This window comes from Podarcis erhardii (genome assembly GCF_964252035.2).
Source record: "Podarcis erhardii genome assembly, chromosome: 13".
Lineage (NCBI taxonomy): Eukaryota > Metazoa > Chordata > Lepidosauria > Squamata > Lacertidae > Podarcis > Podarcis erhardii.
In genome coordinates, this window is record NC_138502.1 from 13,806,066 (window position 1) to 13,933,563 (window position 127,498).

Here is a 127,498-nt window from a genome sequence, read left to right on the forward strand (position 1 = left end):
TGGATATAGAAACAAACTGGCAATGTCAGTCCTGCACCTCAGCCCAGTGTCCAGCAACTGGATGGACAATGAGAAGAAAGCAGACCCTGCAAGTGTCCCTGTTTTCCAGGGACAGCCCTAAATTAACAGAAGCCCATCCCAGTTTCTGATTTGATCTGGGAATGTACCGCTTTTCCTTAAAAGTAAAGGGACCCCTGACCATTAGGTCCAGTCGTGGCCGACTCTGGGGTTGCGGCGCTCATCTCGCTTTATTGGCCGAGGGAGCCGGCATACAGCTTCCAGGTCATGTGGCCAGCATGACTAAGCCGCTTCTGACGAACCAGAGCAGCGCACGGAAACGCTGTTTACCTTCCCACCTATTTATCTACTTGCACTTTGAGGTGCTTTCAAACTGCTAGGTTGGCAGGAGCAGGGACCAATAACGGGAGCTCACCCCGTCATGGGGATTTAAACCAGTGACCTGATCGGCAAGTCCTAGGCTCTGTGGTTTAACCCACAGTGCCACCCGCGTCCTTAGGATGTCTCCATTTCCATCGGAGAAATGTCGGAGGGTATGGGAAAGTACGACAACCCTGCGATGTAGTCCGTGGTTTATACGACGGGGTTAGGCGCTGGGGGCTAAACCTGCTTTGGATTTCCAGGCTGCAACAAGAAGCAAGCCCGTCTCCTTCGACGCCTCGCTGCCCAAATCCCCGTTCCGCTTCCTGCTGCACCGGCTTGCCTGGGGCCCGACTTCTTCCTCGGTTTACACCACTACCACCAGCCCGCTTCACTTTTATCCTTCCGGGACAGAGGGAGGAGGGAACTGAAAGCGAAAGCGGATCCTTGCCTTTAACAGACGGCGCCCCACCCGCCGCCTTTGGCCCACGGCGGGGTTTCAAGCTGCTGCCTTCTCCCCCCGCCCCCCGCAGCCGTCGGGGGGCAAGTTTTGCCGCGGAGTCGGACTTCTCTTTGCTCCCTTTCTCCTCGGGGAAGGAGAGAACGCGATGGCGGAGGAGGAGGACAAGAGGACCGTCCGCGACCGCCTGGCGGACGCCCTGGAGGACTTGAAGGAGTACGATCTGAAGCAGTTCAAGTTCCATCTGAACGCGCTCCCGGCCGAGGAGGGCTATGGTAGCATCCCCAAGGGGCGGCTGCAGAAGGCGGATCGCTTGGACCTGTGCCGCCTGCTGCTCGGCTACTACGCCGAGGATGGCGCTATGGAGGTGACGCTCAAGGTGCTGGGATGCATCAACCGGAGAGACCTGCGGGAGAAGCTCCTGCAAGTCAAAGGCGGTGGTGGTAAGGAGAGGGGCGGGGGTCGCAGAAGCACACTGGGCCGGGGGAGGGGCGTGGGGGGGTCTTAGTGATGGGGGAAATCTGCTCTCGGTGAGTCCAGATCATCTGGGACAGGCTAAAAGCAGGAGAGTTTGGGGATTTTACCTGGCCCAGGTGTATCCCTCTTCCTTGCTGCAGGTGAAGGTGGATAAAAACTCCTAAATCAACAGGCTGGCATAGGACTTAACCTTTCTTTCACTTCACCTACCAGATTAATTCTGTTCTATAATCTCCACATTTTAATTTTTATTAATAATTTTAGTAACAATTTTATTAAATACTTTTAATAATACTTTTATTAATAATTTTATTAAATACTTTTAATAATACTTTTATTCATAATTTTATTAAATACTTTTAATAATACTTTTATTCATAATTTTATTAAATACTTTTAATAATAATTTTATTCATAATTTTATTAAATACTTTTAATAATACTTTTATTATTTATTTTATTTATAAGTTTTTTTTCTTATGGATTATAATCCAGCAGTTCCTACAGGGGGAATTCTGTGCTGCTGTTTGGTTTTTTTAATCGGAGACCCTTTTCGATGTGAACTTTTCTTCTAATGTTCCCAGCCCTCCTCGATGGCTGCTTTGGTCTGAGGCAATGGCAGCGGGAAATCAGAAACATTGGTGGAAGAGTGTTTCCTTCCTTTGAGAGAGATGTTGCTTCACTTCGTTCTTTGAGAGATCCTTCCTTCTCTCTCCGGCTCTTCACTTCATTTGACAGCTGTGGGATGGGAGACTTCAAGTTTGCATCGACCAGAACCAAAACAGTCGGTGGCAAAAGCATTACTAGAAGGAGGATGGTTGAAAATGGACAAGAAAGAGTAGAAGTTGTAGTTGACCCATCAAATACTTTAGCTATAAATGGTAAGAAGTGATTTCTCCTTTTAAATAACTAGTTATTAAATGCAGATGTTTAACATAAATGTTGAATGAAACCAATTTGAGCATTCCATTGGAACCTTCTGGAAAGACTTCAAATGGCAGCTAAGGTAAAGTATTTATAAACAGCTCATTTGCACTAATAATACCAGTTTTCACCTTAATTGCCAGTAGATTAAGTTTTCCACCTGCTGAGATTATCCGTATCTTTTTTTTTTTTACACTTCCTTTTTATATTACATGATTACAGGTGAAAAGCAATGTTGCGTGGGCATTGGGCACTGAATTTTTCTGTGAAAGATTCTTGAGTAAGGCTGATCTTATCTGTCCTCTCTCATTCCCCCCCCCCCCCCTGTCAACAGGATCATCTGCAACCATCGGAGAGACAGAGTCCATTGCCAATTGCAAGAACTTAAAAATCAAGGTTACTGAAGTACTGGGTGGAGAGTTATCTCATTTGGTAGAGGTGAAAGACGATGTGGCAGGAAAGGTTTCGTCAGGAAAAAACACCAGGAGGTAATCTCAGTGCTTAAGCGATGGACGGAACTGTTGCCAAGAACCACACAACTTTATGGCACTCCTTGCTCCATGCCACACTTACACCTCGGCTGCCGCTGCAACACTGTCCCTCTCTGTTGGTGTTTTGTATTAAGTAGAATAAGGTGCAAGCTGAGTGTGCAATGAGAACTGGAGAAGAAATTATAGGAGGTGGGTAAAAATACTTTGAGAGGCACGTGGAGGTGAGGCGGAAAAGAAAATAGAAAAGAAGAGCTTTCTTCACTTAGAACCACTGGCCTATATTCAACAAAGTTCTACTTGGAGTAAACCTATTGTAAGTAACCTAAATTAATTATATCCATTAGTTTCTATGGGCCTGTTTTGACCCATTGAGACTAGTGTTGGCTATAATAACCCTCTGGATCCGCAAATTCTGCCTAAAACGGGGATGCTGTCACAATACAGATACCTGTCTGATGGAAACCGAGCCGCAAGGAAAGTGCAGCAGCAAATAATTTAGTCATTTTCGAAGCTGGAATAGATATAATGCCGGTAATTGCCAGCTAATTACAGTGAATTCTGCCTCAATCTGCCACTATTTAGTTGTTGGCATATCACTGGGGATAGAAAGCTTGAGAAAGTGTAGGTTTCATGCTGACTTCATGCCCTTTACCTCCAGCCAGCATCAACAGAGTTGTTGGTTTTGCAGCAGACTGAGACTGTTCCCCTTCCTGCCTAACTTTGACATTTCTTTTGCTTTGCCATTTTGTTGCAGAAGGAGTACAGTGGCGAAGACCACACACAGCCGTCTTTTGGGCACCCTGGAGAACTTGGCAACATACAATTTGAGGGCATTCAAGTACCGTCTCAACTCGCTCCCAGTCAAGAAGGGCTACAGCAACATCCCCAGAGGGCGCTTGGAGAAGGCAGATCCCATTGACCTGACCCAGCTGCTGCTTGGCTACTACAATGAGCATTATGCTGTGGAGGTGGTCCTCACGGTGCTGAAATCCATCAACCAAAGAGATCTGGAGAGGAATCTTCTCGCTATCACAGAGAATGATGGTAAGGAGAGAGGAGTCCCGGGTGCACACTGAGCTGGGTGTGGGGAGTCTGAGAGGTGAAGGAAAACTATTCTTGGTAGTCCAGAGCATCTCATCTGAAAGAGGATCTTTCAGAGTTTCAGAGAAAGGAGGAGTTTTTGTTTCTTACCTGGTCCAGGTGCATCAGAACTCTGTATTACAATACACCAACAGCCTCTGATTCAGTATTTTTCATATTTGTTTCCCCCTCACCTCCCCCTTGATTTTGTTTCATAGTACCAGTGTAGGGGGAAAAAATCCTAATTTAGGGAAGGATTTAATTTTTTTAGACCCACCTTAATGATGTCTATAGAGAGTGTTTTCATTATAATTTTTGTTGTTCCCCAGGCCACCTCGATGGCTGGTGTGGTCATGGCCAATGGCAGTGTGGAAACAGAAACGGAGATGGAAGTGGATCCTGTAGATTTCCTTCCTTTGGGAGGGATTTTCCTTCGCTTCGCCATTTGAGACAAGGGGGTCTTATTTCATTCTCTCTCACGCTCTCTGCATCGTTTGATGCTCTTGGGGCAGGAGATTTCAAGTGTGTATCCACGTCAATCGAAATGGTTGATGGCAGAAAACGCATCAGAAAGAGAATGATTGAGAACGGACAAGAAAATGAAGAAGTTGAAGACATTGACGAATTAAACCCTTTGGCTATAGCTGGTAAGACACAGTTCTACTTTTAAATAGCCAGTTATTCACTGCATGCCTTTGTCAGAAGTGTTCAGACTTACAATGAGTCCTATTTGGAGCATCTAGTTGGGACGTTTTTGAAAAAATTAAACACTTTCATTATATACAGCTTCCGTCAGCTGTATGGAACAATTGGATAGAAGTGAAATATTTTTGCGCTAGGCCACTGCACTTATAATGTTTCTCATGGTGCATTTGTAGTTTGAACAGCTTAGCAGCACTATTTGTGCATACTTAAAAGGTAAAAGTAAAGGGACCCCTGACCATTAGGTCCAGTCGTGACTGACTCTGGGGTTGCGGCGCTCATCTCGCTTTACTGGCCAAGGGAGCTGGCGTACAGTTCCGAGTCATGTGGTCAGAATGATTAAGCCGCTTCTGGTGAACCAGAGCAGCGAACGGAAATGCCGTTTACCTTCCCGCCAGAGCGGTACCTATTTATCTACTTGCACTTTGACGTGCTTTCGAACTGCTAGGTTGGCAGGAGCAGGGACCGAGCAACAGGAGCTCACCCCGTCGCAGAGATTCGAACCACCGACCTTCTGATCGGCAATTCCTAGGCTCTGTGGCTTAACCCACAGTGTCAGCTGCTTACTTTGAGATAAATCTGCTCAGTTTAATGGGGCCTTGTCTCAAACGACTTTGGATAGGATGAAAGCCTTGCAAAAGTGTTTTTTGGTTTTTTACAGAGATGATTAAGGTCAAGTGTGTTCCTGAGGAAAAACATCATTCGATAAAGTGCTTAGGAAGGGCAATAGTCTTGAATTACAATGCTCTTTCTGGAATACTGTCACTCTTATAGCTCTTCCTGTATCCTTCCTTTCTGTTTGCTGCTTACTGGGCTCTGAGAAGGTTTTGCCTCCTTCCCAGAGGCTAGCAGGCAAGGCAGAAGACTAAAAAAACTCTCTCCACAGTGGGAAAGCCCAGGGGGTGTGCAGGTGGGGGGAAGAATAAATAAATTGAGAGCAGGGAATGGCTGCTTTCCCCCCCCTTCCATTTATTTATTTCCCCCCACCTGCATAAGGTTGAGATCACATAAGTAAAGTGAGCATAAGTTGCAGACCCAATGTGTGAAAATGAGAAGCAAAACTTAAAAAAGAAGAAGTATATTTTGGGGATAGACAGTGGGCAGTGTTCAGTTGTGCTCCTTGTTGTACATATTTTGGGGGCTGTGTAAAGCAATGAAGAGGGGGAACCTCATCAGCTTTACAGCCCTACAGACTCAAGTCCATAAAAGTCCCTATGATCAGCCTCATAGGGAGACTTGAGTGTACTAAGCGTATATCCGAAACATATTAACCAGCTTACTCTAGCGCACACATGAAGTATGGAGAGATAGGCCATCGTTCAAGTAAGGCTGCAATCCTGACTCCTCTAACTTTACAGGGAGGCCCACTGAATCCACTAGGACCTACTTCTGAGCAGACCGGTTAGGATGGCACTGTAAGTCTGGTTTATCTCTGCACTCTCTCAATTTCTCTCAGGAAGGTCACCTGTAATCATGAGATTTCCAGAGGCAGCTGCAAATTTCCAGAATTTAAGAAATGAGTTCTCCCATGTGCTAGCAGGAGATGTACCTGTAATTGAAGAGGAAGATCTGGGGAGAGAAGATTCATCAGGAGGAGCCGCCGAAAGGTGATCTCTGTGCTTAAGCAATGAGTTAAAGAGTTGTCAATCATCACAACTTGTTAAAGACTATGCCTACAACAGAGCTATAGCTCAGACGTCTGCCGTTCTCTCTCCTGGTGCTTTTGCACTGTGGAGAAAGTGGATAGACAAAATGCGGTTCTTAATTTGGGCTTGTATAGCACCCTCAGTACGCATGATAATTTACGGAGGCCAAGAGGGACTTGCAATCTATAATTTAATACATGTGGCATAGCTGGGATGGGAGAGTACGGAATAAGAATTCACATCCATTTCATTTAAACATTCTTAGGGTTATTTACAGCAGGGCATGCCGACTGCCATAATCTTTGTGGGAAAGATGGATTTTTCAGGTGGGATTTGAAGGGGCAACCCAGGGAAATTTGAGTGTTGGTAGAGATGTCAGGAGAGATAAAAGGGCATCTTCAGACAACCGATTTTGTGGAGCTCACTGTCACAGAATGTGGCAAAGGCCATTAGCTTATCTTAACATTAAGATGATGGCCATCCAATGGGATCAGGCTCATTCATTTGCAACAAGCTGCTAGCCAGGATGGGTTAGCTGTGCGGTGACAGCATATCGCCAAATACCAGGGAAGAATGCTGTGAAAGTGCATCATCTGCTAGAGCTTCCTGGTGGCATTTAGGTGGCTACTGGGGGCAACAAGATGGTAGATTTCTTTGGCTTGAGTAGAGTTGCCAAATTGAGGAGGGATTTGAACTCAGGTTTCCCCTGCTCCAACTCACTAGTCTACCCGGCACATCACACACTTGTTTTCATACTATATCTTAACATATGTAAATGGTCTTCTCTCCTCTCCTTCACCCTCCTTAAGCTCTGCTTTGTGCGCAAGTCAGAATGGAGTGACCTCGCTCAGGGCACATGCTCCTTCCAAAAGGACGCCTGGTCTGGAGATGTTCCACGAGAGGATCCCCCAGAACTGCTTGGAGAACTTGCAACACATCGGCAGAGGGGGCTTTGGAACCATCTTCCGAGCTCAGCACAAAGGAAAGGGGATTGTGGCGGTGAAGATTTTCCACCGGTAAAGCTGGTGGTTGGGTGTGTGGTTGAGGGTGGAATTATTATTATTATTATTAGAATTAGAATTTATATACCGCCCTATACCCAGAGGTCTCAGGGTGGTTCACATAAAAGATCACAATATAGAAAGTCAAAGTAAAAACAATAACCCAATAATACCCCGCTCCAAAAAAAGAGCCACATTTTAAAAGGGTACAGGATGTCGATCAGGTCAACCAAAGGGCTGGTTAAAAAGGAACGTTTTTACCTGGTGCCTAAAGGTATATAATGAAGGCACCAGGTGAACTTCCCTAGGGAGAGCATTCCATAGACGGATTGTTACCACCCTCCAGACCTCTCGAGGAGGAGGCACATGATGAAGGGCCTCAGAAGATGGGGTCCGGGTAGGTTCATATGGAAAGAGGCGGGCCTTGAGGTATTGCAGTCCTGAGCTGTTAAAGGTTTTATAGGTCAAAACCAGCACTTTGAATTGGGCCCAGAAACGAATAGGTAGCCAAGTGCAGTCGGACCAGGATTGGTTTAATAAGCTCAAACCATTTTGCTCCGGTGAGCAACCTGGCCTCTGAATTCTGCACTTGCTGAAGTTTCCAAACCGTCTTCAGAGGCAGCCCAACATATACGCATTGCAGTAATCTAACCTTGAATTAGTTATACAGATTTGGTAGAGCCTCTATCTTGCACCCACAAGGTCCCAAATCCCAGACTCTCTGCCTTCAGCAATGTGGCAAATAATTTTAAGGGCTTGGGAATGTATGTTGTGACTTCTTTGGACGGTACCAGGTTGTTTCCTGGATCCTTCAAAAGAAACCCCAAGGGCAGGCCAATTTAGACTGCTGACATCTTGGTTCCATGTTCAGAATTTTGTAGCTAATGCTCCTTATTCATGGAGTTCCTGGAGGAAGAGCTGTCTGTCTAGGTCAGGCTGGGAGAGATCCCTACCTAAGACCTTGGAAGAGCCATTGCTAGTCAGTGTAGACTGGCCTTCACGAAACCTGGTTCCCTCCAGATGTTGGCTGCGGCTGATAAGAGTTATAGTCTGGTGGAAAATGGGTTGGTGAAGGCTGATTTCGGCTGTACTGAGTTAAGTGGACCATTGATTTGACTTGATGTGAGACAGCATTCCATATCTCCTCCCAACCTACTCAGACCAGCTCTTGACAGACTCAGGAGCTCTTGAGACCTTCTGATTAGGCAACCCCATCTTGAGTTCATCATTCAATGAGTCTGTGTCTCAACAGTACTTTGTAACTTTTCCTTTGACTCTCACCATGGACTCTCTTTCACCCTCAAGCACCAATGCACCCAGCGCAAATGTGTCCTGCATCCGACAGGAAGCCCTGACTGAAGCCCGCTTCATGGATGAGGCATCTTTCGCCCCCATCCCTCGTCTTTATGGCCTCTACGAGAAGGGAAATGAAGTGGGCCTAGTGATGGAGTATGTGGAGAACGGCAACTTGTCTGGCTTGCTGTCCAGTGCCTTGCCCTGGCCCCTGCGAATCCGCATCCTCTACCAGGTAGCCCTGGGGATAGACTTCCTGCACTGCCTCCATCCTCCGCGGTTCCACCTGGATCTCAAGCCCAGCAACATCCTGCTGGATGAAGCCCTGAATGTGAAGGTGAGCCATACTCTCTCTCTCTCTCTCTCTCTCTCTCTCTCTCTCTCTCTCTTTTTTTTTTTTTTTTTAATTGGGACCAGTCCAGGTCAGTGCTCCCTTTCTGCTTCCAGGAATGATTTTCTCCATCGGCTGAGTGACTCCAGGCAACCGTGTCATGGAGCGCTTGTAAGTTGCTGAGATTCTGAAATGGGTTCTTGGGTGTAAGCAGGCCTCTCGAGCTTCCTGCTAACTCCTCCTGAAGCAAGTCCACACCAGACCATTTGCTCTTGCAGATTGCATGTTCACGGTGCCGTTGCAAATGAGCGCATCCATCGTACAATGGATCCAAATTTCTTACAGTTGTTGGAAGATTGCAATATTCAGCAAAAAAAAAATGGCAAGATTCTTCAGCATTGTAATGTAGCCTTCATACTTTGGAATAATTAAACACTCATTTGAATGTTTCTGGCATAACAAACACAAGTCCCATTAAAAACTGTGCCACTGCAGGGTCAGTCATAGCATCAGCCAATTCATGTTCCCTCTTCATGGACATTATTTGTGATTTCTCTGAAGCAGACACCAGCAATCTCTACTTTCCACAGTGATGATGTTTCAGCCTCATAATACGCTCAGCTTTTGTTCCTTATGCCACTTGCCTTAAAACAAAGAGAAATATTAGTATTAGAAGTATTAGAAATATTGCATATTATAAGTAAAAAAAAAATGAGGCTGTGGCCTAGCAGAGTCTCATATCATTAAATGAAGGGTTTATGGTCATAATTTGCAGGTGGTGGACTAGATGACTCTTGGGGTCCCTTCCAACTCTACAATTCTATGATATTTGCGGGGGTGTCATACTGATGTATATATTTTGCTCTAGGAAGTTTTGTTTGCTCAGAATCAAGTATACACCTCCAGAGTGAACGCTAAATACAGTGGTATCTCGGCTTAAGAACTTAATTCGTTCTGGAGGTCCGTTCTTAACCTGAAGCACCACTTTAGCTAATGGGGCCTCCTGCTGCCACCGTGCTGCCAGAGCACGATTTCTGTTCTCATCCTGAAGCAAAGTTCTTAACCTGAGGTACTATTTCTGGGTTAGCAGAGTCTGTAACCTGACGCGTCTGTAACCTGAGGTACCACTGTACATTAGTTCTGGTAAATGAGCCACCACAACTGCTAGAGGGCTGTGAAAATTTGTGTCCTGGGCTTTTAGGACTCGTCTACCCATGTACTATCTGAAACCAGAGTGGCACATTGGCTGCCAGATGTAAAAAAATTTCCAGTTCTCCCACCCAACTATTAGTCTTCTGATACTTTTCAATTATGTAATATAAAGTTTCTTTATGAGCATCTTCTGCTTGGAGACCAGAATAGGGCATGTTGCACCCTTCTCCCCCAGTGATGAGAGTCTGCCTGCTGTGCAGAGCAGTGGTGCAAAACCCAGTTGCTTACGGAGCGGCACCGTTGTTAGTAATCCTAAAGAGGACAAAGTGCAGGTAAGTCAGTACCTTGGGAAGGAGCTGTCACTCAGAGGCAGAGCACCTGCAGTTCAGTCACCAGCATCTCTAGGTAGGATTGGGAAAGTCCCCTTTCTGAAGCTCTGGACAGCTCCTGCTGCCAGTCAGCGTGAACATGACTGGGCCAGATGGACCAATAGTCTGACCTGGGAGGAGGCAGCTTCCTATGTTGTCCTAGTTGGGTGTTCTCTTCACTGTTTTGCCTTGTCTCCCCCATTCAGGTGGCCGATTTTGGCTTGTCCAAGTTTGGGACAACTCAGCGCTCCCCTCTCCCCTCTGAAAGCGCAGAAGTATCTGGCGGGACCCTCGAATACATGCCCCCCGAAGCCTTTGCCGAGTCCTACAAGCCAGAGCCAGCCACAGATGTCTACAGGTGGACAGAAGCGTCTGCTGTGGGGCACAAGGGGGTTGGCGCAATTGCATGAGCACTATAGAATTGGGGAAAGGTTAGCATGACAGATGCTCAACTAGATGGGCCATTGGCTCGATCCAGAAAGGCTCTCCTTACGTCCCTGTCTTTGGAGCATATTGTGGGTTGGCTACTCTTGCACAACCTGATGCTGTTGGGACTACAATTCCCATCAGCCCCAGCTGGAGCTTGTAGCATTTGTACTCCAAAACATCTGGAGGGCGCCAGATTGCTAAGGCTGCTTCTTGTGTGAATGAATGAAGGCAGTGAGCCTGACATTGGTTAACCTCTCTCTTGCGGCGTTCCTTCTGCTGACTAACCTATAGTACAGGGTAATGTAGAAGCCCAAGAGATGGAAAATGGCATGGGACCACTGATATTGCTGTCCCACAGGAAGAGGGAAGATCTCAGTTGAAGTTGGGAGGGGCTTTTAATCGACTTGCTTTTTTTCTTTTCAGCTATGGGATCCTCATGTTCTCAGTGCTAACCGGCAAGGAACCGTATCCATGTGAGTTGTGCTCTTTCTGCTTATGGCTTACTTCTGCCTGTCTGAATTACAGAGAATATGTATTCAATGCAGTTGTGCCCTGGGAAGCCAACACAAGAGAAAAATGGGCACCCTTCCAATGGGGCGTCTACACCATCTTGTGGCAGGGAGTCAAGCACATACAGTAGTACCTCGGGTTACATACGCTTCAGGTTACATACGCTTCAGGTTACAGACTCCGCTAACCCAGAAATAGTACCTCGGGTTAAGAACTTTTACTTCAGGATGAGAACAGAAATCATGCTCCGGCTGTGCGGCAGCAGGAGGCCCCATTAGCTAAAGTGGTGCTTCAGGTTAAGAACAGTTTCAGGTTAAGAACAGACCTCCAGAACGAATTAAGTTCTTAACCCGAGATACCACTGTACTGGGAAAATAAGGCTTATGCAATTAAAGTTGCCTTGAGGCCAGGAGAGGGGAACTGGATCTGGCTGGTGTGCCAGATTCTTATCTCTTATCCCCACTCCCATGGCCCAAGTGGAACAAGTGGGTGGGGCTGTGATCAGGTGGCGCATTTTTGTCCATGTGATCAGCTGGTGGTTGGAGCATTCAAAGCACTGTGCATGGCAACCTGCAGGCTCCAGCAATTAGCCAGTTGGTGGTTGCAATCCCCCTTTGCTGCATCACCTATAGGACGGTGGGCCAAATAGCGAGGCCTGATGTGGCAAAGGTTCGCCACCCCTGCTTATGACTGTGTCAAGTGATGTGTCCTGGAAATGTTCTCTTGAATGCCTCGATATCCATCCCTGCTCAGCCAACCCTCAGAGAGACAACTCCATCTTCAGAATGCAAATCCAAGAGAATCAAAGGCCAAACACCCAGGAGCTGGAGGGGAAGATACACGAGGTGGAGAAACTGGAAAATCTGATCAGCCTAATGAAAAGGTGCTGGCAGAAAGAAAAGGCCCAAAGACCATCCTTCCAGGGTAAACGTGACCTCTTCTCACCTCTGCCCCTGACTTTCAGTCCCTATTATTATTTTAAAGGTGCTAGACCTCAAGCCTCTTCAAAAGTTGAGTCTTCTGATTCAGAAGCCCTTCTTTAACCCCAGAACTTGTGAGACAAAAGAAATACACTTCTGGAGGGGAAAGTGTTGTGGCAGATGGCACATTTTCAAAGGTCCTCTTGTTCATTAGATAAACCCAGGCACTGAAAACAGATTTTGGGGCTGAGCCCTGGTAACCCTGACTTAATGTCAGAAGTCAAAGCACGCAAATGTGACTCCATGAGAGAATTTATAAGTGCTTTGGGGCTTTCCGTGTGGATGTGGGACTGACCCTAGTGCCATTTTGAATGCATAGAAAACCCTGTCAGAGCTGTGCGGGAAAAGTGTGTCATTCTTTTGTTTGCTTTTCAATTTTGCTCAGTCTGCAGCCAGGAGATGGAGGAAATCTATTCCTGCTACATGCCGCACATTGAGACTGCTGTTCGTGAAGTTCAGGATAGTTTGGCAAAAGGTAGTAAAACCATGTTACTTATCAGTTTTGTATTCTCAACCATCCACTAGGTAGCAGTAATGTGCTAATAAATTTATCACACCTTTCTGTTCCTCAAAGTGTAGGCCTGAGGTGCCTGGCAAGATTTATTTTTTTTATGGAACAATTTTAAAAAAAAAGATTACTGCAGCAGAAAATAAGGAAACAAAAGCAGCTCAGGATAAATGGGGCCAACAGACCGTTGTGGTATAATAGTTAGAGTGTCGGACGAGGACCTAGCAGACCTGGGTTCAAATCTCTACTCAGCCATGAAGCTCACAGGGTGAGCTTGGGCCAGTCACAGACTGTCAGCCTAACCTACTTCATAGGGTTGTTTTTAGGATAAAATGGGGAGGAGGAGAACCACACCTTGAGCTCCTTGGTGGGATGTAAATACAGTAGTAGTAGTAGTAGTAATAATAATAATAATAATAATAATAATACCAATCTCAGTTCTGTGTACCAAAAGTACATTTGAGCAGGACGATGTTAACTAGATGTCAACAGTGAAGGAGCCGAATGAGTTGAGCTAGGGAGTAATAACCAACATTGTGTGTGTGTGTGTAATGTAATATAATATAATATAATATAATATAATATAATATAATATAATATAATAAATATAATAATATATATTTTTTATTAAATTTTCTGTTTTACAATTTAGAATATTCATTTAAACAACTTTAAAATATCCAAAACTTCCCTTCTTCTCTTTCCATGTTTCATTTTGCATAACATAAATCCCTGCATATTTTATATAAGCCAGACCATTCAGTATTCCATTATTCCATCCATCAAAACTTATTTACACTGTTGAATTTATCTTAATAAACATTTTCCAATCTTCTTTAAATGTATATTCTTCTTGTTCTCTTATTCTATATGTTAGGTCCGTAAGCTGCGCATATTCCATCCGTTTAAGTTGCCATTCTTCTTTAGTTGGGACCTAGGTCCCAACTAATAACCAACATTTTGAATCAATCTCTTAACAACCACCATGGCTTTTGCTGTTGGTTCAGAGGGCAGGGAAGCCACTCTCCTCATAAACAGAGTCCCCACCGGCTGTTGCTGGTGAGCACGTAATTGGTCTGTTTCCCCAGGGCAGATATGCCATTGGGTTGATTAAATAAATCTCTTTCTCTGTGTTTGCTTTCTAGCAAAAGTCCTCCCTTTAAGGGTCGCTCAGGACCAGGCCGGACATCAGAGTGGAATAAAGCGCCCTTGGTCGGAAGTGGACTGTGCCGTGCCCTGTACCATGGAGACAAAAGAGGATTCGGGAAGAGGCGCTTCTTCAAGAACAGCTACCAAAGGGTAATTTCTGTGCTCAAGTGATGAGCTGAGGCATTGCCCAATATTGCCCAGTTTTTGCTGGAGGACCACGCTAGGGGCCATGTTTACACCAGAACTGGACGTCCACCTTCTTCTTCTGTTCTCATTTGCTGTGTCTGTGTCCCAGGAGCAGCCAGTAGTAAGAATGTGGGGAACTGAAATACAGGTCAGTTTCGGGCAAAGACTTGTTTGATTGGGACAGGGCTGTTATCCCCAGCAAGGAAGTGATGTTGAGTTGGATGGTTGAGGCCACATGTGAAATGCAGTGGTGTTGTTATAGTAACTGTGGGGCTACTGGATGGTTTTCAGAAGCTGAGTTAAACATTTGGGATGGGTTGGAATGATGTTGTACGGAGCTGTGTCTGGGGCACACATCTGAAGCGGAGAGGAGAGTATGAGATCATGCCACAGGAAGTGGGCCAGGCCGGGGCAGTGGGAGGAGTTGAAAGGAATATTTAAAGGCAGTTGGGGTGGCCATAGAAACTTGACAGTTGGAAGAGGGTGGAGAGGATTAACCAGACAGAAATGAGGTTTAGGGTGGGGAGGAGGTGAGCTATAGCCATCTCCAAACTAACAGGAATAATCTGGTTACAGATAGGTAGCCGTGTTGGTCTGCCATAGTCAAAACAAAAAATTCCTTCCAGTAGCACCTTAAAGACCAACTAAGTTAGTTCTAGGTATGAGCTTTCGTGTGCATGCACACTTCTTCAGATACACTGAAACAGAAGTCACCAGACCCTTCTATATAGTGAGAAGGTGGGGAGAGTTATTACTCAGAAGGGTGGTGGGACACAGCTATCTGCCAATCACCCATTCCCACCACCCTTCTGAGTAATACGCCTCCCCGCCCTCTCACTATATATAAGGGTCTGGTGACTTCTGTTTCAGTGTATCTGAAGAAGTGTGCATGCACACGAAAGCTCATACCTAGAACTAACTTAGTTGGTCTTTAAGCTGCTACTGGAAGGAATAATCTGGTCTCCCCGCCAGCAGCCTAAGGAGGAAAGAGTGAGAGAGCAAAGGGCTGTGTAGCAGGCTGTGGGAATGTTGTGGATAGTAGGAGAGGATATATTGATTAAATGTTATCCTTCCTTCACTCACGCTAGAGAGTCATGTAGCAGAGCACATTCCCCTCAATACAACAGGAAGCTAGTTTGCAGATTCATTTGAATCTCTTTAGTTAAGCAATCCAGTCTGGCATTCCCAGATTGGATTTCTTCCTGGTAAGACCCCTTTTGATCCCTCTCAAAAGAATAAAGACACAATAGTCTTTCCTTTAAGTAAACTTCTTGTTACTTTTATTCAGTTCACAGTATGATCCTTGAAGGCAGGCTTTAGCTTGTAGTTACAGTTACAGAGAAAGGTGTGGATTCATCCCATATGGGGATTGATCCCGTGTGCTGCTGGCTAAGAGCCAGCAGGGCAGTCCAAACGAATCAAAAGAGAGAAAGATGGCTGCATGACTGGACCTTTTGTGGGGTCTGCAAGGGTCACCCCCACCTACCTGGTGTAACAGGAAGTTATACTGGCTGGAGTGACATCCCCCTGTTTGGGTCCACACTAGGGAAAAATGGAATGTTGTATTTTGACTGCTCCAATGGATTACATCACACACAGGCCTTGTTCCTTGAAGTGTTTAAGAGGGATTGAAGACCTCCCCTTTTAATGGGTGGTTGGAGATTTTGTACTATGGATCCCTGGATTTTATCGCTGTTTAGATTATTGCTAGATTTATGGCAGCAGTTAAGGACCTAATTAGGCTTGGCAGGCCTCTCTATTCGGCCCATAAGGTAATTTTGGCCAAGCCAAACCCATTTGCCCTATGTGCTGTTGCAGGAATTTATGTATAGTGGGGGAGGGGTTGCCCTTCAGCAGATATCATGCACATGCAGCCCACTACCAAAATCAGCACAATCGCTTTTGTTACTTTTGTGATTTGTCCCCACAAAACACTTCATCACAGTTTCTTCCTATCTATTCAAAGGGCCTTTGCTTGTAACAATTCATTGATAAATGTATCTATGTACTGGCTCACTGGGAAAACTTCAGAAATTCATATAGACGTGAGCTCAGCTACTCAGCAGCCCCTCTGCCTGAGTGATAATCCCTGGCATCCTGATACCTGAGTGCCAGACAGGCAGGCATTCCAGAAATAACAAATCCAGATGAAGACAAAAGGGTGTGATTAAATTGGCTGGGAAACAGGGAAATGTAAATATCTCTTTTGTTACACTTGATGGGTGTTTGGTGGAAGGCAAGGGGAACCATGGGGCAGGGTCCAGGATGCTCATATTACTGCCACCAGACCTCCCCTTTCATGATGTAACCGTGATGTATGAGTAATGTAGTTTGGGGGGGTGTAACATGGGGATTAGCAGCTAATAAAAGTTTGGGGGCTCTTTTGTTCTGGGCTTCCATCTTGTTCCACCTTGTGGCAGGTGGGAGTCCTGTTGCGACAGTCTTCAATAAAGACCAAGCCTACTGGCTGCTGTTTTGCTCTGGTATTCCTGGCTGGTGTCCTTTTTTTTGTCCAAGGGAGCCTTCAGATTTCTCCCTTAACAGTGCTCCCCCCTCCCCCGTAACATTGTGCTTGACATCAGGTGTGGGGAAGGCCAAGATGCAGCCACCTGCCGAAAGCAACACCTCTGTGTCTTTGCCTGTGTGGTTTGGATGATACAGGCTGCTGAAAGGGCAGTAAGATAATCTTACTGTGATTTCAGGTGATTGACAGGTGGGAGGCCCTGGAAAACAGATATATTGTGTGTGTGTGTTGTAATGTTGCCTCCCCTTGATTCTCAGCTCCATTTGTTTGGAATCTCTGCCTTCTGCTGAAAAGCCTGCTGATCGTATAAAGAAGTCTAAAGGGAAGTTAACGGAAGATTTTGCTCTTCAAAGAAACCGAGAGGCATTCCTGAATATAGCAGAAGAAAACCGTCTTCTTACGAAGGGCGAGTGTTTATGCCTGAGTCAGATGAATCATGCACAGGAGTTTGTGGAGAGCCTGGTCAACACGGTGCTGGGAAAAAAAGAAATAATGCATAAGTTATTCCTCTACTGTCTGGAAGAGCTAAGGCTATGAGCTTGGAAAGATCTGCCTATTTCTGAATATTTAGAAAACGGTGGCTTATGCACTGATTGCTCTTTTTTAAAGAGCCCATCGAAGTCAGGGAGAAAGACTCCAAAGCACACAATTTTCTGCTGCTATCTTTTTTACTCCGTATGTGGAAAGCTTTCCATTTTTTAAAGAAAACATTACTTCTAAAGTAATGGATGCATAAGAAATGGATACAGTGCCAACCAAACTGAACAATTAGATTGGATAAAATGCCAGTCAAATATAAAATCAAGGTTGGAATGAACCTTTCTCAGGAGACTATTTTATATTTGTTTCTCTGCCGCTTTTCATTCACCTTTTCAGTTTGCGCTTTCCTAGTTTTACCACCCCATCCCCCCTCTCTCCCCTAATGTTATGCTATATACAGCACTAATATCGCACATGGAATGTTACTGATCTACAGAAAAGACTTGACGACCTGAAAAAAGAGACAATGCACGTACTTGTGTAAACTAAAATATATTTAATAAAAAATTATTTTTTAAAGAAAAGTTTGCACTTTCCTGACAGGTGTCTTGAGCAACATCTCTTCTGGGGGACAAAGAGTGTTGGTAAAGTATTTTAGCTTGGGCTAAGTTAATATTGTTATTTGGGAGTGGGGAGTGTTGTATTTTCCCCAAATGTCCCTAAAATCTGTATAGGGAAGTTTTAAATGTTTGATGTCTTACTGTGTTTTAATTTTTTAGAAGCCGCCCAGGGTTCTCCCAGGGTGGCATAATAATAATAATAATAATAATAATAATAATAATAATAATAATAATATCTTAATCTTACACCTTTTACTCCTGCTCAATAACAGGGTTTATGCTATGCTACTATTTTAGTTTTCCTCGACCGTGACCAATAGTATTTGCAATCTGTTGGCAGACCACAATAAGTTAATAAGAAGGTGGACCACGTTTGCAGTAGCAGCTCAAAAAAAAAAAAAAAAAAAGCCATAAATTTCTGAAGACTTTTGTCTCACCAGTTGTCCTAGGGACTCCACTCCGGAATTGTGTAGGATTTACTTCTTAGCCTTTTCTTCTCCTGAAGATGTCCTGCAAGGCAGCGGATATGGATTTTTCCTTGGGGTTTACTCCTGAAGCCTTTCTCAGAAATGAGTATAGCCCCAAGGCAGTGGAGGTTTAGGCCTAGTGACTTCCTTCTCCTATGGTCTACCTTCCCAGGTTGGGCTACAAATTTAATAAATCTTCCACAACCCCTGGTGTGATGTGCTAGCCATGCAGAGAGAAATTAGGAGTGCTTACCAGTTATATTAAAGGAGAGCGTGATCTGTGTGGCATAAGTGGTTGAGATACAGTCTTGCAGTCTATATCTGCATAAACGCTTGGGCATATGTAGAGAGAGACAGCTTGTACCTACCTGTCTTTAGTGTAACATGGGAACAAGCCTATCAAAAAAGAAATGGCAAGTTTACCATGTAATATGTGATCCAGCGATTAGGCTGTATGAACGCTACACACATACAAAACTGTGTGTATTTTGCTTGTTCTCACTTCTCAGAAATCCTGGGAATTTGAATTCTGAGGTGCAAAGAATCCTCTTTCAGAAGTTCCTAGCCTCTCTTCACAAAACAAGAACGCCCAGAGTTTCAGGAAAAGAATTTGACGGTGAATCACTTTGCTGCATGGGCATGACCCTAGTAAGTGAGTTAATTCCCATCTGCTTAATTTTGGTAATGGATCTGTATTCTGTGCATCCTCTCTGGTCTCCTTTAGATTGGTGCTTAATGTGTAAGTTTAGTTCAGTTCAGTTTGATTGAAAAAGCAGGGGCATTTTATCCCAAGAATAATATCGAACAATTCAGTATAGTGCAAACAAAGCATTTAGTACAGTGGTGTCCAAAGGGCCAGAGGGCCAGATTTGATGAAGTGAAAGGCCATAATGGCCGACCAAAGTTGTTAACCTTTTTTTAGGATTGAAGTTGTTGAACTTTTTTTAGGATTTTACCCCAAAGTTGTTGAGCTTCTTTTATAGGATTGAAGATTGAGGTTTGGGGGGCCAGATTAAACCGACTGGCAGACTTCGGGCATGCCTCATTTAGTATGTACAGTGGTACCTCTGGTTATGTACTTAATTCATTCCAGAGGTCCATTCTTAACCTGAAACTGTTCTTAACCTGAAGCACCACTTTAGTTAATGGGGCCTCCTGCTGCTGCTGTGCCACCAGAGCATAATTTCTGTTCTCAGCAAAGTTCTTAACCCGAGGTAATATTTCTGGGTTAGCGGAGTCTGTAACCTGAAGCGTATGTAACCTGAAGCGTATGTAACTCGAGGTACCACTGTATGTACGAAGTGTTCGATGGTAATGAATACTAGATAATTCGGGCCCTAAAAAAAAAGATGGGCTATTCCACAAAGGGTCTAGCTAAACTCTAGAATTCTCTACCGGAAGATGTAGTGGTGTTCACCAACTTGAGTGGGTTTATTAAAACAGTATTTGACAAATTCATGGAGCACAGGGCTATCCATAGCTATGCTGACATTCTACCTCTACTGCCGGAGGCCAGTATGCCTCTGAATACCTGCTGCTGGGGAACACAAATGGGGAAAGCACTGTCAGGCTTGGTTCCTTTTTGTTCCCTTGGTTGGTCACAGTGAGACCAGGATGCTGGAGTAGATGGGCCTTTGTCCTGGTCCAGCAAGGCTTATTTCCATATGAGAGAGTCAGAAATTGAGACTTTGGTGTGAGTTTTTGCAGCAGCAAGATGACTGGTGCCCAGCTTGAGATTCTACCACTTCCCCCACATACAGAACTTTCTCTGCCTTTCTACAGAACTACAACACCCCTCTTTAGATGAAACAAGTGAATGCAGAAAGGCGTCAAAGGTAAATAGATGGCTATAAATCATTGGTGATCTAGGCAGGTTTGCCCAGGAACAAACAAGGGGGTTGGTTCTTGATACAATTCATAACCATATCACTGATCAAACTAAGCAGATGGACTTTGGAACCGGGATTAAGCTCAAACAGGTTGTGGAAAGGGAAGTCTCTTGGATGCTAGCAATGGTGATTGGGTTGGGGTTCTGCTAATCAAATGACCTACAGTATGTTTGAATGTAAAAAGGAAAAGATTAGCCACTGAGGCCACACTTGCCATTTCCAGGAGCCCCAGAGTGCTTGGCTGTTGGACAGATCCATGTAAGTAGCTACGTCTAGGAGACTCTTCACCACTTTCTCCTTTGAAATCTCTGTTAAATGGTGTTGGCAGACTGAACTGAACAAGTCTGATGTTGTAGGAGTATGCACAGCTAAATTCTGGGTGCGATAGGCTGCAAATTAAGAAAAGGGTGCCTTAAGAGGCAAATACCCGTATTTTTTGCTCTATAAGACTCACTTTTTCCCTCCTAAAAAGTAAGGGGGAATGTGTGTGCATCTTATGGAGCGAATGCGGGCTGCGCAGCTATCACAGAAGCCAGAACAGCAAGAGGGATTGCTGCTTTCACTGCGCAGCGATCCCTCTTGCTGTTCTGGCTTCTGAGATTCAGAATATTTTTTTTCTTGTTTTCCTCCTCCAAAAACTAGGTGCGTCTTGTCGTCTGGTGCATCTTATAGAGCAAAAAATACGGTAATTTCACCCAGAGGCAGAGACCTACCATGATGTGAATTTTCTGCTTAAGCTTGGAGAGAAAGGAGGAGAGGGAGAGAGAGAGAGAGAGAAAGAGAGAGAGAGAGAGAGAGAGAGAGAGAGAGCGCAGACCTGTGGACTCAGTGCTCTTCAGGCAAGTTTCACTGGAATTAACAGGAACCGGGCAAATCTGGGTGTGACTGCAGCCCCCAATGAGTTCACCAGGGCTTCTTCTGAAAAACTTCCGAAGCCGTTTTGTGCCTGTAAACGCAGTGTTGCCAGATGCTGGCCTGTCACTTCAGATCACTGAGTCTCTCTAGTCCTCCGTTGTGCATAAGCAAGAGACATGTTTCCCTTCAAGGCGCCAAGTGTGGGATGGATGCTGTCAAGCTGCAGAGGTGGAAACAGTTCATTTTCCAACTTCCACGATAGCTGGGTCTACCTCTGCTGTTGGAGGCAGTAGGCAGGGAATTGCCAAGGATTAAGAGAGCGCTGTTGCGTTCATGTCCTGCATGTCCTCCAGGCACCCAGTTGGCCACTGTGAGAACAAGAGAGCCAGGGTGATATAGCAGCAGAGTGTTGGACCAGGACTGAGGAGACCCGGGTTCAAATTCCTGCTTTCAGCCATGAAGCTCACTGGGTGACCTTGGGCCTAGTTATCTCTCTCAGCCTAACCTACCTCACAGCAGAGGCGCCAGCTCATGAGTGAGATGGGGGGGGGTCCAACGTTACACGCAAATGATGATCCAGTTCAAAAATCATGCAGTCATTGTTTCTGAGCTGGTGGCTGTCAGAAGCGGGTGCCAGGAGCAGGTCAGCAATAAATCACACAGCATCAATGAAATTAACTCTTTGTTCAGTAAAGCACGGTCAGCTCAGGAAGCCAGGCCTAATGAGCACAGCCACTCATCCCAGCAGATATTGCCTCTATGAGGCAGTTGTGAGGACTGCCTTTCTACAGTTGCCTAAATCTCTTCATCCCCCAGGTCCTTCCCAAGCGATCTGAGACTCTGTCACTGTATCTGTCTTTGCTCTTCCCTCTTCATACCATTTCTGGTTCTGGGACACCAGAGGAGAGGGGAGCTGGTCACAGGAGGAGGGGGTGACACCCCAGCTGCTTCAATGGCCTGCCTCATCTCTGTCTTTTGGCCCCCCTCCTCTCCAGCCTCCGCTTCTGCCTCTGATACTGAACTGCTCTCTGCCACAGACTCTTCCTGCTCACTAAGCCCTGTTACCTCTTCAGCTTCCGACACCTCCTCCCACTCTTCTCCCTATCAACTCATTGTTGTCCCACCACCACTCCATGGGCTCTGAGCCTTCTTCCTTTGGGGTTTACCCAGCCGGGGCCTCCCACCAGTCCTCTGCACCCAGCCATCCCACGACAGTGGCCTTCAGCCAGCCCATCCGTATCATCTGACTTTGGTGATGGTTTGGGTTCCTCCAGAATTTCCACACATCTTGAGCCTAATCCAAATGGCTGTCAAATCAAAACTGATGAAGTGTTACAGAGAGAGCTGCCCATTTAATGACCCTCCGTTAGACAGCAATGCCCTAACCACATCACACTTTTGGTCTCAAAGACATGAACTTGTTGGTTAAACCTTGAAGAGCAAAGTGACAGACTCTGCTGGGTAAAGTAGACAGGTTTCCCCATCTTAAGTCCACTGCTATTGAATTGGCGCCAGATCCAGAGCTTCCAAACAAAAACAGCAACAGCAAGCCTTCCAGAGCAGCAAGCAATCGGGGGAAGAATTTTGCATTCCAAAAATTATGTATTGGTTTGAAGAGAAATTTGGGGGCTTCTAATCCCCTGGAGGGGGCGCGGGTGGCGCTGTGGGTTAAAGCCTCAGCGCCTAGGACTTGCCGATCGAAAGGTCGGCGGTTCAAATGCCCGCAGCGGGATGCGCTCCCGTCGCTCGGTCCCAGCGCCTGCCAACCTAGCAGTTCGAAAGCACCCTCGGGTGCAAGTAGATAAATAGGGACCGCTTACTAGCGGGAAGGTAAATGGCGTTCCGTGTGCTGCGCTGGCTCGCCAGATGCAGCTTGTCACGCTGGCCACGTGGCCCGGAAGTGTCTGCAGACAGCCCTGGCTCCCGGCCTCTGGAGTGAGATGAGCACACAACCCTTAAGTCTGTCAAGCCTGGCCCGTACGGGCAGGGGTACCTTTACCTTTACCTTTAATCCCCTGGAGACTGAACTATACAGTATATGGCACTTACTTCCTAGGAGATCTCCTCCCCAAAGACACCCTGTGAAATCCAGCAAAAGACTGGCATGGTGTGGGAAAGACCTTAATCCCTTTCCTCTGAAAATACCTCTCTCCCCATAAAAAAATCCCTTCCCCAAATAGCTCCCCCTCATTCCTCAAGTTTCCTCCGATAACCCCTTGGAGGATGGGAAGCATTTTTTGCTTCTTTATGTAGCTATTCAAACTCCCTCCCTCTAAAGTTTGAAGAGCAAATTTACTGGCAGTGCTCCGCATAAGTCCAGCTCAGTGATCCTTCCCAGTTCCAGAAATGCAAAACTGATGTCACCTGCCGTGCTCCTCTTTAATTTTAAAGGCAGCTGAGGAGCGGAATCTGTTTTGTCAAGGCTGGAGGCAGGCGGCAGCTAACTGCCTGGTTAAATTGTCGAGAAAACAACCCAAAAGTACTTAGGAAGTTTAACTGTGTAGCTTTTACGCTACAAAGCTTTGGAGGGGGAAGCTTTTAATCCACCTCTTCTGGGAGGGACCTTCCAAGCTTTTCAACTAGGAACCAATCAGACCCAGTTTCCTTTCCCGTTGTGGCTGCTGCAGGGAAAGAGCTAACCGGGAAGTCTCTGAAACTCAACATCAACTCGGCAAGGACGAAAGGTACAAAATTGGCAATAAGTTGGTCTTTCAGAGTGGCAGCACCCACACTTTGAAGTGCTCCCTGGTTTCCCTGTACTCTTTTTGGTGCCTGCTGAAAATATTTCTATTTAGGTAAACCTACCCAGATATGTGCTGGCATGTGTTTTGAACTGGCTTTTAGCTTACAGTTTGAATTACAGTAATTGTTGGATGTTTAAAATAGTTGTTTTTAACTGAATTGGGTTTTGGTTTTGGTTTTTACTGATGATTTGATCATCTTATTCTTTTTGCAAACTGCTTTGGGGCTTCATTACAATCAAGCAGTATATAAACCTCATGTAAAGGTAAAGGTAAAGGGACCCCTGACCATTAGGTCCAGTCGTGGCCGATTCTGGGGTTGCGGCACTCATCTCGCTTTATTGGCCGAGGGAGCCAGCGTACAACTTCCGGGTCATGTGGCCAGCATGACTAAGCCACTTCTGGCGAACCAGAGCAGTGCACAGAAATGCCGTTTTCCTTCCCACCGGAGCGGTACCTATTTATCTTCTTGCACTTTGACGTGCTTTCGAACTGCTAGGTTGGCAGGAGCAGGGACCGAGCAACGGGAGCTCACCCTGTTGTGGGGATTTGAACCACCGACCTTCTGATCGGCAAGTCCTAGGCTCTGTGGTTTAGACCACAGTGCCACCCGTGTCCCTTCATAAACCTCATGTAGTACCATCTAAATCTAAGCGTTCTGTCTCAAGAGGTTCCTGCTAAACCCCAAATGGGTGTCCACTCTCTGCTTGAGCAAGGAATTTTAGGGTGTTTCAAACTCACACATGAGCCTTCTTCCCCGCCCATTCAATTTACATTTTTCTGAACCTATAACATTTTAAGTTTACGGGGGGGGGGGGCGGGACGCACAATGTATGATCTGGCCATTTATCCGCTGCAGAGCCTCTGCCTACCTAGATGCAACGGAGAGTGATTCTTCTGTGACACGTTAAATTTTAAAATGCCCCAAGACACAGGCTGCAGACACACTGGGATGTAACATAAGCAGGCAAGTAAAACACTTCCTGTTTGCCATGAGCAGACACAAAGGGGGATGTTACTGCAGCCAGGAGGACTTCCTGTCACACCTGGGCTGGAGCATCATCCCCCTGCATGTGACCAGGTAGATGGGCGTGACCCTGTGAGACCCTGTAAAAGGGTTGCTCACGAAGCCATCTTCCCTTTCTCTCTTTTGCTGCCTTCTTCCAATATTGGTGTATTTAGCTGTCTGCTGGCTCTCAGCCAGCAGGGCATGGGCTTATATCCCTACATGGGACGAACTCACTCTGGTTTCTGTAACTTCAAGCTAAAGCCTGCCTTTAGGGAACCTACTGTGAACAGCATGTAAGTCCAGCTACACCTTTTTGTTTTTGTTTTTCTGTTTTTTTCTTTCTTTAATTCTTGTTAATAAATAGATAATACAACAAAAGATAGTAAAAATATGAATTAGTTTAATTTATGTAAGTAAGCAGAATACTACTTGTATATGGTTTTTGCTTACACAGATTATATATACGGTATGTTTACTCAAGAAGATTTACAATACGTATGTATATGTATATGTTATACGAGATGTGCTATATGAAATATGTCATATGATATAAGAGATTGTTAATAAATCAAATAATTTAAACAAACAAACAAACAAACTTCCTGTTATACTTTTAAAAGAAGACTGTTGTGTCTTTATTCTTTTTAGGAGGGATAAAAGGGGAATTTACCAGGATCAAACCCAATCTGGAGAAGCCAGATTGGAATGCTTAAACGAATCTACCAACTACAGTGGTGCCCCGCAAGACGAATGCCTCGCAAGATGGAAAACCCGCTAGACGAAAGAGTTTTCCGTTTTGGAGGCGCTTTGCAAAACGAATTTCCTATGGGCTTGCTTTGCAAGTCAAAAATGTCTTGCGAGTTCCTGCGGGTTTTTTCCTCCCCCCCCCTTTTCTAAGCCGCTTATCTGCTAAGCCGATAAGCCGCTAAAAGCCGCTAAACCGCTAATAGCGCTAAGCCGATAAGCTGTCAATGGGCTTGCTTCGCAAGACGAAAAAACCCCTAGACGAAGAAACTCGCGGAACGGATTCTTTTTGTCTTGCGAGGCACCACTGCAGCTTCCTGCAATATACTGGGGAATGTACCCTGCCACTGACTCACAAGTGTAAGTGAGGAAGGATAATATTTAATCAATATATCTTCTCCTACTATCCTCGACATTCCCACGCATGCCACAGATTTAAAGCACTTACCCACCCAAAAAAGAAAACTGGGAACTGTAGTTTACCCCTCAAAGAGCTATAATACCCAGCACCCTGGTGGATGGAAAGGTGGGGAAAGGCCAAGGTAGGGAAGAGGTTGTGGAGGGTGCAGGGCTATCTGGGAGAAGCTGTGGGTCCAATGGGGATGCACAGGGACTGTGACTGTATCCTCCTCTCTTCCTGCCTTCCTTTTTCTCTGGCAGGGCTCTTGCGCCTTTTGGCAGGCAGAAATTAATGCGAAGAAGCCCTTCTGAGGAAACCCACCTCCAGCTGTGTTGTGTATGTCTGTTGTTGTTAAAGGCTCAAGAGTCCTGATATATATAACAAAGAGAGAGATGGCAACCGTAACCCAAACGCTTACGGTGGCAACCATGGAAGGTCTCTTCCCTCAAAGACAGAGACGCATAATAATGCAAGGTGCTGTATTTTCCTTGTGTCTTGTTTCCCCAGCAGAGAGCAATGCCTACAGGACAAGGGAAAGAGGCCCAACCAGAGGGGCGCCCTGAGCTGGGCGAAGTGGATGGGATTCCCCTGGCAAAGGCTACTTGTCAGGAATGGAGCCGGATCCAGAGCTTCCAGGCGAAGCCAGACGACCTGCTCATTTGTACATATCCCAAAGCAGGTAATTATCCAGGGACAAAGCTGCACCCAGTCTGAGAGGTGCAGAAGCACAAAACTCAAGATTAGTCCAGCGAGAGTCCTATATTGCCTTCAGAAAGACGATTCTGCTAGGTCAGGCATTGGCAAATTTGGCCCTCCAATCTTTTGGGACTACAATTCCCATCATCCCTGACGACTGGTCCTGTTAGCTAGGGATGATGGGAGCTGTAGTCCCAAAACATCTAGCGGGCCGAGTTTGCCTATGCCTGTGCCAGGTAGATGATTATTACATTCAGCTCTGTGGGTGATGATCATTCCATGCATTAATGTTTGTTCTTTTTATTTTCAGAGCACATACAGGGCTCAGAATCTCTAGGTTCATCTTTCGTGTGTTTATTATTATTTAAAAAACCAAGTTCCTCATCCTAGTGAGTTTGAACGCTGTACTTAAACTCATGTGTGCTGAGAGGGCTTTAAAGGTCTCTATCTCCCTTTCTTACAGCTAGCAGAAGCAGTATAAAGTGTGCAAAGTTGGCACATAGTGGTAAATATGCAAAATCTATTGAGAATAATTAGCTTGCTGTGCTATTGATTACTGTAAACTTTTTGGGCACAGATCCACAACACAACTTTGCACCTGCTAGTTCATAGTGATAGATGGAAAGTAATATGCATTAGTGGCTGGAGTCACATGGGTGCTGAGCTGTATACAGCATGCACAGGAGCCCTGTAAGCCAAAGGGGAAAGGGGATTTAAGTTTAAAATAGCATACGGGGCAAGAGAGCTGAGGTCCTGGGCAAAAGACTGGGCCTGAATATATGAGTGCTGATTTTCCTTCTCTCTCTCTTTGTGCATTATGCCAGGTACCACCTGGATACAAGAGATAGTGGATATGATCCAACAAGAAGGCGACCTGGAGAAATGCCAGCGGGCCCCTGTGCATCATCGCCACCCATTCATTGAGTGGGCACGGCCACCCCAGCCCTCAGGTGACAAATACAGCACCATCCATATTCCTGTGGTGCCCAACCCAATCTCTGGGCGGGGAGAGACTTCTGGGGTGCCTGCTTTTACTCTGTTTCCTTGGAATGAAGGTCACTAGAGACTGTGGCATCTTTAGGATATATGGCTTTACTTGCACAGATGTGCAACCTGAGCATAGGCTCACAGCAGGAACACTCCAACAGATCTTGGCCTCCACTTTAGGTTTCCAGGGAGCCTCTATCCCTGTCTTTCTCAAGCTTCCAGCCCAGACAAAACTCACCCCAGACTAGCTCCCCTGGCCTCCCCCCCCTTTTCCAGGATGAAATGGTATCCAGCCAGGTGAGATGGGGAAAGGACCACTCTTCTCCCCCCCCGCCCCCGAGAAGCATCTCCAGTTGTTTCCATGGCAACACATCTGGTCTTCACCAACTTCTAGGCATGTGCAGAGAGGATGCTTAACAGACTTGGCCAGGGCCCTTATTTTGAAAAAGAGACCATTCTGACCAGTTCAGCAGGTTCCCTCTTGTACAGGCTGCCATATTGAAGATACAAAACCACTGGCTTGATTGGAACCCATAAGGTGTCTTCCAGACCAACCCTTCAAACCTATAACATTATAAAATTGGTTTCTCAGCATAACTACCTTCCCCAGGTCTCCCTGAAAGGCCAATCATGTAACTCGATTTGGATTTGGAAATGGATTCATTTTTCGCTGTGTTTTGCCCTCCGAAATGGGATGGGATGATCTCCCAACCCTGTTCTGCCACTAATGCCTCACTCTTCTTTGAGCAGGGGTTGATCAAGCAAACGCGATGCCTTCTCCACGGACTCTGAAAACCCATCTCCCCGTACAGTTGCTCCCTCGGTCCTTTTGGGAGCAGAACTGCAAGGTAAGGGATGGGAAAGGGGGCCTCACACTTTGGGAAGAGACACCCTTTTGCTTCATTCTGAGAGGTGGATCCTAGGGCTAAACTAGGTGCCACGCTAATTTCGGGAAGGCAATCAGCATGTATGCTTTTAAAAATGTAAAAATTGTTATTCTAAAGCAGCAATGCTGCAGCAAGCAAAGGCTCTAACAGCTCAGACAGCTGCTAGTGGCTGCAAAGCCAGACAGGATGTATGTGACTGTTGCCATGGAAACAAAGGGGCAGTTCATCCTTATTGAGCACAGGATATGAGCTCAGTGTGTGTCATATGACCTGTACAGGATGTACATGGGTGGAGTTTGGAGTTTCTCTCTGTTTGTTGAAGAGAGCAGACATCTTTTACTGTATGACTGCTAAAGACAGGAATAAAAGCATGTAGTTACATTTCTGTCTGTGTCTGATTCCCCTCCCTGGGGATATGCAGGGAGGAGGAGAAGGAGGAGAAGCAGTTGGTGTGTTTTTCTCACAGCCTGAGGAAAATCGCCGGAACGGACCTCGTGTGTTTTTCCTGCCGAGAGTCGCCGGAGGGAGGTCAAAGGAATTCAGCCGGTGCCTGAAGATAGGCACATACCTCTGACCGAGCCTGAATTCCAACAGTGGTAGCAGAGGATGGTTGCTACGATCCATGGACGTCTGCAGAAAGAGTGGCAGAGCTGCTGTTTCCATTGCTCCATGGAGGCCTGAGGTGAGAAAGCTGATTCTCTGCAGCCAGAAGCTGACCAAAGGAAGCTGAAAGCCAAGCTACGGAGCCAGGTATGAGATTTTCGGGCTTAGAAGTGTGAATGCAGATTGATTCATTCTCTGCTTCGAGGGAGCAAGGTTTGGGAAAAACAGCTCCGAGAGAGAAGAGCTCTGCATTCCAAGCATTCCTGTGGTTTTTCCTGTCCAAAGAAAAGAATGCAGTTGCTTAGCAACACAGGCCAGTTTCAAGATAAGGGCTGTACAGTCACACAGTGCCTCGGAGAGGCGAAAACAAGTTTGTTTTGACTTAGGCCCAGAAGGAACTGTTGGAAAGGGACTTTCCAAAGCGGCCAGTGTTATGGCTGCCAGGTGCACAGAGTGTAAACAAGCCAGCTATTGGATTTTAGAGGCTTGTGTTTGAGAGTCAATGCAAGGACTCAAAATGGATGCTAAGAAGGGGGGAGCCCTGCCTTCTCCGCCCCTTTTGACCAGTGACAATTATGCATCTTGGTCTATTAAGATGAAGGCCTTGCTGCAGAATCAGAGACTGTTTGGGGTGATTGAGAACCCCATCCCTGCAGCACCAACACGTGCTTGGGAGTCACAGGATGTGAATGCCAGAACTGCTATAATTCTGTGCGTGTCAGACTCTCAGCTTATTCATATACAGGATTTACAGCACGCGAAAGATGTTTGGGACACGCTGAGAAGGACACATCAGAGAGATGCAGGTTCTTCAGCGTTGCTGTATTTTGAGAAGCTGACCAACCTGAGGCTTGCGCCTGATGGAGATGTTCAAGCGCACCTGACGGAAATGAAATATCTGCGTCAACAGATGGTGGAACGCAATTTCCGTCTGCAGGAGGAAGTGTTTTGCTTCATGGTGATCAACAGCCTGAATCGGACTTACAAAACGGTTGCCAGTCAGCTGGGGTCTCTCCCAGCGCAAGATTTGACTTCGGAGAGAGTCTTTGCCGTGGTTCTTAATGAACATGACAGACTTGCCGCCCTGGAAGTCAAGGACAGGGGGAGACAAGAACGGAGTTCTGACACCCCCACTGCTACAGCTACTGGAGAAAATGCCGTAGCTTTGAACGTTGTCCGATGCTACAATTGTGGAGAGACTGGGCATCTTCAGCGGTACTGTAAGAAGCCACGTCAGAACAAAGGAGCCAAGGGAAGCTCCACGAAGTCTGAGGCGTCAGGCAGAGGTCATGCCAAGTCATAGACGAAGCCTGCAAAGGCTTTGATGTCGAAAGGAACCAAGCCAGAAGTGGAGAACGCTTTTGTCATAGACACTGGGTGTACATTTCACATGACCCATCGTAGGGATTTGTTTTCGTCGTTTAAGAAGCAAAGCTTCGTTGTACAACAAGCCAACGGTCAAGAGCTGGAAGCCACCGGAATTGGGACTGTGTATCTTAAAAGTCAGAACTTGACTATAAACAATGTTTATTTGGTTCCAGAGTTAAAGTACAATCTGCTCAGCGTTTCGCAGATTGCCAAGAAGGGACTAAAACTGTCCTATGATGATCAACACTGCGAGATCTACAAAGATGGAGAGTTGTATCTTTCTGCCAAAGAGAAAGATGGACTGGATTTGTTGACTTTTGATCAAAGTGATTACATGGAATGTAATTCTTGTGATTCTAACATGCTCTCTTTTGCAGGTGTAACCAAGAAGAACGCCAACCAGGTCACCTCGAGGGTCGACAAGGCATTTCAGTGGGTGTATGCTGATGTGATTGGTCCTTTAGCACCGTCTAGAGGCAATGCAAAGTATTACCTAATATGTGTTGATTCTTTCACAGGTTTTGTCTGGATTTATCTTTTGGAAAGACCGAAAGAAGCCTTAGAGAGGTTTAAAGAGTTTTGTGACAAGGTTAAAAATATGCATGATGCTGACATAAATTGTCTTTGCACAGATGAGAAGCCAATTTTTCTTTTACAGGATTTCCAGAGGTTCCTGAAGAAGAAAGGGATAAGACACAAAATTGTAGCTTCCGAAGAAGCTTGGAACAGATGTGTCTGTGTTAGGGTGAACAAAGAATTGCAAAAGGGAATGGAAGCGCAATTGCTTAGTTCACATCTGCCACATGAGTACTGGGCTGAGTCGCTAACGTCGTTTTGTTATACGTGGTTGAGAAAGTTTTCAAAAGAGTTGGGAAGTTCTCCTTTTGAGAAACTGTTCCACAGAAAACCTTCTGTTGCCCATTTCAAGGTTTTTGGGTCTCATGTGAGGACAGAAGCTCCGGGTGGAGTAAAGAATGCCAGAGGCATTTTTGTGGGTTATGAAAAGGGTCTCTACAGAGTAATTTTGTCTGAATCTGGTAAGGTGATTCTCACAAAATTCCTAGAGAGTGCTCCTGAACAGGAGAGAATGATTGTTCACACATTTCCCACAGGTGATGATGATGATTCTGATGATGGTGATGTTGATTTTGTTGAGTTCAGTAGTAATGATGACAGCGATAGCTCAGACAGCTCAGTTGTCACAGTCATTGAGAGGAAATCTCACGTAATGTCTAGACCCTCAGAAGAGGAGGAAGACGAACCACTGTTTACAATTGGTACTGGTTCTCCAAAGACTCCTAAGGTTGAACCAGAAAGCAAAGAAGAGCAGCACTTCTTACGTAGGTCTGAGAGAGCAACGAAGGGTGTACCACCCAAGAGGTATTCAAAGGAGTTTGCTAACCTAGCTGTTGCTATTGTAAACGACCAAGGTCAAATTGAAGCTGTGTCTGAGTCAGAGACAAAGGCACAACAGGGAGTTGTTAACCAAGGTAATGCAGATGCACTCATTCCTTGGAAGACACACAACCAGAGAGGTACATTGGTAAAACCAATGGCGGGTAGTTCCAAGGGTGGAACTGAAACAACAGGGGAGTGTTATACATATAACAACTGTTTGTTTTCTTCTCTGGATGACGCTTTGCTCGCAGCACACATTGATACTTTAGGGGGAGTATGTTATTCTAAAGCAGCAATGCTGCAGCAAGCAAAGGCTCTAACAGCTCAGACAGCTGCTAGTGGCTGCAAAGCCAGGCAGGATGTATGTGACTGTTGCCATGGAAACAAAGGGGCAGTTCATCCTTATTGAGCACAGGATATGAGCTCAGTGTGTGTCATATGACCTGTACAGGATGTACATGGGTGGAGTTTGGAGTTTCTCTCTGTTTGTTGAAGAGAGCAGACATCTTTTACTGTATGACTGCTAAAGACAGGAATAAAAGCATGTAGTTACATTTCTGTCTGTGTCTGATTCCCCTCCCTGGGGATATGCAGGGAGGAGGAGAAGGAGGAGAAGCAGTTGGTGTGTTTTTCTCACAGCCTGAGGAAAATCGCCGGAACGGACCTCATGTGTTTTTCCTGCCGAGAGTCGCCGGAGGGACACTCGATTCTGATCAACGTTCCTGACTCTAACTGGGTGAAGGAATTTGCAGAGGGGAGAGGGGCCTGCAGAAGTTATGGAAGGCAGGATTTGGTGTGCTGATTGGAAGTATTCTACCAAATCTTTGGCAACAAGGATAGGTTTGCAAGACTTTGTGAATGGAGGAGAGCTTCATACCAAGTGGGAAAGGGTGTAGGGGTCCTGCTTAGGTAGGACGCAGACTTACTCCCTTGCCATTCCCTTCCTTTCAGAGCCACGATGGAGTCTCACTTGGATACCCCTTATAACGTGCCAGACATCATCATCACCATTGCCAACAATGACATTGACCTGATCATATGGTATGGTTCGCCAGGGAAACCTCTTTAGTTTCTCCCCTTTCCTAGAGGTTTTAGGCCACCACCCATTTCCGCCATATTGGTGGGAACTTGGCAACAGCAGCCAAATACCAGGGACCCTTGAAAATCTGTGGGGGTCCTCCCATTGAGGCAGACAACTTGAGATGATCTTCCCCTTGATGGGGAGGGATGGGCGTTGACAAGTGAAAGGGACTAAAGCATCTTGAGAACCGTAATGTGTGGCTCCTTAACACCACACTCCTCTTTCTCCCGGCAGGATTTCAGACCGAGGGGCCGGAATTCCTCATGACCACGTTGAGAAGGTGACAGATTACCACTTCACCACAGCAGAAGCGAGCGCCCAGGACCCCCGCATGAACACCCTCTTTGGGAACATGGTGGAAATGGGGAACAGCGCCCAGTCGGGACCCATGCATGGGTGAGAACAAAGGAGGGGGGGAACAGAAGGGGCAAATGGGATTTCCAGCAGCTGCTGCACGAAGGGTGTTTCCTTAGGGGGAAAGAATGATACATATCTAGGAAGAAAACACCAGTCAATCTGCAGACATTATGAGTACTAAAAATAGAAACTGAAGAGGAACCTAAAGCACTTTCTGCTTTGGGTTCCTTTGGGTGGAAGGATGGAACAGAAATGTAGTAAATAGATAAATACTTGTGGCACTAATTGGACCAGGTTTTCTTTCAAACTTCTTTCCACCTTGGGGGCTGGAGAACCTGGGGGCTTCCTAGGTGATACTGGGCTCCAACTCGCATCAGGCATGGTCAAGCATGGCCAATAGAAAAGGATGATGGGATTTGTAGTCTAGGAACATCTGGGAGGCCATGGGTTCCCCATCGTTGACCTAGAAGCTTGCCATTTGAAGGAGGGGGGGAAAAGAGGAACAATAATGAAATTCTCAAAATGCAAAATTTAGTGTTTTTTACACGTAGTGCAGCAGCAGATCACGCAGGGCCCTGGCAAAAAAAGATGTATTATTAAAAACGCAATTGTCACAAGATATTCTGGCCTTTTTGTAGCTTTCCTCAAGCAGCAGCTCTCCCTGAAATGTCTCCCCCTTTCAAAAAATCATGTGGCGGAAGCATTCTGTGGAATGAAAGCTACATAGACGAAGACTTAACTACCATATAAATGTGTTGCAGAGTGTTCCTTCCAGACCCCCCCCCCCAGTCAACTGAAGCTTGCTCTCCCTTCAAAATTGGCTGTGGAACTAAGGACTTCTCTGTCTATCTGTCTGTCTGTCCTGTCTCTCTCTAGGTTTGGATTTGGACTACCGACGTCCCGTGCTTATGCCGAGTATCTGGGTGGCTCCCTGACCCTCCAGTCTATGCAGGGGATTGGCACCGATGTGTACCTGCGCCTCAAGCACATTGATGGCAAAGAGGAGAGCTTCCGCATTTAAAGATCCCCTCTCTCTCGTGTGGGCTGAACCTTCCTTGGCTGCAGAAGGAAGTTTCAGCACATGACACCAGACCTGATTTCCCATGGATCTACTTGTTCTCCTATGGATTCCTACGAATGTGCTATGCTATCCTACTGAAGCTGAGAAAATAGTTGAGGTAGTTTCCTTCTTCCTGTCCAATTGCTGATGGGACGTCATCCACTTACTGCTGGTTATTCCAGTCCTTTGGGGATGGGTGGGTTAACCACAGATCTCTCGAATCCAGATTTACTGGGACAGCCTGTGGACATCGTTCTTCCTCCCCCCTTTGAGAACTTCTAAAGCCGTCATACAACTGTTGTACACAGCCAGCTCATCCAGGCTCTTGTGCGGCCTAATTTTTCTCTGTTTCTTTTCGTGGATACAAAGATTGGGTGAGCCTGAAGCTTTTACTGTCGCATGTACTGATTCTCATTTGGCCCTCTCGGGCCGTTCTCGAACTCACAGGAAAGACTTTCCTTGCAGCGCCTGGCACCAAAAGAAAATCCCCTTCCTTCTGCCGGGGGAGGAGTTTCTATTGCACACTCTTTGGGGGAACCAAAAGCAAGACAGCAGTCTTCCGCCAGGGAAGGATTTCTCTGTTGCACAAGCACCAAAAACACCCCCTTCACCTTGGGAGGAAAAGACTTTCACAACACCAAGTTGGCACCTTTGCCGCAATTCCAGAATGTGCGATTCCAGAATGTTCTTCCCCTTCGCTGCACAATGATGTATTATTTCCGTCCTCCCTCTCTCCACTCGATCTCTCCGTTACCATCAACTTTTTTAAAAAAAAAGAAAAAAAAATCAGGCATCAGGACGAAATGGTTTCCCTCTGCCCTCATCACTGTGTTAGAGGGATTTTTATTTTATTTTTTGCTGTGATACTCCAATAAAAAAGTGCAAATTCCCAAGTCTAGTGAACACTCTGTAATCTCCATGGTCCGGCCTGTTTGCCTTGTTAATAATGTAGGACTGAATATCCATCAAATCTTGTATTTAACAGTGGTGGGAGAAATAACACTGCAGACAGAGGATACGAATAAACATGACCAGGGATAGCCAACTACTTCCAGGACACAGAGAAGCAGAACAATTAGTTTCATAGCTGGAAGAGAGAAAGCTAAATTTCTGTGTATGGGCAAAGGCAGGATTTTTGTTGGGGGGAGGGGAGAACCTCAGTTATTTATGTATTTTTATTGATTTAGGGGGGCAGCTGCTCCCCCTTGGCTATGCCCATGCCTCTCTGTCTTTCTTTCCAGCCCAGTCCAAGCTGAGAGCCTATTCTGCTCCACTAACGGATGACATCCCAGCTGGGGAGGGAGGGGGGCAGGCCTGCTTGCTTAGTTCAACCTTCTGGAAGCATCTTTAGTCAAGCGAAGAGATATTTAACAGACTTGGCTACGGCTATTAACAAGGAGGCTGGTGCGGCCACTTTTAGCAGTCTTTCTCCTATAGAATCCCTTATTGCGGATCTAAAACTTGGAGCTTGGAGGGACACACACACACACACACACCCTTCTATAAGAATACCATTTATTAACCATATCACTGATCAAATTGTTTGAAAATAGACTGTAAGAAATAAGCTGGGGCATCAACCCTGGGAAGAGAAAGTACTGTATGTCATTGCTGGGATATAGTTCAACAGGCAAGTGGTCACAGGTGGATGATTGCAGACTGCCTCCCCATTAATCGATTCTCTGCAAGCACACTTTGGAGATGAGTAAAAATGATGGCTGTCCATGCTGATCCTCCTTTTGCTGCTGCCTAGGAAGGGACGCAGGTGGCGCTGTGGGTTAAACCACAGAGCCTAGGACTTGCCGATCAGAAGGTCGGCAGTTCGAATCCCCGCAACGGGGTGAGCTCCCATCGTTCGGTCCCTGCTCCTGCCAACCTAACAGTTTGAAAGCACGACAAAGTGCAAGTAGATAAATAGGTACCACTCAGGCGGGAAGGTAAAGCGCGTTTCCGTGCACTGCTCTGGTTCACCAGAAGGGGCTTAGTCATGCTGGCCACATGACCCGGAAGCTGTACGCCGGCTCCCTCGGCCAATAAAGCGAGATGAGCGCCGCAACCCCAGAGTCGGCCATGACTGGACCTAATGGTCACGGGTCCCTTTACCTTTAGGAAGAATTAATTCTCTGCTGGCTATATATTGTTACGACTTTTGGGGGGTGGTAGGCTAAATGCCTGCCCCTTCTAATTCCTGGATGCAGCATGGATGCAAAGGCTGGAATAGCCAGTCAGCCTGGCAATGGCCCACAGCAGGAGTCCTTAAGGCAGAGTTTTCCAAACTCTTGTGACATGTTAGTGTGTCATGTGTCCATGTGCTCCTCCCAGGGCTCGAAAGGGGTTAGCTGAACCTCCGGTTTGCTAGTAAAAACTGAATTAGTGGGTCACCAACATGAAACATTTGGAAAGCTCTGCCTGAAGGGAACTTGCCAGCCTCCCTCCCTGGATAGGTGGAAAGACGAAAGGTCAGAGTTGAGTGATGTGAACCAGAAGCTGGAATAAAAAGCTGCAGGCTAGAAAGACAGAGAGAACACCAATACTTTTATTTTTTGTTTGGATCCAAGGCTGCAGCTATGATAGAAACAAGACCTTTTTTGGGTGTTAATGCTGTGAACCCCTCCATCACAGGCTCAGGTTATATATGTGTGCATAAAGAAACCATATATCCTAAAGACAGCACAGTGTCATCTGTGCCTCATCCCCAAAACATGAACCCTGGCCCACAACCCCTGGAATCTTGCACCGCTCGGAGACTGAGGCAGCATGCAACAATATCTTCTTCCCGCTGCTGCTTGCTCAACCTGGGAGGTGAGCTCTTGATCGCCATGCTGACTCCAATGTTACTGCTGCTGATATCTGTGTGGAGATGGCCTCAGGAAACTGGGCTTGCAAGTCCCATCCATGCAGCGGTAGCTATGTCCAAACTAAACATTTGCAGGTCCTCAAATTTGGGAGAAGGGTTGGCTCCTCCAATTTTAAAGGTGTGACTTGTATTCGGGCCAATATGGTACATTCACAGAGAAACATTAGCTTCCTCTATCCCTACTCAGTCCCTGCTCCTGCCAACCTAGCAGTTTGAAAGTACGTCAAAGTGCAAGTAGATAAATAGGTACCGCTCCAGCGGGAAGGTAAACGGTGTTTCTGTACGCTGCTCTGGTTCAGCAGAAGCGGCTTAGTCATGCTGACCACATGACCTGGAAGCTGTACGCCGGCTCCCTCAGCCAATAAAGCGAGATGAGCACCGCAACCCCAGAGTCGGTCACGACTGGACCTAATGGTCAGGGGTCCCTTTACCTTTATTGCTTTTAGAGAGGTCTTCAACCCAGTCTCTCTGCATCATGGAGATGCAGCCATTGCAGTCACACACTAAACAAAATGGAGAGTGTAGTAAGATGTGATAATAACTATGTGACCAAAGTTGACTAATCATTACACATGCTCAAGCTATGTTTTGTCATCTGCATACTATCCCCTGCTTTTTCCTGTAGGACTAATTGCAGTTGTTAACAGTCATCAGCAGGTTTACCATACCCATTGAGTCAATCACCCATCACCTACTAGCCTTCGAGAAATACCCCACCCCACCCTCCCACTGAAGGGTCTGAAGCAGAAGGGTCTGGTGACTTGTGCTTCAGTGTATCTGAAGAAGTGTGCATGCACACCAAAGCTTATACCCAGAACAAACTTAGTTGGTCTCTAGGGACGTGGGTGGTGCTGTGGATTAAACCACAGAGCCTAGGGCTTGCCAATCAGAAGGTCGGCGGTTCGAATCCCCGCAACAGGGTGAGCTCCGGTTGTTCGGTCCCAGCTCCTGCCAACCTAGCAGTTCGAAAGCACGCAATGCAAGTACATATGTACCGCTCCAGCGGGAAGGTAAATGGCGTTTCCGTGCGCTGCTCTGGTTCGCCAGAAGCAGCTTAGTTATGCTGGCCACATGACCTGGAAGCTGTACGCCAGCTCCCAAGGCCAGGTAAAGCAAGATGAGCACCGCAACCCCAGAGTCGTCCACGACTGGACCTAATGGTCAGGGGTCCCTTTACCTTTAACTGGACTTTTTAATTTTTTTATTTATTTTAATCACGTGAGAGTTACTGGGGAGCATTCTAGAATTAAACACACACGGTAAAGCATTTAGGCATTCGCAATTTTTGTAAATTAAATCATTAAATGGGTTTCCTCTGGAGCAGGGAAGCATCCAGATGAATCCCAAATCTCCTGCTTGCCTACTTCAATCTACCCACCCACTCGCTATCCCAAGCACTGAGCGATGGAGATGGGGGAGAAAACACCCCTTGAGTGCGTCCAGAGTTCGGCACAGCTCAAAAATCCAATTAAGCAGCTTATCCCAAATGATAATTTAATATGCAGAGCATAATGGAAATAAAACCCTGTACCAGAACATTGGTCTAATTGTCCATGCACAAGTTAACACAGCAAAAAGCAGTTGTGGCCTCTGGTGCTGTTGATTTCGGGCAGCAGTTGTAGTCTGAGGGGGGTCAAGAGAGACAAAGAAGGCTGGAAATGGTGGCATTTTAAGCACCGGTGATCCAAGTGGATTTGATTGACAGGTGGCCATTGTTTATTTGGCGATCCAATGAAGGTCGGTGCATATCGTGCCAAATCCTGGCCAATGCATTAACCTTCATTCAAGGTTCTAATTTGCTCAGAAGGAAGCAAGTGGAACCAGTAAGACCACAGAAATGGATTTTGACTGAAACAAATCACTCAGTTTATTGGGCTACAAGTTCATTGGTATTATGAAAGATTGTGGAATTTGTAGATAGAAAATAAAACAAGATATAGCAACTTACAGAAGATGAAATTTAAAGCAACTTAAAACAATTGGATATAATGTGTATAAACAACGGTATGAACTAATAAGTAACAATGACAAAGCAATCAGTCAGAGGCAATAGCACAATCTCCTCCCAGCTCCTCCCAGCCTATCTAGTCATAGAAACAGTTAAATGTGTTTCTTTTTTTTCTACCTTCAGTTTCGTTTCTTCTGTTCTCTAGAGGTGGGGTCGTTTACAGGAGAAGCGAAAGCGCAAAGCATACAGTAGAAACTTAACTCTCAGGGAACGCACGTAGGCTCTGCGCTTTACATCTCACGTAAGTATATGCATTTAATTTTGATGATTTAGGTTGTCAGCTATAATTTTTACTGACCATATTCCTTAACCTCTGCTTGCAATAAACAGAAAAACATAGGTGGATTTTGTGTATGCTTGTGTGAAAGCAGAATAACTAATGGAGTCTTTCACGGCTATTAATTCAGAGGTACAAAGTCAGCTCTCAGATAAAAGCCAATTCGAAAGCTAAAACAAGTAGCAATTGCAAAAATACAAGTTACCGGTAGCATTAAATACTCTGATAAACGAGAAGCCTTGCTCCTCGAGATGCAAGAAAATCAATGAAATTTTGGAGGAAAGAAGGGGGTGTAAATTTAACAAACATATATCAGTGCGATCCTAAATTAGCACAACAAACTTGAGAACACGAATAGTTAATGTTCATCAGAGCGTTGTGTTTTGGTGCTCCCAAGTTTTTGTACAACAGTTATGTGTAAATAATAATAATATAATTTATTATTTCTACCCCGCCCATCTGGCTGGGTTTTCCCAGTCACTCTGGGCAGCTTTCAACAGAATATTAAAATACAATAGTCTATTAAATATTAAAAGCTTCCCTAAACATATACATTTTCAGTAGGTTTTTATTGTCAACCCCCCTTGCCAAATTACGGTTGGATTCATTTTTGCACTGTAGTAGGGCTTCCTTTGAAGTTTGAACATTTTTATGGAAAACTTTAGATTTTCTGCTCCTTTAAAAGCAATCTTAAAGCTGTAGATAAGCTTTATATTTGGAATTGTTTTTAAAATAAATTATTATATTTCAGGATTGGCATAATATTTTAAATATATTATAAATATTGGCGATTGCCCCCCCCCCCAAAGCTTGCATACAATCTCTAAGCCTTGAATAACTGCCTAACAGGCAGATACCAACACATGCAGCTTCTCAATGCTGTGCTGAAAGAGCAGAACCTGTTGAATTTCTACCCATGATTTAGCTTCTAAAGGCACAGAACCCCCATCAGAAAGGAAGGTGGTAATTTTAACCTAATTGCGCTATTTGTAGCCTTTGTTGCAGCTAATCTATACTGCTAGACAGTAACAACAGGGTAGGCAAACCACTCATTTGTGAGGATATCCACTTAATCTATTGAAAGTGAATGCTCATTCAGTCAGATTTCTTATATCCTGCTAGTGGCAGGCCCCATCTTGAATAAATAAATGCTCAGGATGGGAAAATAGTTCAATTAGCATTTGCTGGATCAGAAGAAGAAGAAAAGTCTTTATTTGCCTCAGCCACTAGCCATAGCAATGAAATAAAATGTACTGAAGATACAGGTTTAGAGTTAACTATAGAAAATACATTTTGGAGGTTTACATCAGTAATCTAATAATAGATCTTATTCTAATTGCCCCCGCTAAAAACCTTGCAGTTTTCGCTGTCACCTGATCATCTTGATCTGCTCAAGGAAGGACACAGTAGCAATGGTTGAGCAGCCCAGCACAGACAATAACAGAGGGGTAATAATAAACTCAAATCTTTATAAAGAGGGCAAGCCAGAAGCACATGAGCCACTGACTCAATACTGCCATCTCCCCAGGCACATAACCATTTTCCCAGTGGAATTGTTTGAAATCGACCCTCTGGTACAGCCAAAGGCAGCGTATTCAGTCTTGCGAAAGTGAAAGCACGTCTGTATTTTGGAACTGTTACATTTTGCAAATAGGGTGTCAAAATGACTAGGTGGAAAATAATCATATCATGGACAAAAATTGTGGCCAGATGATTCTGTCGCTCGATATCATACAGGTGCTTTCTCTGTTGAATTACAGATTTGCTGTTGGACATTTGCTGGATCAATTACTCCAAATCCTTCGAGAGCAATGCTGTTTCTACAAAGACAGTGTGTGTTCATTCTTCAACAATTTTAGGGCTACCTGTCTGGAAGCCATGGCATTTTCTGGGAAAAACCCATCCGAAATTATATGGAGGGCTAGAAGGAAATTAGCAGAAGATCTTCTTCTAATCGACTCAGAGCTGATCTTGGATATAGCAGATTCCCACCTGCTCCTCACACAGGGGGAGTTCTTCTCCCTGAGTGAAATAAAGGATCCACAAGCATTTGTGGAATGCCTGATCGAGTTAGTGCTGGGGAAAAAAGAATCAACTCAGGAACTATTCTTGGACTGCCTGGAAAACCTGAGGCAAGCCTTCCCAAGCCTTCAGCCCATTTCTGAATATGTAGAAGATGGTGAGTAACACTTTTTAAAACCTGGAGGTGCTTTCTGTTTTTCCTAAGGGTTAACTTCTCACCTGCAGCAGCACCAAATTCTCTCTCTATGTCTTGAAGTCCTCTTGCGCCTTGAATTTCATCCAAAGCTGTTCGTGCTGCTTTTGTGAACTTTCGTTTACATGATTATAAGTTTGGGGGACCTCGCCCACACCCTAGAAATTAATATATGGTAGGATTTTGATTATTTGGGAAGGGAGAAATACAAGTTGCAGAGGAATTCCTGAACTAATTTATGCAAAACGACCTGGCCAAGCTAGGGCCATTAAGAAACAATACAGGGGGATTGAGAGCCTTTGGCAATGCAAGAAAACTGTCCTTCCTCTCACCCCAGGTCAGGGATTTGGAAGGTTGCCAGGATAACTCTGTGTGGTTTGGCTTGGTTTTCAAGCTCAGTTATGGCAATGAGTTTCTCTGCTGGCTGACCTGTGCTGGGAAAAAGGTAAGGGGAGGGCAAGCCTGATAGTTCTCTAGGACCTCTCAGATGCTTTTGATTTTGCTTCAACACAGGGAGGATTTGATTTAAATCAAATCGATTTAAATCACTAGTCAGTAAGACTTGATTTAAATCTTTTTTCTTTTTTTACAGAAAGACTCATTCTTCTTAGTTTAATCTTAATGTTTACAACCAGATGAAGGTTTCATTTTTGGAATAATAAATTTTCAGAGTAGTTTTTACAGTTATATCAAAAATAACTTATTTGGTTATACTATTAGAAATACATGGACAGACAATTACAAAATTATTTTGAGGTTTAATAAGTTAACTGTTTATGTTTGGACAACTTTTCTGCTGTACGTTATTGAAAAGAGAAAAATAATCATTTCCTTAGTAACAATTTTTAAAAATTTATTTAACTAAAACAATAACATTATATCATATGTATCCGTTAACTGATGTGGTTAAACAACTTTTTAAAAAACAACTTAGACTGAGTCTTAAAAGGTAAAGGTAAAGGTACCCCTGCCCGTATGGGCCAGTCTTGACAGACTCTGGGGTTGTGCGCCCATCTCACTCAAGAGGCCAGGGGCCAGCGCTGTCCGGAGACACTTCCGGGTCACGTGGCCAGCGTGACATCGCTGCTCTGGCGAGCCAGAGCCGCACACGGAAACGCCGTTTACCTTCCCGCTGGTAAGCGGTCCCTATTTATCTACTTGCCCCCGGAGGTGCTTTCGAACTGCTAGGTTGGCAGGCGCTGGGACCGAGCAGCGGGAGCGCACCCCGCCGCAGGGATTCGAACCACCGACCTTTCGATCGGCAAGTCCTAGGCGCTGAGGCTTTAACCCACAGCGCCACCTGCGTCCAGACTGAGTCTTAGCACACATGAAAAACTTAAAATAAATCTTTATTTCCTGATGAATAGCCTTTGGACTATAATGCAACTTAAACAGGAAACTATCTTTAGAAAGATTTTTCCTCCAAAAGCATTTTATTTTAAAAATCAAATTTAAATTTTAAAAATCTGATTATTATTTTTTTAAAAAAATATTTTTTAAAAAAATCATTGGTTTTTATCCACCCTTCTTCAACAGGAGTCATTGGGCATCACTCTCAGTTAATTGGAAAAGGAAGGAAATTGAATTTGTAATGACAAAGTATTGAGCCCCCCCCCCCCATTTGACCTTTTCGTTTACTTATTTGTTTGTTTTTTAAATCTGATGCTTTCAGATCACTTGAATCTCAGGAATGACCTTCAGGTCCCAGACTCTGTTGAATTTTCAGGGGAAAGAAGTGGATCCAAGAGCATGGATCTGGCCAGATCTGGAAACCAGGATGCTCCCCAGTCCCGAGAGGGCATAGGAGAGGTTGAGACTATACGTTTTCCTGTATCCTCAGAGGCAGGAAGTGGATCTCAGAGCCCAGATGATGCTGTTATGCTTCCAGGGAATGCAGGCTGCACTGAGGACCCAGATGCCAGTCTCCTGCTCTCCAGCAAAGAAAGAGAAGTCAAGACTCCAGATGCCCCAGATGTAGCTGAGAACCCCACTGCTGCTGCCATGTCCACAGAGAACAGAGATAGAGATGAGGATCTAGAGAGCTCTGCATCTCCGCGGGTAGGAAGTGGGGCTGAGAGCCCAAGTGCCCCTCCGTCTTCCAGCAAAGGAAGTGGAACCAGCGATGGGAACTGTGGCAAATCCGAAGGAACAGGAAGTGGGGTGGAAATTCCTGGCATCTCTGCATCAAAAGGAGAAGAAGAGGGAGCCCAACAAGTGGATTGCTCCAAGAGAAAAAGGACAAGCGGGTCTCCCATGAGAAGGGAGAGATCTGAGAACTCAAAAGGAGGTTTGTATCCACAATAAAGGAAACTCTGGATGGGATGAGTTGTTGCTCAGTAGGCCAAAGCCCCAGTTGTAATAAATCAAAGACTTCCCATAGCAAAAGTGAATTTTTAAGAAAGTCACTTAAAACAACTGGATATCTAAATCTGACTCCAGTGTAGCATATATTTTGTGTGCAGCTTTCGTTTCCTTGCTGTAAACCACTTTAGTAGTGGTGTTTTGGGCACAGAAATCTGGGGAGTAACAATCATACAGCCAAATATATACTTCTTAAAGGTAAAAGGACCCCTGACCATTAGGTCCAGTCGTGGCCAACTCTGGGGTTGCGGCACTCATCTCGCTTTATTGGCCAAGGGAGCCGGCGTACAGCTTCTGGGTCATGGGGCCAGCATGACTAAACCACTTCTGGCAAACCAGAGCAGCGCACGGAAACGCCGTTTACCTTCCCGCTGGAGCAGTACCTATTTATCTACTTGCACTTTGAGGTGCTTTCGAACTGCTAGGTTGGCAGGAGCAGGGACCAAGTAACGGGAGCTCACCCCATTGTGGGGATTTGAACCACCGACCTTCTGATCGGCAAGTCCTAGGCTCTGTGGTTTAACCCACAGCGCCACCCGCGTCCCTATATACTTCTTAGAAGCAAAATAATTATATACACATGGATGTTTAATCTGCAGCACATCTACTGGCTGCAGAATCTTGGCTCTTGATGCAAAAACTTGGTATTAATTTTATTTTTTCCTTGACATTACTCAGGTATAGATAAACCACATTTTGGCTCATAAGCCTTGTGCAGATGACCGTGAAGACCTTGATTTCTGTGCGTTCATTTTTTAAAAAAGAAAATATGTATGCATAGTGCCAATTCTCATTTTCTAGTTTTTATCTAGGCACTTAACAGCTTGTAAGTGCATGAATATAAGGTTGCGGCCAGGGTCCGTGGGCCTGATCCTGACTCCCTCTACACATTCATCTTAGGCAGATATCTATTTATACAGGGTTACTGAAGATGTTTATTGGTGTTTTCTTGATTTCTTGGCACAGCCTTCTTCCAAACCTCAGAGGATCTAGCCAGGATGCAGCTCATGAAATCAACACCTGAATTAACCCCAGTTGAAAAGAAATCCTATTCCCAGAAGACAAAAGGGAGTCTGATGGAGAATGTTCCTAATGAAACAACCATCAAAGGGTAACGTCTATACTTAAATTATCATCAAGATTTTGATTTGTAAAAACAACATTATTGGGTGATTTATGGGTCCTCTAGAGAACTGCTGTTATCTTCCCTCTTTTTTTGGTTCTGTCTCCATTAAGGTTGTCAATTTATTAGAAAAAATAATAATCGCAAGGGCATTAAACAGCCACTTGATCTGCAGAAACGGGCACCGTCAAACCTTTCTGGCATTGAGGGCAAGCTGGACCACTGGCTTGGTTTGTTTGTTTCTTTGGGTTTTTTTTTTGCAAATTAGTCTGCTAATAAAGGGCTAGGAACAGGGCTGATTAAAAAGTTGGCACTTTATTTTAGAATTCTGTTCTCTAGGGCTGAATTATTCAATCACTTCAGTGTTGCTCTTGAAAGATCTCTTACTCCTACATATGAGTACCTGAACTTTCCTTTTTGGAGGCTCTGATGTGTGTGTCACCTGTACGTCAGCATCCTCTCCCAATTGGGGTGATGACTTTGCCTGTCTCTCCTTCTTTTCTGTTATTTTTCTGGTCTGAAAAGATTCAGGATCCTCTTAAGGTGGCTCTTGGTTAAGGGGAAGTGACTAAGCAGAGACTTGGTGTAGGATCCACTTTGAAATCAGTCTCAAGAGTAATCAAGAGTCTCTTGTTTTCTCCCCTTGAGGCTGAGTGTGTAGTGAACTTCTCTTACTTGCTTAGAAGGTGCAGATAAAATAGGAGGCTAGCAAAATCCAAGAATGTCTTCCTTAATGTATCGGGGAGGGAGACAGAAGGAAGCAACTCATTCCAAAGTGAATTTAGGATGGGGGGGGGGGGCTAGGCTCACAACCACCCTGTAAAGTAGGTTAGGCTGATGGGTTCATAGTTCAGTGGATCTTTAACCTCAGGTAGTCATTCTTCCCCTAATGAAGTTAACTGTAGCTGTGTACATGGCAGCAAACATTCTCGATATATGACTAGATTTGGACCAGAGATCTTAGGATTGCTCCTATATCAGGGGTTCCCAAACTCTGGTCTGTGGATCGATCAGCAGTGGTTCACAACCTTCATTTAGGTGGTCCATGGCATGTCCACAGGAAATATTCATATTGATTTATAATAATGTTTAATTTATGTTTCTTATGTTTTTTTGTAAACTGTTGTGATATTGTTGGCATTCATCTGTCTCAAAAGACAATGGAGTGCACCTCTGGGGGTGAAGCCCAACTGTGTGTTAGCAGCACCAAAGTGACCTCCCCAGGGAATTACATTACAGCAATATATAAATATATTTATTTTTTATTGGATTTATATACCACCCTTCATTATAACATCCCAGGGCGGTTCGCAGAATAAAATACAGGATAAAAACAAGTAAAACAAAACAGCAAAACAATAACACTCCCCTTCCCACAGACACATTTAAAAGGCTGTAGAATATTAATCAGCCAAAGGCCTGATTAATATAAATATTTTTATAAATAAGAGACAGTGTGGCATACAGGTCAGAGTCATAAATAAAATAAATAAAGGAAATAAAAGAAACAATAAAATTTTATTTTCAATTTATTTTCACTGGGGAAGAGGGTGGGGAGTTAAAAAACATTTTGACTCCTGCTAAGGTTGGGAGAAAATGGCTGCCCACTGCAGTGAGGTAAGCCGGGACCCAAGGCAGAAAGGAACGCCTTAGACCCTCCTTTACTGCCATTTTCCGCTGTGTCAGTCTTCATTTCTTAGTACAGAAAGTATTGACCTGATGTGTAGAGATCTTTCCTATTCTGATTAGTTCAGGAGTGTTCTAGAAGGTTTATTTCTATGTGAGAAAAACAGGAAGGTTTCTGATGTTTTGGTTATTTCTGCTGGGAAGCTGTAGACAGCTGGTTTAAACCCATTCTGTTATGTTTCTGTCAAGGTTGAGCTGACTATAATAGTAAGGCCAGGAGGAGCCTGGCTCTCACTCTTATTTTCTCTTTCTTTGTTCTCATATTCTGTTCAGTATGCTTAGTGTTAAGGTTAAGTCTTATTATAAGTTTCTAAGTTTTATATCAAGTGTGTCGCCACTTTTCCCCCTCATGCCACTGGGTCCACTCTCATTCAGATGAATTGCCCCCACCTCACTGAAAAACCCTTTACCCAAAGGTTTTTTCCCCCCCTCCCTCATAAAATTCTAGCCCAGAGTATCCTGTGGAGGATCTTTGTGAAGGGGTAACTAGTAACTTGGAGTCTCAGACAGATTTTCTTTAAATAAACAATAAAAGATTTATTTAAGGCAAGATAGTATATAACACAAATGGATTAAACTTAGGTTACTTCAAGAATACAGTGCGATTTCACTTTAATTCATCCTCGGTTGTTTTTGCGTTATAGGTTTGGTTCCTTTATACGGTGATACTTTCTTTCAGTTATCCACCCCCTTTAACACTCCTGCTCCTGAGGTACTTTAAGTACAGTAGTACCTCAGGTTAAGTACTTACCATATTTTTGGCCCTATAAGACTCACTTTTTCCCTCCTAAAAAGTAAAGGGAAATGTGTGTGCATCTTATGGAGCGAATGCAGGCTGCGCGGCTATCCCAGAAGCCAGAACAGCAAGAGGGATTGCTGCTTTCACTTTCTTGCTGTTCTGGCTTCTGAGATTCAGAATATTTTTTTTCTTGTTTTCCTCCTCCAAAAACTAGGTGCGTCTTGTGGTCTGGTGCGTCTTATAGAGCGGAAAATACGGTAATTCGTTCCATAGGTCCATACTTAACCTGAAACTGTTCTTAACCTGAAGCACCACTTTAGCTAATGGGGCCTCTTGCTGCCGCCAGAGCACGATTTCTGTTCTCATCCTGAAGCAAAGTTCTTAACCTGAAGCACTATTTCTGGGTTAGTGGACTCTGTAACCTGAAGCGTATGTAACCTGAAGCGTATGTAACCTGGGGTACCACTGTAATAGACCAAAGGGCTCTCCGCACCCCCTCCCTTCATTGGGTTTGGGAGTTTCTTCTTTTCCTAAGAAGAATTTCTCCCCTCCAGGCTAGATTTGAGTCCCAAGTAGGCTGTTTCTTTCCAGCTCCTACTTCTCCTGACCCAACCTCTACCTCCCAGTAAAATTCTGGTCTGTCCCTCCTATAGGACACCACACTCTGTCCTTCACAATCCACTCAGAGTGGAAGTTGATTTTCCAGAACCAACGCTTTCTCCTATTCACTCTTTATACCTCAACCGGTCTCCTAGCCTGTCTCCCTCAATTCCAACCCTCTTACTCCCTTAACTCTGTAATAAACGACAATCTGCCCTTATTCCCTTATGGGGGATACAAGAGCCCTTTTAGAGTCCTTTGCAGGTTCTCCATCGGTTGGAGAAAGTAACAGAGGCCAACCAGAGAATATTGAGAAGCAAAGCAGCTAGGAAGCCTGATCTTTATTGACCTGTTGCAACAGGGTGCTCCCCTCACCCACAGGAAAGGAGGAGGAACCCAGAATAATGGTGCACAAGGCCTTATAAAGACTTTTGAAATTGCCACCCTGTAGATCAAGACCACCCCCAGAAACATCACACATACATACATCACAGAAGGGGTGTAGCTTAAAATCACCCCCCAGACACATCATACCTACATCACAGAAAGGGCAGGCTACAGCATAAATCTGAGTGGACTGTTTACCTCATAATCCGAGTGGGTTGTTTACCTCCTGTCTGGCAAGTTACCTGTTAATGCTTACTTGATTGGATATCCTGGGGAGCCTGGCTAGTCTTTTGTAATGATAAATACTTAGTTCCTGAGCCAAGTCACAGGCTCACCTATTCATACACAGATATACCCCTTAAGACAGGATTTGTGAAGGAAAAGACAATGGGGAGGCTTTTCCATTTGACTTTGCAGAGAAAACACCTGGGAATCAAAATGGCTTCATGGCTGTTCTCCTGTGCTGCTTCAGACATGTGGTTTATATATTGATGTACAGGTTTGCTTGGTACATTTATGAACCTTTATTATATACATAATATCTTAATTTTTTATTTCAACTCCTAACACCTTGACCAACTCTCTCCTCAAATCAAAATTTTAAACTCTCCCTCCTGGAACCACAGTCAATCACAGGCTGCCATTCGTTAACCATTTGCTGGCAGGGAAAGAAAAGAAAAGAAACACTTGTTGATGCATCCTGTCCATCAAAACCAACTTTTCCATCACAGCTGCAACTGGATTTTTATGGACTGTGCCAATCCTGAATGTATTGGATTTGTGACCATTATGCTCATTTGCCTTCAGTAGCAGTAAAGCTCTGCTGGATGAAGTACAATTGCCTCTGGTCTATTTTTTGGGAACTCTGCTGTACATGTTTAGGTTTCTTCCTGCTCCCCCTTCCATGAGCGACAGTCAGTACCCAACCCAACATTCTTAAGAACATAGACTATTAACCTAAAAATGGATTAGATGAAATAAAAAAATTCCTTCCAGTAGCACCTTAAAGACCAACTGAGTTAGTTCTAGGTATGAGCTTTCGTGTGCATGCACACTTCTTCAGATACTTCTTCAGATACTTCTTCAGATTGGTATCTGAAGAAGTGTGCATGCACACGAAAGCTCATACCTAGAACTAACTCAGTTGGTCTTTAAGGTGCTACTGGAAGGAATTTTTTTATTTTGTTTTGACCATGGCAGACCAACACGGCTACCTATCTGTAAATGGATTAGATGGTTTAGTATGGAGTAGATACCCATGATTATAGCGTCATTCCTAACCTTGAGCGTAGATTCACTAGCAGCTAGGCAGACAGTATGCCAGATCAGGCTGCTGTCTTCCCTGCCCCACTTGCCTATGAGGAAGAGCCATTGAATGCAACAAGATTTCATTCTATGCAGAGACGGTGAGCATTGGATTGTTCCTTAATCAGCATGCATGAGTGAAAAGAGTTCCTTACTAGTTCTAATGTTTGTTTTCCTTTTTCCATTAATCAATAAAATACATTTATTCTACCACAGATCAATGGATTCAGTGATGGTCTCTGGTGGTGAGATAATCCGCAAGGCGAGAAAACAATTAATTGAAATCCTCCAGAAGGACCTAGAACTTGTTCTAGACGAGTTATTCTCCCAGTCCCTTATCACAGAGGAAGAATATGAGGCCTTAGACAAAACTGAGGAGGATTCCAAGAAGAAAATTCGGAAACTACTGATAATGGTACAGAAAATGGGAGAAATAGCCTGTGGCAAATTCCTGGAATGTTTAGAAATTGCACGTCCAGGTTCAAATCAGGTTCTACAAAATTCAATACATGGTGAGTCTGAATAAAACTTTTTTAAAAAAATGTTTGATTACATTTATTATATAAATATTACGTACATGCCAAACAAAGAATAGTTACACAAATGCTGCAAGTTCCTGAATGCCAAAATGCTACTAATAATAAGAAGAAAAATACAAAATTAAGAAAATGATGCATATTGAAAAGAAAAAAAGAGAATTATTTTTTTTAAGTCAAAAGGAAAATAGAAAAGGTTTACTTCCTTTGACCACTATACAGTTTATATGATCTCATATCTTTAGTTGTCTGTAATCATTTTGCATTAATGGAGATACTGTTTATTTACCTGTGGAATTTTTAGTCTAGACTAAGCCAATTATAATTTTGAGAACTGATTTTCTTCATATAATTTGGAAAATACATCCCATTCTCTCCTGATTTTATCACTTGGTTGGTTTCCTACCATTTCTGTTAATTTCGCCAGTTCGAGGTATCCGCTTAATTTTAATAACCATTCTTCTTTTTGAACAAAATATTTTTCATCAGTTTCCTTTTCTGAGATCCTTAGGGAAGAGAGATGACTTGCTGTGTGTTTTCTCAAATATGATCTATGAGATTGTGGAATAGCACCTCTTAAGTACCGTATATACAGTGGTGCCCCGCAAGACGAATGCCTCGCAAGACGGAAAACCCGCTAGACGAAAGGGTTTTCCATTTTGGAGGCGCTTCGCAAAACGAATTTCCTATGGGCTTGCTTTGCAAGACGAAAATGTCTTGCGAGTTCCTGCGGGGTTTTTTTCCTCCCCCCCCCCTTTTGTAAGCCGCTTATCTGCTTATTCGCTAAGCCGATAAGCTGCTAAAAGCCGCTAATTGCGCTAATCCGCTAATCCGTCAATGGGCTTACTTCGCAAGACGAAAAAACCGCTAGACGAAGAGACTCGCGGAACGGATTAATTTTGTCTTGCGAGGCACCACTGTACTCGAGTATAAGCCGACCCGCATATAAGCCAAGGTACCTAATTTTAGCACAAAAAACTGGGGAAATGTATTGACTCGAGTATAAGCCAGTTCACCACACCACAAACCTGGTGTGGTGGCAGCGGTGGAGGAATAACAAGCAGCCCAACAGGGCTGCTTTCGGGCTGCTCGTTCCTCTGCCACCACCAGTGGCAAAGGCAGAGAAGGAAGAAGGAGCAGTCCAAAAGGACCCCACTCAAGTATAAGCCGAGGGGGGCTTTTTCAGCATAAAAAATGTGCTGAAAAAATCTGCTTATACTCGAGTATATACGGTAATTCCTTTCCCCAATTCTTCAGTGGTTCAGTGAGCAAAGCACAAAGTATTCTCTCAACTTACTGGTAACTGTTACGTTCTGTAGTCAGTGCTCATTGGTCTGTGTTTTGTTTTGGAGCAGGGTAACCCCTTTAGTTCTTAAAAAAACTACTTTGTTTCTCCCCAGGCAGAATAATTTCTCTGTCTTGTAACCCTGTTTGGGCTACCTAGCCTTTGCATTCACTAGTTGAGTTTGCTATTAGACAAGAGAGATCATTTGGCAAGTGGAATCCCATGGATATTAGTAATCAGTAATGTCTTCATTTTACATTTTTGTTTTAACCACATGTCCCAAAGGCAGATGAACTGGCGGGGGGTGGGGGTGGACTTTCTCACCACCCCAGCTGCAACAGGGAAATTGGGAAACAGCAGTGGTTAGTGTATTCTTTAAAATAGATGCTAAGAGGAGACTTGGACTTTCTGTTTTACCTTATCAGGTCTCATATTGTCACGGACAGCTTATGCATTCAGACGGCCATTGCAGTTCTACATCCACATCCCCAGTTAATGGCATACCAACAAGTGGCTTGCTGTGGTTTGCTTTAGAATATTTGTCAGCATGGCTTTTTGGACCAGGAATCATAGAACTGTGCTGTTGGAAGGGAACTAATGTAGTTTATATTTTTATCCCTAGAGCGTTTGCCTCCTGCGGAGAAGAGCCCAAGAGTATTGGGAGAGACAGAAGAAGCAGTTCCCAAAGGTATCTCCTTTCGTGATTGGGGGTGGTGGAAACATTTGGTTGTTACTGGTTTCTTCAAAATAGGTCCTGCTGACCCCCTGGTCTAATTCTCCTTTCCTGCTTAGCCTTTCCATGAGCAAGCCAGGCAGGATGGGGCAGACTGGGTTTTGCTGAAGGGAGGAAAATTCCTCCTACCTCTGATGAATTTTGGATAACTGTCTCCAGACCATTCATTTAAAGTGTATGGCTCCCCCCAAAGTATCTTGGGAACTATAGTTTATTAAGGGTGATAGGAGGGGGTAAAATACAAATCCCAGGGTTCTCTGGGGGAAGCCATGGCTGCTAAAGCAGTATAGATAGGCTTTAAATGTATGCTATGGGTATGACTTTCAAATCTCCTTTCCCATCCAAACTTGCAGCAGAGTAGGAAGCTAGTTGACTGGATTAATGAGAAGCACTTTAGTTAAGCAATCCAGCCTGGCTTGTCCAGATTGGATTTCTTCCTGGTAAATCCCTTTTTGTTCCCTCTTAAAAACAACAATGACACAACAGTCTTCTTTGAAAATACAGTGGACGCTTGGGTTGTGAACGTGATCCATGCGGGATGCACATTCGCAACCCGCAGCGGCGCGTCTACGCACGCATGGGTCGCGATTCGGCGCTTCTGCGCATGCGCAACCACCAAAACCCAGAAGTAACCCATTCCGGTACTTCCAAGTTTTGGTGGGTCCATAAGCGCGCAACCTTGAAGCGTCTGTAACCCAAGGTATGACACTAATGATAAGGCTTACTCATTGTACAATAGCAAATGTTCAGAATGTTTACCCGATTTTGCTATTTCAACTTGTTTGTTTCTAGGTTGCTCAGTCGGTGAAGAGGAAGGTGAAATTCAGAAACACCCAGAAGAAGAGAAGATGGATCTTGGAATAGGTAATCCCACCTAATCAATGGTGTAATGAAAGTGAGGGGTTGCAGTTCAGGGATATTTTTTTCCAGAGCAGGAGCACTGATATGATCTGCTGGAGAAGTACATGGGTAGCTGAGGAGCTCCTGAAGTACAGAATTTACTAGTGTACCTTTCCTCCTCCTCGCTGCTGCTGTGTGGTCTCAGGTGCTGTTATGAATATTGGTCAAGCCTGCAGCAAGGTCTATCCTATTGTTGGTCCCTTAATAGGAACATGACTTTTAAGTGGTGATTTTTATCCCAGAATGTAGCTTTTGTTGTTAAACCACTTTGAGATGTTTCACAGGAAATATATAAATAGGTTGCCACATTGGGGAAGGCAGGTTTAGATAGTTGTCCTAATGTGAACTTCTGTCTCTAGGTTGTCGAAGTCAAGAGAAAGAAGATGATGTTCAGGAAGAATCAGAGGAAGAGAATCAACACCCCACCATAGGTAATCCCTCCTAATCGTCATCACAGTGGAAAGGGAATGCAGAGTATGTTGGAGAGTGAGTTTTGGAAGAGAGATCTTATGCTTTCGTAGCAGAATTAAGTAGAATGGTGATTGCTCCAACCACATTAAAACTTCATTATATTTACTTCTACCCTCAGCCACTTTTAAACAAACATTCTCCCGCAAAAAATAGGGTAAAATAAATCACATACATTTAGCCATCCAGCGGGTGCCCAGGCAGGCAGGGGCGCCGCTGACTATGCACTGCCAGCCTCGTGGGCGGGGAGGCGGGCGGTTAGAGGCCCGGGTTGCCCAGGTGGCATGCTCGCAGGTGGGCGAGGAGGTCGCGAGGGGGACCTTAGTTTGGCGATGCCTGTCCTGTATGATGACCTCTCAGGAGAGAGAGAGGGAAAATGTGTTCTTGTAAATTCTTCTCAATCTTTCAATACCATCTACCATAGTATCTTTCCGGAGTGGCTGTCCAAGCTAGGAGTGGGTGGCACTGCTTTGCGGTGATGATAGGGGTTGCTCTTCAGCTCCATGGAACCATCAATGTGGAGTTCCTCAGGGTTCAATTTTATCTCCTTTGCTGTTTAACATCTACATGAAACCACCAAGTAGGACCATCCTGGAACCACAATACCTCTCCCCATACAAAGCGACCAAGATCCTGCAATCATCCTCTTGTGCCTCCTCCATGAGAGATCTGGAGGGAGGCAACACGAGAACGGGCCTTTTCTGCTATGGCTCCCCCCTTGTGGAATTCTCTTCCTAGGGAGGCTTGCCTGGTGACTTTGTTACATATCTTTAGGCTCCGGGCAAAAACATTTTTTTTCCTTCTCAGGCCTTTCACTGATTAAACAATCCATGGCCTTTTAAATGGGGGTGAGAGGGCAACTTTTTGTTTGTTATTATGGTATGTTGTTATAAATTTTAATATATTACTAAATACATTTCTCATTTTCTACAGAGAGAAGAAAAGCAGTTATGGATATTCTGTGCAAATTAAAGCTAGAAAAGCATAAAAGCAAGGCGCTCTCCCTCCAAAAAGTCCTGAAAATCAGATCGGGGAGCTTGAAGGAATTCACACCTCAAACCTGGGAAGATTTGCCTTGGCATTTTCTGAGGAAGATATTGGCTCTGAATGTGACAGCTAGGAGCACCAGCTTCGAAGAAGTTGTTTCTGATGATCAAGTGTCAGGGAACTGCCATCGGAGAGACAGGTGGTGGACAGGCTACAGGAGAATAGGAGAGAATCTGCAGTAGAAGAGGGAACCAGCAGGGGGAGTGCAGGAGTCACAGCGGAGGGGAGGCTCTGGGATGCTTCCAGTGAGAGTAGTGGAGAGGTAACGGGACCCCCGTTGGGAACGCCCACCCTTCGCCGGAAACTGTCACGCAGAGAGTCTCGAAAGCGCATGTCTGTCAAAGAGCTTTTATGTTGGCGTAAATTCCGTAGACGCCCACTGTCAGATTCTACCAGCGACTGACGGAGTCATGCTTTGGGGGCTCCGTTAGTGCATCGGTTTGGATGACCAGCCAAACCCCAGAGGGATCAAGCTTTTACGCACAAGCAGCTCACTATCCCATCACAGCAATCTGACAGTCTTTGAAAGCAGCTTGTGCAAGCAGAAGGCATCATGAGCGAACCATCCGGAACCGGAGGAGCAGGAGCGGGAGCTGGCGCAGATCCAAGCCTGGAACAAAGGTACAGGGCGTTGGAGGTCCAGCTGGCACTGCAAACGGCGAGGCTCGAGGAGAGGAGGGCTCAAGATGCAGATAAGGGGAAGACCACCCCACTTGCCAGACGGGTGCCTGGACTGGTGCAGAAATTTGGGGGGGATCCCCGGAACTATCAAGCCTTTAGGACAGAGATGCAATATGCTCTCAATCTACTGTTTGATGACTTCCCCGACGAGAACTCTAGAGTGGCGTACGTGATTGGCCATCTAGAGGGAGGGGCGAGGGACTGGGTTCGGCCCCTGATGGCAGCCAATAATGAAATCTTAAAGGACACAATGAAGTTTTTCCGCGCCATGGACTTGATGTTTTCCAGCGAGATCGAGCAGGGAGTGGTGCGCAGGCAGTTAATGGCGTGTAAACAGGGGAGCCGATCTGTACGTGAGTACTGGACTGAGTTCACCATGCTGATTCATAGACTTGGGTGGGACCTTGCTAGTGAACCTATTCAAATGCTGTTTGAAGAAGGTCTCTCTCCGGCAGTGAAAGATGAACTTTCCCGGGCGCCTAGGGCGGAGTCTATGGATCAGCTGACTAAATCAGCGCTGTCCATTGGGGCACGCCAGGAAGCTAGAGCTATGGAAAAGCGGGAAGGAAAGGGGGAACGTTGGAAGGACTTCCGCATTCCAGAGATTCCGGAGCAGCCTTTCCCGCCAGCAGAGCCGATGGAACTTGGAACAGCGCGCGCGCGCGCAGTTTCAAACACCAGTGAAGGGCGGAAGAAGGAGGGAAAGAGCGGCAAGAGATGCTATCTCTGCCAACAGCCGGGTCACTTTGCCAGAGTCTGTCCGCAAAGGAAGGAATGGCAAGGGATGGCGGGAACTGTTGGGGGGAAGGAGGAAGAAGAAATCACGGAGCCAGTAAAAGCCAACGCCTGGTTGCCAACATCAGGGCACAGCAGCCAGGCCAGGGAGTAATGAATGTGCCCATGCCAGAACCTCCAAGACCAGCGCTTGTGATAGAGGTGTTGCTGGAACTGGCAAACGGACACCCACTGAAGATAAAGGCGCTATTGGATTCAGGTAGCTCATGTAATTTCATGAGCAAAGAGTTTGCAGCTGCACACCAAATACAGACTATCCCATTGAGTAAGCCTTTGCAGGTTACCACGATTGATGGGAGGGAGCTGTTGGGAGGAGAAGTGAGCCAACAGACTGTACCAATGATAATGAGGGTGGCACGACACACCGAACTGATAGCGTTTAACGTAGCCACCTTGGGAGGAGCTCCTATTATCTTGGGTATGAGCTGGCTGGCGCTACACGATCCGCTAGTAGGCTGGCATCAGAGAGTGGTTTCCTTTGGATCAGCACATTGCCTAGAACACTGCAAGGAGGGAGAGGCTCAGGCAGGCGCCAGGGGCACTCTAGCAGGGATGGAAGTGATGGACAAAGGGAGGGTGCCACCACAATACGCTGACTTGCTTGACGTATTCAGCGAAAAAGAAGCAGATAAACTGCCCCCGCACAGACCCTTTGATTGTCAAATTACCTTACTCCCAGGAGCACAATTGCCAGTGGGCAAGCTGTATGCAATGTCAGACAGTGAGATGCAGGAGTTAAGGGAGTTCATTGACAAGAATCTCAAGCGAGGTTTCATCAGAGAGTCACGAGCGGTGGGGGGCAGCCCAGTGTTCTTTGTGGACAAAAAAAACACTGGCAAGCCCAGGCTTGTATGTGATTTCAGGGCCCTAAATGCAGTGTCAGAACCAGTGACTTTCCCTATGCCCAGAATTGATGACATTCTAACACGGGTGAGAAAAGGGAAAATTTTTACCAAGCTGGACCTTAGGGGGGCATATAACTTGATACGTGTGAGAAAGGGGGATGAGTGGAAGACCACTATGTTCACCCCCTTGGGGGCCTTTGAGTACACCGTTATGCCTTTCGGATTACAAGGGGGCTCCGCCTGTTTTCAATCATTCATGAATCACGTCCTGGGGCCACTGCTCTACAAGAACTGCGTAGCGTTCTTAGATGACGTTCTGGTGTACTCAGACAATGAGGAGCAGCATGTGCGAGATGTAAGAGAGGTACTGAGCAAGCTGCGAGAAAACCGGCTGTGGGTGAAACTGGAGAAGTGTCAGTTTCATACCAAGGAGGTGGAATTCCTGGGGTACCGGTTGTCTGACAAGGGATTGGCCATGGATCCCAGCAAGGTTCAAGCGGTACTGGAATGGAAAACACCAAAGACCAAGAAGGACGTGCAAAGGTTCCTGGGCTTCGGAAACTTCTATAGGAAGTTCATCAAAAACTTTGCCCATTTAACAGCGCCCATCACGGATTGTCTTAGTAGCAAAAAGAAATTTGTTTGGACGGGAGAAGCGCAACAAGCGTTCGAACGCTTAAAGCAGGCGTTTGCGTCGGAAGAGCAACTCTTGCACGTGGATCTACAACAACCAATGAGAGTGGAGACTGATGCGTCAGACCGAGCGGTGGGGGCCATTCTTCTCCAGCCGGGAAAAGATACGTCTGAATGGAGACCGTGTGCATTCTTCTCGCGGAAGTTGAACAAATCAGAGAGGAACTACACAGTGTACGACCGAGAACTGCTCGCCATTCATGAAGCATTCCGGAAATGGCGGCACTTGCTGATTGGGGCGCAGCACAAGGTTCAAGTCCGAACTGACCACAAAAATCTGGAATACTGGAGAACAGCCCGAGTGCTGAACCAGAGACAAGTGAGATGGGCCCAGGAGTTCTCCAAATTCCACTTTGAGATTCGTTACGTGCCCGGCTCCGAGAACGTGAGGGCGGACGCTCTTTCCAGGAAACCTGAGTACTTAGAGGGGGAGGGAGCGCCTGAGGCAAGGCATGTAATCCCTGAAGACCGCTGGGTGTGTGGGGCGGCATTGGTGGGGCAGAGGGAACTGATAGAGGGTACGGAGAACGATGAATACGCCCAAGAGAAACTCAGAGAGCTCCGGAGGACAGAGGAGAACACAGGGGGGTTCGAAGAAAAGAACGGGGCGTTGTATTACAAAGGGGCACTGTACATACCCGACGGGGAACTGAGGGGCAGAGTACTCAAGCAGTTGCATGACAGCCCCACAGCGGGACATTTTGGACAGCACAAAACCATGTGGTTGGTTACCAGGGAGTTTTGGTGGCCCAAGGTGAGGGAGGACGTACGGGAATATGTCAGGGGTTGCGACAGGTGCCAGCGAGCGAAAGGAGAGAGGGTGGCGCCAGCGGGGCTATTACAACCCTTACCCACGCCCGAAAGGCCATGGGAGGCAGTATCCATAGATTTTATGACGGACCTGCCAAAATCCAAAGGCAAAACAGCTGTCATGGTGGTGGTAGATCAATTAACCAAGATGTGTCATTTTATAGCTTGTTCACATGCAGTCACAGCGGAGGAAACCGCCAAGTTGTTTGTAGAACATATTTTCAAGTTGCATGGCGCCCCCTTGAGGGTGGTCAGCGACAGAGGGAAACAATTTACTTCCAGGTTCTGGAGGAAACTTATGAGCTTACTGCACGTAGAACTCAATTTCTCAACTGCCCGGCACCCAGAAACCAATGGGCAAGCGGAAAGGGCAAATGGGGTTTTACAACAATACCTGAGGTGTTATGTAAAAGACAGAGAAAATGATTGGGTGGATAAGTTACCTCTAGCAGAATTTGCCTACAACAACGCGGAGAACGTGTCCACAGGGATGAGTCCCTTCCTGGCAAATTATGGGTGTCACCCCCGGGCATTCCCAGGAGAGGGAGGGGAGAGGTGGAGCGTGCCGGCGGCGGAATATTTTTTTGAAGAGATGGAGGCGATCCACCGTCAGCTTCAACTTAACTTAGAGAAAGCCAAGGAAGAATATAAGAAGCAAGCAGACAGAAATAGGAGGGAAGGTGAAACTATAAGGGTGGGGGACCGGGTGTGGTTGTCCACCCAAGGGCTACCGTTCAAGGGCGGGAGTAAGAAATTGAGGCCCAAAAGATTGGGACCCTTTGAGGTCATACAGCAGGTCAACCCAGTGGCATTCAAACTCAGGCTGCCCAGTCACATGAAATTACACCCAGTATTTCACAGGTCATTACTGTCGCCGTACCGAGAGGGACGCGAGTGGGGGGAGCGTGAGAGAGAGGCCACCCAAACGCCCGTGATAGAAGAGAGAGAGCGCGACATGAACGTGGCAGGAATCATTGATTCCAGGTGGAAGGGGAATCAGGTGGAATATCTGGTAGAATGGGAGGGGGAAGCAGAGTCGGAAAACACTTGGGTACCAGCAGAGGTAGTCAATGACGAGGTTTTAATAGAAACATTTCATCAGCGTTTCCCAAGAAAACCGCAACCCGTGGCTCGATTTAGAAGGGAACACTTTGGGACCACCGATGAGGAAGGAGAGTTTGAAGGGTTCCCAGAGTCAGGGGTGGGTGAAGAAGCCGACTCCGACGAAGAAGAGGAAGACGGGGAGAGAGACGGTACGCCGTGGCTGGAAGTGTTAGAATCCTCGGACGACGAGGAGAGTTCCTTCAGGGGCTTTCCGCCCTCACCGCCAGTGGGAGAGGAGGCGGGAGGGGGTGAAGGGGGCCCTGGGGGGGAGGTGGATGTCAGGGAACTGCCATCGGAGAGACAGGTGGTGGACAGGCTACAGGAGAATAGGAGAGAATCTGCAGTAGAAGAGGGAACCAGCAGGGGGAGTGCAGGAGTCACAGCGGAGGGGAGGCTCTGGGATGCTTCCAGTGAGAGTAGTGGAGAGGTAACGGGACCCCCGTTGGGAACGCCCACCCTTCGCCGGAAACTGTCACGCAGAGAGTCTCGAAAGCGCATGTCTGTCAAAGAGCTTTTATGTTGGCGTAAATTCCGTAGACGCCCACTGTCAGATTCTACCAGCGACTGACGGAGTCATGCTTTGGGGGCTCCGTTAGTGCATCGGTTTGGATGACCAGCCAAACCCCAGAGGGATCAAGCTTTTACGCACAAGCAGCTCACTATCCCATCACATCAAGTATTTAGAAGAAATGAGGGGAATGAGAGGATTGATAAGGACATTTTCTTTACTCTTGAAATGGGTGAGAGTCATTCTGTCAACCCCCTTGATGTCCTTTGTGCTGTTCTGCTTTGCTCTGACAGTTTCCTCCAACAGGAGATCTTCTGCAAAATGTCCATGTGTCAGTTTGCTCTGCCTTTGCTCCTCCCTCCCTTGGAGACTCCCAAATGCACCCTGATGCTCTGGGCCATGAGGGACATCGTGAAAATATGGAGGCCCCATTCCTTGGCTGAAAGTAGAGGCTTCAGGGAGGAGAGCCTGGTGTTGACATCCATGCCGACCATTTCCTTTGTGAGGATGGGAAGCTTGAGCTTCTCCAAGTCCAAACTGCTCAGTGAGTTCCTCAGCCCTGCCCAACAGCACCATGATTTCTTCTTCCACCGAGATATGGAGTGCGGAGACATCCCACGAGAAATTGCTGGTGGGCTTGTGGAGATTGCCTGGTATTTCCCAGGCGGGCAGAAAAGCTCAGATCTCTTTCCAGAGCCAATTGCAGTTGCAAATCTTCGTGGAGACATTGAATCACACTGGGTGCAGTTTAGCTTTTTAACGCAGGTCTCCTCTGCTGTGTTCATATTTGCTGAAGCCATTGATGAAAGACAACATGACCTCTTGTCCTCGCTGAAGGGAACATCAACTCAGTTCTATTTCATCCTGGAACGTGACAGCAACAAATGCCACGAAGCTTTGGGTGTTTTAGATAAATTGGCTCCAATACTTAACCTCTGTAATTCAAACATACTAGTGCAATCTGCAAAGAGAAACAAGGCAGAGTTTGTGAGAAAGTTACGGTCAACTGTGAGAGGAATACTTAATTCTGATCCAACATGTATGAGTGTACAAGGGATGTGTGCTGTGACATGTGAACTTTCGATTCAGGCAGACGTGGATGGCCAAGAATGTCAGAATGCCCTCCAATGTGCTGAAGGAATCACCGCAGACATAAAAGATGTAGTAAGGTACAAGCAAGAAATGCTGAGACTCCAGGGCGATCTCTGGAAAAACCTGGCCAAAGTGGAGAAAGAACTGTGCAGAATGAAAAGACAGGGGGACAAACCTTCAGAAAAATACAGGTCTGAACTGAAGGGCAAATGGCTGGAACTGCGTAAACAGCAGAGTCAATGTGAACTCACCACTGGCTTGATGAAATTTGTTGATGCCATCAGTCATTTGAAGTCTGCAGAGAAGCACTACTTCTTAAAATGGATGAAGTTCAACCTGGATCATATTGCTAGAGAGAACCTTTCCAAGTTAAGGGCTGAGTACAAAGAGAAATACAAAATTTCAGGAGATGATGTCCAGCAGACTGCAGAAATTGACCGACAGATATCTTCCTCTTCCTTGGGAGTTGAGCACTTCATGCGTGAGCTGGGGCAGTTTTATGAGGCAGAATACTCCATGGTTATTGAGGGCAAAATAGCAAAACACAGAAGGCAGTTTGTTCATTTCCCAAGCATTGCAGCTGACCTAATGCTAGAAGGGTTTCCTCTTGAACTGATGGATGGAGATGCATCCAACATCCCCCTGCAGTGGATAAGTGATGTTCTTACCGAGCTTCATAAGAAACTAAGAGGACAATCCAAAATTAAGGTGATAACCGTTCTGGGGGTGCAGAGCACTGGGAAATCGACCCTTCTGAACACCATGTTTGGCCTGCAGTTTGCTGTCAGCAGTGGGAGGTGCACACGAGGTGCCTTCATGACGCTTCTTAACGTCTCAGAGAATTTGGCTCAGGATCTTGGCTGTGACTTCATCCTAGTGATAGACACAGAGGGCTTGAAAGCCCCTGAACTGGCCAAACTGGAAGACAGCTATCAGCATGACAACGAGTTGGCCACTCTAGTCATTGGGCTGAGCGACATCACCATCGTAAACATGGCCATGGAAAATGCCACCGAAATGAAGGACATCCTGCAAATTGTGACCCATGCCTTCCTCAGAATGGAAGAGATTGGGCAAAGCCCCAGCTGCCAGTTTGTTCATCAAAACGTCAATGATGTTTCTGCACATGACCAAAACATGAGGGACAGGAAGCACCTTTTGGAACAGCTGAATGAAATGACCCAGGCTGCAGCAAAAATGGAAAATATTGGGAGGGATATCAAGTTCTCAGACATCATGGAGTATAACCCAGAAACGAATAATTGGTACATCCCTGGTCTTTGGCATGGAGTCCCACCAATGGCCCCAGTCAACAGGGGGTATAGCGAAAAGGTCTTTGATTTAAAGAAGTGCCTTTTCAAATTCATAAGAGACCATGCATGTGACAGGCCTTCCAAGAATATTCTTGACTTCATTGAATGGGTGAAGAGCCTGTGGAATGCTGTAAAACATGAGAACTTCATCTTTAGCTTCCAAAATAGTCTCATAGCTGAAGCATACAACAACCTCTCCATTAAATATTCTGAATGGGACAGGGATTTCCGCAGAGAGATGCACCTCTGGGTATCTGAGCAGGAAACTCTGATTCAGAATGTGTCACCTGATAAAATTGCTTTCAGTCATTTGAAATGTGAACTTCAAAAGAAACTATCATGTGGAGAAGAGCAGATTTTGGAGAGTTTGAATAAATACTTCGGGAGCGAAGCAGCAAATCTGCATCTGGTAGAAAAGTACAAGGAAGATTTTGTCAGGAGTGCCAACAGCCTCAAGCGTGAACTTGAAAATTATTCTTCTAACAAACTGCGAGATGCCATTCAGATTAGAAAAGGTCTACACAAAATTGATGCTCTTCAAGCAGAATACAAGAAAACAATTGAAGGAAAGGTTGACAGGCTGCTTGAAAAATGCAGAGGCAAAAAGCAGAAATTAAAAGAAAAAGAATTAGAAAGAGAGTTTAAAAAAATGTGGAGAGAAACACTGTTGGAAATACCACCCATTTCCTTAGAGAAACGTGACATATATGCAGAAGTTGAGTCATATCTGAGAAAAAATTCATACTCTCATTTGAAACTATACACACAAAAATTAACAGGAAAAAGAGGATTGTTAAATTGCAGAATAGACACTTTTGAAATTAAAAATGACCATGTACAATCACCACTTTGGAAACGTATATTTCTTTCTAATTCTCAAATAGAGTATATGCATGTAATAAAAGATTTTGCTAACTCTTTGTTGTGCAAATGCACTTCATATATTGATGAAAAGCTCAATTCTAAAGGAGATTATGATGAAACCTACTGCATTGACCTTTTGTGTATGATCAATGAGACACTTCAACAACCTGATGTTCAAAATCTTCATACAACCCCTGGCTTTGAAGTGGACCTTAAGCTCCACATCCTGGGAGAAGCAGCTCATGCATTTCAAAGGAGACACAAAGAATTTGTTAAGGAAAATGATCCTCACATGCGCCTGGAAAAACTGAAACCCCACTATTTTGCAATTTTCAGAGAGCTTTATCAGGAAAAAGATGCCCATCACATCCAAGCTAAAGATTTCTGTGAAATGTGTCTCCATCCTGCTATAGTGAATTATGTCAACAATAGACTTGGGGTGGAAATAGTGGACAACTTTCACAACAGTGAGCAGTCTATTGACTTTGGCTCTCGGAGTTTTTTCCAGTTTTCTATCCTGAAGGATCTGTTAAATGAATGGGATTTTGACCAATATGTTGAATACATCACAACCTATGAAAAGTTTGTCAAGAGTTGGATACTGAAAAAAATGGTGGATTACTATACAGAAAATGAGGATCTGAAGAATCTGGAGGAAAACATTTTCTCTGCAATACTAGACAGAATTGGAAAAACATTGAACAAGCTGAGGCATCAAGGTGCTGAGACAATCTCAGAATTTGTGGAGGATTTTTCCCAAGAAATGCAGAAGGAGTTAGTCATTCCTAAGGATAGTTTAGTGGGGACACACATGAAACAGGCATTTGATCCTGGCCACTTTTTTGCTTTTGTTGAAAGCTTCCTTCCTAATTTGCAAGAACAAATATTAAGTAGATTTAGAGACTTGGATATCAAATCCAAACTCTCCAAACTGCCTGTGAAGCCCCAAGACGAAATCTTCAAGCAAATGTTTGGCTGTGGGAAGCAGTGTCCCTTCTGCTATACCCCCTGTGAAGCTGGAGGGAGCGCTCATCAGGAGCATTTTGCAACAATCCATCGACCTCAAGGATTTGGAAGATTCAGATATACAGATTCAGAAAAGCTGGTATGTTCTCTGTGCTCCACCAATGTGTCCACCAATCAAGTGTTCCGAAATCAGGACACAAATTATGAATGGCATCCATACAAAGAGTACCGTACGTATTATCCAGACTGGCGTATCCAACCTGATCCCAGTATCAAAGCTTCTGATTACTGGAAGTACATTTTCAAAATGTTCAATGATGACTTTGCCAGACAGTACAATGCTAAACCAGCTGATCTGCCAGAGGACTGGGGAAATATAACCAAAGAACAAGCACTGAAGGCCTTAGAAGATAGATACAAATTGTAACCAACACCACTATCAGAATGCTTGCCTTAAAGACCTGGAAACAAAAGTGGTTTCAAACAAGTTTTTGCATTCACAGATTGCATCTAATTTTATTAAATGTATGCCATTTTTGTATTAAAATCTCAGACGTTATGTACAGCCACCAAACATAATGTGACTCTGTGCATAATATGACAAGGTTGCATGTTGAAATTAGCAAAACAATGATGTCTTTTCATTTTTCAGATTATGGTAAAAGTGTAAACGCCTTGCGCTAAAGTAGTCCTAGTCAGTAGCCATACACATTCCTAGTTGTCTATAACCGTTTAATTATATATCTTTTGGGGCAGTGAGAGACTTTTTTACTCTATAGCATTCAGGTATGTGATTGTACCCATGATTATTTGCTGCCCCCATATTTTGTAATTCACAGCCTAAAGCAGCACATATATTCTTTGTCTTTCTTTTCCAAGTGTAATAAACCAATCTTTCACTCTTTCCTGGTGTGACAAATTCTTTATTGGGTATAAGGGTTGAAGGTATTAATGCATTTTAATGAGGGAACACCCTGACTCTGTGCCAAAAGTTACATTCCTATTTTAGGTTCATGCTGGACAAACATGTGGGTTCAGACATGCACATTGTAACACACATGTGTGGGCAACTTTTAGGGCAACCTTTTTGTTTAGACCTGGGGTTTGTAAACTGTGGCTGGTTAGCTTCATCCTGGAAGACCACTCGCAATCTGAATTCTATGGAATTCAAATGGGTAATACAATAAAGTACAATATAATAAAAGAAGCTATAAAACTAAAATATTAGCTATCTCATCACAGATAGCTAATATCTCATCACAGATTGGCAGATAGCTCATCACAGCTATCTGCCAATCACCCATTCCCACCACCCTTCTGAGTAATACCCCTCCCCACCTTCTCACTATATAGAAGGGTCTGGTGACTTCTGTTTCAGTGTATCTGAAGAAGTGTGCATGCACACGAAAGCTCATACCTAGAACTAACTTAGTTGGTCTTTAAGGTGCTACTGGAAGGAATTTTTTTTTTCCCCCCGACTATGGCAGACCAACACAGCTACCTATCTGTAACATTAGCTATTTATTTACTGATGTTTCCTCCGAGAAGTTCAAGGTGACATACATGGGTGTACCCCTTCCCATTTTATCCTCACAACAACCCTGTGAGGTAGGTTAGGCGGAGGGACAGTGAGTGGCCCAGGGGCACCCAGTGAACCTCGTGACTAAGTAGGGAGTAGAGTCCTGGTCTCCTATGCGCCATTCCAATGCTCTAACCTTTACACCACAATGGTTCTCGGCACATACAGCATCTAGGGAAAAGGTAAAGGACCCCTGGACGGTTAAGTCCAGTCAAAGGCAACCATGAGGTGTGGTGCTCATCTTGCTTTCAGGCTGAGGGAACTGATGTTTGTCCGCAAACAGCTTCCCGGGTCATGTGTCCAGCATGACGAAACCACTTCTGGCACAACGGGACACCATGACAGAAACCAGAGCGCACAGAAACGGCGTATACAGCATCTAGCACATCACAACTGCTGCAACAGGCATCAATTGATTCACCACGAACATCAGAAATTGTTAAATGGTCTGTGATGGGGGGAAGTTTGAGAACCAGGGATTTAAAGCATACAATTTCTGACCTGCTCTCAGGAACAGGTGATATCCCCACACAGTTCTGAGCACTGCTACACCCTCAAATCAGCTGGAGAACATGATTTTGCACAACGTGCAAACTTCTCAATCTGCAGAGAACTGATAAATTTGCAAAAGATCACAAAGGGTTTGTCTCAAGCTCTTGACCCATCTAGTTCTCTGACTTACGAAGCAAAGCAGCGCACGGAAACGCCATTTACCTTCCCACCTGAGCGGTACCTATTTATCTAGTTGCACTTTGACGTGCTTTCGAACTGCTAGGTTGGCAGGAGCAGGGACCGAGCAACGGGAGCTCACCCCGTCGAGGGGATTTGAACCGCCGACCTGGCTGGCAAGTCCTGGGCTCTGGTTTAACCCACAGTGCCACCCGCGTCCTTAGGATGTCTCCATTTCCACTGGAGAAATGTCGGAGGGTATGGGAAAGTACGACAACCCTGCGATGTAGTCCGTGGTTTATACGACGGGGTTAGGCGCTGGGGGCTAAACCTGCTTTGGATTTCCAGGCTGCAACAAGAAGAAAGCTCGTCTCCTTCGACGCCTCGCTGCCCAAATCCCCGTTCCGCTTCCTGCTGCACCGGCTTGCCTGGGGCCCGATTTCTTCCTCGGTTTACACACCACTGCCAGCCCGCTTCACTTTTATCCTTCCGGGACAGAGGGAGGGGAGAGGAGGGAACTGAAAGCGAAAGCGGATCCTTGCCTTTAACAGACGGCGCCCCACCCGCCGCCTTTGGCCCACGGCGGGGTTTCAAGCTGCTGCCTTCTCCCCCCGCCCCCCGCAGCCGTCGGGGGGCAAGTTTTGCCGCGGGGTCGGACTTCTCTTTGCTCCCTTTCCCCTTGGGGAAGGAGAGAACGCGATGGCGGAGGAGGAGGACAAGAGGACCGTCCGCGACCGCCTGGCGGACGCCCTGGAGGACTTGAAGGAGTACGATCTGAAGCAGTTCAAGTTCCATCTGAACGCGCTCCCGGCCGAGGAGGGCTATGGTAGCATCCCCAAGGGGCGGCTGCAGAAGGCGGATCGCTTGGACCTGTGCCGCCTGCTGCTCGGCTACTACGCCGAGGAGGGCGCTGTGGAGGTGACGCTCAAGGTGCTGGGATGCATCAACCGGAGAGACCTGCGGGAGAAGCTCCTGCAAGTCAAAGGCGGTGGTGGTAAGGAGAGGGGCGGGGGTCGCAGAAGCACACTGGGCCGGGGGAGGGTCGTGGGGGGGGGGTCTTAGTGATGGGGCAAATCTGCTCTCGGTGAGTCCAGATCATCTGGGACAGGCTAAAAGCAGGAGAGTTTGGGGATTTTACCTGGCCCAGGTGTATCCCTCTTCCTTGCTGCAGGTGAAGGTGGATAAAAACTCCTAAATCAACAGGCTGGCATAGGACTTAACCTTTCTTTCACTTCACCTACCAGATTAATTCTGTTCTATAATCTCCACATTTTAATTTTTATTAATAATTTTAGTAACAATTTTATTAAATACTTTTAATAATACTTTTATTAGTAATTTTATTAAATACTTTTAATAATACTTTTATTCATAATTTTATTAAATACTTTTAATAATAATTTTATTAATAATTTTATTAAATACTTTTAATAATACTTTTATTCATAATTTTATTAAATACTTTTAATAATACTTTTATTATTTATTTTATTTATAAGTTTTTTTTCTTATGGATTATAATCCAGCAGTTCCTACAGGGGGAATTCTGTGCTGCTGTTTGGTTTTTTTAATCGGAGACCCTTTTCGATGTGAACTTTTCTTCTAATGTTCCCAGCCCTCCTCGATGGCTGCTTTGGTCTGAGGCAATGGCAGCGGGAAATCAGAAACATTGGTGGAAGAGTGTTTCCTTCCTTTGAGAGAGATGTTGCTTCACTTCGTTCTTTGAGAGATCCTTCCTTCTCTCTCCGGCTCTTCACTTCATTTGACAGCTGTGGGATGGGAGACTTCAAGTTTGCATCGACCAGAACCAGAACAGTCGGTGGCAAAAGCATTACTAGAAGGAGGATGGTTGAAAATGGACAAGAAAGAGTAGAAGTTGTAGTTGACCAATCAAATACTTTAGCTATAAATGGTAAGAAGTGGTTTCTCCTTTTAAATAACTAGTTATTAAATGCAGATGTTTAACATAAATGTTGAATGAAACCAATTTGAGCATTCCATTGGAACCTTCTGGAAAGACTTCAAATGGCAGCTAAGGTAAAGTATTTATAAACAGCTCATTTGCACTAATAATACCACTTTTCACCTTAATTGCCAGTAGATTTAGTTTTCCACCTGCTGAGTTTATCCGTATCTTTTTTTTTATACTTCCTTTTTATATTACATGATTACAGGTGAAAAGCAATGTTGCGTGGGCATTGGGCACTGAATTTTTCTGTGAAAGATTCTTGAGTAAGGCTGATCTTATCTGTCCTCTCTCATTCCCCCACCCCCCTGTCAACAGGATCATCTGCAACCATCGGAGAGACAGAGTCCATTGCCAATTGCAAGAACTTAAAAATCAAGGTTACTGAAGTACTGGGTGGAGAGTTATCTCATTTGGTAGAGGCGAAAGACGATGTGGCAGGAAAGGTTTCGTCAGGAAAAAACACCAGGAGGTAATCTCAGTGCTTAAGCGATGGACGGAACTGTTGCCAAGAACCACACAACTTTATGGCACTCCTTGCTCCATGCCACACTTACACCTCGGCTACCACTGCAACACTGTCCCTCTCTGTTGGTGTTTTGTATTAAGTAGAATAAGGTGCAAGCTGAGTGTGCAATGAGAACTGGAGAAGAAATTATAGGAGGTGGGTAAAAATACTTTGAGAGGCACGTGGAGGTGAGGCAGAAAAGAAAATAGAAAAGAAGAGCTTTCTTCACTTAGAACCACTGGCCTATATTCAACAAAGTTCTACTTGGAGTAAACCTATTGTAAGTAACCTAAATTAATTATATCCATTAGTTTCTATGGGCCTGTTTTGACCCATTGAGACTAATGTTGGCTATAATAACCCTCTGGATCCGCAAATTCTGCCTAAAACGGGGATGCTGTCACAATACAGAGTAGATACCTGTCTGATGGAAACCGAGCCGCAAGGAAAATGCAGCAGCAAATAATTTAGTCATTTTCAAAGCTGGAATAGATATAATGCCAGTAATTGCCAGCTAATTACAGTGAATTCTGCCTCAATCTGCCACTATTTAGTTGTTGGCATATCACTGGGGATAGAAAGCTTGAGAAAGTGTAGGTTTCATGCTGACATCATGCCCTTTACCTCCAGCCAGCATCACACAGAGTTGTTGGTTTTGCAGCAGACTGAGACTGTTCCCCTTCCTGCCTAACTTTGACATTTCTTTTGCTTTGCCATTTTGTTGCAGAAGGAGTACAGTGGCGAAGACCACACACAGCCGTCTTTTGGGCACCCTGGAGAACTTGGCAACATACAATTTGAGGGCATTCAAGTACCGTCTCAACTCGCTCCCAGTCAAGGAGGGCTACAGCAACATCCCCAGAGGGCGCTTGGAGAAGGCAGATCCCATTGACCTGACCCAGCTGCTGCTTGGCTACTACAATGAGCATTATGCTGTGGAGGTGGTCCTCACGGTGCTGAAATCCATCAACCAAAGAGATCTGGAGAGGAATCTTCTCGCTATCACAGAGAATGATGGTAAGGAGAGAGGAGTCCCAGGTGCACACTGAGCTGGGTGTGGGGAGTCTGAGAGGTGAAGGAAAACTATTCTTGGTAGTCCAGAGCATCTCATCTGAAAGAGGATCTTTCAGAGTTTCGGAGAAAGGAGGAGTTTTTGTTTCTTACCTGGTCCAGGTGCATCAGAACTCTGTATTACAATACACCAACAGCCTCTGATTCAGTATTTTTCATATTTGTTTTCCCCTCACCTCCCCCTTGATTTTGTTTCATAGTGCCAGTGTAGGGGAAAAAATCCTAATTTAGGGAAGGATTTAATTTTTTTAGACCCACCTTAATGATGTCTATAGAGAGCGTTTTCATTATGATTTTTGTTGTTCCCCAGGCCTGTTCGATGGCTGGTGTGGTCATGGCCAATGGCAGTGTGGAAACAGAAACGGAGATGGAAGTGGATCCTGTAGATTTCCTTCCTTTGGGAGGGATTTTCCTTCGCTTCGCCATTTGAGACAAGGGGGTCTTATTTCATTCTCTCTCACGCTCTCTGCATCGTTTGATGCTCTTGGGGCAGGAGATTTCAAGTGTGTATCCACGTCAATCGAAATGGTTGATGGCAGAAAACGCATCAGAAAGAGAATGATTGAGAACGGACAAGAAAATGAAGAAGTTGAAGACATTGACGAATTAAACCCTTTGGCTATAACTGGTAAGACACAGTTCTACTTTTAAATAGCCAGTTATTCAGCGCATGCCTTTGTCAGAAGTGTTCAGACTTACAATGAGTCCTATTTGGAGCGTCTAGTTGGGACGTTTTTGAAAAAATTAAACACTTTCATTATATACGGCTTCCGTCAGCTGTATGGAACAATTGGATAGAAGTGAAATATTTTTGCGCTAGGCCACTGCACTTATAATGTTTCTCATGGTGCATTTGTAGTTTGAACAGCTTAGCAGCACTATTTGTGCATACTTAAAAGGTAAAAGTAAAGGGACCCCTGACCATTAGGTCCAGTCGTGACTGACTCTGGGGTTGCGGCGCTCATCTTGCTTTACTGGCCAAGGGAGCTGGCGTACAGTTCCGAGTCATGTGGTCAGAATGACTAAGCCGCTTCTGGTGAACCAGAGCAGCGAACGGAAATGCCTTTTACCTTCCCGCCAGAGCGGTACCTATTTATCTACTTGCACTTTGACGTGCTTTCGAACTGCTAGGTTGGCAGGAGCAGGGACCGAGCAACAGGAGCTCACCCCGTCGCAGAGATTCGAACCACCAACCTTCTGATCGGCAATTCCTAGGCTCTGTGGCTTAACCCACAGTGTCAGCTGCTTACTTTGAGATAAATCTGCTCAGTTTAATGGGGCCTTCTCTCAAACGACTTTGGATAGGATGAAAGCCTTGCAAAAGTGTTTTTTGGTTTTTTACAGAGATGTTTAAGGTCAAGTGTGTTCCTGAGGAAAAACATCATTCGATAAAGTGCTTAGGAAGGGCAATAGTCTTGAATTACAATGCTCTTTCTGGAATACTGTCACTCTTATAGCTCTTCCTGTATCCTTCCTTTCTGTTTGCTGCTTACTGGGCTCTGAGAAGGTTTTGCCTCCTTCCCAGAGGCTAGCAGGCAAGGCAGAAGACTAAAAAAACTCTCTCCACAGTGGGAAAGCCCAGGGGGTGTGCAGGTGGGGGAAGAATAAATAAATTGAGAGCAGGGAATGGCTGCTTTCCCCCCCTTCCATTTATTTATTTCCCCCCACCTGCATAAGGTTGAGATCACATAAGTAAAGTGAGCATAAGTTGCAGACCCAATGTGTGAAAATGAAAAGAAAAACTTAAAAAAGAAGAAGTATATTTTGGGGATAGACAGTGGGCAGTGTTCAGTTGTGCTCCTTGTTGTACATATTTTGGGGGCTGTGTAAAGCAATGAAGAGGGGGAACCTCATCAGCTTTACAGCCCTACAGACTCAAGTCCATAAAAGTCTACACTATAGCATAAAAGTTTACAACATGTGCTTAGTCAAAAGCAGGGTGATCAGCCTCATAGGGAGACTTGAGTGTACTAAGCGTATATCCGAAACATATTAACCAGCTTACTCTAGCGCACACATGAAGTATGGAGAGATAGGCCATCGTTCAAGTAAGGCTGCAATCCTGACTCCTCTAACTTTAGAGGGAGGCCCACTGAATTCAGTAGGATCTACTTCTGAACAGACCGGTTAGGATGGCACTGTAAGTCTGGTTTATCTCTGCACTCTCTCAATTTCTCTCAGGAGGGTCACCTGCAATCATGAGATTTCCAGAGGCAGCTGCAAATTTCCAGAATTTAAGAAATGAGTTCTCCCATGTGCTAGCAGGAGATGTACCTGTAATTGAAGAGGAAGATCTGGGGAGAGAAGATTCATCAGGAGGAGCCGCTGAAAGGTGATCTCTGTGCTTAAGCAATGAGTTAAAGAGTTGTCAATCATCACAACTTGTTAAAGACTATGCCTACAACAGAGCTATAGCTCAGACGTCTGCCGTTCTCTCTCCTGGTGCTTTTGCACTGTGGAGAAAGTGGATAGACAAAATGCGGTTCTTAATTTGGGCTGGTATAGCACCCTCAGTACGCATGATAATTTACGGAGGCCAAGAGGGACTTACAATCTATAATTTAATACATGTGGCATAGCTGGGATGGGAGAGTACAGAATAAGAATGCACATCCATTTCATTTAAACATTCTTAGGGTTATTTACAGCAGGGCAGGCTGACTGCCATAATCTTTGTGGGAAAGATGGATTTTTCAGGTGGGATTTGAAGGGGCAACCCAGGGAAATTTGAGTGTTGGTAGAGATGTCAGGAGAGATAAAAGGGCATCTTCAGACAACCGATTTTGTGGAGCTCACTGTCACAGAATGTGGCAAAGGCCGTTAGCTTATCTTAACATTAAGATGATGGCCATCCAATGGGATCAGGCTCATTCATTTGCAACAAGTTGCTAGCCATGATGGGTTAGCTGTGCGGTGACAGCATATTGCCATATACCAGGGAAGAATGCTGTGAAAGTGCATCATCTGCTAGAGCTTCCTGCTGGCATTTAGGTGGCTACTGGGGGCAACAAGATGGTAGACCTCTTTGGCTTGAGTTGAGTTACCAAATTGAGGAGGGATTTGAACTCAGGTTTCCCCTGCTCCAACTCACTAGTCTACCCGGCACATCACACACTTGTTTTCATACTATATCTTAACATATGTAAATGGTCTTCTCTCCTCTCCTTCACCCTCCTTAAGCTCTGCTTTGTGCGCAAGTCAGAATGGAGTGACCTCGCTCGGGGCACATGCTCCTTCCAAAAGGACGCCTGGTCTGGAGATGTTCCACGAGAGGATCCCCCAGAACTGCTTGGAGAACTTGCAACACATCGGCAGAGGGGGCTTTGGAACCGTCTTCCGAGCTCAGCACAAAGAAAAGGGGATTGTGGCGGTGAAGATTTTCCACCGGTAAAGCTGGTGGTTGGGTGTGTGGTTGAGGGTGGAATTATTATTATTATTATTATTATTATTAGAATTTATATACCGCCCTATACCCAGAGGTCTCAGGGTGGTTCACATAAAAGATCACAATATAGAAAGTCAAAGTAAAAACAATAACCCAATAATACCCCGCTCCAAAAAAAGAGCCACATTTTAAAAGGGTACAGGATGTCGATCAGGTCAACCAAAGGGCTGGTTAAAAAGGAACGTTTTTACCTGGTGCCTAAAGGTATATAATGAAGGCACCAGGTGAACTTCCCTAGGGAGAGCATTCCATAGACGGATTGTTACCACCCTCCAGACCTCTCGAGGAGGAGGCACATGATGAAGGGCCTCAGAAGATGGGGTCCGGGTAGGTTCATATGGAAAGAGGCGGGCCTTGAGGTATTGCAGTCCTGAGCTGTTAAAGGTTTTATAGGTCAAAACCAGCACTTTGAATTGGGCCCAGAAACGAATAGGTAGCCAAGTGCAGTCGGACCAGGATTGGTTTAATAAGCTCAAACCATTTTGCTCCGGTGAGCAACCTGGCCTCTGAATTCTGCACTTGCTGAAGCTTCCAAACCGTCTTCAGAGGCAGCCCAACATATACGCATTGCAGTAATCTAACCTTGAATTAGTTATACAGATTTGGTAGAGCCTCTATCTTGCACCCACAAGGTCCCAAATCCCAGACTCTCTGCCTTCAGCAATGTGGCAAATAATTTTAAGGGCTTGGGAATGTATGTTGTGACTTCTTTGGACGGTACCAGGTTGTTTCCTGGATCCTTCAAAAGAAACCCCAAGGGCAGGCCAATTTAGACTGCTGACATCTTGGTTCCATGTTCAGAATTTTGTAGCTAATGCTCCTTATTCATGGAGTTCCTGGGGGAAGAGCTGTCTGTCTAGGTCAGGCTGGGAGAGATCCCTACCTAAGACCTTGGAAGAGCCATTGCTAGTCAGTGTAGACTGGCCTTCACGAAACCTGGTTCCCTCCAGATGTTGGCTGCGGCTGATAAGAGTTATAGTCTGGTGGAAAATGGGTTGGTGAAGGCTGATTTCGGCTGTACTGAGTTAAGTGGACCATTGATTTGACTTGATGTGAGACAGCATTCCATATCTCCTCCCAACCTACTCAGACCAGCTCTTGACAGACTCAGGAGCTCTTGAGACCTTCTGATTAGGCAACCCCATCTTGAGTTCATCATTCAATGAGTCTGTGTCTCAACAGTACTTTGTAACTTTTCCTTTGACTCTCACCATGGACTCTCTTTCACCCTCAAGCACCAATGCACCCAGCGCAAATGTGTCCTGCATCCGACAGCAAGCCCTGACTGAAGCCCGCTTCATGGATGAGGCATCTTTCGCCCCCATCCCTCGTCTTTATGGCCTCTACGAGAAGGGAAATGAAGTGGGCCTAGTGATGGAGTATGTGGAGAACGGCAACTTGTCTGGCTTGCTGTCCAGTGCCTTGCCCTGGCCCCTGCGAATCCGCATCCTCTACCAGGTAGCCCTGGGGATAGACTTCCTGCACTGCCTCCATCCTCCGCGGTTCCACCTGGATCTCAAGCCCAGCAACATCCTGCTGGATGAAGCCCTGAATGTGAAGGTGAGCCATACTCTCTCTCTCTCTCTCTCTCTCTCTCTCTCTCTCTCTCTCTCTCTCTTTTTTTAATTGGGACCAGTCCAGGTCAGTGCTCCCTTTCTGCTTCCAGGAATGATTTTCTCCATCGGCTGAGTGACTCCAGGCAACCGTGTCATGGAGCGCTTGTAAGTTGCTGAGATTCTGAAATGGGTTCTTGGGTGTAAGCAGGCCTCTCGAGCTTCCTGCTAACTCCTCCTGAAGCAAGTCCACACCAGACCATTTGCTCTTGCAGATTGCATGTTCACGGTGCCGTTGCAAATGAGCGCATCCATCGTACAATGGATCCAAATTCCTTACAGTTGTTGGAAGATTGCAATATTCAGCAAAAAAAAAATGGCAAGATTCTTCAGCATTGTAATGTAGCCTTCATACTTTGGAATAATTAAACACTCATTTGAATGTTTCTGGCATAACAAACACAAGTCCCATTAAAAACTGTGCCACTGCAGGGTCAGTCATAGCATCAGCCAATTCATGTTCCCTCTTCATGGACATTATTTGTGATTTCTCTGAAGCAGACACCAGCAATCTCTACTTTCCACAGTGATGATGTTTCAGCCTCATAATACGCTCAGCTTTTGTTCCTTATGCCACTTGCCTTAAAACAAAGAGAAATATTAGTATTAGAAGTATTAGAAATATTGCATATTATAAGTAAAAAAAAAATGAGGCTGTGGCCTAGCAGAGTCTCATATCATTAAATGAAGGGTTTATGGTCATAATTTGCAGGTGGTGGACTAGATGACTCTTGGGGTCCCTTCCAACTCTACAATTCTATGATATTTGCGGGGGTGTCATACTGATGTATATATTTTGCTCTAGGAAGTTTTGTTTGCTCAGAATCAAGTATACACCTCCAGAGTGAACGCTAAATACAGTGGTATCTCGGCTTAAGAACTTAATTCGTTCTGGAGGTCCGTTCTTAACCTGAAGCACCACTTTAGCTAATGGGGCCTCCTGCTGCCACCGTGCTGCCAGAGCACGATTTCTGTTCTCATCCTGAAGCAAAGTTCTTAACCTGAGGTACTATTTCTGGGTTAGCAGAGTCTGTAACCTGACGCGTCTGTAACCTGAGGTACCACTGTACATTAGTTCTGGTAAATGAGCCACCACAACTGCTAGAGGGCTGTGAAAATTTGTGTCCTGGGCTTTTAGGACTCGTCTACCCATGTACTATCTGAAACCAGAGTGGCACATTGGCTGCCAGATGTAAAAAAATTTCCAGTTCTCCCACCCAACTATTAGTCTTCTGATACTTTTCAATTATGTAATATAAAGTTTCTTTATGAGCGTCTCCTGCTTGGAGACCAGAAGAGGGGATGCTGCAGTCCAAGGAAACTGCCTTCTCCCCCAGTGATGAGAGTCTGCCTGCTGTGCAGAGCAGTGGTGCAAAACCCAGTTGCTTACGGAGCGGCACCGTGGTTAGTAATCCTAAAGAGGACAAAGTGCAGGTAAGTCAATACCTTGGGAAGGAGCTGTCGCTCAGAGGCAGAGCACCTGCAGTTCAGTTGCCAGCATCTCCAGGTAGGATTGGCAATGTCCCCGTTCTGAAGCTCTGGACAGCTCCTGCTGCCAGTCAGCGTGAACATGACTGGGCCAGATGGACCAATAGTCTGACCTGGGAGGAGGCAGCTTCCTATGTTGTCCCAGTTGGGAGTTCTCTTCACTGTTTTCCCTTGTCTCCCCCATTCAGGTGGCCGATTTTGGCTTGTCCAAGTTTGGGACAACTCAGCGCTCCCCTCTCCCCTCTGAAAGCGCAGAAGTATCTGGCGGGACCCTCGAATACATGCCCCCCGAAGCCTTTGCCGAGTCCTACAAGCCAGAGCCAGCCACAGATGTCTACAGGTGGACAGAAGCGTCTGCTGTGGGGCACAAGGGGGTTGGCGCAATTGCATGAGCACTATAGAATTGGGGAAAGGTTAGCATGACAGATGCTCAACTAGATGGGCCATTGGCTCGATCCAGAAAGGCTCTCCTTACGTCCCTGTCTTTGGAGCATATTGTGGGTTGGATACTCTTGCACAACCTGATGCTGTTGGGACTACAATTCCCATCAGCCCCAGCTGGAGCTTGTAGCATTTGTACTCCAAAACATCTGGAGGGCGCCAGATTGCTAAGGCTGCTTCTTGTGTGAATGAATGAAGGCAGTGAGCCTGACATTGGTTAACCTCTCTCTTGCGGCGTTCCTTCTGCTGACTAACCTATAGTACAGGGTAATGTAGAAGCCCAAGAGATGGAAAATGGCATGGGACCACTGATATTGCTGTCCCACAGGAAGAGGGAAGATCTCAGTTGAAGTTGGGAGGGGCTTTTAATCGACTTGCTTTTTTTCTTTTCAGCTATGGGATCCTCATGTTCTCAGTGCTAACCGGCAAGGAACCATATCCATGTGAGTTGTGCTCTTTCTGCTTATGGCTTACTTCTGCCTGTCTGAATTACAGAGAATATGTATTCAATGCAGTTGTGCCCTGGGAAGCCAACACAAGAGAAAAATGGGCACCCTTCCAATGGGGCGTCTACACCATCTTGTGGCAGGGAGTCAAGCACATACAGTAGTACCTCGGGTTACATACGCTTCAGGTTACATACGCTTCAGGTTACAGACTCCGCTAACCCAGAAATAGTACCTCGGGTTAAGAACTTTTACTTCAGGATGAGAACAGAAATCATGCTCCGGCTGTGCGGCAGCAGGAGGCCCCATTAGCTAAAGTGGTGCTTCAGGTTAAGAACAGTTTCAGGTTAAGAACAGACCTCCAGAACGAATTAAGTTCTTAACCCGAGATACCACTGTACTGGGAAAATAAGGCTTATGCAATTAAAGTTGCCTTGAGGCCAGGAGAGGGGAACTGGATCTGGCTGGTGTGCCAGATTCTTATCTCTTATCTCCACTCCCATGGCCCAAGTGGAACAAGTGGGTGGGGCTGTGATCAGGTGGCGCATTTTTGTCCATGTGATCAGCTGGTGGTTGGAGCATTCAAAGCACTGTGCATGGCAACCTGCAGGCTCCAGCAATTAGCCAGTTGGTGGTTGCAATCCCCCTTTGCTGCATCACCTATAGGACGGTGGGCCAAATAGCGAGGCCTGATGTGGCAAAGGTTCACCACCCCTGCTTATGACTGTGTCAAGTGATGTGTCCTGGAAATGTTCTCTTGAATGCCTCGATATCCATCCCTGCTCAGCCAACCCTCAGAGAGACAACTCCATCTTCAGAATGCAAATCCAAGAGAATCAAAGGCCAAACACCCAGGAGCTGGAGGGGAAGATACACGAGGTGGAGAAACTGGAAAATCTGATCAGCCTAATGAAAAGGTGCTGGCAGAAAGAAAAGGCCCAAAGACCATCCTTCCAGGGTAAACGTGACCTCTTCTCACCTCTGCCCCTGACTTTCAGTCCTTATTATTTTAAAGGTGCTAGACCTCAAGCCTCTTCAAAAGTTGAGTCTTCTGATTCAGAAGCCCTTCTTTAACCCCAGAACTTGTGAGACAAAAGAAATACACTTCTGGAGGGGAAAGTGTTGTGGCAGATGGCACATTTTCAAAGGTCCTCTTGTTCATTAGATAAACCCAGGCACTGAAAACAGATTTTGGGGCTGAGCCCTGGTAACCCTGACTTAATGTCAGAAGTCAAAGCACGCAAATGTGACTCCATGAGAGAATTTATAAGTGCTTTGGGGCTTTCCGTGTGGATGTGGGACTGACCCTAGTGCCATTTTGAATGCATAGAAAACCCTGTCAGAGCTGTGCGGGAAAAGTGTGTCATTCTTTTGTTTGCTTTTCAATTTTGCTCAGTCTGCAGCCAGGAGATGGAGGAAATCTATTCCTGCTACATGCCGCACATTGAGACTGCTGTTCGTGAAGTTCAGGATAGTTTGGCAAAAGGTAGTAAAACCATGTTACTTATCAGTTTTGTATTCTCAACCATCCACTAGGTAGCAGTAATGTGCTAATAAATTTATCACACCTTTCTGTTCCTCAAAGTGTAGGCCTGAGGTGCCTGGCAAGATTTATTTTTTTTATGGAACAATTTAAAAAAAAAAGATTACTGCAGCAGAAAATAAGGAAACAAAAGCAGCTCAGGATAAATGGGGCCAACAGACCGTTGTGGTATAATAGTTAGAGTGTCGGACGAGGACCTAGCAGACCTGGGTTCAAATCTCTACTCAGCCATGAAGCTCACAGGGTGAGCTTGGGCCAGTCACAGACTGTCAGCCTAACCTACTTCATAGGGTTGTTTTTAGGATAAAATGGGGAGGAGGAGAACCACACCTTGAGCTCCTTGGTGGGATGTAAATACAGTAGTAGTAGTAGTAGTAATAATAATAATAATAATAATAATAATACCAATCTCAGTTCTGTGTACCAAAAGTACATTTGAGCAGGACGATGTTAACTAGATGTCAACAGTGAAGGAGCCGAATGAGTTGAGCTAGGGAGTAATAACCAACATTGTGTGTGTGTGTGTAATATAATATAATATAATATAATATAATATAATATAATATATATTTTTTATTAAATTTTCTGTTTTACAATTTAGAATATTCATTTAAACAACTTTAAAATATCCAAAACTTCCCTTCTTCTCTTTCCATGTTTCATTTTGCATAACATAAATCCCTGCATATTTTATATAAGCCAGACCATTCAGTATTCCATTATTCCATCCATCAAAACTTATTTACACTGTTGAATTTATCTTAATAAACATTTTCCAATCTTCTTTAAATGTATATTCTTCTTGTTCTCTTATTCTATATGTCAGGTCCGCAAGCTGCGCATATTCCATCCGTTTAAGTTGCCATTCTTCTTTAGTTGGGACCTAGGTCCCAACTAATAACCAACATTTTGAATCAATCTCTTAACAACCACCATGGCTTTTGCTGTTGGTTCAGAGGGCAGGGAAGCCACTCTCCTCATAAACAGAGTCCCCACCGGCTGTTGCTGGTGAGCACGTAATTGGTCTGTTTCCCCAGGGCAGATATGCCATTGGGTTGATTAAATAAATCTCTTTCTCTGTGTTTGCTTTTTAGCAAAAGTCCTCCCTTTAAGGGTCGCTCAGGACCAGGCCGGACATCAGAGTGGAATAAAGCGCCCTTGGTCGGAAGTGGACTGTGCCGTGCCCTGTACCATGGAGACAAAAGAGGATTCGGGAAGAGGCGCTTCTTCAAGAACAGCTACCAAAGGGTAATTTCTGTGCTCAAGTGATGAGCTGAGGCATTGCCCAATATTGCCCAGTTTTTGCTGGAGGACCACGCTAGGGGCCATGTTTACACCAGAACTGGACGTCCACCTTCTTCTTCTGTTCTCATTTGCTGTGTCTGTGTCCCAGGAGCAGCCAGTAGTAAGAATGTGGGGAACTGAAATACAGGTCAGTTTCGGGCAAAGACTTGTTTGATTGGGACAGGGCTGTTATCCCCAGCAAGGAAGTGATGTTGAGTTGGATGGTTGAGGCCACATGTGAAATGCAGTGGTGTTGTTATAGTAACTGTGGGGCTACTGGATGGTTTTCAGAAGCTGAGTTAAACATTTGGGATGGGTTGGAATGATGTTGTATGGAGCTGTGTCTGGGGCACACATCTGAAGCGGAGAGGAGAGTATGAGATCATGCCACAGGAAGTGGGCCAGGCCGGGGCAGTGGGAGGAGTTGAAAGGAATATTTAAAGGCAGTTGGGGTGGCCATAGAAACTTGACAGTTGGAAGAGGGTGGAGAGGATTAACCAGACAGAAATGAGGTTTAGGGTGGGGAGGAGGTGAGCTATAGCCATCTCCAAACTAACAGGAATAATCTGGTTACAGATAGGTAGCCGTGTTGGTCTGCCATAGTCAAAACAAAAAATTCCTTCCAGTAGCACCTTAAAGACCAACTAAGTTAGTTCTAGGTATGAGCTTTCGTGTGCATGCACACTTCTTCAGATACACTGAAACAGAAGTCACCAGACCCTTCTATATAGTGAGAAGGTGGGGAGGGGTATTACTCAGAAGGGTGGTGGGACACAGCTATCTGCCAATCACCCATTCCCACCACCCTTCTGAGTAATACGCCTCCCCGCCCTCTCACTATATATAAGGGTCTGGTGACTTCTGTTTCAGTGTATCTGAAGAAGTGTGCATGCACACGAAAGCTCATACCTAGAACTAACTTAGTTGGTCTTTAAGGTGCTACTGGAAGGAATAATCTGGTCTCCCCGCCAGCAGCCTAAGGAGGAAAGAGTGAGAGAGCAAAGGGCTGTGTAGCAGGCTGTGGGAATGTTGTGGATAGTAGGAGAGGATATATTGATTAAATGTTATCCTTCCTTCACTCACGCTAGAGAGTCATGTAGCAGAGCACATTCCCCTCAATACAACAGGAAGCTAGTTTGCAGATTCATTTGAATCTCTTTAGTTAAGCAATCCAGTCTGGCATTCCCAGATTGGATTTCTTCCTGGTAAGACCCCTTTTGATCCCTCTCAAAAGAATAAAGACACAATAGTCTTTCCTTTAAGTAAACTTCTTGTTACTTTTATTCAGTTCACAGTATGATCCTTGAAGGCAGGCTTTAGCTTGTAGTTACAGTTACAGAGAAAGGTGTGGATTCATCCCATATGGGGATTGATCCCGTGTGCTGCTGGCTAAGAGCCAGCAGGGCAGTCCAAACGAATCAAAAGAGAGAAAGATGGCTGCATGACTGGACCTTTTGTGGGGTCTGCAAGGGTCACCCCCACCTACCTGGTGTAACAGGAAGTTATACTGGCTGGAGTGACATCCCCCTGTTTGGGTCCACACTAGGGAAAAATGGAATGTTGTATTTTGACTGCTCCAATGGATTACATCACACACAGGCCTTGTTCCTTGAAGTGTTTAAGAGGGATTGAAGACCTCCCCTTTTAATGGGTGGTTGGAGATTTTGTACTATGGATCCCTGGATTTTATCGCTGTTTAGATTATTGCTAGATTTATGGCAGCAGTTAAGGACCTAATTAGGCTTGGCAGGCCTCTCTATTCGGCCCATAAGGTAATTTTGGCCAAGCCAAACCCATTTGCCCTATGTGCTGTTGCAGGAATTTATGTATAGTGGGGGAGGGGTTGCCCTTCAGCAGATATCATGCACATGCAGCCCACTACCAAAATCAGCACAATCGCTTTTGTTACTTTTGTGATTTGTCCCCACAAAACACTTCATCACAGTTTCTTCCTATCTATTCAAAGGGCCTTTGCTGCGCGATACCAAATGTAACAATTCATTGATAAATGTATCTATGTACTGGCTCACTGGGAAAACTTCAGAAATTCATATAGACGTGAGCTCAGCTACTCAGCAGCCCCTCTGCCTGAGTGATAATCCCTGGCATCCTGATACCTGAGTGCCAGACAGGCAGGCATTCCAGAAATAACAAATCCAGATGAAGACAAAAGGGTGTGATTAAATTGGCTGGGAAACAGGGAAATGTAAATATCTCTTTTGTTACACTTGATGGGTGTTTGGTGGAAGGCAAGGGGAACCATGGGGCAGGGTCCAGGATGCTCATATTACTGCCACCAGACCTCCCCTTTCATGATGTAACCGTGATGTATGAGTAATGTAGTTTGGGGGGGTGTAACATGGGGATTAGCAGCTAATAAAAGTTTGGGGGCTCTTTTGTTCTGGGCTTCCATCTTGTTCCACCTTGTGGCAGGTGGGAGTCCTGTTGCGACAGTCTTCAATAAAGACCAAGCCTACTGGCTGCTGTTTTGCTCTGGTATTCCTGGCTGGTGTCCTTTTTTTTGTCCAAGGGAGCCTTCAGATTTCTCCCTTAACAGTGCTCCCCCCTCCCCCGTAACATTGTGCTTGACATCAGGTGTGGGGAAGGCCAAGATGCAGCCACCTGCCGAAAGCAACACCTCTGTGTCTTTGCCTGTGTGGTTTGGATGATACAGGCTGCTGAAAGGGCAGTAAGATAATCTTACTGTGATTTCAGGTGATTGACAGGTGGGAGGCCCTGGAAAACAGATATATTGTGTGTGTGTGTTGTAATGTTGCCTCCCCTTGATTCTCAGCTCCATTTGTTTGGAATCTCTGCCTTCTGCTGAAAAGCCTGCTGATCGTATAAAGAAGTCTAAAGGGAAGTTAACGGAAGATTTTGCTCTTCAAAGAAACCGAGAGGCATTCCTGAATATAGCAGAAGAAAACCGTCTTCTTACGAAGGGCGAGTGTTTATGCCTGAGTCAGATGAATCATGCACAGGAGTTTGTGGAGAGCCTGGTCAACACGGTGCTGGGAAAAAAAGAAATAATGCATAAGTTATTCCTCTACTGTCTGGAAGAGCTAAGGCTATGAGCTTGGAAAGATCTGCCTATTTCTGAATATTTAGAAAACGGTGGCTTATGCACTGATTGCTCTTTTTTAAAGAGCCCATCGAAGTCAGGGAGAAAGACTCCAAAGCACACAATTTTCTGCTGCTATCTTTTTTTACTCCGTATGTGGAAAGCTTTCCATTTTTTAAAGAAAACATTACTTCTAAAGTAATGGATGCATAAGAAATGGATACAGTGCCAACCAAACTGAACAATTAGATTGGATAAAATGCCAGTCAAATATAAAATCAAGGTTGGAATGAACCTTTCTCAGGAGACTATTTTATATTTGTTTCTCTGCCGCTTTTCATTCACCTTTTCAGTTTGCGCTTTCCTAGTTTTACCACCCCGTCCCCTAATGTTATGCTATATACAGCACTAATATTGCACATGGAATGTTACTGATCTACAGAAAAGACTTGATGACCTGAAAAAAGAGACAATGCACGTACTTGTGTAAACTAAAATATATTTAATAAAAAAATATTTTTTAAAGAAAAGTTTGCACTTTCCTGACAGGTGTCTTGAGCAACATCTCTTCTGGGGGACAAAGAGTGTTGGTAAAGTATTTTAGCTTGGGCTAAGTTAATATTGTTATTTGGGAGTGGGGAGTGTTGTATTTTCCCCAAATGTCCCTAAAATCTGTATAGGGAAGTTTTAAATGTTTGATGTCTTACTGTGTTTTAATTTTTTAGAAGCCGCCCAGGGTTCTCCCAGGGTGGCATAATAATAATAATAATAATAATAATAATAATAATAATAATAATAATATCTTAATCTTACACCTTTTACTCCTGCTCAATAACAGGGTTTATGCTATGCTACTATTTTAGTTTTCCTCGACCGTGACCAATAGTATTTGCAATCTGTTGGCAGACCACAATAAGTTAATAAGAAGGTGGACCACGTTTGCAGTAGCAGCTCAAAAAAAAAAAAAAGCCATAAATTTCTGAAGACTTTTGTCTCACCAGTTGTCCTAGGGACTCCACTCCGGAATTGTGTAGGATTTACTTCTTAGCCTTTTCTTCTCCTGAAGATGTCCTGCAAGGCAGCGGATATGGATTTTTCCTTGGGGTTTACTCCTGAAGCCTTTCTCAGAAATGAGTATAGCCCCAAGGCAGCGGAGGTTTAGGCCTAGTGACTTCCTTCTCCTATGGTCTACCTTCCCAGGTTGGGCTACAAATTTAATAAATCTTCCACAACCCCTGGTGCGATGTGCTAGCCATGCAGAGAGAAATTAGGAGTGCCTACCAGTTATATTGAAGGAGAGCGTGATCTGTGTGGCATAAGTGGTTGAGATACAGTCTTGCAGTCTATATCTGCATAAACGCTTTGGCATATGTAGAGAGAGACAGCTTGTACCTACCTGTCTTTAGTGTAACATGGGAACAAGCCTATCAAAAAAGAAATGGCAAGTTTACCATGTAATATGTGATCCAGCGATTAGGCTGTATGAACGCTACACACATACAAAACTGTGTGTATTTTGCCTGTTCTCACTTCTCAGAAATCCTGGGAATTTGAATTCTGAGGTGCAAAGAATCCTCTTTCAGAAGTTCCTAGCCTCTCTTCACAAAACAAGAACGCCCAGAGTTTCAGGAAGAGAATTTGACGGTGAATCACTTTGCTGCATGGCCATGACCCTAGTAAGTGAGTCAATTCCCATCTGCTTAATTTTGGTAATGGATCTGTACTCTGTGCATCCTCTCTGGTCTCCTTTAGATTGGTGCTTAATGTGTAAGTTTAGTTCAGTTCAGTTTGATTGAAAAAGCAGGGGCATTTTATCCCAAGAATAATATCGAACAATTCAGTATAGTGCAAACAAAGCATTTAGTACAGTGGTGTCCAAAGGGCCAGAGGGCCAAATTTGATGAAGTGAAAGGCCATAATGGCTGACCAAAGTTGTTAACCTTTTTTTAGGATTGAAGTTGTTGAACTTTTTTTAGGATTTTACCCCAAAGTTGTTGAGCTTCTTTTATAGGATTGAAGATGGAGGTTTGGGGGGCCAGATTAAACCGACTGGCAGACTTCGGGCATGCCTCATTTAGTATGTACAGTGGTACCTCTGGTTATGTACTTAATTCATTCCAGAGGTCCATTCTTAACCTGAAACTGTTCTTAACCTGAAGCACCACTTTAGTTAATGGGGCCTCCTGCTGCTGCTGCGCCACCAGAGCATAATTTCTGTTCTCAGCAAAGTTCTTAACCCGAGGTAATATTTCTGGGTTAGCGGAGTCTGTAACCTGAAGCGTATGTAACCTGAAGCGTAACTCGAGGTACCACTGTATGTACGAAGTGTTCGATGGTAATGAATACTAGATAATTCGGGCCCTAAAAAAAAGATGGGCTATTCCACAAAGGGTCTAGCTAAACTCTAGAATTCTCTACCGGAAGATGTAGTGGTGTTCACCAACTTGAGTGGGTTTATTAAAACAGTATTTGACAAATTCATGGAGCACAGGGCTATCCATAGGTATGCTGACATTCTACCTCTACTGCCGGAGGCCAGTATGCCTCTGAATACCTGCTGCTGGGGAACACAAATGGGGAAAGCACTGTCAGGCTTGGTTCCTTTTTGTTCCCTTGGTTGGTCACAGTGAGACCAGGATGCTGGAGTAGATGGGCCTTTGTCCTGGTCCAGCAAGGCTTATTTCCATATGAGAGAGTCAGAAATTGAGACTGTGGTCTGTGTTTTTGCAGCAGCAAGATGACTGGTGCCCAGCTTGAGATTCTACCACTTCCCCCACATACAGAACTTTCTCTGCCTTTCTACAGAACTACAACACCCCTCTTTAGATGAAACAAGTGAATGCAGAAAGGCGTCAAAAGTAAATAGATGGCTATAAATCATTGGTGATCTAGGCAGGTTTGCCCAGGAACAAACAAGGGGGTTGGTTCTTGATACAATTCATAACCATATCACTGATCAAACTAAGCAGATGGACTTTGGAACCGGGATTAAGCTCAAACAGGTTGTGGAAAGGGAAGTCTCTTGGATGCTAGCAATGGTGATTGGGTTGGGGTTCTGCTAATCAAATGACCTACAGTATGTTTGAATGTAAAAAGGAAAAGATTAGCCACTGAGGCCACACTTGCCATTTCCAGGAGCCCCAGAGTGCTTGGCTGTTGGACAGATCCATGTAAGTAGCTACGTCTAGGACAGTGTTTCCCAACCTTTGGTCTCCAGCTGTTTTTGGACTACAATTCCCATCATCCCTGACCACTGGTCTTGCTAGCTAGGGATGATGGGAGTTGTAGTCCAAAAACAGCTGGAGACCAAAGGTTGGGAAACACTGGTCTAGGAGACTCTTCACCACTTTCTCCTTTGAAATCTCTGTTAAATGGTGTTGGCAGACTGAACTGAACAAGTCTGATGTTGTAGGAGTATGCACAGCTAAATTCTGGGTGCGATAGGCTGCAAATTAAGAAAAGGGTGCCTTAAGAGGCAAATACCTATATTTCTGGCTCTATAAGACTCACTTTTTCCCTCCTAAAAAGTAAGGGGGAATGTGTGTGTGTCTTATGGAGCGAATGCAGGCTGCGCAGCTATCACAGAAGCCAGAACAGCAAGAGGGATTGCTGCTTTCACTGCGCAGCGATCCCTCTTGCTGTTCTGGCTTCTGAGATTCAGAATATTTTTTTTCTTGTTTTCCTCCTCCAAAAACTAGGTGCGTCTTGTCGTCTGGTGCGTCTTATAGAGCAAAAAATACGGTAATTTCACCCAGAGGCAGAGACCTACCATGATGTGAATTTTCTGCTTAAGCTTGGAGAGAAAGGAGGAGAGGGAGAGAGAGAAAGAGAGAAAGAGAGAGAGAGAGAAAGCGCAGACCTGTGGACTCAGTGCTCTTCAGGCAAGTTTCACTGGAATTAACAGGAACCGGGCAAATCTGGGTGTGACTGCAGCCCCCAATGAGTTCACCAGGGCTTCTTCTGAAAAACTTCCGAAGCCGTTTTGTGCCTGTAAACGCAGTGTTGCCAGATGCTGGCCTGTCACTTCAGATCACTGAGTCTCTCTAGTCCTCCGTTGTGCATAAGCAAGAGACATGTTTCCCTTCAAGGCGCCAAGTGTGGGATGGATGCTGTCAAGCTGCAGAGGTGGAAACAGTTCATTTTCCAACTTCCACGATAGCTGGGTCTACCTCTGCTGTTGGAGGCAGTAGGCAGGGAATTGCCAAGGATTAAGAGAGCGCTGTTGCGTTCATGTCCTGCATGTCCTCCAGGCACCCAGTTGGCCACTGTGAGAACAAGAGAGCCAGGGTGATATAGCAGCAGAGTGTTGGACCAGGACTGAGGAGACCCGGGTTCAAATTCCTGCTTTCAGCCATGAAGCTCACTGGGTGACCTTGGGCCTAGTTATCTCTCTCAGCCTAACCTACCTCACAGCAGAGGCGCCAGCTCATGAGTGAGATGGGGGGGGGGGGTCCAACGTTACGCGCAAATGATGATCCAGTTCAAAAATCATGCAGTAATTGTTTCTGAGCTGGTGGCTGTCAGAAGCGGGTGCCAGGAGCAGGTCAGCAATAAATCACACAGCATCAATGAAATTAACTCTTTGTTCAGTAAAGCACGGTCAGCTCAGGAAGCCAGGCCTAATGAGCACAGCCACTCATCCCAGCAGATATTGCCTCTATGAGGCAGTTGTGAGGACTGCCTTTCTACAGTTGCCTAAATCTCTTCATCCCCCAGGTCCTTCCCAAGCGATCTGAGACTCTGTCACTGTATCTGTCTTTGCTCTTCCCTCTTCATACCATTTCTGGTTCTGGGACACCAGAGGAGAGGGGAGCTGGTCACAGGAGGAGGGGGTGACACCCCAGCTGCTTCAATGGCCTGCCTCATCTCTGTCTTTTGGCCCCCCTCCTCTCCAGCCTCCGCTTCTGCCTCTGATACTGAACTGCTCTCTGCCACAGACTCTTCCTGCTCACTAAGCCCTGTTACCTGTTCAGCTTCCGACACCTCCTCCCACTCTTCTCCCTATCAACTCATTGTTGTCCCACCACCACTCCCTGGGCTCTGAGCCTTCTTCATTTGGGGTTTACCCAGCCGGGGCCTCCCACCAGTCCTCTGCACCCAGCCATCCCATGACAGTGGCCTTCAGCCAGCCCATCCGTATCATCTGACTTTGGTGATGGTTTGGGTTCCTCCAGAATTTCCACACATCTTGAGCCTAATCCAAATGGCTGTCAAATCAAAACTGATGAAGTGTTACAGAGAGAGCTGCCCATTTAATGACCCTCCGTTAGACAGCAATGCCCTAACCACATCACACTTTTGGTCTCAAAGACATGAACTTGTTGGTTAAACCTTGAAGAGCAAAGTGACAGACTCTGCTGGGTAAAGTAGACAGGTTTCCCCATCTTAAGTCCACTGCTATTGAATTGGCGCCAGATCCAGAGCTTCCAAACAAAAACAGCAACAGCAAGCCTTCCAGAGCAGCAGGCAATCTGGGGAAGAATTTTGCATTCCAAAAATTATGTATTGGTTTGAAGAGAAATTTGGGGGCTTCTAATCCCCTGGAGGGGGCGCGGGTGGCGCTGTGGGTTAAAGCCTCAGCGCCTAGGACTTGCCGATCGAAAGGTCGGCGGTTCGAATCCCCGCAGCGGGATGCGCTCCCGTCGCTCGGTCCCAGCGCCTGCCAACCTAGCAGTTCGAAAGCACCCTCGGGTGCAAGTAGATAAATAGGGACCGCTTACTAGCGGGAAGGTAAATGGCGTTCCGTGTGCTGCGCTGGCTCGCCAGATGCAGCTTGTCACGCTGGCCACGTGACCTGGAAGTGTCTGTGGACAGCCCTGGCTCCCGGCCTCTAGAGTGAGATGAGCGCACAACCCTAAAGTCTGTCAAGACTGGCCCGTACGGGCAGGGGTACCTTTACCTTTACCTTTAATCCCCTGGAGACTGAACTATACAGTACAGTGGTGCCTCGCAAGACGAAATTAATTCGTTCCGCAAGGCTCTTCGTCTTGCGAGTTTTTCGTCTTGCGATGCACGGTTTTCCATAGGAATGCATTGAAAATCAATTAATGCGTTCCTATGGAAACCGCCTTCCCCCGACCTCTTCTGGCGGGCGGCATTTTAAAATCGCCCGGGACAGCGGAGGACTTCTCCGCTGTCCGGGCGATTTAAAAGCCCCTGGGAAGGCAAGCAGGGGGGACACGCCTGCCTTCAGAAGAGGTCCAGGACAGGCTTCGCAGACCTCTCCGCAAGCAGCGGGAGCGCTCCTTGCGGAGAGTTGCCAGCGCGCCCAGGCTTCGCGGCCCCGCCGCCCGGCTTCGGGACATCGTTCCGATGCCAGGCGGCGGGGGGAGGCTTTCTTGCCCCGCCGCCCGGCATCGGGACGATGCCCCGAAGCCGGGCGGCGGGGGGAGGCGTTCCTGCCCCGAAGCCCGGCATCGGGACGATGCCCCGAAGCCGGGCGGCGGGGGGAGGCTTTCCCGCCCCGAAGCCGGGCGGTGGGGGGAGGCGTTCCCGCCCCGCCGCTCGGCTTCAGGACATCGTTCCGATGCTGGGCGGCGGGGGGAGACTTTCCCGCCCCGCCGCTCGGCTTCGGGACATCGTTCCGATGCCGGGCGGCGGGGGGAGGCGTTCCCGCCTCGCCGCCCGGCATCGGGGCATCCTTCCGAAGCCCGGCGGCGGGAGGAGGTGTCCCCGCTCCGCCGCCAGGCTTCGGAGGAGGTCCGAGGACAGCGGGGAAGACGAGCTGCGCTTCCCCACTGTCCCGGAGATTTCCCTATGGGCTGTTGTCTTGCGAAGCAAGCCCATAGGGAAATTCGTCTTGCGAAGCGCCTCCAAAACGGAAAACCCTTTCGTCTAGCGGGTTTTCCGTCTTGCGAGGCGTTCGTCTTGCGGGGCACCACTGTATATGGCACTTACTTCCTAGGAGATCTCCTCCCCAAAGACACCCTGTGAAATCCAGCAAAAGACTGGCATGGTGTGGGAAAGACCTTAATCCCTTTCCTCTGAAAATACCTCTCTCCCCATAAAAAAATCCCTTCCGCAAATGGCTCCCCCTCATTCCTCAAGTTTCCTCCGATAACCCCTTGGAGGATGGGAAGCATTTTTTGCTTCTTTATGTAGCTATTCAAACTCCCTCCCTCTAAGGTTTGAAGAGCAAACTTACTGGCAGTGCTCCGCATAAGTCCAGCTCAGTGATCCTTCACAGTTCCAGGAATGCAAAACTGATGTCACCTGCCGTGCTCCTATTTAATTTTAAAGGCAGCTGAGGAGCGGAATCTGTTTTGTCAAGGCTGGAGGCAGGCGGCAGCTAACTGCCTGGTTAAATTGTCGAGAAAACAACCCAAAAGTACTTAGGAAGTTTAACTGTGTAGCTTTTACGCTACAAAGCTTTGGAGGGGGAAGCTTTTAATCCACCTCTTCTGGGAGGGACCTTCCAAGCTTTTCAACTAGGAACCAATCAGACCCAGTTTCCTTTCCCGTTGTGGCTGCTGCAGGGAAAGAGCTAACCGGGAAGTCTCTGAAACTCAACATCAACTCGGCAAGGACGAAAGGTACAAAATTGGCAATAAGTTGGTCTTTCAGAATGGCAGCACCCACACTTTGAAGTGCTCCCTGGTTTCCCTGTACTCTTTTTGGTGCCTGCTGAAAATATTTCTATTTAGGTAAACCTACCCAGATATGTGCTGGCATGTGTTTTGAACTGGCTTTTAGCTTACAGTTTGAATTACAGTAATTGTTGGATGTTTAAAATAGTTGTTTTTAACTGAATTGGGTTTTGGTTTTTACTGATGATTTGATCATCTTATTCTTTTTGCAAACTGCTTTGGGGCTTCATTACAATCAAACAGTATATAAACCTCATGTAAAGGTAAAGGTAAAGGTAAAGGGACCCCTGACCATTAGGTCCAGTTGTGGCCGATTCTGGGGTTGCGGCACTCATCTCGCTTTATTGGCCGAGGGAGCCAGCGTACAACTTCCGGGTCATGTGGCCAGCATGACTAAGCCACTTCTGGCGAACCAGAGCAGTGCACAGAAATGCCGTTTTCCTTCCCACCGGAGCGGTACCTATTTATCTTCTTGCACTTTGACGTGCTTTCGAACTGCTAGGTTGGCAGGAGCAGGGACCGAGCAACGGGAGCTCACCCTGTTGTGGGGATTTGAACCACCGACCTTCTGATCGGCAAGTCCTAGGCTCTGTGGTTTAGACCACAGTGCCACCCGTGTCCCTTCATAAACCTCATGTAGTACCATCTAAATCTAAGCGTTCTGTCTCAAGAGGTTCCTGCTAAACCCCAAATGGGTGTCCACTCTCTGTTTGGGCAAGGAATTTTAGGGTGTTTCAAACTCACACATGAGCCTTCTTCCCCACCCATTCAATTTACATTTTTCTGAACCTATAACATTTTAAGTTTACGGGGGGGGGGGGGGCGGGACGCACAATGTATGATCTAGCCATTTATCCGCTGCAGAGCCTCTGCCTACCTAGATGCAACGGAGAGTGATTCTTCTGTGACACGTTAAATTTTAAAATGCCCCAAGACACAGGCTGCAGACACACTGGGATGTAACATAAGCAGGCAAGTAAAACACTTCCTGTTTGCCATGAGCAGACACAGAGGGGGATGTTACTGCAGCCAGGAGGACTTCCTGTCACACCTGGGCTGGAGCATCATCCCCCTGCGTGTGACCAGGTAGATGGGTGTGACCCTGTGAGACCCTGTAAAAGGGTTGCTCACGAAGCCATCTTCCCTTTCTCTCTTTTGCTGCCTTCTTCCAATATTGGTGTATTTAGCTGTCTGCTGGCTCTCAGCCAGCAGGGCATGGGCTTATATCCCTACATGGGACGAACTCACTCTGGTTTCTGTAACTTCAAGCTAAAGCCTGCCTTTAGGGAACCTACTGTGAACAGCATGTAAGTCCAACTACACCTTTTTGTTTTTGTTTTTCTGTTTTTTTCTTTCTTTAATTCTTGTTAATAAATAGATAATACAACAAAAGATAGTAAAAATATGAATTAGTTTAATTTATGTAAGTAAGCAGAATACTACTTGTATATGGTTTTTGCTTACACGGATTATATATACGGTATGTTTACTCAAGAAGATTTACAATACGTATGTATATGTATATGTTATACGAGATGTGCTATATGAAATATGTCATATGATATAAGAGATTGTTAATAAATCAAATAATTTAAACAAACAAACAAACTTCCTGTTATACTTTTAAAAGAAGACTGTTGTGTCTTTATTCTTTTTAGGAGGGATAAAAGGGGAATTTACCAGGATCAAACCCAATCTGGAGAAGCCAGATTGGAATGCTTAAACGAATCTACCAACTACAGTGGTGCCCCGCAAGACGAATGCCTCGCAAGATGGAAAACCCGCTAGACGAAAGAGTTTTCCGTTTTGGAGGCGCTTTGCAAAACGAATTTCCTATGGGCTTGCTTTGCAAGTCAAAAATGTATTGCGAGTTCCTGCGGGTTTTTTCCTCCCCCCCCCTTTTTCTAAGCCACTTATCTGCTAAGCCGATAAGCCGCTAAAAGCCGCTAAACCGCTAATAGCGCTAAGCCGATAAGCTGTCAATGGGCTTGCTTCGCAAGACGAAAAAACCCCTAGACGAAGAGACTCGCGGAACGGATTCTTTTTGTCTTGCGAGGCACCACTGCAGCTTCCTGCAATATACTGGGGAATGTACCCTGCCACTGACTCACAAGTGTAAGTGAGGAAGGATAATATTTAATCAATATATCTTCTCCTCGACATTTAATCAATATACTATCCTCGACATTCCCACGCATGCCACAGATTTAAAGCACTTACCCACCCAAAAAAGAAAACTGGGAACTGTAGTTTACCCCTCAAAGAGCTATAATACCCAGCACCCTGGTGGATGGAAAGGTGGGGAAAGGCCAAGGTAGGGAAGAGGTTGTGGAGGGTGCAGGGCTATCTGGGAGAAGCTGTGGGTCCAATGGGGATGCACAGGGACTGTGACTGTATCCTCCTCTCTTCCTGCCTTCCTTTTTCTCTGGCAGGGCTCTTGCGCCTTTTGGCAGGCAGAAATTAAGGCGAAGAAGCCCTTCTGAGGAAACCCACCTCCAGCTGTGTTGTGTATGTCTGTTGTTGTTAAAGGCTCAAGAGTCCTGATATATATAACAAAGAGAGAGATGGCAACCGTAACCCAAACGCTTACGGTGGCAACCATGGAAGGTCTCTTCCCTCAAAGACAGAGACACATAATAATGCAAGGTGCTGTATTTTCCTTGTGTCTTGTTTCCCCAGCAGAGAGCAATGCCTACAGGACAAGGGAAAGAGGCCCAACCAGAGGGGCGCCCTGAGCTGGGCGAAGTGGATGGGATTCCCCTGGCAAAGGCTACTTGTCAGGAATGGAGCCGGATCCAGAGCTTCCAGGCGAAGCCAGACGACCTGCTCATTTGTACATATCCCAAAGCAGGTAATTATCCAGGGACAAAGCTGCACCCAGTCTGAGAGGTGCAGAAGCACAAAACTCAAGATTAGTCCAGCGAGAGTCCTATATTGCCTTCAGAAAGACGATTCTGCTAGGTCAGGCATAGGCAAATTTGGCCCTCCAATCTTTTGGGACTACAATTCCCATCATCCCTGACCACTGGTCCTGTTAGCTAGGGATGATGGGAGCTGTAGTCCCAAAACATCTAGCGGGCCGAGTTTGCCTATGCCTGTGCCAGGTAGATGATTATTACATTCAGCTCTGTGGGTGATGATCATTCCATGCATTAATGTTTGTTCTTTTTATTTTCAGAGCACATACAGGGCTCAGAATCTCTAGGTTCATCTTTCGTGTGTTTATTATTATTTAAAAAACCAAGTTCCTCATCCTAGTGAGTTTGAACGCTGTACTTAAACTCATGTGTGCTGAGAGGGCTTTAAAGGTCTCTATCTCCCTTTCTTACAGCTAGCAGAAGCAGTATAAAGTGTGCAAAGTTGGCACATAGTGGTAAATATGCAAAATCTATTGAGAATAATTAGCTTGCTGTGCTATTGATTACTGTAAACTTTTTGGGCACAGATCCACAACACAACTTTGCACCTGCTAGTTCATAGTGATAGATGGAAAGTAATATGCATTAGTGGCTGGAGTCACATGGGTGCTGAGCTGTATACAGCATGCACAGGAGCCCTGTAAGCCAAAGGGGAAAGGGGATTTAAGTTTAAAATAGCATACGGGGCAAGAGAGCTGAGGACCTGGGCAAAAGACTGGGCCTGAATATATGAGTGCTGATTTTCCTTCTCTCTCTCTTTGTGCATTATGCCAGGTACCACCTGGATACAAGAGATAGTGGATATGATCCAACAAGAAGGCGACCTGGAGAAATGCCAGCGGGCCCCTGTGCATCATCGCCACCCATTCATTGAGTGGGCACGGCCACCCCAGCCCTCAGGTGACAAATACAGCACCATCCATATTCCTGTGGTGCCCAACCCAATCTCTGGGCGGGGAGAGACTTCTGGGGTGCCTGCTTTTACTCTGTTTCCTTGGAATGAAGGTCACTAGAGACTGTGGCATCTTTAGGATATATGGCTTTACTTGCACAGATGTGCAACCTGAGCATAGGCTCACAGCAGGAACACTCCAACAGATCTTGGCCTCCACTTTAGGTTTCCAGGGAGCCTCTATCCCTGTCTTTCTCAAGCTTCCAGCCCAGACAAAACTCACCCCAGACTAGCTCCCCTGGCCTCCCCCCCCCCCTTTTCCAGGATGAAATGGTATCCAGCCAGGTGAGATGGGGAAAGGACCACTCTTCTTCCCCCCCCCCCGCCCCCGAGAAGCATCTCCAGTTGTTTCCATGGCAACACATCTGGTCTTCACCAACTTCTAGGCATGTGCAGAGAGGATGCTTAACAGACTTGGCCAGGGCCCTTATTTTGAAAAAGAGACCATTCTGACCAGTTCAGCAGGTTCCCTCTTGTACAGGCTGCCATATTGAAGATACAAAACCACTGGCTTGATTGGAACCCATAAGGTGTCTTCCAGACCAACCCTTCAAACCTATAACATTATAAAATTGGTTTCTCAGCATAACTACCTTCCCCAGGTCTCCCTGAAAGGCCAATCATGTAACTCGATTTGGATTTGGAAATGGATTCATTTTTCGCTGTGTTTTGCCCTCCGAAATGGGATGGGATGATCTCCCAACCCTGTTCTGCCACTAATGCCTCACTCTTCTTTGAGCAGGGGTTGATCAAGCAAACGCGATGCCTTCTCCACGGACTCTGAAAACCCATCTCCCCGTACAGTTGCTCCCTCGGTCCTTTTGGGAGCAGAACTGCAAGGTAAGGGATGGGAAAGGGGGCCTCACACTTTGGGAAGAGACACCCTTTTGCTTCATTCTGAGAGGTGGATCCTAGGGCTAAACTAGGTGCCACGCTAATTTCGGGAAGGCAATCAGCATGTATGCTTTTAAAAATGTAAAAATATCAATAACAGCTGTGAGATACCCTAAGCAGGACTCCTTCTTCCCCCCTCCATTGCAAAGTTGCAACAAAAATGTCTTTCTGATGCAAATAGCTTTGCAGAGGCAATGTTCATTGGGATTCAGACTGTGGTGGAGAGCTAATCTCTCCCTTTCCCCTCCTGTGGTTCCAGTACCCTCAGCACCTGCTATTAGATTTTTTTATAATGTGCATAGTAATTGCATTCGCATAATTAATTTCAACATCTGTGGCCCTCCAGATGTTGTTGAACTACAACTCCCATTTACAGATAGGTAGCCGTGTTGGTCTGCCATGGTCAAAACAAAATAAAAAAATTCCTTCCAGTAGCACCTTAAAGACCAACTGAGTTAGTTCTAGGTATGAGCTTTCGTGTGCATGCACACTTCTTCAGATACACTGAAACAGAAGTCCGGTGCAAAGGTCACAAGAGGTCCGGTGACTTCTGTTTCAGTGTATCTGAAGAAGTGTGCATGCACATGAAAGCTCATACCTAGAACTAACTCAGTTGGTCTTTAAGGTGCTACTGGAAGGAATTTTTTTATTTTGTTACAACTCCCATTATCCCTGATGGTTGGCTACATTGGCTGGGGCTGATAGGAGTTGGAATCTAACAACATTTTGGAGGGGCACAGGTTTCCCATTCCCGAATTTGGACCTTAGGCAGCTCTCTACCGCTTGGCTTGTAAACCAGATTCAACCCAACTGCCAGAGCAGCTACTTCCCATTTCCAGATGTTTGTCTGGATGCGATGAAAGTATTTTTGTTGTGGGACAGTTGCACATGTCCTATGTGGTTCAGGTATCTGGACTCCATGGGGTGCATCTCAGCCTCTTGTGACCTTTGCAAGAGAATGGTCCAAGGATATATGATGCTGTTGCATTGCTAGGCTGGGTCAGCTCCAGACTGTCTGTATTCTGCACGAGGGATTCAGGCACACACCAGAACATTAGATCTCTGCAGTTGTCAGGGTGCTGTCAGCGGATCCTGGCTGGTTGCCCAGGAAAGTATAAATACAAGGAAGAGTTTCTTACTGCCCTTTTTCATTTCAGTCTTTACAGAGAGAGGCTATAGAACCCAGCCTCTTGGATAATGGCATTGTCCCAAGTGAATCTCCACCCCGCCCACCCCTGTCTCTCCCACTTCCTCATTTGTCATTATTATCGTCTCCTCTATGGGTGCTACTATGTGTCCTCTGTCTTCAAACTCTTTGCTCTCCTACTTTTAAGGCTCGCCGGGTTCTGGGAGATGGAGGGTCTGGAATGCTTTCTAATGACTACATGTCAGCCAGGTGTTGCTCTGGCTCTCCCGTGATTTCCCAGCTTTCCCCCTCATCTGCCTTTGAGCTGTGACCTCCCTCAACCCCCTGTTGTAAATCTATACTCTCTTCCTCCTCCCTGGAAGGTTCAGGATGGGGAGGTGGTCTCCACCATTCCTCTCTGCCCAGTCCCTGACAGCAGTTAAAATAGATTGAAGTGCTTTTTTGCAGTTTGGAAAGTGATGGGGATATACACTGCAAAGTTTGGGGTGAATGAATGATCAGCAGTGGGGAAATGTATAACCACCATGCAAATGAAACAGGATGGATGCCATTGTTGTATAACCTCCCTGCAAACAAATCAGAACAAATGCTCTGGGAAGACCGTAATGTGGGTGCTTCCAGATGACCTGTTAATATATTGGCCATTCATCCTGATTAGTTTTGCGGGGAGCTTAGCAGACATAGATTTAGTGAGCATTCATCCTGACTTGTTGTGGGGAGGTTAGATGACGTTGCATCAAAGCAAGAGCTAGTCCACACTTTCCAGTACATTTCCCCTTCACTTTCCTTATTGCAAAAAATCCAATAGTTATGGGGATGCAGGTTTGTGATGCAAGACTGATTGTGGCTGCAGCAGCCCATAGCATTTTGAGGACTTTTACTTGCTGCTGTGTCCAGTTGAGAAGTTTGGGGTTGTGTTTAGGAAAGGTTACAACACTTCCCTGAGTTGTTGGGCGAGTTGTAGGGAGCTGGTTTAAGTCTATGGAAAGTGTGTTGCTTCCAAGACAACTATAATCATGCAGCCTGAATATTTCTTTACACGACTGTCATTATTTTTGGCTGGCATTCAGTTTGGAAGCACCCCTTGTCTAATGTCTGTATAAACTTTGTGCAAGCAAAAGGAAGGAGTGAAAGATGCTGAAAAGAGGATACTTGGGTGAGCTAGAGAAGTCCTACGTCTGTCATCTTGGAGCTTCCTGGAGCAAAAGCTTGTTAATGACTGAATCTCCTAGTTAAATGCATTCATGTCTCCCATTTGTCTTCCCCATTCAGTTCCTTTACGTGGCAAGGAACGCCAAGGACTGCATGGTGTCCTATTTCCATTTCCAAAGGATGAGCAAGGTGGTACCTGCCCCTGGAACATGGCAGGAATATTTTGAGACTTTCATGGCAGGCAAAGGTGAGTTAAAAGCAATGCACCCTTCCCTCCTAATCTTTTTGATTCTAGCAATAATGACAACACTTTCCGCATGTGAGAAAGTTACAATAAGGAAAAGGTCAGATGCAGTTGGTGACAGTGTTTATAAATTGCATTTGATGGTGATGTTAGCAGCAATAGCATTGTGGTTTTTTGCTCCTGCTGGGGGATTTGTCACTGTGCTCCTCATCACCCCACTCTGTGTCTTCCAGTGGGCTGGGGCCCGTGGTACGATCATGTGAAAGGCTGGTGGAAGGCAAAAGACACACACCGTGTGCTCTACCTCTTCTATGAAGACATAAAAAAGGTGAGCAGATCGGGAAGGTGGTGGGCCCTTCTGGACAGCATCCCTTGCGGAGTTCAGACTCTGGCAATAGTGCAGGGATTATGTGGAGTGAATCTGCATAGAGGAGAAAGTGTCAAAAAGCCTGTCTCATCTGCCACACCCAGAATGAATTGCTGGTGAGAATCAGATGGCGGCTCTGTCATCGCCTCTCCCTCATCTCTTGCCAAAAGGAAGCAGGAAGAGGCTGCTAGTAAGCTGGGGGTGGGACAGCTCCACAAACATATTTGCCTGCCCATCCTTGGTCCTCTTTCTCCACCTTCATCTGCCATTTCATAAGCTTTCAGCAGATCCTGTGTTGTGCCTCCAACCCTGGTTTCCAATCTTGCCTACTTGCCTCCTCCTCCCTTGTTCTATGTTATCGATACCAGGCCTGATCCTGCAGACACTGCTCACATGTCCCAGGTACCCTTTGACACTACAGCAGCCTTCACCATGGCCTGTAACCAGGGGGGACGGGAGGACTCAAGGTTGAGGGGGACTGTATTTGAGGGAGGACAAGAATACAGTGACCACAGCAATAAGCCCTGCGAACAAGGAATAAAACCTGTTAACATGGTTTCCTTCTGGCTTTTGCACTATTATGAGGGAGGTCTCCATGTTGGCCAGTTTGAAAAAATGGGCAGATTGTGGAAGATTTACAAGCAGATCTGTCTGCTTGGGACACCAAAGCACTTCTCCTAAACGTTCCTGTTCTCAGCGCCACGCTGCCCCTTCCCGGCGTCCTTTTTCTCAGGCCAAACCCTGCCGCACTTTCTCCATCTCCACACAGGACCCAAAGCGTGAGATCCAGAAGGTGATGCAATTCATAGGGAAGCAACTGGATGAGGCGACCGTGGACAAGATTGTCCGCCACACTTCCTTCGAAGTCATGAAAGACAACCCCATGGCCAACCGGGCTGGCGTGCCCATCTGGGTCATGGACCTGTCCATTTCCCCATTCATGAGGAAAGGTATGGCTTCTCCCTCAACATCTTTATTTTGGACGGTGCCAACTAAGCTCAACAGGCAGAATGCTGAAATCCCACAAGTCAAACCACCTGAAGGAAACGGGCCTTGTCTTAGAGGGCCCTCGAGACTGGTGTTTTAATGTTCATTGGCGGTGGGTTTATTCATTGTTCTGCGATGCTACCCCATGTTTGCTGTCTGGAAGGGTATAGTGAGGCAAAACTGGAACAAAAATGAACCAGAACTTTTGTGGTATAAAAAGTTGCAGGATTTCAGTTGTGGAAAATGAAGCAGTATGACCACTCCAAAATGTTTGTGGGCGCACACAGCATTGGAAGTGGTATCTCATGTGACCACAAATCATCATGAAAATACAGTGGTATCTCGGTTAAGTACTTAATTCATTCCAGAGGTCCATTCTTAACCTGAAACTGTTCTTAACCTGAAGCACCACTTTAGCTAATGGGGCCTCCTGCTGCCGCCGCGCCGCCAGAGCACAATTTCTGTTTTCATCCTGAAGCAAAGTTCTTAACGTGGAGGACTATTTCTGGGTTAGCGGAGTCTGTAACCTGAAGCGTATGTAACCTGAAGCGTATGTAACCCGAAGTATCACTGTACAAGAAGGATATCTAAGTCTCCAACATATATAGACTTTTTCTTCGAACATCCCCCCCACGCCCTTGCAAAATCTCTCATTGAGGGATTACTGCTACATCCTAACGACATTGAGCGCTGTGAATATACCCACCCTGGTAGTTTATGGGGCATAATAGCAGACAGTGCCGTTGAAAACTTCTTCCCATTACGCTGAGTGGATTGTGTGTGTTTCTTTTATAGGGACAGTTGGGGACTGGAAGAATCACTTCACGGTGGCTCAGAATGAGCGGTTCAATGAAGACTACCAAAGAAAGATGGCTGATACTACCCTGACATTCACCATGGAGCTCTGAGAGCCAAAAGTCCAATGTCAGAATCCCTTAAGAGGATTCCCTGAAAAGTGAAGGCTCACCTCAGCCAACGTCCTCAGGGGGTTTGCCTTTTCCAGCAGCACTAATAAAGAAAAAGTGTTTTATAATTTCATAGGCTGTATGTTTGGATGCTTGATTGCCTGTGGGTAGGACACTGCTTTCTGCTTGGTGGCATTTCCTGATGCACACTGTGGCATTTGCTTTCTGGTGCAGAACTTGGTGCATCTGTGAGGCCCCTAAAAACTCCAGCTTTCACTGAGAGACGTGGGAGAAGTCTAGGGCACTTCTAGCCTGTGACTATTTTCAGGTGAGATTCAGCTTTAATTGCACAGCCTGAATTTGCTGGCATGTGGCTGAATCTTACCTGAAAATTGGATCACTTGATATGGAATGACCCCTCTTGTAAAACAAACCCAGTTCCTCAAAAGATCCAATTTCTTGCAGTGATGGGGAAATGCCCCAGAAAGTGAGAGATAAACACTTGCTAGCCTCACAATCCATCTAACCTCCTTACAAACAAATATGGGTGAGAGCTCATTCAATACCTAGTGTCTGCAAACAACCAGGATGAATGGCCTGGCCGATTAGCTTAGCTTCAATATCTGCTTGTCTCTTCACAACTGAGGAGACAAGTTATTATGAATGTGAGCACAACATTTCTGATTGTCCTGTTGCTATTTTGGTGGATTCCGTCGGTAAAGCTGTGCAATTAAAGTTGCTTTGCAACTCTTGCACAACAAATGCACTCTCCCCACCAAAAATCTCAGACTTTTTCTGATAAGTAAAGCAAAATGTTTGTTATCAAGAGAGGGAAATGCAATGGAAAGAGTGAGACAGCATTTGCTTGATGCAACGTCCTGTAACTGCCCCACAGTCAAGTCAGAGTTGTTAGAAGAATTCTAATGTCCTAAATATAAAATAAACGTTCATAAATGTACAAGGCAAACGCATACTTAAGTATATAAACCATGTGTCTGAAATAGTACAGGAGAGCAATCCTGAAGCTATTTTGACTCTCCCAAATTGACCTTAATTATTTCTATGCAAGGAGGAAGGAAATGGGGAAAGGCTTTCCAATTGTCTTTTGCTTACCTGTCTTAAGGGCATATTTGTGCAGGAATAGGGTGAGCCTGTGACCTGGTTTCAGGAAAGTATTTACCATCACAAAAGAATGGCCAGGCTGCCCAGGTAAAGCAATCAGTGACCACTAACAGATATCCTGGCAAACAGGATTTCTGCTGTAGACCACCGCCTTCTGTGATGTATGTATGATGTTTTGGGGGGGGGGGTGGTCTTGAGCTACAGGGTGGGCAATTTTAAAAGTCTACTGTATTTTTCGCTCTATAAGATGTACCAGACCACAAGACGCACTTAGTTTTTGGAGGAGGAAAACAAGAAAAAAAATATTCTGAATCTCAGAAGCCAGAACAGCAAGAGGGATCGCTACTCAGTGAAAGCAGGAATCCCTCTTGCTGTTCTGGCTTCTGGGATAGCCGCGCAGCCTGCATTCGCTCCATAAGACGCACACACATTTCCCCTTACTTTTCAGGAGGGAAAAAGTGAGTCTTATAGAGCAAAAAATATGGTATATAAGGGCTTGCGCACCATTGTTTGGGGTTCCTCTTGCATGTGGTGAGTGAGGACCCTGTTGCAACAATCTAATAAAGATCAGGCTTACTAGCTGCTTTGCTTCTCAATATTATCTGGTTGGCCTCTTGTTATTTTCTCCTACCAATAGGGAACCCACTTAAGGTCTCTATATTGGCTCTTGGATGCCCCATAAGAGAAAAAGAGCAGGTTTTTTCTATAACAGAGTGAATGCTCAATAAAAAGCCGAGATCCTCTAACCTCCCCACACATTTTGTGCAAACAAAACGCTCAATCAACAGGATATCTGAAAATGGCCTGGCTTAAGAGTGTGAATGCGGCTTCAGATGGCAGGAGTGTTTTGGCAGATCTTGATTCCACCCAGTTACCTGCTGCATCTCCTGCCCACCAACAACTCCCGAGACCTTCCCTGCTGTTTTATGATTATACAAAGGGATGAGGCAGGGGCCACGCAGAGCCCTGAGGCCTAACACTGGCGCCAAATCCTGCTCAGCCTCTTCTGGATTCTGAGATGTCACCAGGCCTGCTTTCAAGCCAATTTTGTGCAGTGTAAACATGTTTAGAGCAAAGGAACCCAATCAAACTTGAGATTAGCCTGGTATGCCCAGTATCTGGTTGCGCACCACTCTGTTGGGACCCCACTATACACAATCACTTTCACAGGTCTACCCAAATCCCGGAAAACTAAACTAGAACAAGCCAATACAGAAACCAGAAAATTCTTTACTATGCACTTGCCACACCAGGCAATATTATCACGATAGTTTCTTGTCCAAGCACCTGCGTCGGGGTTTCATTCCAGTGCTAGGTACTTCAGGAGTCGCTTTCCTCAGCCTCCAACTCCCCATACCCCGACGGATGTTCCTCAGGGGCTTCGTCCAATATGTTGCTTCTCCTGACGGCTGCGTCTTGGCAGTCATCCAGGCAAAGATTTCTCTCCCTGTCCTCCTTCTCCTTTGCCCACCTCTGTAGCACTCCTTGTGGCCAGTTGAGTTGAGTATAGTACGTTTCGACTGGGGGGGCAGAAGACCTCAGACACTGACAGTGGACATCTGCTCTTAACTCGGCCAGTGCTCTCAGGGGATGGCGGAGCCTCATCAGGCCCTGTGGTTCTTGGCTACTTTTGTCTGGCTCCTTCCCAAGTCTCCTGGCTGCGTCTTTTGGGTGGACCTGAGACAGATCCCTGGGATCTGCGCCTCTGGATGGGAGCTGATCAGAACGTAATGATTGTTCAGACCGGAAAGAGGCAGAATCCATGATGCAACAGGAGAGGAGGCAGCCTTGGTTATCAAGGTGTGGAATTGTTTACCGGCTATTCTTTTGTACAAGGATTGCGCCCACCACAGCGGCTGAGGGCAACCTCCACACCTTGGCACTGGCTCACACAGCTGGTGGAAAGTTTCTGGGGGGGAAATTAGGAAAATTAGAACCAGGTTACCTAAATGATCGCCTTCTACTATATCAGGGATGGGGAACCTCAAGCCCTCCTGCCCCCAGGCTGCACTCCCTCCTGGACCCCTCACTGACCCTCCACCACCCCTCCCTTAGTGACTTTTGCCAGGCTGGAATTGTATCCTTCAACTGCAATGATCTTTCTTGCTTGCATGAATGAAGGGCTGTGCTTGTGTATGGACCACTGGTTTTCATGTTGCTGGAATGCAGCTTACAGTCAGTGCCGGATTTACATATAAGCTAAACAAGCTATAGCTTAGGGCCCCACTCTCTTGGGGGGGCCCAAAAAATTTAAAGGGAAAAAAACTGGATGCACATTTCCAAAATAGAAGGTGAACAACAAATAAAATAAAAACTACATACAGCAAATGGCTTTAGATACCTATTAGGTCCATAAATTACCATATAGTACGTTTCTGAGCACAATTCAAAGTGTTGCTGCTGACCTTCAAAGCCCTAAACGGCCTCAGCCCAGTATACCTGAAGGAGCATCTCCACCCCCACCGTTCTGCCTGGACACTGACGTCCAGTCCTGAGGGCCTTCTGCTGGTTCCCTCCCTGCGAGAAGCCAAGTTACAGGGAACCAGGGAATGAATTTTTGTAAGCTATTTTTGCAAAAAAAAATAGTATTTTTCTGTGTATAAGTTGCCCCCATATATAAGACGCCCCCTATTTTTAGGCACTCTAATTTAAGAAAATGGGGAGGAGATTGCCCCGTGTATAAGATGACCCATAGTTTTTTGCATAATTTTAAAGTAAAAAAACCTAGTCTTATACACGGAAAAGTATGGCATATTTGTCAAAACTACATACAAAAATTGTGTTTATTAAAGTAAATTCACACTAAAATATGAGGTGTTTTTTTCTTTCAACACACAAATTTCAGCAGAAATGTGGAAAACTGAATTTCTGGTTATAAAATTGAGAAAAGGAGAGAACCGCAACTGACATGGCTCACCTACCCCTGTGAGGGGTTAAGGAAAAGGGATAGTCTGCCAATTCTTGCATAACAGGCTGGGAACACAGAGGGTGTTGGTGCGGAGTGTTTTTGTAAAAGGTTAACATAATAAATAAAAAATGCAATAAATAAATATTACACTGTGAGTAATTACAAAAGGGAAATAAATTACCACAGGAGTTGGATCAGAGGCATTTACTATTTTACCGGGAGTAACTGTTTCTTGGTGAGGAGTTAGTATAACCTAAGTTGAAGTAATGATATTTTCCTTCCTTCCCACAACATAAGTTCAAAATGGATCAAATTCAATTTATTATTTATACCCTGCCCATCTGGCTGGGTTTCCCCAGCCACTCTGGGCAGCTTCCAACAAAGATTAAAAATACATTAAAACATCAGTCATTAAAAACTTCCCCAAAGAGGGCTGCCTTCAGATGTTTCCTAAATGTCAGATACTTGTTTATTTCCTTGACATCTGTTTGGAGGGCATTCCACAGGGCGGGTGCCACTACCGAGAAGGCCCTCGGCTTGGTTCCCTGTAACTTCGCTTCTCGCAGTCAGGGAACTGCCAGAAGGCCATTGGCGCTGGACCTCAGTGTCCGGGCAGAACGATGGGGGTGGAGATGCTCGTTCAGGTATACTGGACCAAGGCTGTTTAGGGCTTTAAAGGTCAACACCAGCACTTAAAGAGATGCCATGGCTGAAAGGAGGTTGTGAGTGTAAGAGAGATGGGAAGCAAATGTAACCAGGGGGGCCTAATTCATGCCTTATCAGGAAACAGGACAGACAAAACAATGGTTTTACGCATTCACTGTTTTCTGCCTTCCTGAACTGGGAACAAATCACCATAATTGTACATCAGTCTTGCTTCCTTCGGCACACTGGTCCTAAACGAAACTGGTTCCTACGTGAACATACATACCTATGTTAAATGATTTGCAAGATCAAGATCCCTAGCATCCCAGATTGCCTTCGCATCCAGTTTCCTCCACACCCAGGAAACACCTGTGGTGGTTTTGAAAGCTTTTATTACCAGACTGAAGGGTGGGGACAGCTGCTAGGACTTGGTGCTCCTTTGTTGCCATGACAACTGAAAGTCCCTTTGCTGGTTGCCAAGACAATGGAGTTCCCATGGGGATGAAGGTTCCTTCCCTCAAGCCAAACCAGATCTAATCACCAGAAGGTTGGAAGCCCCTGGAAATATTGCAGGTAACTTTTGCCTGATGGCTAAGAATTTTCTAGTCACAATAGCATTTTCACATTTTGCTCTGTTCCTAACTCCTTTTTAAGCTAATTCACCTTTCTGTGTCGCTCTCTTGGCTGTTTGAAAGACGCTTTCCAAAAAAATGCTCTTGGTGTTCCTTAATCTTTTCAGATTCTTACTTTAAATTCTCACTTTTTTTTAATACTTGATATTTTAATGTTACTGTGAGGCAAATTTGGTAATGAATGCTAAATGAATTACCCTGCCTGGCAAACCTTGGCTGCTGTGAAGTTCTTCTCCTTTGCACAGGTCCATCAATCTCATTAAGTTAAAACCTTGCTCAGTATCTAGATCTACCATTAAATCAACCTGCACAAATGATACGCCTTTCAATATTTTCAGGTTAAGCATTATGTTGAGGGAGTAATTGCAACAAAATCAACATCCCTTTTATAACAAATCTTACTGGAACCTGCTTTAAGAAGAACTCTCTCAAGAACGTGTTATTACTAACTTTAAATGAGGAAAAAGAACATACAAATGTGGTGTGTTGGAAGAGACAGGGAAATTGAAATACAGTGGAATCTTGGTTTACTACTACTACTACTAATAATAGTTTATACCCCGCCCGTCTGGCTGGGTTTCCCCAGCCACTCTGAGCAGCTTCCAACAAAATATTAAAATACAAAGAACAGCTTAGTTTATGAACAACTTAGAATAAGAACGCTGAAAAACGGAAGTAGGTGCTTTGGTTTGTGAAATTTGCCTTGGAAGCTGAACATGTTCCACTTCCTGTTGAGTGTGTTCCTTTTGTAAATTGAGCCCCCCACTGCTAATCAGAGGCTTCCTGTTGAGTTTGCCGGCTGTTGAGTCTCAAGCACTCACACAACACAGTGGTGATATTGTGAGCTTTCATTTTTGCTAATTTTTTGCGTTTTTGTTTGTGTGGCTTTTTCATTTTTTTGACTGTGACTTGTTATTCCTGAACTGGAATGGGACTGACTTGTGACTGTGGCTTGTGACTTCATTTTTGAGACTTGTTTTTGTAACTGTTAGGAACCCAGTTCAGCTACTGGTTGCTTGTATGACTGCAGAAATGGATGAAAGCCCCCCATCCAAACAATGACTGTCATCAGTGCACATAAGAAAAAAAAAAAAAAAAATTATCAGCTGCAATACTGTTTTATTTATTTTATAGTACAATACATTGATTATTGCCTTCATTTTGTGGATCAATGACCTCGTTAGATAGTAAAATCCATGTTAAATTGCTGTTTTAGGGGTTGTTTTTCATTGCTTGGAAAGGATTAATCCATTTCCCATTACTTTCTATGGGAAAACACACCTTGGTTTAAGAACGCTTTGGTTTAAGAACAGACTTCCGGAACAGATTAAGTTCATAAACTGAGGTACCACTGTATGCTGCGTCTCTTCTACCTAATATCAAAAGAAGATCAGCATAAAGCATTATCAAGGTGGCATTTTTTTTTCTTTTTAGTTTTTTATTTATTCTTAACAAATTTCTACGTTTCATTAGTTTTACAATCCATTTAACATTTCAAAATTTGGCTTCCTTCTCCCTCTTTCTGTGGTTCCTTACATTTATTTTCCCCTATCTTCTGCATATCCAAATTCATTTAATTTACTCATTTAATTATCTACTGTAAATACATATACTCTTTTAAAACTGCAGGTTATTACAATAATCCTGCTAATGTTTTAATCTGTTTACAATTTATTTGTAAATATTCAATAAACCATTTCCATTCTTTTATAAAGAGTTTGTTATCTTAATTTCTTCTGTTAAGTTTCACCATTTCTGCATATTCCACAAGTTTTGTATCCATTTTATCAAGGTGGCATTTCAACACCACGAATCATTTAAAGAGATGGTGGTTACAGGTCCCTGAAGGAAGGGTTAAAGAAATAATGGAACTTATTAACAGATGTGATGAGGTTGATGCCTCTGGTATCGGGTATCTATCTGTTGTAAGGGCTGTAACAGAATACTCACTACAACAGGGGTGATCGCTGAGGTTAATAGGCACTGGAATATATCAATCTGGAGGGCACCAAGATATCTACCCCTGCCTCCAAATCCCTGAATGATATATTTCTTGCTGTGTCAGGAAGATTTTGGGCATCACATGCTCTCCCAAACCCACATTCCCAGCATGTTTGCACTCCTGTCTCAGCGATGTCTATATTAGTTTGGTCATGTCCAGTGCTTTTTTTTTATCGGGGTAGGCAGGGGTACGCATACCCCTAAACATTTTGTGAATCTAACAGGAGAAGAAACGAAAAAATAATAATAATTGTCAGTTCCGTTGCTACCTCCGAAGTCAGCCTCGTTTCCTGTCAGTGTTTCCTGAGTCTCAGATGGAAGCGAGTGTTTAATGTTGGATAAAGGGGAGGATGGTTAGTTAAGATATTTAAAGACAATATGAATTTAAGACATGCAGAAGTGATAAGAATGGTGGATCATCAGAAGTGCTGATGGAAGTCCGAAAATAGATTGTATAAGATGTGAAGTTTTGTGGAATGTATTATAATTTTTATGTTAAAATTAATTTAAAAATATTCAAAAAAAAAAAAAAGGGGGGGAGCGAGTGTTTAATGTGTGAAGTAGAAGTTGGAATCTAGCATGGTAATTGGTCAGTTTTATTGTTACCACCTCTGATGGACACCAACAGCATGCAAAAGAATCGGGAAAATGTTAGTGCACACAACCTCACGTGGAAGTTATTGGGAGCTGTCAGCTGTGTTATATGAGATAATGCATGTTCTTTGCACTTTTGTCCATTTACTGTATTTATTTTCCCCGATTTGAACTATAAAATGGTTATTTTCTTGCATCAAAATGAGAGCACCCCTAAACATTTTTTTATAGTAAAAAAAGCACTGGTCATGTCCAGAGAATATGATTTGGGAGAGTCAAAATAGCTTCAGGATTGCTCTCCTGTACTTTTTCTGACATGTAGTTTATATACTTATGTATGTGTTTGCCTTGCACAAATAAACCACAAAAAACTGTAACATCGGTGTATTTTATTTCCACTTTTGAAATGCCTGTTAAGAGGTGAAACCAAATTTCAAAGGTGGTTTGCCACCTTCAGGAACAGAAACCCAGTGCCTGGAATAGAAGCATAATTGGCAAATAAATCTCCTAACACTGCGTTTCCTCGCTGGGAAGAAGCTTTCTGTTCATTTTTGCCTGACCAGGTCGTTAATTTCTTATTAATTACTGCACAATACGTGGGGCGGGGCTGGGGGAGAGAACAAGATCCTGCGTTTGGGGCAGATTCATTTCGTCTGACTCATGCCATCGCCATGCAAGGCGAAGAAGCCATGTTCTCTATCTGAGCCACTGACCTAATTTCCACGGTTACCATGGCAACGCCCGAAGGCCATTCAAAAGCCGACAGGCCGGGCCTCTAAACTAGATCGAACCGGTTTCAAGGACACAGACAGAGAGAAAGCGGCAGTTCAGCGGAAGGAACCATTTCGCAGCAGTAGAAGGGGGGGGGGTGAGGCGGAAAGGAAGCCGACTTCAGATCTGAATCCTTTGCGAGTATTATACTCTACAAGTTTTCTAATGTCAAAAGGGAGCGAAGAGAGATGACAGATTTTGCAACAGAGAAATCAGATTTTTGATGAGTAAAACTGCTGATGATAATAAAAAATTAAAAATGATAATATTTAGGGGAAAATTGCAATAGCATAAATGTCACTTGTAATAATTTTTTTTAATCATAGAATTGTAGAGTTGGAAGGATCTAGTCCAAGCCCCTGTAATGCAGGAATCTCAACTAAAGCATCCGTGGCAGATATAGCTAACCCAACTCATAAACAGGTGTTTAGGAGGTCCAACAGCTTGGTAGATTTATGCGACCATACCCTAGTAAGATCATACAAGAAATTCATGGCGCATGAGGATATCTGAGGATTCTAGCCAGAATTTCTGCATTCTCTGTACCGTTCCCATGAGGCGGACTGAGACAGCTGCCTTGGGTGGCAAATTCCAAGGGGTAGTGTCATGGACGAGAAGTGAGGAGAAGCAGTTATGGCAGACCCTCCAAGTGTTCCTATTTTCCAGGGACATCCCTGATTTAGAGAAGCCATCCTGACTTCTGATTAGATCCCGGAATGTCCTGCTTTTCCTTGTTGTTGTTTAGTCATTTAGTCGTGTCCAACTCTTCATGACTCCCTGGACCAGAGAACGCCAGGCACTTCTGTCTTCCATTGCCTCCCACAGTTTGGTCAAACTCATGCTGGTAGCTTTGAGAACACTATCCAACCATCTCGTCCTCTGTCGTCCCCTTCTCCTTGTGCCCTCCATCTTTCCCAACATCAGGGTCTTTTCCAGGGAGTCCTCTCTTCTCATGAGGTGGCCAAAGTATTGGAACCTCAGCTTCACGATCTGTCCTTCCAGTGAGCACTCAGGGCTGATTTCCTTAAGAATTTTCCTTAGGATGTCCCTATTTTCATTGGAGAAATGTTGGAGGGCATGGAGTTGTCCAAGCCCTGAGCTATCTGAAGGCAATCCTGTATGGGGAAGGTTTTTAAAAAATGTTTAATGTTTTATTATATATGTTGGAAGCTGCCCAGTGTCGCTGGGGCAACCCAGTAAGATGCGTGGGATAAAATAATCATTATGTAAAATAATCATTATGGAATGAGTAAATGAGTAAAATAATCATTATGGAATGAGACATTCCAATTTTCATCGGAGAAATGTCAGAGGATTTGGTATGGTGGCAAGATCTCACAAGAGCCCGCAAAATCATGTGTGATCTCAGCTAGCAAGGCTTCTGCGGGGACAGCAAATGGTGAGGGGTGTAGATGCTGGGAAGCACTTTCCTGTTTCACCTCAGGCAGCAAAACGGGATAGGCCACGCTTGGTCTCTGAATACCAGTTGCTATTGCGCCCAGGTCCTGCTTGTGGACTTTGCATGGGCATCTGGTTAGCCACTGCAAGACCAGTGAGACCAGACAGGCCTTTTCCCTGATATAACAGGCTCTTCTTTTGCCAAAGACCAGCTGCCATAGCAGCAGTGGCCTCCAGCAAACAGAGACTGGATGTACCAAACTCAGCGGGGACTCCCAGCAGGGAGGGACCTACACTGGTTGCTTGACCCGGGTAAACCTGAAATATACTCGGAGTCGAGAGTGGATTTAATGCTCTTTATTCAGCTCATAGTAGTGAGGAGGAATGGAAGTTCCCCTACAAAATCTGCTTTATATACATTATTTACACAATGGGCTGCACGTGATTGGCTAATTCCAGGATTCTCCTGTAGGCCAATCAGGTTGTGGATTCACTTCCACCTGGAGCTGGATTGGGTGGCTCCTGCGGACCAATCATACTGCTGCATTGTTCTAGGACCAATCAGACTGCTGGATTTTGGATCCTATTGTTCTAGGACCAGACTGCTGGATTTTGGATCCTATTCAACTCAGTACATAACAGAGCCCATCATCCAAGGACTTGGGTGAGTGCAGGGAGGGGGCTGTGATGCTTCATGCAGTGCAACTCACAGTCACAGAAGGCAGGAATGGCCAACAACTTGGTGGATTTAAAAGAGGACTGGACAAATTTATGGAGGAGACAGCTATTGATGTCTGCTAGCTATGATGGCTCTGCTCTGCCTCGGTCAGAGGCAGAGATGCTTCTGAATAATACCAGTTGCTGAAAATCGCAGGAGGGGAGTTGCTCTTGTGCTCTAATCCTGCTTGTCAGTTTCCCAAAAGAAGCATCTGGCTGCCCACAGTGCAAACAGGATGCTGGTCTTGATGGGCCTGATCCTGAAAGCTCTTCTTATGTTGTTAGGTTATTATGGGAGAGAATGGTGGCCTCACACCAGGGTCTGGTGGTGGCAGGGAGCCATTGCATAATTTGTTCTCAAATCCATTTGAAATCTCTGGACTGAGCCCTTCAGCATATGATGTGATAAGAAAGACGGTGGTGCCTCCGTGCATGTGCAGAATGTCTCTCCCACCCCCTCCAAGTGACCACAATGACATATCTGAGATCTGGAGGAAAGGCTTTTGGGTCCATCTCAGCTGTGATTCCTGCATTGCAGGCAGTTGGACTCGAAGACCTTTGGGATCCTTCAAATTCTGTGATTTTTGTGAGAGAGAACCAAGTGAGGGATCCCACCAGCTACTTGCTTTGGCTTGACAGTCTCTTTGTGTCTTGAAAGTCTGAAGTCATGAGTGGTTCCGTCACATTTTACGAATTTCATTTGCTTTGATCAGTTGTGCAAAACTTACTTGGCAAGCCAAACTTTCTCAGATCCCCACCTGTGAAATATGAAGAGTAGCAATCACACTGTAAAAAAGTTGTAAAATAGCAATAGTGGTATTTTATTGTGATAAAATAGACTGCAAAGCCTTGCCCGTTGGAAGTACTGCATGTCTGTTGTAAAGACCCATTAACTCCATAAAAGTAATCCTGATTGGCAAACGTGTTGGTCTGTTACAGCAAAACAAAGGAGAGTCCTATGGCAGAAACTAACAGAATTATAGTGAGGTAGGTAGCCCCTTTTTAAATTTAGTTGGTCTCTAAGGTGCTACTGGACAATTTTTTAATTTTAGAATTATACTCAGTGACACAACCCTTTGTGGAATAGAGTCCTCATCACCAGATCTAAGTGGGATCTAGTTTATGAAAGGATTATGGTTATAGTAAATCTCTAAGGCATTAGGATGCCACAATACTCTTCCCCCACTTTTTTTTTTTTTTAAGCTGGACGGCTCAATAAAATGCATTTATTCTTTCATGAACCCACCCCTCTTCTCCCCCCTCGCCTGTTAATTTGGTCGCTTCCAGGCTCGCTCTGTAATCTCACGCCCACTCTGCAGTCTGGACTGTACCATTCTCGGGCAGCAGGGGAGGCTAGTGGCACACATAAGCAGGGACCCCAACGACATTCCTTTGGCGGTCCGTTTCGTTGCAACCGCCGTCCCTTAATTCCTAAACAAACGGGCTCACACATATCCTAAATGTAAAAGAGACGCCTCGGTAGTCGAAGGCATGGTTACGAAGAGAAGCGTAGGAGTCCTGCTTTTTATTGATATCTATACAAAAGAAACGCCTGTTCTCCTTTCTCTCTCCCCCCCCTCTTGCGATGTGACATGGTGCAGCCCAGAGGAAACGGGAGGGGGAGGGTATATTTGGGGCAACGTGGGGGGGCGGGAAAGAGAGACGAGGCGGGCGGAGAGGTTGGTGCTACGTAGCCCTTCTGAGGAGTGAAGCTTAGGGGGCTGCAGCCATGGCATCCAACGGTGAGAAGAAGGGAGTTGGCGGCGGAGGGCGTTGGGCGCGTTTCAACCGGGGTCACAACGGGGGAGAATGGGAAACACCCCGCAGCCTTTGCTTGCTTTCCTCCAGGGGAGCTAAGTTTCTGGTCCTCGTGGCTGTGCAGACGATGGGGAACGGGAGGTCGATTGATGTTAAAAAGGGTTTATTTAACCTGAGGGTTAACAAGGGAAGGGGAAAGTGAGGGGGGAGCAGGCTTAATGGTTGGTTCTGTCCAGTTAATTCCGAAAAACAGCGGTTTTGTCTTGGGTTATTTTCTCCTCCTGACGAGACTCGGGAGCTTCCTTCCTAGGGGCTTGGGGGGGTTCCAGGCTAAATCGTCGGTAGGAAAATCACTGCACTCGGCAGGTGAAGGGGAAGGAGGCTTTTGCGTGGGTTTTTTTATTCCTGCAGTTCCAGGGTAGGAGGCGAAAGCTGCCTGCCTTCCCTCTCCCGTCAGTGGGGCAGGAATGGTGGGCGGAGGAGGGTTCTCCGGCCTTCCCCGTCTGCTTTAGACAAATGTTCTAGAAGACCCTTTTTAAATGGAGGCTTCGGGGTTTTCGTTCCAAAAATAACGGGGTGGTGATAAGGTCGAGGGCAAAAGGTGGACGTTATTGTAGAAGTAGCGCCGGATGAAAAACGGCTCCGCCTTCTAGAGAGCAGGAAGGGCCTTTTTTTCTTTCCTCTGCTCCGCGCCGCAGTCTCTAAACTGCGCAGTCTGCCGCCATTTTGTGATAGCGTGAGAACTAGGAAGCCGGGGAAGAGACGGACGGGGTTTCCTAGTCAGACTCCAGGGGCACGGAGAGGTTAGGCCGTTATGTAGCTGCGCATGCGCGCGGTCGCCCCCTGAGCTACGAGCGGGACGAGGGGGGGCCGTATGGGCAGTGGAAAAATCCAGCCTGACGTGATGGTCGGCGTAGCAAGGTTTATTGGAGGTGGGGGCGGTACAAATTGCGACCACGCATGCGCTTTTCTGCCTAGACGAGAAACGCGTACGCTGTTGCGCGTGCGTGTGAGGCTTGTCTTTGTCGCAGTGTTACATCCGGGTGCTTCCCCAACCGCCTGCACCTATCATTCGTTAATGCAAACGTCAGTCGCCCGCGTACTCCGCTCGTCAAGCGAGCGCCCTCCTCCCCTTAAAATCTCGGGTTTAGGTCCTATAAGGACAAGGCTGCTCTGTTTGTAACAACCCGGCGCCATAGCAAACTTCGTGTGAGTTTAATTAAAGGCTGTTCCTCTTACGTCTTAGTTCCCTGGGTGGGTAACTATCCTCTCTTGCACCCCTTGAAAACGCAGATTTTTTCCCCCTTTCCCTCCATACTGACGATGGAATTACATCGGTTCTGAGGTTTTTTGGATGGGGGGAAATTATTGCTTGGAAAACCCTGGGGGAAGGGGAATATATAAATACACATTTTTTTTCTGATGACACCACAACTTCCTCCTACCCACATGGTTGGGTTCTGTTTATTAATTTTTGGATTTTTCTTCACTGCTGCTTTTGATTATTGTGAACAGTCCTGAAAATAAGGCAACAGTGGCATAAATGTAACTAAGTAGTAAGTGCTTCATATGAGAAGTGTCAACGTTCAGAGTTGCTGTTCATTCCTAATCTCTTCCCTCAAACTTCATGCCTCACAGCCTTGCTTTTTAAAATAGTTTCTCTTACCCACAATGAAGCTAGCAAGAGCGTTCTATATGTACATATATTTTGTGCAGTACCCATTGGATAGGTGAATGTGTGTTACGATGAGAATCTGAACCCTTTCCTTAGTATTTGCCTGAATTCTTGAAAGTTAAAAGTGTAGAGAGGCAGGGGTGCACTTGCCCCCCACACCTTGACTTTCAATTTGAATGGGGCTTCTGTTCATACACATAGTGCGTAGATGCCTGAAGCAAGCATCCATGTATGTCAATTTTGACAAATGTGCCTATATGAATCATTTCTACTCTCTGTAGCAGTTAGTTAACTTGTGTGGAATCCTGCTCTTAAAATAGCTCAAACATTTTTATTTTGTCCCCTTACAGATTATAGCCAGTCAGCGACACAAAGGTAAATAAACCCTTGTACAATTCATCCTCCATGTATTGCATGTTTACAGGCTTTTAGATTGTGATACTCTTCTCACATAACTACAGTGTTAGCCATATGCGAGTAGTGCTTTTCTTGTCTCTGTAATCTTGAAGTAGGTCATGCTAGTCACCTGTAAAAACATAAAGGATGCTAGGGTGCCGTGAGCTGTTCCCAGAGGAATAGATAGACAAGATCCGACCTGTGGTTTGTTTAATCTTAATTTGCCAATACCAGAAAATCCTAATTTTCAAGTAGTGGTAGTACGTACTGGAAAAAAAATTAGGGGGAAAATTATATCTTATGAAGAAGCTGATAAAACTTGTGATTCCAAATTTAGAAAAATGGTTAAAATTTGCTGTAGTGTATACAGACTTGAAATGGATTACTTTTATCCATCCCCAGAGAAGCTGTAATAACATTTTAAAAAGGTTTTGTCTTATTCAGTGTGTATATACATTATAAAACTCAGTTTTAGCTGTGTTAGAGCATACATTATTAGTTTCCCCAATTCAAGCTATAGTAGTGCCCATACAAAGATAGCATACTGAAAATCAAAGATTCCCTTCAAAAGCATAACTCATTCCAAGAGTTGTGGGGATTTAAGACTATTGTAAGAACATAGGAAGAGTGTTGAATCGGGCCAATAGCCCATCTAGCCCGGCATCCTGTTTTGACAGTGACTAACCAGATGTTGGTGGGAAACCATCAAGCGGGGCCTGACTGCAAAAGCACTCTCCCCTCCTATGGTTTCCAGCAACTGGTATTCAAAAGCATTGCTGCCTTCTGATTGTGGAGGTAGAGCATTGCCATCATGGCTAGTAGCCGTTGATAGCCTTCTCCAGGAGTTTGTCCAATCCCCTTTTAAAGACATCCAAATTTGTGGTCATTGCTGCCTCTTGTGGAAGAGAAGAAGTGCTTTCATTTATCTGTCCTGAATCTTTCAACATACAGCTTCCTTGGCTGTCCACAAGTTCTGGTGTCAAGAGGAGAAATTTCTCTCTCTCCACTCTCTTCATGTCATAGATAACTTTATAAATTTCAATCACATACCTTTTACTTGCCTTTTGTCAAAACTAAAAAAGTAGGCCAGTTTTAAAAACTTGTGGTTTATAGTCACCAAATCCTATACTAGACCCACTGAAATTCATGAACCTGTTAGTCATGTTCAGTGGGTCTACTCTGAATAGAATCAGCATTGGAATTTATTTCTGGCCATTAGTCTTTTGAACAAAGTGAATTGTTGGTGTGTGTATCTTCATGCCACAATGAACCAATTAATTAGTCTTAACATTCCTTGTAATTTTCCTTACCCATTTGTGGTTGTTCAGACTTAATTGAAACACTCTCAGAAGTAGGAGTTCAGTCAGATGCCTGCAATGACATAGCACACTGGATTTGAAAAGACAGGCGACAATGGTAGTGACAAGCTTGATTCTGGTTGGGAGTGCAAGATTGTGAATTTAGTTTACAGTTTAGTTATATGTTCCTTTGCTGAATATTTTTCTCTTGCTTTTCTTTAGTTATGGGGCCTACCCAACTCCACCCACACAAGGTTATTCTCAGCAAACCAGCCAGCCCTACGGGCAGCAGAGCTATGGTGGTTACGGACAATCGGCAGATACTTCTGGATATGGCCAAAGTAGTTACAGTTCCTCCTATGGCCAGACTCAAAGCTGTGAGTATTGTAGCTTATCTTGTTTTTTGTTCTCATGACTGTATAGGAAAATATGAGAGGAAATTGGCTAAGCTGTGAAGCACACGTCTTTCTGGAGCTAGGAGACTGGAAGGAAAACACAGTACTTAAAGTGTCCTTTCCGGATGCTGTAATGTGCAGCCTTTTCATTTTGCAATCCTGTGAAGCACTTAAAAGTAGCAAAAAGGTGACACAAGCACAAGCAGGGCTTCGAATCTAACATGCTCTCATCTCAGCACTGCTTAATTTGTTGTTCTATGGTCACATCTCGGGATGCATCAGTGCGGTTACATATTATTATTGAAGAACTGATTAGTTATTGCTACACAAATTGCATGCCATTTGAGATTAACAAGAGTGAATTGTTTTTCTGAACAGCTGGCTATGGCACCCAGTCAACACCACAGGCCTACGGCTCATCAACAGGATATGGCAGCAGTCAGACTTCTCAGACGTCTTATGGACAGCAGTCATCCTATCCCAGCTACTCTCAACAGCCAGCCAGTTCCACCACTGGAAGGTAACAGTTGAGAAATCCCAAACAACAAGAACTCACAGCAGGGATAGTGGTGTAAATCTTCATATGCTTTAGGCTTTACTTTTTTTACATTAAATCTGCTGAAATTTGCCTGATCAAACCCCAGATGTACTCTGCTCTTTAGTCATACAATCATCCTGAATTCTTAAGCCGTATTCCAAATGGAATCCTGGAGCTTAAAGCCTCAGCCTTTGTATAAAGCCAGAACAGTATTGTAGGATGGTCTGTGTATTGAACTCTTTGTCCTTGGTTTGTGTCTCCTTGAAATCAGCAGTTACGGTACCAGCTCTCAGACCTCTACCTACGGACAACCCCAGAGTGGAGGCTATGGTCAGCAGTCCAGCTATGGCAGCCAACAGCAGAGCAGCTATGGGCAGCAGCCTTCTTACAACCCACCCCAAAGCTACGGCCAGCAGAGTCAGTATGGCAGTGGCAGTAGCAGTGGAGGAGGTGGCGGTGGTAGTGGATGTGAGTACCTTTTCCTTTCCTTTCACTTCCAAAAGCCAAACATGAGTACTATGAGCCAAATTTCATGCAGTGCAGTGTAGAAGCCAACGGCTGCCCCCCAGTGAGAAGCAAGGGGACCTGGAGAATCTTCATTCTTTTCCCCCACTCAAAAAATTCCAGGTCTCTTTGCTAGCAGAAACTATTGCTAACCCCCCCCCTTTTTTTTTTAACTTTCTCCAGCTGGTGGCTATGGACAGGATCAGTCTTCCATGAGTGGAGGTGGTAGTGGAGGAGGCTACGGCAGCCAGGATCAAGGAGGATATGGCGGCCAGCAAGACCGCAACCGTGGAAGAGGCAGTGGAGGAGGTGGCAGTGGCGGATACGGTAGAGGTGGCTTTGATCGGAGTGGTGGAAGAGGTGGCAACAGAGGTGGTCGTGGAGGCATGGGGTAGGTGTCCAGTCCATAGTTGTGGGAGAGGGAGTGGGTTTCTTTAATTGGCATCTCTCCTAGTACTTGCCATAAAAGCTAACCTCTTCTGGGAGGGTGCAGTGTGTGAACGGCTGAAATATATAGAATTGTTGGTAATCGAGGGTGGGCTACCACCATGTATGCTGCTAGGGGTCAGTGTGTTTTTCTCTATGGGGTGAAACTAAATGGATGTCAAAATGGTTTTTGTTCCTTGTCTGCATGTGAAGGAGTTAAAAACTCTTACTTTATGAAAATCAACCATTGCAGTAACAAGTCTGTGCATGGGGCAAAACAATCGTATTTTCATCTTGGATCTGTTGACAACCTCAAAAGGCGCACTTGATATGAACATAATTACTGTTCCTCAAAGGTGAATTACGGTCCTCTTTGAGCAATGTTGCCGTTCCATACAAATATATACAAGAACTTTAGTACTTCTTATGGGGGAAAATCGGTACCTAGACACTAGGGTTATCCTTCAACCCCCCAGTGTTAACCTGATGAGGTGCACTGAAGGGGCCTGGTTTGTATATGCTGATAAATCGAAGGTTATATGAATCTCTTCAGTAAGAGATTTTGCAAGACAAAGCTTCTATGCAGGTTGTAAGCCAGCTTTCATTGGGCTCATAATGCTCATAATGCTGTGGTCTAGCCGTGTAAGCCAATGTAGGCTAAAAGGATGTGTTTTGGTTTTCCCACATAGCGGCTGGACTTTCTGTACTTGTGGTTTATGTGTTGCAAAGCAGTATCCTTAATGCTGTTGGGTGTGCGTTAAGCCTCGGTGAAGGGGTGGTTAAAATTGGTATTTGACGAGGCAATGGTTGCTATGCAACATTGGCTCTGGGCTCCTGTTGACTGGGAGAGATGAAATAGTAGAGAGGTGAGTATAGGTGGGGGCAGCTGAAGTGTTGTTTGCTTATGAAAAGTTGTTGATCTGTTAACAATACCTGCTCTGTTAACAAATTCTGCATTTTGTGTGCCACAGGTGTGAAAGTCAATGAACTTTAATCAAATCTCCACCTTCCACATGTTAGTTAAGGGTCTGAGGAAGGGAGAGAGATCTTATGGCAGGCAGATAATGCAGTCTTTAGAGCTGAAATAACGTACTATTACGAATATGCTATGATGAGGGAATGGGTTTTTACGTGCTTTCAAAGCAGTTATCTGCATTTAGGGTTGTAAACAACAAAAGCTTTGCAAAAATACAAGGCACAAACTTGAGAAGGGTGAACTGGAATTAACAGCGTGCACGGTATACAATATTTTAAAAACGAGCTTGGTTCACCAATCATGCCAAGAATAGGACGGCAACAAGGAAACCAGCATTGTCTCGAAAGCTGCATCACGACGCCTCGTGTAACGTTTCAAGATCGGAAGCAAGAATGACAAAACACTAGAGCTGTTTCATTTGCAAACCTTCTCAAGGGTGTATTGATCCATTTTTTAAAAAAACAAATGCTAAGGGCAAAGAAAAGGTGGAGCAGGTTGTCTTTAGATCTTCAGGAAGAACCAAACAAAAGTGTTGGCCAGCATCTTAATGGATCTGGTGTAGTTTCTAGCAACAAAACTTTTTAGTCGTGGAAAAAAAAGCATCATTATCTTCTAACTTATCTCCTCAGCGGTGGTGAGCGAGGTGGTGGCTTCAATAAATTTGGTGGTAAGTCCAAAGAGTTCAAAAACTTGAACCGCAAAAGTGTATTTCTATATATTATTTTTCGGAGAGACTGATGTTTGTATGCCAAAGGGTTTGAAAAGCCACCGTTTATCAGATAAAAACCTATGGGAGCACCCCCTGTTGTGGCACATATGCCAAAATGGTTGGTTGTATCTGTGGTGTTGACTTCCACATTATGGGGCTTTCTACTCAGCCAAGTTCTTGGTGCCAATACAGTACATTTTGGTTGTATGTTTTGCAACAAGATGGGAGAAAATCAATAATCCAAAGACGTGTTTTGCGGGAGAATGTGAGAGAGAAAATCACTTTGTAAGTGTTGGTGTTGTTTGTTGTCTCTCCTTTAAAAAACACATGAGAACATTGGGTTAAAGCGTGTTAATGGAAGTGCATGCAGTCCTGAGGAAACATGGTAAAACAAAGGTTTATGGTACCTTGCTTAAAAAGTTACTGGTACAGGAATCAAGGGAGGGACCGCTCCTTTCAAACTTGGAAGTGTAACTTTGTTTGTATGAAACTCTTAAGAGCTCTTTCACAAATAAGTGGTTTCATGGGCTTCTATTTTAAGAGAGTTTGGTTTTAACATTACGAAGTTTCACAAATGGTCGTTTTGAACATGATTGTACCAAATCAAAAGAATTGTTTTTTAAGGAACGTTCCCATAGGGTTTGCTGAAAAAGGCTTGGCATGAACAGTAAAACACACTTATATAGGATTGTTAATGCATTTGAGACCAGTGTTGGGCATATGCTTTCAAAAATTTAAGATTGGGTGCAATAAAAGGTGTTGAAATGGTAAAAAAATATATATATACACATACGTGTAGAATATGTTAATAGTAGAGTGGTGATGCAAGTAAATAACCAGATGGTTTCTAAGAACATAAAGCTCTCATTTCTAAAGGGCTTATTCAAAATGTGTACTATGGTGTAAGATGGTTTGTTCTCTGTGCATAAGTTAAAGTGTCTCGTCTCATGAACCAAATCCAGAATAGATTGCAAAGGTGCTGGAGACTTAAAAGACTGAACAAGGGTCAGTAGAAGACTCTGGGTAGCAGTGGCTAATGTATGCTATAAAAGATGTCAAAATAGTGGTTCTCCAATGGTGTTCTGGGTGTGTGTCTGGAGGCCATGCTCCTCCCTGCAGAGCTGCAAAAAAATAGGTCTAGTATGACCTGGAGGAAAGAGTTGTAACTGGTTTTGCAGTAAGCAGTCTTGTAATTAAGACGTGGACCACTTCTGACTGAATGGGAGTGTTTGTTTTGCACTAAAACTCACCTTGGAACAGCACATGTTCCAACACTGGCCTGTTTCTGATGTGGTCGTGATGGTGGTGCTGATGTGAGAAAACAGTTTGGAAGTTCTCACTCGCTAACTGAATCTCTCCTTCCTTATTTTCATGTGCAAAAGGACCACGGGATCAAGGATCACGCCACGATTCTGGTAAGTGGCTGCAAACCTGAATGTGAGGCCAGCGGAAAAGTATTTCCAGGCTTCCACTTTGAAGAGAGGGGTAAAAATGTCAAAGGAAAACCAGAGAAGCCTATGGTGTCCTTAGACTGCTTTTCTACACTTAAAACCTTTTCTTTTCCCCCCTTTTTTTGTATTACTGTGAACAGCAGAGTTTCAAGTAATCAAGTTGCCTTTTAAAAACCCACAAACTTTGTAAACTGCAAAATAGATGAATTGTGCAGATTTGAGTTCTGTTCAACTGAGGTCTTCGGACAGTAACCAAAATTTTGTCTCAATTTGGAAAACTGCTTCATGTGGTTCAGTATTCATTGGAGTACAAGTTTGGAACTTTCATTTAGAGGCTGTAGGAAGAACTTATTGGGAAGCAGAAATTATGATGGAAGATAGAGCTAATTCTCATTCCTTGCAGCTGGCGAGCAGGATAACTCAGACAACAACACCATCTTTGTTCAGGGACTTGGTGAAAATGTAACCATTGAGTCGGTAGCAGATTACTTCAAGCAGATTGGCATCATTAAGGTAAATTGTGCTATTTATGCGTGTGAGATGATCCCATTACCAATAAGGCTGCATTTTTTTGGTTGCACTATACTCTTTGGTTGTAAAGTGTGCAGTGTAGAAGTGGGTAATCAGAGCTTGAAGGGCTGGTTGAGAGACTGAGCTGGCTAAAAAAAAGCAGCTACTAGTGGAGTTGCTGTTGGCAAGTAGAATCACAAAACACTGAATGGTCAGAGCAGTGCAAAAAGCCTGCGCTAGGTAGGGTGCATCAATTGGATATTTTTTATTTAAATCAGATTTTTTAAAATTTAAATTGGATTTTTAAAATAAAATGCTTTTGGAGGAAAAATCTTTCTAAAGGTAGTTTTCTGTTTAAGTTACATTATAGTCCAAACGCTATTCATCAGGAAATAAGGATTTGTTTTTTCACATGGGCTAAAGCTCAGTCTCAGATGGATACATATGCTACAATGTTTTAGTTAATTGTTATTCAGGAAATGATTATTTTTCTCCTTCCAATAAAGTACAGCAGAAAAGTTGTCCAAATATAAACAGTAAACTTATTAAACCTCACAATAATGTCATAATTATCTGTCTATGTATTTCTAATAGTATTACCAAATCAGTAATTTTTGATATAACTAAAAACTACTATGAAAATTTATTACTCCAAAAACGAAACCTTCATCTGGTTGTAAATATTAAGATTATACCAGCAAGAATGAGTTTTTCTTTAAAAAAAATAAAAGATTTAAATCAAGTCTTACTGACTAGTGATTTAAATCGATTTGATTTAAATCAAATCTACCCTGCTTTAGCCCTACCTACTTTCAGAGACTAATTGGTAGACAAACCTTTTGTTGGATATCTTTACACTCCAAGGGAGAATTCATGATGTCAGCAGTAATCTGCCCAGAACCTCATGAGCACATTCATTAACCTTCAGGGCTGTATAGGCAAGTTACCTTTCACATTTAAAGGTAATTTCCATGCAGTAGTATGGCACATCAATTGCAGCTCCCTAAACAGTTGTAGTCGGCACCTGTCATGTATTGAAAATTGGATGCAAGAACATTGAATTAGATCTTTCCAGTAGATTGATCTTGTGCTTTTTTTTGTAAACAGACAAACAAGAAAACAGGACAGCCTATGATCAACCTGTACACCGATCGCGAGACAGGAAAACTGAAAGGAGAGGCCACAGTTTCCTTTGACGATCCCCCATCTGCAAAGGCTGCCATTGACTGGTTTGATGGTATGGTGCTGACTTTGAATTACTTTTTTTGACTTTTGAAAGGGTTCCTATGCTTGTACTTTGAAGGCTTCTTTCTGCCTCCACTACTAGGCTTCTGGGGCGTGGGGAAATGATGAGATATAAATTGATGAATAAATATTGAAAGAGAAATAGATGTGCAGTAGAGGAGAGGTGCCAGTAGTGAAATAATTGCCTTCTATCTTTATATCTGGGGAAATAAAATCCTTTCCCCTGATCTTCTCTTAACCAGGAAAAGAATTCTCAGGCAACCCTATCAAAGTATCATTTGCTACCCGGAGGGCAGACTTCAACAGAGGCGGTGGTGGTGGCAATGGCCGTGGAGGAAGAGGCCGTGGCGGTAGAGGAGGTATATTCCACGTCATTGCTGTGGTTGATAAGTAGAGAAGTGTGTTGCTTGTAGCAGTATTGGCTCTTGTTATACCTGTATTGAGTTTCAGCAAGGGAGGGGGAAGAGGACCAACTTGTGTTGTGCAGCCATTCTGAAATAAGGGAGTTGAGGTATGAGTACTGCAGTCCTTCTAGGGAGGAAAGGTAACCTAATATAAGGTGTATATCAGCAAGGAAACATTCTGCAAAAAATCCTTTTTCACTTGGCTGCTGCCACTGATTTTTACATGCCTCTTTCCTTTAGGACCCATGGGCCGTGGTGGATTTGGTGGTGGAGGAGGTGGCGGCAGCAGCAGTGGTTCCAGCGGGGGCAGCAGGGGGGGCTTCCCCAGCGGAGGAGGTGGTCAGCAACGTGCAGGAGACTGGAAATGCCCCAACCCGTAAGCAGTTTGCTTTAGTTGTTTAGATATGAAGGTAGAAATGGGGCTAGTGAACTATTGGAACTCTAAATCACCTGTCTTCCCCAAATGTGTTTTTAGGACATGTGAAAATATGAACTTTTCATGGCGTAATGAATGCAACCAGTGCAAGGCACCAAAGCCAGATGGGCCTGGAGGACCACACATGGGTGAGTTTAAGGTTTTACTTTTCTCTCTGTGTGAAACCAATTACTATATATCCTGTTCCCTTGCTGGCGGATTCTTTTCCGTCTGTGTGAGATACACAGTTTGCCTATTTGGCACAACGGCATCTGTGAGAAAAGCACATTTCTCATTTCAAAATAGTTGCATAATACAAATCTGCTTTTTCCCCCAGGAGGTGGATTTGGTGAAGAGCGACGCGGGGGCCGAGGAGGCTTTGACAGAGGTGGCTTCCGGGGAGGCAGGGGCGGAGACCGGGGAGGATTCAGAGGCGGAAGAGGCGGAGACAGGGGCAGCTTTGGACCAGGAAAAATGGATTCGAGGTAAAGGTTACTTGAGTGGTGGCTACTGTAAAGGCTCAGGAATAGGAATCTAGGGATTCTGTTTCTGGGGAGTGAAAGAGGGAGGCTGAGGTTGTGACTGTTGGATCCACTTGCTGGGTTTGCAGCCTAGCCTTGGGGCTATTGATAGTTACTGTATAACAAACAATACAAATATGCAAATTCAAAATGTAAACTTTCCTTTCTTCTTTGCAGAGGGGACCACAGGCAGGACCGGCGTGAGAGACCCTATTGAGCCTGCATAGGATCCCAGACCATGTGAATTTATAAACTTTTTTTATTTTGTATGATGTCCAACTTCGTTGCAAACCTGTGTATTCCTTGCTGCGTTTGTGTACAAACTTTGTATTCCCTTCTATTTTATGTTGACTGTATTTGGAAGTAATCCTATACATTTAAAAGCCAAAATGTTTTAGTCATGCATGTATAACTGCTGGGCGGGGCGGGATAGGGCACTTGAATAATAAAGATGTTTTCAGTCAATTCTGAAAATAACATTGTTTTATTTGACTTTGTAAAAGTAACAATACTGTTTAAAAAGCATTGTTTGAAAAGCTTTTGTATTTGTATAAATTTTCCAACTTTAACATAAATTTGAAAAATGTGAATTGCTATAAAACAAATCTGCACAGTATCTCAACTGTTGTAGTATGGGAGGAAGTTTACATTCAGCTGAAAAACTCACTTTTTGACTCTTGCGTTGGTTTTGATTTAGCAAACAATAGCTAAAATCATAATCTGTTTAATGGTAGGCATGTGATGTTTAACAACTCACTCTTGGATCATCTGGTAGTGTTTATGAAAGGAGGGTTGTCCGTGTTACTTACTACTCAAGAACAGTAATGTCTGAATTGATAAGAGCATGTGAGTGCTTCATTTATCGTGATTTGGCAAATCTCAATACATAAGCAAGCCTTTGCTGTTAAGCATTTTTGCATACCAAGTCAGTGGCTGGTACATGGTGGGTGGAAATGTTTCACTTCCTTTAAGATACTTCTCATTTTTAAGAATGCAGCCAAAATTTTTCAACGTGGCATCCTTAGAGTCCTCCCCTTGCCTTTATGAGGTTCACATACCTATGGCTTAAGCCTAATTTCATACATAAATAAGCACAAGTCTAGCTACGCTGTTAACACTGATGGAGCTGACTCAATGTATACACTGCTGTTGATGAAATCTCCATGGAATGCCATTGAAATGTATGTGATTCATAGTGGATTTGAATACAAAAGTCTCAAATGCATGGTGGGGAGGCAATTTCCTCTTGTGCTGTTTAATTTTCTTATATATTTTTTAAAAATAGATTCTTTTTATCCTATCCTGGAATTGCTGGTTGGGTTTGTTGAAAGAAAAAATACATATAAATGTCATAGTCATAATTACAATTGTACTTGGCTGTCAGAAACTTGGATATTAAGACCAAAGCCTTTTTGCATCCTCTGTGTTAAACACTGCTGTTTTGTAGTCTTGAAGCAGCAGTGACAGCACTCTACTAAATCCAGTCTTTGCTAAGTTAATTTGACTTCCTTTTAACACTGGTGTGCAGCTAGTACAGTTCATTAATGCTTTGCATTGCATAATAGTGTACTTTGACCTTTGTGACTCAAATGAACAGGCAATGAAGCTTGATGCCTAAAGCCAAACCTTTAAAGTCACAAACCAGTCTTTGTATTTACATCTTGCTTGATTCTTGGTTTTAATAACATGTGAGTGGGCTCCGTGCAGATACTTTCGCTATTCTTTGACCTTGATAGATTTGTAATCTGGCCTTGACTATGAAGGCTCACGTTGCTAAATTATCTTCCATACGAAAAGCAGTAATGATGCTCATGCCAGGGAGAAGGCTTTGCTGAAATTCCTTTCTAGCATGCTCCTTGGAGGCAGGGTTTGGTGATGGGTTGAACAATCATGCAAGTCTCAACCGGTAAACTAAAATAAATTGGTACCTCGGGTTACATACGCTTCAGGTTACAGACTCCGCTAACCCAGAAATAGTACCACAGGTTAAGAACTTTGCTTCAGGATGAGAACAGAAATCGTGCTCCAGCAGCACGGTGGCAGCAGGAGGCCCCATTAGCTAAAGTGGTGCTTCAAGTTAAGAACAGTTTCAGGTTAAGAACGGACCTCCGGAACGAATTAAGTTCTTAACCCGAGGTACCACTGTAGTACAACAGCCCAAGTGCAGCTTTTCTTCAGAAATTGCCTTCACTCTGTCCTTTATCCATTTTCAGTGGTCCTTTGCAGTTTCATTACCCTCAACCAGGCCCCGTTATATTAAAATCATTCCCAACTGTTGCACTTCCATTGTTCGAGAACAAGCTCTACCCTGCCATCCCAAATTGAGTGTCCAGCTTCTACTTAAGAGAATGCACACGTGTGTGTGTGTGTGTGTGTGTGTGTGTGTGTGTGTGTGTGTACCTGCGCCATTCCACCATCCCTCCTGGAACTAAGAAATATCAAATTCTGACACAGTTCTGAAACCCTGTACAAGTCACCATGCTTAAAACGTTTTGTCTTTCTACATTTCACATCAGTGGCATAGCAGGTTCAGCATGGACCATACGAATACAACAGTAGAACTCCTGGGGGAAACTGACCCCCCCCTCCCCATTGTTTCAATCTGGATGCAAGTGATAACCTCAGTTTTACGATCAGACTTTCTCTGTGTGCAGCTGTTGCTTGGTCATTCCTCCTTGGAGGTGGTTAGCCTTGGGCAGAGCATCCAGCCTTTTGTAAAAGCCACCTTCCCTTAGCCTAGAGACAGCTGCATCTGCCTGAGAACAGATCTGTACAATTGCTTCCGTCTTCCAGG

At 45.1% G+C, this 127,498-nt stretch overlaps 7 protein-coding genes and 2 long non-coding RNA genes across 26 annotated transcripts; 8 read left to right on the forward strand and 1 right to left on the reverse strand.

The window, feature by feature from the left end:
* The first annotated feature begins 500 nt into the window (after positions 1 to 500).
* On the forward strand, positions 501 to 17,135 carry LOC309326865 (uncharacterized protein). Of its 4 annotated transcripts, XM_081835876.1 has the most exons (14): positions 503 to 1,281; positions 1,900 to 2,196; positions 2,574 to 2,727; positions 3,485 to 3,774; positions 4,140 to 4,457; positions 5,969 to 6,119; positions 6,968 to 7,174; positions 8,465 to 8,789; positions 10,510 to 10,661; positions 11,156 to 11,205; positions 11,996 to 12,166; positions 12,608 to 12,697; positions 13,876 to 14,029; positions 16,847 to 17,135. In XM_081835876.1, the coding sequence occupies exons 1-14, from the start codon at positions 987 to 989 to the stop codon at positions 17,124 to 17,126; spliced, it is 2,934 nt and encodes a 977-aa protein (XP_081692002.1). In that variant the 5' UTR covers positions 503 to 986; the 3' UTR covers positions 17,127 to 17,135. The 4 variants fall into 4 exon arrangements, with proteins under 4 accessions (XP_081692003.1, XP_081692002.1, XP_081692004.1 ...); XM_081835877.1 differs by lacking the exon at positions 12,608 to 12,697 and having other exon boundaries at positions 501 to 1,281; XM_081835878.1 differs by lacking the exon at positions 6,968 to 7,174 and having other exon boundaries at positions 504 to 1,281.
* Positions 17,136 to 18,104: 969 nt separating this feature from the next.
* Positions 18,105 to 20,166, forward strand: LOC309326547. Its single transcript, XR_014150330.1, has 3 exons — positions 18,105 to 18,158; positions 18,666 to 18,804; positions 19,864 to 20,166. It is a non-coding gene; the product is annotated as an uncharacterized lncRNA (long non-coding RNA).
* Positions 20,167 to 20,196: 30 nt separating this feature from the next.
* LOC309326518 (sulfotransferase 1C2-like) lies at positions 20,197 to 28,430 on the forward strand. 5 transcript variants are annotated; one of them, XM_081835338.1, is made up of 5 exons: positions 20,243 to 20,303; positions 23,513 to 23,584; positions 26,302 to 26,473; positions 27,315 to 27,440; positions 28,228 to 28,430. In XM_081835338.1, exons 3-5 carry the CDS (start codon positions 26,311 to 26,313, stop codon positions 28,398 to 28,400), a joined length of 462 nt encoding a protein of 153 aa, XP_081691464.1. In that variant the 5' UTR covers positions 20,243 to 20,303; positions 23,513 to 23,584; positions 26,302 to 26,310; the 3' UTR covers positions 28,401 to 28,430. The 5 variants fall into 5 exon arrangements, with proteins under 5 accessions (XP_081691467.1, XP_081691465.1, XP_081691464.1 ...); XM_081835340.1 differs by having other exon boundaries at positions 20,278 to 20,303; positions 26,305 to 26,473; XM_081835341.1 differs by lacking the exon at positions 23,513 to 23,584 and having other exon boundaries at positions 20,197 to 20,303; positions 26,305 to 26,473.
* Positions 28,431 to 32,623: 4,193 nt separating this feature from the next.
* Positions 32,624 to 35,201, forward strand: LOC309326359 (branched-chain alpha-ketoacid dehydrogenase kinase-like). The gene is made up of 3 exons (XM_081834986.1): positions 32,624 to 32,774; positions 33,049 to 33,210; positions 34,048 to 35,201. Exons 1-3 carry the CDS (start codon positions 32,692 to 32,694, stop codon positions 34,190 to 34,192), a joined length of 390 nt encoding a protein of 129 aa, XP_081691112.1. The 5' UTR covers positions 32,624 to 32,691; the 3' UTR covers positions 34,193 to 35,201.
* Positions 35,202 to 38,962: 3,761 nt separating this feature from the next.
* Positions 38,963 to 65,333, forward strand: LOC309326436 (interferon-induced very large GTPase 1-like). Of its 4 annotated transcripts, XM_081835137.1 has the most exons (10): positions 38,963 to 39,337; positions 41,134 to 41,552; positions 43,261 to 43,875; positions 44,916 to 45,060; positions 50,006 to 50,301; positions 52,233 to 52,298; positions 53,136 to 53,207; positions 53,603 to 53,674; positions 54,645 to 54,870; positions 60,374 to 65,333. In XM_081835137.1, the coding sequence occupies exons 2-10, from the start codon at positions 41,252 to 41,254 to the stop codon at positions 64,854 to 64,856; spliced, it is 6,276 nt and encodes a 2,091-aa protein (XP_081691263.1). In that variant the 5' UTR covers positions 38,963 to 39,337; positions 41,134 to 41,251; the 3' UTR covers positions 64,857 to 65,333. The 4 variants fall into 4 exon arrangements, with proteins under 4 accessions (XP_081691263.1, XP_081691266.1, XP_081691265.1 ...); XM_081835140.1 differs by lacking the exons at positions 41,134 to 41,552; positions 43,261 to 43,875; positions 44,916 to 45,060 and having other exon boundaries at positions 38,966 to 39,337; XM_081835139.1 differs by lacking the exons at positions 38,963 to 39,337; positions 41,134 to 41,552; positions 43,261 to 43,875; positions 44,916 to 45,060 and adding an exon at positions 46,583 to 46,852.
* Positions 65,334 to 66,893: 1,560 nt separating this feature from the next.
* LOC309326450 (uncharacterized protein) lies at positions 66,894 to 84,073 on the forward strand. 3 transcript variants are annotated; one of them, XM_081835193.1, is made up of 14 exons: positions 66,895 to 67,671; positions 68,293 to 68,589; positions 68,962 to 69,115; positions 69,879 to 70,168; positions 70,533 to 70,850; positions 72,407 to 72,554; positions 73,403 to 73,609; positions 74,903 to 75,227; positions 76,957 to 77,108; positions 77,603 to 77,652; positions 78,443 to 78,613; positions 79,052 to 79,141; positions 80,293 to 80,446; positions 83,277 to 84,073. In XM_081835193.1, the coding sequence occupies exons 1-14, from the start codon at positions 67,377 to 67,379 to the stop codon at positions 83,554 to 83,556; spliced, it is 2,931 nt and encodes a 976-aa protein (XP_081691319.1). In that variant the 5' UTR covers positions 66,895 to 67,376; the 3' UTR covers positions 83,557 to 84,073. The 3 variants fall into 3 exon arrangements, with proteins under 3 accessions (XP_081691320.1, XP_081691319.1, XP_081691318.1); XM_081835192.1 differs by having other exon boundaries at positions 66,896 to 67,671; positions 72,404 to 72,554; XM_081835194.1 differs by lacking the exon at positions 79,052 to 79,141 and having other exon boundaries at positions 66,894 to 67,671; positions 72,404 to 72,554.
* A 2,522-nt stretch (positions 84,074 to 86,595) lies between these two features.
* Positions 86,596 to 100,828, forward strand: LOC309326490 (sulfotransferase 1C2-like). Of its 4 annotated transcripts, XM_081835289.1 has the most exons (9): positions 86,677 to 86,713; positions 91,004 to 91,075; positions 93,809 to 93,980; positions 94,822 to 94,947; positions 95,742 to 95,839; positions 98,313 to 98,439; positions 98,670 to 98,764; positions 99,573 to 99,753; positions 100,586 to 100,828. In XM_081835289.1, exons 3-9 carry the CDS (start codon positions 93,818 to 93,820, stop codon positions 100,696 to 100,698), a joined length of 903 nt encoding a protein of 300 aa, XP_081691415.1. In that variant the 5' UTR covers positions 86,677 to 86,713; positions 91,004 to 91,075; positions 93,809 to 93,817; the 3' UTR covers positions 100,699 to 100,828. The 4 variants fall into 4 exon arrangements, with proteins under 4 accessions (XP_081691416.1, XP_081691418.1, XP_081691415.1 ...); XM_081835290.1 differs by lacking the exon at positions 91,004 to 91,075 and having other exon boundaries at positions 86,596 to 86,713; XM_081835292.1 differs by lacking the exon at positions 91,004 to 91,075 and having other exon boundaries at positions 86,607 to 86,713; positions 93,812 to 93,980.
* Positions 100,829 to 103,027: 2,199 nt separating this feature from the next.
* LOC309326866 lies at positions 103,028 to 106,311 on the reverse strand. The gene is made up of 2 exons (XR_014150398.1): positions 105,657 to 106,311; positions 103,028 to 103,726 (listed from the first exon to the last, which is right to left on the reverse strand). It is a non-coding gene; the product is annotated as an uncharacterized lncRNA (long non-coding RNA).
* Positions 106,312 to 113,105: 6,794 nt separating this feature from the next.
* Positions 113,106 to 125,819, forward strand: FUS (FUS RNA binding protein). Of its 3 annotated transcripts, none has more exons than XM_081835256.1 (15): positions 113,106 to 113,225; positions 115,267 to 115,291; positions 116,833 to 116,987; positions 117,384 to 117,525; positions 117,815 to 118,011; positions 118,231 to 118,438; positions 120,079 to 120,116; positions 121,541 to 121,573; positions 122,013 to 122,122; positions 123,227 to 123,356; positions 123,607 to 123,723; positions 124,009 to 124,144; positions 124,244 to 124,332; positions 124,521 to 124,668; positions 124,882 to 125,819. In XM_081835256.1, the coding sequence occupies exons 1-15, from the start codon at positions 113,213 to 113,215 to the stop codon at positions 124,919 to 124,921; spliced, it is 1,581 nt and encodes a 526-aa protein (XP_081691382.1). In that variant the 5' UTR covers positions 113,106 to 113,212; the 3' UTR covers positions 124,922 to 125,819. The 3 variants fall into 3 exon arrangements, with proteins under 3 accessions (XP_081691382.1, XP_081691380.1, XP_081691381.1); XM_081835254.1 differs by lacking the exon at positions 113,106 to 113,225 and adding an exon at positions 114,101 to 114,173; XM_081835255.1 differs by lacking the exon at positions 113,106 to 113,225 and adding an exon at positions 114,101 to 114,173 and having other exon boundaries at positions 117,818 to 118,011.
* The last annotated feature ends 1,679 nt before the right edge of the window (positions 125,820 to 127,498 follow it).

What these genes read in the sequence shown, in the direction of transcription:
- FUS (XM_081835254.1), top strand. Translation starts at nt 114,116, where the DNA reads ATGGGCAGTGGAAAAATCCAGCCTGACGTGATGGTCGGCGTAGCAAGG. An exon ending in AGGCCGTGGCGGTAGAGGAG is followed by an intron (nt 123,724 to 124,008) that starts GTATATTCCACG and finishes TCTTTCCTTTAG; the next exon opens with GACCCATGGGCCGTGGTGGA. An exon ending in GACTGGAAATGCCCCAACCC is followed by an intron (nt 124,145 to 124,243) that starts GTAAGCAGTTTG and finishes ATGTGTTTTTAG; the next exon opens with GACATGTGAAAATATGAACT.
- LOC309326436 (XM_081835137.1), top strand. Translation starts at nt 41,252, where the DNA reads ATGGCATTTTCTGGGAAAAACCCATCCGAAATTATATGGAGGGCTAGA. An exon ending in ATCTGAGAACTCAAAAGGAG is followed by an intron (nt 43,876 to 44,915) that starts GTTTGTATCCAC and finishes TTCTTGGCACAG; the next exon opens with CCTTCTTCCAAACCTCAGAG. An exon ending in GTTGTTTCTGATGATCAAGT is followed by an intron (nt 54,871 to 60,373) that starts GTCAGGGAACTG and finishes AGTATTTAGAAG; the next exon opens with AAATGAGGGGAATGAGAGGA.
- LOC309326518 (XM_081835341.1), top strand. Translation starts at nt 26,311, where the DNA reads ATGCCTACAGGACAAGGGAAAGAGGCCCAACCAGAGGGGCGCCCTGAG. An exon ending in TTGTACATATCCCAAAGCAG is followed by an intron (nt 26,474 to 27,314) that starts GTAATTATCCAG and finishes GCATTATGCCAG; the next exon opens with GTACCACCTGGATACAAGAG. An exon ending in ACGGCCACCCCAGCCCTCAG is followed by an intron (nt 27,441 to 28,227) that starts GTGACAAATACA and finishes TTCTTTGAGCAG; the next exon opens with GGGTTGATCAAGCAAACGCG.
- LOC309326359 (XM_081834986.1), top strand. Translation starts at nt 32,692, where the DNA reads ATGGAGTCTCACTTGGATACCCCTTATAACGTGCCAGACATCATCATC. An exon ending in GACATTGACCTGATCATATG is followed by an intron (nt 32,775 to 33,048) that starts GTATGGTTCGCC and finishes TTCTCCCGGCAG; the next exon opens with GATTTCAGACCGAGGGGCCG. An exon ending in CAGTCGGGACCCATGCATGG is followed by an intron (nt 33,211 to 34,047) that starts GTGAGAACAAAG and finishes GTCTCTCTCTAG; the next exon opens with GTTTGGATTTGGACTACCGA.
- LOC309326450 (XM_081835192.1), top strand. Translation starts at nt 67,377, where the DNA reads ATGGCGGAGGAGGAGGACAAGAGGACCGTCCGCGACCGCCTGGCGGAC. An exon ending in ATGAAGCCCTGAATGTGAAG is followed by an intron (nt 75,228 to 76,956) that starts GTGAGCCATACT and finishes TCCCCCATTCAG; the next exon opens with GTGGCCGATTTTGGCTTGTC. An exon ending in TCAGGATAGTTTGGCAAAAG is followed by an intron (nt 79,142 to 80,292) that starts GTAGTAAAACCA and finishes TTTGCTTTTTAG; the next exon opens with CAAAAGTCCTCCCTTTAAGG.
- LOC309326490 (XM_081835290.1), top strand. Translation starts at nt 93,818, where the DNA reads ATGCCTACAGGACAAGGGAAAGAGGCCCAACCAGAGGGGCGCCCTGAG. An exon ending in TTGTACATATCCCAAAGCAG is followed by an intron (nt 93,981 to 94,821) that starts GTAATTATCCAG and finishes GCATTATGCCAG; the next exon opens with GTACCACCTGGATACAAGAG. An exon ending in TTTGGGAGCAGAACTGCAAG is followed by an intron (nt 95,840 to 98,312) that starts GTAAGGGATGGG and finishes TTCCCCATTCAG; the next exon opens with TTCCTTTACGTGGCAAGGAA.
- LOC309326865 (XM_081835876.1), top strand. Translation starts at nt 987, where the DNA reads ATGGCGGAGGAGGAGGACAAGAGGACCGTCCGCGACCGCCTGGCGGAC. An exon ending in GCGGTGAAGATTTTCCACCG is followed by an intron (nt 7,175 to 8,464) that starts GTAAAGCTGGTG and finishes TTCACCCTCAAG; the next exon opens with CACCAATGCACCCAGCGCAA. An exon ending in CCAGCCACAGATGTCTACAG is followed by an intron (nt 10,662 to 11,155) that starts GTGGACAGAAGC and finishes TTTTCTTTTCAG; the next exon opens with CTATGGGATCCTCATGTTCT.